The sequence below is a fragment of the Anomalospiza imberbis genome, chromosome 6 (assembly GCF_031753505.1).
Source record: "Anomalospiza imberbis isolate Cuckoo-Finch-1a 21T00152 chromosome 6, ASM3175350v1, whole genome shotgun sequence".
In the NCBI taxonomy this organism is placed as follows: Eukaryota; Metazoa; Chordata; class Aves; order Passeriformes; family Viduidae; genus Anomalospiza; species Anomalospiza imberbis.
The window spans coordinates 43347902-43469797 of record NC_089686.1 but is presented as its reverse complement, the minus strand read 5'-3'; the positions used below and the strand labels follow the sequence as shown (position 1 = coordinate 43469797).

Sequence of the window (121896 nt, the reverse complement as noted above, 5' to 3'; positions counted from 1 at the left end):
GTAATTACCTCTAATATTATATAGAGGTGATGCCCATGGAAAAAGGTGCCCTGAAACTGTATTACCCTGAGAAGGTAATGAAGAGAAGGAAGTTTAAAACATTAGTCGATTTGAATAGGAAACACAAGATCCTTCTTCAGCAATAAACATGAACATCCATTAAACCACCCTAGAAACTTGGCACCATCACAAAGAGGCTGAGGTAACCGAGGACAACATCTCTTTGAGACTGAAAAGGATTCACAAAATCAATTAGGAGTTCATTCTTTAATTAAATGAAGATTTGCACAAACAACAGAACACTCTGAAGAAGTATAGGTGCATATTGCCACAGAGGGGTTTCCTACAGCACAGACAACAGCCTTCAGTTCTTTATTCTCCCAGTCTGGTTTTTCTGCAGCAAAGACAAAGCCCAGAGTCCAATAAACCCCAAACATGAATTACCTGAACTCCTTTTTTTCTTTTCAAACAGAAGGAGGAAACTAGTTCTGCTAAAGATGTTCAGAACAGTCATTTTGCAAATGGTGCTCTGAAGCTGATCAGAAGGGAATGTGTTGTAGCATAACTGCCCTGTTTCAGTGCATCATCCTGTAATAACAATCTGCAGCATAGCTGTGCTTCATTGAGAGGGAGAGTGCTACATCCAGCAGGCATCTCAGTACATGCACATCCCAGAGAGAAGCACCCTCCTTTTGTTGGAAGGCAGCCCATTACCCAGCTTGAGCCTTTCAGATTCTCATTTCAGGACAGAGACAGAACTTGCTTCATTGGCTGCAGCTATTTGCTGTTTCCAGTTATGACCCTTGTGATTAAGCCAGGCTCTGAGCTCTGAAATCCTCTTCTGAAACAGTGAACAGCTTTTGTTCAACAACATAATAGGAAACCATTTTTTGGCATCTGACCAAATGAGTATTTGAGTGTTAGCTTTTCAAAAGCTATCTCATTAATTCAAGAAAGAAACCTCTTTAGTTTTGTTTTGCTGAAATAGACAACATGTTACATTAGGCTGCAACTTCTGACAGCTGTATGTAGAGAACACTTCTCTTCCTTGCTGCTGGAATCCATGCCCTTGAGGATTCATTTGTTTGCAACGGCAGAAAGTTGGTCCCGAATCCTTCCCAGCCCTTCTAACATAGTGTCCAGGGTTTCTTTGCTCAGTTCCACAGTCAGTGCAGAAACAACAGGATTATTTCCACATAAGGCAGCATCTTCCTGAATCTTAAAATAGGAATGCAGATGTTAGTTGTATGAAAAAATCATTTGTTTTTCCAGAGCCACTACAAAAGTCAGCGTTTAATACATAGATTAAACAAAATGGTCTGAATTTGGAATCCAGCTCCATCCTGAAGAAGCATGGCACATTTCCTAAGCTGTGTGTCTCACTAGTGAAGTGCACTCCCATTGACAGAGTGCAAGTGAACATCTACTGCCATGAGTATTGGGATATTTTGAAGATAGCTGTGGCAGGAAGCCACATCTGTATCAAAAGCATCTCAGCAGACACCACAAAGATACCACATTAACCCAACACCACACACAGAAATTAGATTTTAATTCCTCCTCTGAATCCCACTCATCTGATTTTTATTGGTTGGGGAGATCCAAAACTCTGCAGAACACAAGCAGTAAGTTAGATATACTCCCCAAATGATAGATGTGGCCAGTGAAGGAAGTTATTAGTAATCTCAAGTAATTTCCCAGCTAATGAAGTCAGCTAAACTTGCTGATGGAGTGCTTAGAATTAAAGGATGATGGCTTCATGATTTATCTTCTTTTTTTTTTTTGTAGAAAACAATGGTGACTAGGAACAAACATGGTCACTTCTCACATCCTCATGCACACAAAACTTCTGTGCAAGAGAGCTTTCATCAGAGAAACCACTCCCATGCTCTGTGGCATTTCAGGTATCACCTCTGAGAAAGTCTAATGGCCCACCAGGCACGAGACAAGCACCAGATGCCTGTCTGAACTGGTTTTCCCTGGCAAGTCAGGTGTTGGACTTCATTATTTCAGTCTTTCACAGCCACTGCCATTACCTTTAACTGCAGCAGGCAGGTAGGGACTGCCATTCTTACGATGCTGTCTGAAGATGTCTTGATGTCCACCCTCCAGTCCATGTCCACCAGCCGAGGCAGGGAGACTGGGGGATTTAAAAAATGGCTCTGTAAGGCTCAGCAGCACGCAATGATACCAGACCCTGCAACCCTGTGACTACCACCATGCACAGGCCTCTCCGCTTCCGGCCCTGGGAAGCGTACAAGTTTAGATCCCACTATGTGGTTTCCCATCATTTTACTCTGGAATAAGCCAGTCTCTGAAGACCTCCTCATGACTCTGGAAGGGCAAAAGGGGCTCTCCCATCATTACATGCAATGATAGTTCAGTGCAAGAAGCAGAGGTAAATTCAAATTCCCAAAGCAGCTGGGAGAAGGAGAGCAGTAAGATGTCTTCGTCTTCTCTACATCTTTATGCCCTGCCTAGTTGCCTGCTACACTCAACTAGCGTTTCATCATGAGTTGCTCTGGCACCTGCATGCTTATTGCTCTGCTCTGAAACTGGTAAGAAAGCAGTCAGAAAAGCTCGTAAAATCTAGCAGTATAAAACATGTTATTTCAAGTTCCCCAACCAAAGCATCCTGCAGTACAGCAAATATACTGACAAACTGCAATCTTCAAATGCCTTAAAAATATTTCAAGTATCATCCTAATTACATGCAACCTAACAGAAAGCATTTAACAGGTGCAATACTGACATCAATAGCTCAGCTGGAGGCCTCCTGGGCCTACCCAAGGAAAGAAAGACCGGTCTAACTTGGCTCCTAAGGAAAGAGCTGTCTCAGTAGGCAATTGCAGCCTGTCTGGATTCTGCCTATTATAAGATGCTTAGTGTCTTCCTCAGGGGTTGATTGCCAGCCTTCCTACTGACTACAGACACTCATGTCGCTTCCTCTCTGTGCCTTATTGTCTAACTGAATTTTTTTCTGTCTGGGGAAAGGCTCTCTCTCCCTGCTCCTTCTGCTTCCTTGCGCAGAGCTCCAGGGGGCAGTGCACACCTGGCTGCCTTGCTCCTGCTTTTGGAACAAATTCCAGTTCACAGTCTGTTAGGGCCAGCACTTGGCAGCATTTGCAACAACACAAAATACATCTGTTAAGCTTTGTATGTTAATTTGCAAAGACTGATTGTTGGTGGCTTGGGAGGGGCAGGAAACCATTCACTTTTTAATGTTAACACAGACCAATCTGTTGGAATGTCTGCCTTGGACCACTGCCTCGGTCCCTATGTAATGCATGTCAGATACTTGATAAATACAATACTAAGATAATCCATTATTTCCTAGCAGACAATCTCATTCCCAAGATTACTACTTACTCTGACTGGCTTGTGCTTCATTCCTCCAAGCAGAGCTGTGAAAAAATGGAGAAAACAGTATCAACAGCGCTTTGAGGAAAAGAAAAAAGAGGTAAGCATTTAGCATGGCTTATCCCTGACTGAAGGGCCACCAGCAGTAAGCAGGAGACAGAGACTGCCTATGCTACTCAGTGACATGGAAAGGCTGGGACTGGTGGGTAATGGCAGGCAAACCGGTGACCAGCCATGGGTTCTTCTGGAAGGGCAGCTCGTTTAAAGCCCATACCTTCCTCCCTGGTTTCATCAAAGCAATGGGCTCCAAGCATTGAGATGTGCAAGCAGAACTGCCCTCCTCTGCCACCACCTCATGTATGCTCTATCACATACAGTGCCGCTGCACCTGAGGCATGGTGACAAGTGGATGGATATCTGGACACTGCCTAGATCTTCTACGGCTGAAATCCAGCCTTCTAAGTTTTATCATCAACAGTAGCATTTGTTCAGCACACAGCTGTTAAAACAAAAGAGGCTTTGCATATCGGGAATGTGGCCCACATCCATTTCAGAAGTCATGAGAAAACTGTGTGTCCATGGCTGTGTTTCATTGGCTATTTAAAGAAACAAGGCTCATGTTGCCAACTATTCAGGTATCAAACCAGGTACACGGACTTTAAATCTTCAGCTGAAAGCAAACGGCAGGTGGATAGCACTTACATATTCTCCAAGATTATCTTAGTCAAGAGGTTTTTCAGATTTTGGTGGAAGTTTTCTGGGAAGAGAGAGAGGATGTCTTCTGCCCTGGTCAAGCCGCGGTACACCACGTGCCTGGTGAGGTTGTGCAAAGCAGACACCAGCTGTCAGGAGGCAAGAGAAGGGGCTGGGTTGAAAAGCATTACATACAGCACAGGACGGGCCTTCTTAGCCAGGACACACAGCTTATGCTGCGAGAATCCACACCAGCCGAGCCCTGGGCATCCAAGTACGCCCCGACGACCTCAGCAGGATGAGTCTGAGCTCCCCGGCGCCCCCCGGTTCGCAGCCTCAGCCCGTTCCCTTCTGCCGCGGGCGAGGGTCGCTGTTACCCGCACGTCTCGTTTCCCGCACCTTCCCGAGGGCCTGAGCCACCCCCGTGCTGGCACCCGCACGGTCCCGCTCGTTCCCTCCGGCCGGGGCCCGCGGCTGCCCCGCCGGCCCTACCTGCTCCGCTTCCTCGGCGCTGACGGCGAGCCCGGGGCCGGCGCGCTGCGCCAGCGGGCCGAGCGCGGCGGCCGGGCTGGAGAAGCACTCCTGGCACAGCTGCCGCACGGCGTCCTTCGACGGCGCCTGGCGGGGAGCAAAGCGGGGGCGCTCAGCCGCGGCCCGGCAGCGGCGGCCCCGGCCCCCCGCGGCCCGGCCCCGCTCACCTTCAGCAGGATCTGCAGCGCCGCGAACTCCCCGGCCCGCAGCGCCGCCATCTTGGCGCCCTCAGCGCGGCCGCGCTCCGCCCGCCGCCATCACGCGCCCGTCACCGGGGCGGGGCCGGCGACAGGGACACGGACAGGGATAGGGACAGGGACAGGGATAGGGACAGGGACCGGAATAGGGACAGGGACAGGAACACGGACACGGACAGGGACACGGACAGGGATAGGGACAGGGATAGGGACAGGGACAGGGATAGGGACAGGGACACGGACAGGGATAGGGACAGGGACACGGACAGGGATAGGGACACGGACAGGGACCGGAATAGGGACAGGAACACGGATAGGGACAGGGACAGGGACAGGAACACGGACCGGGACACGGACACGGACAGGGACAGGTACTGGCACATGGACAGGGACTGGGATAGGGACAGGGATATGGACAGAGACCGGGATAGTTACAGGGACCGGTATAGGGACACGGACAGGGAGACGGACAGCGACCGGGATAGTTACAGGGACACGAGCAGGGACGGGGACACGGACAGGGACCGGGATAGGGACAGGGACCGGCACACGGACAGGGACCGGGATAAGGACATGGACCGGGATAAGGACATGGACCGGGATAAGGACATGGACAGGGACTGGCGCACGGACAGGGACAGAGAAGCCCTCGGGGTGTGGTACTGCCCCTGCCTCTCCACTCGGGCGTTTTCTACTCTCAGTGCAAAACTCTGCTTTGGAATTTTGCTGTAAACGCGCTGCTTTCAGCCAGCGGGAACGGGAAATGAAGGATCTAGCATAGACCGTTACCTTTGCATGCTGTCTTTCACTTTTTAAGGGATTTAAATAAGTCCTCTTTCTAAGAGAGAACGTCTTCTCTTTGCCTTGTGTGGCTTCCAGCGCATCTGGATCCGGGCATCACTAATCTGTGGTCTTTCCCCATCACTGCCTCTGTCACATCCCATCCTTATTTCCATCTCCGTTGGTTTGTAAGCAGAATACTGCACAGTGAAAAATGCAAACATATAAATGCTTCTTCCACTGGGCTTCACAAGCTTGACAGGGAACAGGGTTTACTTTTTTAGAGGAACAGATTCCATACTGCAAACTAGGATAGAACAGAAACTGAAGGGAAGGATGGCAAGATACTAATTTTTGGTTTCCAGAATGAAAAGTTTGCAGCTAGTGGGTGCAGTAGCACCCCAGTGGGGAAAAAGCATGGGGTAGTGGTTAGAGGAGGGGTTTAAGAGCTAGGAAACCAGAATCACATTCTCTTGACCCTGCTTCCATCTTTAGATGAATCAAGGTAGGTCAGTTTTGTCACGAGTGCCGGGAAGGTAATGGAACTCTCTGTAGAATACATAACGTCCTGCAGTAGTAAGTATGGGCATTTATTAACATCAGCAGTAAGCGTGGAGACTGTGAAAGGATAAACAGAATGAAGGCACTGTGAAAAAAACAGCACTGTGTCACAATCTGAGGAAGTATGCCTAAAGGAAACAGGGATTGTTCACGGGATATACTTGTCCTTGCATTGTTGACTTCTTATAATCTGCCTGCTTGTCTTGCTCCCAAACCAATAAGGCTAACTTTTTCTAAGAGGTAAGCAGAATTTTTCTAAGCAGTAACACTTGAAATTCCATATCTAACTGGGGGAGATGGACACATTTTTTCAAAGTCTTTTTAAAGCAACGACTTTACAAGACTTTAATAAAATCAGTTTGATCCATGCCTAGTGTATTGGTTTTCTGTGGCAAGGTTCTGGCAGTGGGAGGCTACAGGGGTGCCTTCTTTGGCAAGTTGTTAGAAACTTCCCCCATCTCCAACAGAGCCTGAACCAAGTGGCTCCAAGATGGGCCTGCCACTGGCCAAGGCCAAGCTTATCAGTGATGGTGGGAGCACCTCTGGGATAGCAGGGCTAAGAAGGAAAAAAAAAGTTATTGCACAGAAGTAATTGTGAATCAAGAATGGAGTTAAGTCCAGGTAGCAGGGAGGGGTGGGGGGGAAGGTGTTTTAGGATTTGTTTTTTCCTTATCCTGCTCTGATTTCAACTGGTAATAAATTCAGTTAATTTCTCCGAGTCAAGGCTGTTGTGCCCATGATGGTAATGTGAGTGATCTGTCCCTGTTCTTAACTCATGAGCCTTTTGTTGAATTTTCTCTCCCCTGTCTAGTTGAGGAAGGGGGTGATAAAGTGGCTTTGGTGGGCACTGGGCATCCCACCAAGGTCAAACCACCACACCTGGGCTAAGGATTTAATTGTACCAAGTAACTTCGTCAGACAAGTGGGTGGAGAGATGCAAAGGATGGGAGGGTGTAGGGTGGGGAGAGTAGACAACTGTCACTGCCAGCTCCCACAGGAGTTTGTGGCAAGAGAATATTTACCTGTGAGTCACATACTCAGAGCAAAGATGCAATAAGCACAGCTGGCATTCTACTGAATTTGTTCTCTAGTCCACCTCCTATTGCTGCCATTTCCTCACTCTGGGAGCCTTATAATTATGGGGAAATAATGACAGGTTTGATTTAATATCAAAATTGAAATGCTCTTTGTTTAATATCAAATTTGAAACAGCTGAAGCCAACAGAAATGCTTAGTAAAATGCTTTATTTGGTTTGATCTTTTCTTTCTTTTCTTTTCTTCTTCCCTCCTTTCCTTCCCGCCTTCTTTTCCTCTTTCCTTCCTCTTTCTTCAAGGTCAAGGCCTTCAAAATGAAATTATCAGGGATGAAGTGTGAGACTGCATCCTGTAAGGAAGGCTGGCCCTGTGATCAGTGTGATTATCAGGAAGGTTTGAGAAACACCAGTTCAATAATCTGCTGTGCCAGACTCTGAGTTTGAAAAAAGAAACCCACTTAGGGGGGTGAGATGGATTGGATGACCTCCAGATGTGTTTTCTCACAGCCCTTTTTTTACCATGATTTCATGTCTGTATCACCCAAGGGGACTCAGCTGTGAGTTCTGAGCCTGCAGATGAGTCACAGCACCGTGTGCAACAATTGGGTTGGATCTCATGAACCAGATTGTCCAGTCATTGAGTCTGAAAATTAATTTCTGCCTCTGGGCTGGCAAATTTGCCTGCACCTAGGCCTGGGTGATACAGCTGGAGTACTGACTGATGTGACTCTCTCTTGGTTGAGCCAGCCTAGGGTATCTGCAAATGGTTCTCCCTAAAGTAGTGTAAGTATTTTTTTTCCTCCTTGAGAAGTGAAAACAATAAATACAAAATTAACTTGTCCACAGTTCTTACCTGGAGAACTGTAATTTTTTGCACTCCAGGGAAAGAGCCAAACAGTTCTAGCTCACTTTGTCCATTCAAGGGTCCCTGGGAGAGAAATCCTTGGGATATTAAGGATTTGATGGGAAGAACTATTAGTTTTTTCCCCACAGCATAGCCTGTTTTCACTGGAGCATGTGTAGCAGAGGAGTGGTCTCTTCCTTAAGGGCTTCCAGCTGCAAGGCAAAGCTCTGCTCTGTAACTGCTCCCTGCTGGGTGGGTGCAATTTTAGTAAGAAAGTTGCCTATCCTTTTCCAAATTAGAAATGCAGGATTTAGCTCCAAGGGAATGCATTAGAGAGATGACATCAAGTGTGTTCATGGGCCTGGATGTAGACTGTGTGAGAGAGGAAAGCTCTGTGTCCCAGCCAGTCTGTGGCTAAGCCCTGCAGTGCTTCAGAGAACAGGATTTCCAAACAGTCACCCATAATTAGTATTTTGACACATGTTACTTTTTGCTGGAATTCAGAAAGACTGATTGGTCTATGTTATTGGACAAAGTTTCTGAACTGATCACTGGATTTGACAGGTAATCCTTGCTTTAACAGACTTAGGCAAGTCAGGGTTTTTTCATCTTCCAGTTTTATTTACATTTATTTATATCTTTATTTGTTGGTGAAACCCATTGTCTATGTGATAGTGAGAATAGGCTAGAAGCACTGGGGATACACTGTGGGCATGATGAGCAGTGCTGGCCTGGCTCTGCATGGCTGTGCACCCTGTTCATTGCCAGTCTGTTGCCTCTTCCAGTGGCCCAACAAAGTGCATGTAATGTAGAACGAACACCTTTCCTACTTGGCCCCATCTCTACTCACTAAGGACTTGTCATCTTGACAGGCTCTTATTGTTAGGGTTTTTTAAGAAATGGAGCCAAACCATGTTGTTAACATTCAGGTTTGTACTCTTCCGTGTCAGTTTTCAATCACCTTTCAGATGACAGTCTTCCTTCCTCCCTGGCCTCTCGGCTGAAACAGCTGAACTGCCTTTTCAGTTTGGATTGCTGATACTTGAGACTCTTCAAATGGGACTGCAAATTGGAGGGTAAGACCACTGCTGACAGATGTGATCCGTAAGGCTCGTGCCAACAGATACTCTGTGCTCTGTAAGTCTGTGGACAGTTGCCTGCATTACAGCTGGAAAGTGAGCAGCCTCACACTGCTGTAAATCTGTATTAAAACTGGAAAGTGAGCAGCTTAACACTTGTAAAGAACACATTGCACATTAACAGCTCATCTAAGGTAATTTTCTTTGCCCTCTGCTGCAAGACAATCCCTATAAAATTTGATAGGCAGCTCAGACTGTTTATGAGATTATGAATGTGTTCAAACTGCAAAGCATCATTGTGACAAAAAGAAGCTTTTTGAGTGTTTTCCAGCCGAGTGTATTTGTCCTAAGCATCATACCAAGCTTTTACCATTGTCTTTATTTAAGGTCTCATTCAGATTTAACAACCATTCATTGATGCTCACAAAACTCCTGGGAAAAAATTCTGTATAAGAATCAATGGAACTGCATCTGGTTTTATTAAGCAAATTAAAGCATGCAACAAAACATTTTCCATGAAGTATTTGCAGCCTCAATGGTATAACACAGTCAGTTCTGACAAGACAGGAGGAGCAAGCCAGGACAAACAAAAGCAAGACATTTAATAGCTCTTATAAAAGCAAAAAAGTAAACAAGCCTTTCCTCCCCACTCTCCTTTTGAATGTCAGTGTCCCTTAGCATGACGTGGTCATGCTGAAGCTGAACAGGGAGGCAGAGGCCAGCACCAGCACGGGCTCCCAGCTCTCCCTTTTGGCTGGAGGCGATCACCTCTCTGTGCAAGCAACTCTGCAACTACGGAGAGGAAGGCAGCAAGGGAAAGCTCAAACATGCTGGAGCTCACTGGTAAGCTGGTGGACAGCAGCTGCCAGAAATGTGTCCTGTGAGACAAGGTATGTAAAACAGCAAGCCTCAAATGTGCCTGGTTCAGTTGCATGGCTTCTTTCTTCCAGCAGAGGAAGCAAGTAGTTGATGAGATCTATTACTGGGAACCATTGCTGGCAGGAGAGCAGTTTCTGCACATCTGTGGGGCCTCAGGCCACCTGGGTGACTTGTGGCAGTTTAGCCTTTAGAGTGAAACATCAAGGGCCAGCTCTGGAGCTGCAGTGATGCTAAGTATCAACAAACCAGCTGTAGGCTCATTTCATCAGTTTAATGTTTTATACTCATTACAAAGTCTCACTAGACCCCAGCCCGTTGCAGTCTGCAATGTTGCTGTGACACAACCTATAAACTCTGCCTAACCATTCTCAGTCTGCTACGTTGTCTTGCTTCCCTTCCACTTTTCCACAGCCTAAATCCCACTCGAGCGCTGTCCTCTGCACTGCCTGCCTTTAACCACTGGGTGCCAGGGGCCTCCCAGCAGGAAGCCACTCACACACTGGCTCGTTCCCCTGCGTCAGGAGGAGAAGCACCGGCCTTGAGCCACTTCACCCAGCTGTGCATGTGCACAGTTTACAATTGTGGTCAGGGCAGGTGTGTGAAACAGCCAGTGGCAGATCAAGGCAGCCTCGGGCACCTAGGGACTTCAAGGAATTGCATTGTGTCTGCTCCTGCAGCTCAGGCTGCCTGCAGAGAGGGAGGTAAGGAGAGCTGCAAGACATTGGCTGTTACCCAAAAGCGCAACAGGTGCCCCATCAGCTCATTTCATATGAGAATAGCCCACAGAGAGAGAACGGTCACCATTAAAATTACATCTCAGTAAGGTGTAGGAATGTTGTTGTGTTGTCGGGCCTCACCCCTGGCTGGGGTGAGCTGGAAAGGTGGAGGTCGTCTCTCCTCCAACCTGTGTCTCTAAGGAAAGACTTCATAGTCTTCAGTCGTCCGGTCTCGAGGTAGTTTATTGTGTGTTATCTAAAAGATTTTCTCCCTGAGCTGCTGCGGTCCATTCAGCAGTCAGGCAAAGGCACACTCCAACGCCCAGGGGGCTGGTGCCCTCTTTTATATCATACATTACGTGTTAAATGTTTATGGTTTTTCCCCAATGCCCATCACCTATACTGAATGGTGACTTTCTACTCTAAAGCAATCTGTGAATGCAAACATCACCAAGAACAAGGAGGTTAGGAAGGAGAAGGAAAGAGGACAGGGCACACCCAAGTCCCTCCATCTTAGAACCTCTGACCCCCATGTACAAAACTCAGACCCCTCTGTACAAGGCCTAAATCCTCCCTGTACAGCACTCAAAAATTCTTCCTTTCACTTTGTGACTACTTCTACTATAATATCTAAACTTTTGTGATTTCTTGTTCTTCCTGCAAAGTTGGTAAATTGTTCCATGGGTCAGGTTCAAAGCCACAGGGGTCTGTGGCTGCATTCCAGGGTCTCAAATGCTTCTGACCTGGGCCTGGAACATCCAAGAGTGTCCAAGGGACATTCTGGGTTCCAACAGTAAGGCAAAAGGATTCATATCCCATTATCAAGGAAATACTGGAGTCATTCAGGCCCCTTTTGATGTGATTGTTACCTTTTATTGGTTTGAAATTACACTTTTGGAGGGCTTATTTCTGCCTTACTAGCTATGATTGTCTTTTCATTCTGTGTTAATATGCTGGCTAGCTCAAAGAACTCCAGATTAAGGTGCTAAGAAATAGCAATAAAATCATAAAGCCACAGTTTATTTAAACAATGCCTTGATCACACATATAATTACAACAGAAAACAGTTTCAACAGCAGTTTTCAACAAAAAACAGTTTCTTTCTCTATTTTATATGGCTTAAAACTCAGAAAAGAGGAGGTATAACACAAACACTCAGAAAAGCCTCTGTTAATGCCTCAAAAGAGAAGAGCAGAATTGTAAAAACTAACAAACTGGAATATAAATGATTTCTCTTTCTCTGGAGAGGTAGAGCTAAAGCACAGCCACATGCTTAAATTACCAAGTCATCATAAGGGTAAATGTCAAGATAAATGCTTTGAAAATGTCCTTCCCTATATTATTAACATCACTATGGACTATTAAAATTAAAAGGCTCTTTAAAACATAATTGACTTTTTCATTATTTATCTGCTGCTGCCGCTGTTCTCTTCCATGTGTAAGCAGTAAATCCCCATAGGGGTGTTTCATATCTATATAAATGTATATTAAATGCTTTGCCTCTGGCATTTTAGAAATAGCACAAATGCAGCTGTGTTTGTGCATCTATAATTTCAGGACATGAGCCAGCCTCTCGAAGAAGTTTCCACTTGGCAGCTTATATTGTCTTCTCTGGAGTTTGCAAAATATCCAGTGTTAGTAAAAGGGTGTGTGAGGCGACGTCAGAACAGCAGAATTCATCTAATTACATTAAGACTTCAGACTATGTTTACGTGAAGTATTATGCCACAAGTAAATTGAATCCAGCTAGCTGTCTGCTGGGCTCTTACCAATAGGATAAGAATGATATGCAAAATAGTACAAACTAATTACTTTCTTTTAAGGGAAGCTCTTTAAGCAGATTATGTAAAATACACCAAAACAGACTTTATCCCCAATGCCTATCATCTATTACATAGTAAATGCAGCATGTCTAACAGAAGTTAATACTTTAGAAACAATACCTTTAACCATTTTGTGTGCATTCATCCTAACTCACAGAGGGGGAAGCATGAGAGACGTGATGTTTGGAGGTGAAAACAAACAAAAAACTGCAGTTCTGCAGGTCATGCAGTCACGCTGTGCTGTGCCCAGTAGCTCTGTGTCTCGAAGGGATGCAGAGCTGCAGCTGTGACCCTGTTGAGCACACGAGGTGCAAAGCAAGCTGTGGTGTGGCAGGAGGGAGCTGGAGTGTCAGTGGTGTGACTCTCACGCTCAGCGTGTGAGCTTTGGCAGGTCTGGTTTGTCAGAGAAGGGAACTGTGTATTGGTCGCTTACTTCTGCAAGCAGAAAGTTCTGGTGTTTATGTAATGCATGTCCTGTTGGCTGTTACTAATTTCATGAGGGTTTGTTTTCTTTATTCAGAACGGTTTATGGCTGTGGTGTTTTATGTTTCTTTCCTCTCAGTAAACTGCAGAATGGAGCTTGCAAAACCTCCAGCCTCTTAGGACACGCTGTGTTTAACCCTGCCATCCCAAGGTATGTAGTTTGATGAGTTAGCTGAGTCTTTTGCTATGCTGAAAAGAGCACCTAAGCATTGGCATGCTTGTTGTTCTGTTTCCTCCTGACTGATGCATCCTGCAAACAATCCAACTTCATTCCTTGTCCCCACAATGAGAGCATTGTACAGCGCAACAGATCAGCATCAACTGATGTATGATGCACGGTGCCTCATCGTACCACAGACTGAATCAAAGGGCTACTGAAGAGTGCCAAAGCTTTAAAAAAATGACCTAGCTGAATCTAGAATTTGTTTTGTTTTGATAGCTGTTGTTTAAACCAGGCTCCCCAGTATATTTTCTGTTAAAAACATCTTTTGATGTGTCTATAAAATTACCTTAGTTGAAGTGTAAACCAAATAATCATGACCCTAACGTCAACCCTAGGAAATAATTCCCTGGTTAATAGCTACTGATGCTGCCCTGTCACTGGGGTACTTAGTTGTTTTTACCCAGGCTGTGCATCCCCACTCTGACAGGTTGTATCAGCAGAAGAGCCGCTGCCTGGGGAACCAGAGCTCAGATGAGACAGCTGCAGGCATGGTTTTACTGGTCAAGTGTTCCTGTGACAACAATATGTTTGCTGAGGATTTGTGTCAGCTCAGGAAGACAATCTGTGCATGCAACAGAGAGGCTGGACATTGGTAGCTGACTTTATAATTTCAATGCGTCCACATACAATACAAACCTGTGATATAAAATGCATATAGTATATAAAATGTAAATACAGTGGTGTAAACCAGGCCTTAAAGGTTTCTCCACTCTTGCCTGTAACTCTTCGTGCCAGTGCTACACGGGAGCACTGCTGTCTGAATCCTCCTGTTGCAGCATCATGCCAATGCACAGTGATGTTATGCAACTTCATTATGCAGTGACACAAATACCATGGAGCTGAAGCACTACTTTCAAGAAAAAATTCTTCCAGCAGTAAAAACAATGTTTGAATCAACACAAACACACAGTTTTGGTAATAAGGTAGTTGTGGGTCACCAACTGTTCTGAATCAGCGTGTCTTGAAATGAAGCAGAATGAATTCTCATACCTTCAGATACAAGCTGTCAGAGTTTAGAGAAGTGTAGATGCTTTACACCTCAGGAAATGTGCCTAAAAGTAGGACCTTGTATACCAGTTTGGAAACAGAACCATGTGTCAGGCTGTTGTGCCTTTTCTCTGCATTGTGGCTCTTGTGTGTGGTGAAGTGACAGAAGTGTGGGACAGCCATTGCAGCAGTCCTGCCAGCAGTGCTTGTGATGTGGCTCCCCTAGTGTTTTAGTTTGGATCAGGACTGTATTTTCGATGCAAATCTCCTGAACATCTTTATTGCCTGTGCTTCATTTGGCATCAGGGGTGGATTTTGAGTGCAGGGGTTAGTTTCTGTTGAGTGAAATTAAACTGAAAAATGTTCTCCAGAAGTGTACCCAACATGCTCAGACCTCATTAGGCATTCACTCCAGGGGATCCTAATGAAGGCGATCTGAATTGAAAACAAACTGGAATATGCATAGTGTGCGTGTCAGATCCTCAGCAGCAACTGTTTCTATAGAGCATCTATTTTACAGATTCTTGGTCTGCTTGACCTTACCGGGCAGATGGGACTTGATCTGATTTTTAAGAGTAGTTGAGAGAACCTACTGAAAATTAGGCTCCTAATTTTTAATTTCATTTTCCCCATAAATGAAATTGACCATGTGAAATTTTTACTCCACAGACTACGATCATTAGTGAATTAGTGCTTACGTAATATCACTGAAAGTCATTTGTCATTTCTGTAAATGTGCTGGTAATGGTGAGGAAAATTGCTATTTTTTTCTATAATATTCTCGAATATTTCACAACTTATACAAGTGGTAAATATTTCAATTGTTGAGTAAAATGGACTCCCTTCAAGAGTAGAATGTTCCAGCTGAATCAGCACACAAAATTACAACATAACTATAGGAAGTTGGGGGGTAAAAGGGGAAATTACAAAAAGAATCCCATGTCCTAGGTAAAAATCAGCATATTGCAACCTAAATTGGATTTGGACTAGCATTTGCCTCTGCTTTTATTGTAAGAGTCAAAGTGATTTTTAAGTAGCCATGATCCTACCAGCTACATTTTATTGGGAAATAGTCTGGAAATGCTGTAATTCCATAAACTGAGGCAGAAGTCCTAGAGAAAACATGTTTTCTACTGTAGAACATAAAGAGTATTCACAGCACCCTTGAGAATTTTCCTGAGTAGTTCTTAAAGGAAAGGCATTTGAGATACTGTTTAATGTAAGGACTTAAATTGATAAGTAAATGTTAGACAGTGTTTGGAGAAAGCTGGATGTTAATTAGTTACAGCTGCATTTTCAACAGTTCTTACTAGAAATTGTCTTAAGCAGAAGCAAACAGGAAGCATAACTCTTTCAGTATCACCACTGATTCAGGTTTAATTCAACTAGGAAAGAAAAGTCTATAGTAACAAAAATTTTTAAACTCTATTTCCTTCCTGGAACAGGAAATGTAAAAATAGGAATAGTCTACTTCCAAATCCTGCTAAAAGAGGTGAAAATGTCTCACTCATTTCCATGAAAAAAGCCCTTTACAGTGATTTTGAAAAAGCAAATACAGTGAGCAAACCAGCTTCATGTATGAATATGCAGCATATTAAAAGAACTGACACAAAAGCACACAGAAATCCTAGCTACCTTGGTTTTCAACATTACTATTACAAGCTCCAAACCAGTATCAATCAATTTAATCTCTGTGAACTATGAACCACTATTGATCCATAAAATGTAAGAGTCCAGACAATGGAATACTTGCTGATTTCTGGTATTTGGCTTCTAATTACAAAATGTTGAGAAACAGTTTTCTTACAATCCAGGTTTGGGCTTGGATATTAATTCTCAGCTGGAAACTTCCTGTCCCAATTCTCTCTTTGTCTCAGTCAGCTTAAACCCACAGTAAGCCCCAAATACTACATAGTTCCAACCCCAGTCATCTTGAAATGGGAGCCTCAGAGTCTAAAAATCTCCTTCTGCTGGAGTCACGAGAATCACTGTGTTTGAACAACCATTCCCATTTCTCAAGATAAGGAGGCAGGAGAGAAGCTTTAATGTTTCTGAGGTCTGATGCATGGGCAGCTACTTCACTAAAGAGGCAGTGTTTGGGGGCACTTGAACAGACAAAACTCTCTCAAAATGCTGAGGCCAGCTCTCCTCCCATCTTAGAGTAGGGAGGTTTCTTCCACTTTCTTGGGAGCATCCAGCAGCCTGCACTCACCTCCTTCTGCAAATACAATTTACATGATTAGCTGGAACCGAGTCAACACCCCCAGACTGGGGCACAGGATACAGGAGGATTTTAGTATGAGCTGGGTTTCCTGGAGGGAAGTCCAGCTAAAGAGGAGTCTTGCATTCTCCTCAGTCTATTGTTCAGTCTGACTTGGACCCTGGTCTTTTCTGTTTATTTGCTCAGACAGCCCATCTCCCTGCATACCAATCTGTGTGTGTACAGTAAACACTGGAAGCTCATTGTAGTGGTAATAAGGCATTGCAGCTACAAGAATCCAAATCTTCCTGGGTCAGCTGCTGACCTTGGTTCTTTCTGCCGTCTTGTCCCTGATGGCAGGCTCGTGCAAGAAGGTAGGTGCAGGCAGTGTGTATCCTGTGCATATCCTGAGCACTGCTGCATACTGCAACTTTCATCAGATGAGAAAAATATCTCTATGTCAGCAAAATGTCTTTTTCAAGTCTTATGGAGGTGACAGAAATTTTGTTGCTTAGACTTCTGTATTTATAAGAGAGGAAAGCTTTTATTTGGTTAATTTTGTGACCACTGTGTGTTGAGAAGGGGACAATATGGAATCACATTAAGGCTGGTTCAAATTGACTTCATTGATGTTGCAGTTCAGGCTGTGGCTGTGTATTTGGCAGCAACTCCTATTAGCCCTGTTCTTTCTCTTTGCCTGCTATCAGGGACATATGCCATGGAGTTTTCTCCAGCAAGACACCTGTCCTTCACAGCCTTTGGAAAACACAGACGTGAAAATAAGTTCAAAGGTACCTGTAACGGAAAAGTGATTGAACTGCAGGGAGCACCTCGTGCTAGCTTAAACTTAGCTAATACAGGTTAAAATAGTGGTGGAGATGACAGAGAGAAGTCATCTTTCCATATGCTTTTCCTGTTCCTATGGTCCACCTAAGGCATCTGTGTTTGGCTACTGTCAGACAGAAAACTGAGCTAAAGGGACCCGTTCTGGCCCTCAATATGTTACATTGCCTAGTAACCAAATGCAAGCTGGCTGGGATCCCTGCTAGCCTACCTGAGCCAGATTTATACAATCAGACACGTTTCCTATTTCCAGTTGCTTGTAACAATTGTATAATTGGATATGCAAGCTTCTCTTAGTGGTAGAACAACTAATTTTTAAACTGGATGATAATTCATGGTGATAATGGATCTTTCAGGTATCATGTAGGTGCCCTTGCTTTTGCAGCTCACTTCCAGATTCCCCTGCCTAGTTCCGAACATCACCTCTCCCTCCCTGAGCAGCCCTCTGTGCTGGATGCAGCCTAATGCAAAGTCCCTTAATGAAGCCCATGCCCCAGCTGCAGGAGAACACCACAGTCTGTCACTGTCACTCTTTGCATTTGTACCTTGCTGGGCAGACCTCCTGGCCTGGGAGGTGACACAGTGCCAGGCAGGCATTGCTTCACTGAGCTGTCACCAGAGCTGCTTGTCTCCACAGGTCAGGACTGTGCCTGTCCTCAGCCATGACCTAGCAGATGCACTTTCTGTTGCAAGGGAAGGCCGGGAGAGAGACTGCCTGCTCAAGGCATGGTGTGCATAAATCCAGTGAATAATAATCCAGAGTAAATTACTGTTTCCTTGGAATGTTTTTACCATTTTGATTTCATATATTTCAGCAAGGTATGAAAATAGTGGGGAAGGAAAGCAAGGGGGGAGGGAGAAAGGAAGTGAAGGAGAAGAGGCAAGCTAGTTTATTTGCTGAATTTTATTGGTTGCAAAGCCCAAGTGTTGTCCCTGTGTCTGTTCTAGTGAGTTGGCACCACATAAACACACAAAAATCTCATATTTCCTTTAAATGGCTGAAATTCCAGTCTGGCCTGGCAGAAGGGTAAATTCCACATAAAGAGCAGTCTCCATGGAGAGTTTTTGAAAATTAATCAAAAAACCTGAGAGACTGAGAAAAATTCTGAAAACTGGTGATGTGTCAAACTGATTTACCCAGCTTCATATTGGCACAGTTGGGATATGACTGCCCCCCACAAAAATGCAGAGCCTTAGACATAGATTCCATACCTGGTGTTCAAAAACCTGTGTTAGCTCACTGGAGAAGTGTGTCTGTACACACAGCCATGTGGCCACCATAAAGTGTCACTCATAAGCCATATGAACATGTGCATATGGGATTCTCGAGTTAAATGCATTTATTCTGGCAATCACATGCTGAATTCCACACGTGCACAGACCCTTCTGACTTGCAAAGGCTCGTCCTATGCAGAAGGTTGATATACAATCTGCCTCTTCCTTTATGCAGTGCTTTTAACATCTTGTATCCTTCCTCCTGCTTTATGGTGTGTTCTGGGACAAAGGCTCTATGTGATAACAACATATCATTTGGGATCAGAGGCATCTGATCACATAGAGGAATTCTGTCCTTCATTTTACCATCCACATACCTCCCACAAGCTGTGCCTATTATAGGTGTTTGCACCTTGCTCTCTGTATTGAAATGCAGTTCGCATTTCAAAAGCCTCTACTTGTTCTCCAAGCCTTCTCATCCTCCCTCGTTTAATCCTACACTGTAGCTTCACTGTACCCATCACCTCTATGCTAGAGGTCACTGACACTTCTCTGTGAGACAAGGGTTGGTCAAGAAAGAGGCAGGTAGCTCTCGAGTTGTGACTCACTCATTCTGCCAGGCCCTTTCTCTGTGCAGACAAACTCAGAATGGCCAAGGGTTTTCCTCTGCCCCCACACAGCCTCCAGCCATCTTCCCCACAGCACAGCCCCATTCCTGGGCAGACAAAATAAGATCCTTTAGCCAGTAAAGGCATCTTCCAGTGTGCTCAGCACTGCTATGTCTGGAAAAGATGACCTGGCAATTAGAGTGGAAGTCAAGAGCAGATGAGTAAGTAAGCACCAAGCTGTAAACACGTACGTTCTGTCTATGGCACCTGGCTGCATTCTATCATTCCTCCATTTATCAAGGAAAGCAGGGTCACCTCAGGGAGGTGAGGAAAAGTTGTCAGAAGCTGTGCCAAATCAACAACATAAGCCACAAAAGAACAAGTAAGAATCTTGCTCCTAGAGGAAAAGACATGTCTTCCCCTCATCCCACCAACTGTGGGATGGCTGAGGCTTCAAGTTTCTCCCACATTCTCTCTGAATATAAATATAGGCAGAGCTACTCTGCCTTTTGGTACAGCACATGATTTCCTCATGGCCCCTGACTAAACTGATTCTTGTGCCAGTCAGCTCAGGAGGTGAACATGTCCTTCTGCTATGTGCACACAGATTTGTTTTCAGCTGGCTCTGAGAGCTACATCAAAGTGACATTTCCAAATGCATTTAGGAGTTTCAAGGAGGAAAGCCTGTTTTTTTCTCACTAAGAGAAGTCTAACCCCAGTAGTGACTTTCACTGTTTTGGAGTGCTTCTGTCCTGCAGAGCATGGCATGGTCTGCAAATGAGGTGTAGAAAGTGAAAAAAGGACAGACTGAAAACCAAGAGATGAATCACATGAGTCAAGAATGAGTAAAGGAAGACACCTTAGAAACCTCCTGTAATTAGAGCAGTGTGATTTGGTATTCATTCACCAGTGTTCACTCATTTCACCTTAACAACGATGCCAGCTTTCAAAGACAACAAACCCAAAGCTGGTGCCAGCAGACAGCTGATATATGAGATATCAAACCTCTCTGCAGCTGGTAACTGAGCCATTGGCCAGCTTGCCAAAATTACCCAAATTACCCCCTGTGGTGAGATCTTTACTGGCACAGCCTACAGAACCTAAATGGCCATGAAGCTGGCTCACAGCAAGGCAGCACACATGGCAGAGAAGCTTGCAGCTCTACTTCCAGGCCTGTCCTTACACTGAGAGAACACAGTGAGGTTCTCCTGGACTCTTAGGCTGGCATCATGGTGGGACTAACACAACACTGGATCCAAGTGTCTTTTTCAGATGCCACCAACAGCACAAAGTCAGATCAAGCTCCCTGTGAGCAGTGAAGCTGTGTCATCTTTGTAACCCAGCTCATCTTCCTGGTCCAATTTGCTGTGCAGTCACAGAGATATTGATGGCACAAGGGAGGGGCAGTGCTGGCCAGAGCAAACAGCCAAAGCCAGTGTGAGATTGCTTTTTTCAGTGGCAGTCACAGCTGACTTTGGTGCAATTAAGATATAAGAAACTGCAGTAACATGAAGACAGGGGAGGAACTGTGGTGATAAGTAGAGAAGGACAAGCCAGGAGAAAGAAGAAAGTAAAAGGTATTGCTTTCAATGTGAGAGGTGAGTGCAATGACATTTGTAGCACTGTTCTGTGTAAATATGAGTGAAGATTATATTTTTGAAAGATGGAGGAAAAGGTATCACTGTAAACTTGATATGAAGTGACTAAGGTCAGGGTGAGATATATTGCTCTGTGGGTAAGAAAGGACATTATTTGAAAGAAGACACCTAGAAAATATCTGGAAAATTTAGGCATTGCTTGAAAATGAGAACCTAGAGATAGAATATTCTGACTTAAAAACAATGCCCAAATAAATGCGTGTTTGTATTTATAGTTAGTATAGTAAGCTCAAAAAGGAAGAGAAGGGACTGAAGTAGAGAAGGCAACCATGCACCCGTAATTTAATTGGTCTCTGTGTGTGAAATTACCTGAAGTCAAGATGAAGAATAGAAGTGACCAAAAGAAAAAAAGCCCTCCCTGAGGAAGCCAAAGGGTGATACACTGATGAAGCAATTACAGAGGAAAAGGAAACTGTAAGATGGAAAATGAAAGGCAGAAGGACTGCCATGTGTTTCAAAGATTGCTGACATGTCAGAGAAGATGCAGACTGCTCTGAGGATTAACTGAATCATGGTAGTTAGAAAATGGGACATACCACTCTGATGCAGGAGGTATAGAAACCAGATTGGAGAGGGTTTAGGTGGATGTGTAAGATTCCAAGTAATGAATTTAAAGATTCAATTAGTAAATTGACCTCGGGGATGAGAGGCAAGAGGGAGATGGAGCAGATGGAGATGCTGGAGAGACAAATGAAGTCAGGAGTGGGATGGGAAGATTTAAAGCAGGAGGATGGAAAGAGCAGCGTGTTATGCTTGACCTTTGGAAATTTATATTATGGTTTCTAGCAGGGGTTAGTGTAAGGAGTACTGGTTGCCACTGCCTTTGCCTGGCTCTGATTTGTGGTGTGACTGTAAAGCATCAAACACAAACATACTTCAGTTATTTTCTCCATTTAGGTCTCTGCCCGTGGGTTATTTTGTTTGTCTTCTCGTGGAGGTTTGCCACTGGCATGACAAACAGTGCTCTACAGATGAGGAAGCTTTAGAAACATAGAAATTAAAGATGGAAAATTCCTCTGTAAAAGATCAACTAGCCCACTGTGCTTGGTAGGCCAAGGGATAAACACTGTGTGGTGCTTATTTAAAATACCGCAAGAAGTCTCCCACAGCAACTGCTCCACCAGGCAGTGGATCTTACAGCCAAGCCATTGTGACAGTACTCATCCTAGTCTTTTTGCCTTGTTTCATCCTAGTTTCTCCCTCCTCACAATAAAAATGCTCTCACTTCTGTAAACCAAAATAGTTGTTCTCCCACAACTGCATTTATTTTTTTGTAGCATTGTGTCCTACACACCGTGCACAGCTGTATTTTGTTCTTTCAACTCACATGAGAGGGTCTCTAAATCAATCCTCATCACTTCTGCTTTTTAAAAAATAATTCATTTATGTTTACTGATGTCTTTTTGATGAGAAGATAGTAAGGACTGAATGCAGTATTCCAAAGAGTTTCCACTACACTACCAGTAACAGAGGCTTTTGTTACAGTTTCTGCTTATGAACTCTACTATCCCATTGTTTTCTTGTTTCTGTTTTTTTTTTTCCCTCCCATCATCTGAAATTATGGGCCTTTCTAATTTACTGTCTGCTCTCCTGCTATTTTAGGTCTCTCTCAGCGTTACAGCTTCTGAGAATTTGTCTTCTCAATGAATATCTGCGACTTGAAATATTTTTTTGACAGATGCAGTAGTATAGCTGCATGTTTCCCTGTGAAACTAAATTTTGTTTCCTGAATATCATTTGTGCCAGAGCTTTGACTTGTAAAATTAATAGAATAGTGTACCCTCAACCCCACAGTTTAGAGGTGTTTCCTTCCCCTCCCCTTTCATCCCCAAAGAAAAAATATTTTTTATTCCCTTTGAAAGAGTTGTTTAAGCTTCATGGCATCACTGATACATGAAATTTTCTCACTATACTCCTAAAAGAAAGATGAATTGCTTTGTTAAATAATTTCCAGTGTCACTGAGGATTACCAGACGTGTCCTCCCTGTCTGACATGTGATAGGAGCTTGATGCTCCCAGCTTTTCCCCATTTGTCTGCCCCATACTCTTTGCTAGAATCTGCAAGGCAACTTCCAATGTAGCTATTGCCTAATCCTTTGTTGCCAAAATCATCTTCTTTAGTTGAAGTAATTTTTTTTTTGCTGGCCCCTCCTTCCCACCACACGTTGGACAGATGCAGTAAATACTTGCTATCCTTTCAGATGGAAAGGGCAAAAGATGCTTGTGGATAGGATAAGAATAAAATGTAGGTTGGTGACTTCTTAGCCTGTTTTAGCTGCAACCCTCAGCTATTTGAAATTAGTGACAGAATTAGTAATGCTCTTCAGAAATGATGACTCTTCTCACTGCCCTCCTCATAGACTACACCATGGGTCTTTTCCCAGGACTCGTTTCTGGGAAGCACATGATGCTGAAGACCTGTTGGATCCCACAGCCAAAGCGAAGGCGATGCACTGTGGGTTCATCCCATCCTCAAATGCATTATAAGCAAACCAATAAAAGGTCACATCTGTTAGTCACAGCTCTTGTGGTTAGGCTCTTATTGAAGAGCAGGCTGTATGAGAGCAGGGCGTGTGTGTGCTTAGTCTCGCTATAGAACGTGCTACAAGGAGGATGTGTGGTGATAAGGCGGAGTGGCAAAAACAAAATTAAGGCTGTAGCTATATTTCACATGGCTGTTCATATAGAAATGTCTGTGGCAACACTGTTGCCTGCTTTTCAGTTCTCTGAGACAATGCTGTAGGACAAGGCCATGGAAGAGCCCGTTCCTCTCACAGAAAGCACACAGCAGTGCATCTGCACCACACAGTGTTTTTGGGGCAGAGAACAGACACCTGAGAATTATCACTTGTCTGTGTAAGGCAAAGAGTTTTCTTTGAAAACCGTGTTCTTCTCTTCTTGCTCTAACCACAGCTAAAAGGGGAAAAGAAGCAATTCAAGGTAATTTTTCTCATCTGTCAATCTGAACACAAGTCTTTTCAGATCCCTTTCACTGCTACCTTATTCCACTTGGGCAAGCTGTAGGGCAGGATACCTTATCTAACTTTGAAAGCTAGATGTGTTTTTCATGGACTCAGATAGCTAAAGTTAGGTGAAATGAATCCTACCTAAGTCTTTTATCTCTTTCTGCTGGGCTAATATTTTTAGTTGTCTTTCTTGTCTGCCCTTGCCATATATTAAAGTCTTCCCAGTACCTATGCTCCTGCATAACATAACTGGAGGCCCTCACTTTCAGAGACAAAGACTATTTTCTTTCCACAGAATCCTCACTTCTTCCTAATGAGGAAATTAAAGAGGACCTCCCCTTTTCTTCTGGTGTGGTAGCAGGGGTCTTTTCAGGTCTTTCCTTCTTTTTCTCCCACAAGTGGGAGTCCAGCCATACATGAGGATGGTCACAGTAAGTCTGTGCTGTGGCAGGGATGTCCCTCGTTGGTAGTCCTGAAGCTAGAACCACGTGGGTATGACAACCGCCTTTTCCTTCAAAAACCTTATGCAGGAATTTGTCCCACACCTGAAATGTCTTGTCAAATTTTGATTCATAAATATGTGAGTTAAAATTTGGGGAAAAACGCCAGCTTGTGGAATGGTGTTTTGTTTTTTTTTAGAAAACCTGGGAATTTCTCTTAAATGGATCATGCCACCTGAACAAATATGTCAGGTCACCAAACTCCTTACCTGAAAATTCCTTAGGATTTTTGCTGGCCCATGGAGAACGGTTCAAAGTACAGTAAGTCACATCCTTGCTTTGCAGCCGATCTACCTGCAGTGATGGTCACTTCCCAACTATGCCTTGAGTCACAGATTGGGATCACCACTCAAACTCCACTTCAGCAATGCTGTCTCTGAAAAATAAGTAACTGTTGGCTTGAAAAGCAGGTGCAGAATGAGTGACAATATGCACTTTTAATTATTAGTAGATTAACTGATTTTATATTCTGGGTAGGTATCAACTCTCATCATGTGACACATGAGTCTGGGACGGGAAATATGTTTTTGTATGTGTTCATACAGCTTGCAGTAAAGTCTTGTCTGCAATCTCTAGGTAAGATTTTGTGTTCATAACAGTAAACCCTAACTGGTAGAAGCAATGGAGAGCAGGTGAGGTTCACAGTACCTCAGTGAGTCTTTGTTTTAAACATCTGGAGATAGAAAAAAAAGACATGAGAACACCTTTCCCACGAACACATATGGCAGCTGTTCTTATCTAAGCTTACTATGGATATCGACACAACTTAAAAGTGTTAAAGATCCCAGCATGAGCTAATGGATTTACTAACTGGTTTCAGAGTAGCATTAGCATTTTTCATTCTGAGACCAGATACAACTCAGTTGTAAAGTTACGATTTGAATTCTCTTAACAAGGAGTGCATCAGGTTACCAAGCTTCACCAGTATGGTGCATAATTTACAAAAGGCTCTTAGACGGTTCGAGAAAATTACACTATTTTACCAATTTGGTTTGTCTCCTTTAAGCACATAAAAGTCTCAAGTGTTTTCAATTAATGAGTAGCTCTCCAAAAGGTAAGTATTTGACTTACATATTCCATGCAATTGCTCCCTGATTGCAACTAATTGCGGCTTTTAATCTCTTTAAGAACCCCGAATTACAAGTGGTTTTTTTCAGCAGTTTCCTGTCTGATACCTGCTGTAGGCTGTGACAGCAGAACAGAGCAAACTGCACGGAGCTGCGGCTGCCAGAGGAACCTTGAACCATGAGATCAAAATAAAATAAACCCTAACTTTAAACGGCACATCCCTTCCCCCGTGCTACGCGACCCGTTGTTTTGGCTGGGTGCGTCCCGAGCCGGGCCAGCGAGAAGCCGGCGGAGGTCCAGCATCTCCCGGCCGAGCCGGCGAGACCGGGGCTGGGAGCGCCCCGCGGGACCCGGGCTGGCCGCCCTTCCCCGGCAAGGGCCTCCCGAGCTCCTCCATCCTTTCCATTCCCTTTCTTTCGCTTAAGGTCAGAAGAATTTAAACTTCCTGACTCCGACGGGACGGGAGGGGTACCCCCAGGCGGAGCGGGGTGGGAGCCGGGGAAGGCAGGCGCGGCTGGCCCCGCTCCGCCCGGCCCGGCCCGGCCCGGCCGGCTCTTGTCTCGGCGGGGAGGAGCCAGCCCGGGGCAGGCTGTAGCAGCAAGGGCTGGCCGGCCGCCAGGAAGTGTAAAATCCTGGCCGGTGGGTGGCAAATTTTGCCAGATCGCGGCGAGGAGGCAGCGCGTCCGTCCGTCCGTCCGTGCGTGCGTGCGGCGGGCGCGGGGAGCGGCAGCCCGGCAGCCCGGCCCGGGGTGAGTGCGAGCCGCGACCTCGGGCGCCGGCCCCCTCGGCCAGGGGGGCTCGGGCCGGCCGCCCTGGCCGGGGACAGCGGGCCGGCGGCGATGCCGCTGGCGGCGCGAAGGGGATGTTTACCGGGGGGCGGCTGCGGAAGGGAGCGGGCTGGGCCGGCTCCCCGCGCTCCGCGGTGCCTCTGGAGCGCAGTGCAGGCGTGAGACCTGGGTAAGTTCTCCATTTAAAAATATTAAAAATAGACCCTCCGGCTCCATAGCGCTGCCGAGTGAGTCATTTCCAAACCAAATGCCTCAGTCTAACCCTTCCCCCCAGGAGATGCAATAATTCTGAAACCGGGGCGGAGGGAAAGAGATTCTTCTCCCGTCTCTCTCTAAATAAATTGAATTAGCACGTAGAGGAGACAAAAGCCATAAGAGTAGCTGGCCACCTGTTTAACAAAGAAGCGTAGCTCCATCCCTTTCTCTCTTCCCTTGTTCCTCTCCCATGCTGTCGCCACCCATCTTTCCCCAACGTGCACTCGGAACCTCTCTGTCCTAGGAATATTTACAGTGCTTTCCAGTTTCGTGGGCATAATCTACTTTCCACTTCCTTCCACTGCCAAACACATTCACTGCCATCGTCTTCTCCATGGGACATCAGCCACAGGCGCACGTCATTCCAGCAGTCACCCTGGTCAATGCAGCTCCTGGCTGTCTCTGCTGAAAAGAGTAGTCCAAAGCACAGCTATTTTTTTCCGCCTTTTCCAGTCATATGATGATTTGTTCATGTAAGTGAGCTGTCTTGACTAGAGGGATATTTCGTTTGTCAAAAACAAGTGCTGAGTGTATTTGTAGGCAATGCTGCAATTTTGTGGTGTGGAAGACCTCGCTTATGCAGAACTCGTTGGTACCTGGATCAGCATGCAAGACCTGTTTACATCTCACATATAGCGCTCTCCGTGTGTGCATATTTCATGTATATACCCATAGATCGTATTTCATGGTGAGGCAGCGTGCACAAAACACAGGAGCTGATACGCAATTTACGTATTTCTTTTTCTTAAACAGTTGCCACAGTCCAACTGTGCAGTAGCCCCTGACAGTATAGCTCTGAATCAGAGGAGACAAGACACTGTGGTCTACTAATGAACTGACTTTCCTGAAAATCCCCTAGCTGCAAGTAAAATCCTATCCTCTTACCTCTGTGAAGAATTTGCTAGCAAAAATTTTGACAACAAAAAATGACCTATAGTTGAAAATCTGTGCAGTAAATTATGCCAACTGTTATGACAAGGATGTTAGATTTGAGACCGTGATCTGTAGTAGTAACCCAAAACTTAATGGCCTGTCTGTGTAGGTAAGTGGCGAATTGTGTTGTAAAAGCACTGGCATCCTATTTTTTTGCTGCTTAGATTAAACTTCTCCTGTTAGAGCTATGTGTACTTTTTACAGCCAAGAGAGACCATTGTGATTGATTGATCTGTCACATAGGGTAAAGACTGCTAAGAAATTCCTGCAGAAGGCATGCAACTTTTCTTTTAGCTGTAACATAGAAGAAATTAATGAACTTAGGGGTGCTACCAGAGTACTGAACTTAAAAAATGAAAAGCTTATTCTCTTGTGCTCCAAAACACAAGAAAAAGTAGAGTTCAAATCCCAAGTAAATGCAAATTTCACAGTAATCTAGGATGAGGTATGGTCTTGGTGCACAATTCATTAGCATTCAGACTGGCATTCTTGCTAAGATACAACATCTGAGGGAGCAAAGTTCTTGGGCTTGGGTCAAAAAACTTGTGCATTTTGATAAAGCTAGGAAGAAACTTTTCCAGAGGTGGTTTATTCTTGGTTGTCTATGAAGGGGACATCCTAAATCTCTGGCTGAAGTAGCTGTCATGTCAGATATGGTATGTTGCACTGGGTTCTGCATGGATGGCACTGGCAAGCTGGCAGTGACAAGGGTGGGCAGGGAAGTACAAGTGCACTCAACCCCTTATTGGGAGTCTTTTTTGATATGTCAGCTTAATAGTAATATCTCCTTTTGGCAGTTTTACAGCACAGTTAAGGTGACAGTTTCGCATTTGTCTTCCGCCTTCAAGATAAAACTCTTTGTAATAATTTCATGCAGTGTGTTTATGGGTTGTCTGATATCACCTGAAACTCTGATAAGACTTTCAACGTTCTCTTTCAAAGTTCAGCTGGAACACAGGCAGTGTTTACTGAGTCCTTACTCCCTTCTGGAAGAATTTAAATTCCTTAAATTTCCAGCAACCAAAGAGAGAATAGGTGAGATATTTAACCTTTTCTTTGATGTAGCTTTCATTCTTACAGAAAGAATGGAGGAATGAGACTTGCATGTATCAGCAAGGATTTAAAAGTAGCACACAGTACTAGAATTTTATCCTTTTTTTTTAACTCATATTCAGTGAGTTCAGTTTTCATGTGACTTTTTTAGGTGCCTGTAGCATTTGTGGATTTTTTGGCCCATAATGTATGGCCTTTTGTAATCATTGCTTCTGCTGATGTGAGTTCAAGCATAAATATACACTGACTAAATATGTGCTGGGTTCCAGGGCCTATTCAGTAGGGCATAACAACCTGTTTTTACTGCACAAGATGAGTTTAAGTGCAGATCAGAAGATGGACTGAGGAATTTAGCAAAACCCCAGTTACACTACAGCTGGCTGAGGATGGGCTGTGATGTATAAGCAGCTACTAAACTGCCAGGTTTTGTAGCCCCAGGGTTAAAAATGTGGGGCATATTTAGGTTTTTAATAACAGCAATAGGAATGCGAAAACAAAAATCAAACAAAAAGGAATAAGAATGAAGTGCAAGAAAGCCCAAAAGTAATAGATTACCATTCTAGTTGCAGTAGAGATAGTTCTTAAATAATTTCTATTGCTGACTTAATGTTTGATTTTGATAAAGTATATTTTGCATGCTGTCTGATTAACATTCCTGGAAAATTAAACATGTCATTACATTTAGACTGATAATGACTTTTTTGCTTCTGAAATGACATTTTTCTCTCACTCCATGCTTTTGCCTGGCATTCAATCATAGAATGTTTTGGATTAGAAAGGACCTTAAAGATCATCTAGTTCCAATCCCCAGGCATGGGCAAGGACACTTTCCAGTAGACCAGGTTGCTCAGAGCCCTGTGCAACCTGGCCTTGAACAATTCCAGCTTCTCTAGGCAACCTGTTCAGTGTTTCATCACCCTCACAGTACAAAGTTTCTTCCTAATGTCTAATCTAAACCTATTTTCTTTAAAGCCATTCCCTCTTCACCTATCACTGCATGCCCTTGAACACAGGTCCTCTCCAGCTTTCTTGTAAGGCCCCCTTTAAGTTCTGGAAGGTGTTCTATGTCTCCCTGGAGCCGTCTCTTCCCCAGGCTGAACACCCCCAGCTCTTCCACCCTGGTACTCCACTCCTCTGATCATCTTCATGGCCCTCCTCTGGACTCCTTCCAACAGGTCCACATCCTTATTGTGTTGGGGGCTCCAGAGCTGGATGCAGCACTCCAGGTGGGGTCTTGGGAGAACAGAGTGGAGGGGGAGAATCACCCCCTTTAACCTGCTGGCCACGCTGCTTTTGGTGCAGCCCACGATATGATTGTCTTTCTGGACTGCAAGTGCACATTGCTGGGTCATGTCACGCTTCTTGTTCACCAGCACTCCCAAGTCCTTCTCCTCAGGGCTGCTCTCAATCCATTCTTGGCCCAGCCTGTATTTGTACCTGGGATTGCTTTGACCCAGGTGCAGAACTCTGCCTTGTTACCTTCATGTTCAGGCCCTCAAACCTGTCTGGGTCCCACTGGGTGGCATCCCTTCCCTCCAGTGTGTCAATTGCACCACACAGCTTGGTGTCATCAGTGAACTTGCTGAGGATGTGCTCAGTGCCACTGTCCTTGTCACTGACAAAGGTGTTAAACGGTGCCTATTGCAGAACTAACCACTGCTCTCCACTTGGATAAGGAGCCATTCACTGCAACTCCTTGAGTGTGACCACCTTTAAGAAAGCATACTGTGGCTTGTCTGTTTCTCTCTTGTGAATTCCCTTAGGAATTTGTGAATTTCACCACATTTGACTAAGGAAGGAATGGTCTAAAAGGTCAAGTGGTCTAAATGGTCAAAGTTTCTCTGAGATTTGTGAAAATATTTTTAGAGCCCATGCTGAAGGAATGGCTCTTTGTGGGTATTAACACTTCTCACATGGGTGAAATTCAGAAGGGAAAGCAGTGCTAAGTTAGTTTCTGGGTTAGAAAACATATTTGTCAATTCAGTCCAAAGGCCTTTTCTACAGAAAGAGTTTGATGGCTTACTCGTGTCATTCAAGTGATAAATTCTTGGGCTGTTTTTCTCCAGTAGGGGTACATTTATTAGGGCATCTGTTGAATGTAGGAATACTGCCAGTGGAAAAAAATAACTGTGTGTATTTAATCTTCCTTGTTTTAATGTGTGTTTCCATTTAGCTGTATTTCTTGAAAATCACCTGCTAATGAAGTGAGTTTAAGACTGATGGTCTGGTAACAACATGAGCTACTGAACTGGGGGCCTGAGATCCTTGGAGTACTGCTTTGCTATTAAATCAGCTGTGGTTTTTGGAGTGTTAACCACTTGAGTAAAGCCTTGCTATAAAATTAGAGGCAAAGCAGTGGTGATTTTACATCTGCCATGTGTTGGTGCGTGAAACTCAAAAGACAGATGCAGGTAAGTTTGGCGCTGTGGATTATGATAGCACCGCAGTGATCCATTTTGAAAGGATGGTTGCTCCAGCTGTTATGGATGCAACTATATGGAATGCCTAAAATACCCTAAAGCTTTCAGTTGATCAGAAAATGGTGATAGATCCTATCTTTGCCCCTTCCTATCCATTCCTCCTCTCTATTGGATTGGTTTTTTATTTTACCAAAGAGGTGAGTGTGTTTTTTCATTCTCAAACCACTCCATCAGTTTTATTTTTCTGAGCCTATGTGACATTTTTGCTTCTTGCCTTTTATAGCTAGGTTTTGGTGTGGTAATTGCTTATTGGGGGATACGATTTATTTCAACAAGATTAAATCATCTGCTAGTGCATCTAATTCAAATTTGTTTCTACCTTCATTCTGGTCAGCAAAGGAATTCTAATGAGCTCTTCTCTTATTCTCATCCAGGCATGTCAAAGTGTTTTGCAACGATATCATGCCTTTTAATAGCCATAAAAATTTTCTCAATTTTTTGAATGATGTGAGTCCTAGGAATTAAAAAATTTGTTTGAAATAACACAGAACATCTGTGGTAGAAAACAAAATACCTTTGTTGTCTTAGATGTTACTCCTATATAAGAAGATATTTATTTTTCTATGTGTTCTTTACTATGAGCAGATCTCTTTAGTTCACATTGAACTGGCTTGCTCTGTGTTATTATTGATTTCTTACATTTTTAAATAAGTAGTTGTACTAACATGTATATAGATGTGAAGTAGCAGTCTTACTTTGAACTGGCTGTAAACTCCATGGGGACTGCAGGGGTCTCTCAGCTACAGAGAAGGTTCTCAGACCATGGTGGGATATACACAAAGGTTTTTCCCCTCTTCGCATATTTAGTCTCACTCTTAAGCAGAGTTTCACTTCGAGTTTCAGGTTTGATTTAACCTCAGAAACTCAGAGCACAACTGAGTGGATACCACTGAATTTCTTTATAAATGGTTCTGTTATCAAAGCTGAGTTAGATCTGTTTGTGAAGTTGTTTGAGACATATGGTGAATGATGTGGGTCAAATTGGAAGAGGGAATATGCAAAAGATGGGGATGGAAAACAGGGATGCTGTTGTCGTTATTGTGGAGATGGGTGTGTACTAGGAAGATAAGGAAGGTGAGATCTTGTTTTGAGTAGCCAGTGTTTTGTGGCACTAAAATTGTTGATTGTATGATTGCATACCAGAGTGTGAACTTTGTATCAAGAGGGCTGTTTTTCCCTCTTCTGTTGATGTCACTTTGATAGCATATTTAAGCTCAATAGTTAAAATCTATCCATTTTAATTACAGATATGTGAGACCAGTAGAACACCACTATTTATGGGACATCAAGTTGCTGCCTTTGTGGTGTTGAAGCCAGGAAAAAAAGTCACCTTTTGGCATTCAATCAGCTTAGGAAGGGAGAGGTAAGGAGAGATAGATCAGATTGATCCGTTTCTCTCTAACACTGTTGAATAATTTGAAAGGTTCATTAAAACAGCTTAGAGGGATATTTTTGTTTGATGAATAGGATCCTGGCTTGCAAGGTTGAAGACCAGGCTAAGTCACTTCACTGGCTTAGCAACTTTTATTTCCTCAGCCAGAAAATTGAGCTAATTATTTTTACTCTTATTAGTATGCCTCCAAGAGCTCTTGATGAAAGGAGTGATTTGCAGGACTGAGTGGCCCATCTGCCTGGGGCTGAGCCTCCCTGGGATCCCTCAGGGCTTTCCCATGGTGCAGGGAGGGGTGGGCAGGCTGCAGACCTGGGGCAGGCAGACAGGCAACCCTGGCAGCAGCTGGCAGTGCACAGGCTGGGGGCAGCCAGGGGCTGGCAGCAGGTGTGTGATGGGGTTGCAGGTAATGTGCTTTGGCTGGCTGAAATCCTGCATTTCCCAGCTGGCATGAACCTGCACAAAGAGATTGAGGAATCGCCTCGTGTTCCCCCATGGAACAGCACCTAGGGCACAGCACTTCATTTGGCTGTGCCCACTGGAAATGGAGCATTGTCCTGCTTCCACGTGGATCCTGCCCTTGGGGCATGGTCCCTAAGCCTGCCTATGGTTTGTGATCCCTCATCATAACCTCACTACAGTTTCCCCTTGCAAAATTTCTGAGATTATTTTTGGGATTCAGAAATGAATGCCATTAATTTATGGGTGGAAGAAGCTGTCTTTTAAAGTTTGTGACTTGAATCAATCCTATTGATAAGACTGAAAGACCTGAAGGCTGGTCTTGCACTCTTCCACTTACCTTCCTGAACTGGGAGTGTCTCATGGCATGGGCTGTGCTCTTGGTGCTGGCACGAGCACACCTGGAGATAAACTTTTCCTTATGTGAGGAGCTGCTCACAAGACAAAGTGTCACCACTTTTCCATGCTGCTTCAGGACTTGATTTAAACCATATTAAGATCAATATTTAGTTTGATTCCTGTTGTTTTTATGGGCTGTAGATGAAGCACTAAACTTTTCATGGGTCAGATAGCCAAAGGGGTAAGGCATGAAAGGATGAGAGTGTAGGAAGGAGTATGCCTTGAAATTGGACCCTAGACTGCTTGACCATTTTTGAAGCTCTTGCTTTCAATAGCTTCTGAGGTGTATCTAAGACACAGCTTCTGATCATTGTTGACCAGAAATAACCTCTGTTGGTTATTGAGTGAATTGCAATTTTATCATCTTCTCTCCTGAAAAGTAGGAGAGATGATGATCAAACATTGTTTAATTTTAAGAAACTGAGCAATTGGGAGCTATAAGAGGAACTGAATGTGCTGTTAATTTAGCATTGGCAAATACTGCCCATGTAAGAATATAAATGAAGTTCATGATGTGCCTTGTGTAATTATGATGACCTAGAAGACTCCAAGTTACAGGCTGTGAGCTACTTTTCCACTTCTCAGTGTGGCTCCATAGCAGGTAAATGAGGGACTTTTGTCAGAAGTAGTATCTTCACATCTTGTCAGTTGAGCTCTCATCAAGGGTTTTGCCAATCACATACTTCGTTAAAGATTTATTGGGCTGGAAGAAGAATCACCTAACAGGAATCTGGTTAGCTCTCTGCATACTTTTTGTGTCTGAGGCAGGATGGGACTGCTCATTAAGCATTGTAGGCTTAGTACAGTGGGGCATTTTTCTAAAGATTACACTTCTTCTACACTCAAAATGATTACAAAATACTCAGGCACATGTTGCAGTGTCCAATTTGTGTATTTTATGATCATAGGTCATCAATGCCACAATTGCATGAAGCATATAAAAGACAAATATAAACAAGTGTATGTTTTTCTTCATGAAGGAGCTATTTTTAACACGAAAAATAATTAAATGGCAAAACATCAGTTATGTTAGGATAACCCATTATTCTCTATTGCTCTGTTTCATTCTCCACTATTTCTTTCCCTCCTGTTTTAAAGTTACTTTTGGACTTGTGGCTTTTTGGAGTGAATTTGTTGTGAAGTAATGTTGGTAAAAGATTTCTTCTAAGAAGCAAAAACAGTTGTAGATTTTTCTGCCATGTCACTTCCGTTAGCAGCTGTTGCTCTGAGTTTTGCAGAGAAGACATCAGAGGAATTTTAAAAGGTCTTTTCTGTTAAATTCTCAGTTACCATGGGCCTTTTGTTTGTTTGGCCCTAGATTATCATGAAGATTCATAATTTGGAGACCTTGCTGCCAATTTTTAATTTAGGTTATTCTTTCTTTAGTAGAGAGGGATGTTGAAGTAGGGGTGGCTCCTGATCATGCTTTTCCTCCAGACAGTCAGATGTATTATGGTCTGTTGGGAGGGAAAGGTCGATTCATGAAATCATTTTATAATGATTTCTCTGTTGTTTTTCATGGCTAACAGAAAACAAATAATAAAAGTTTCCTAGCTTCATGACTGTAATGTTTTTATAAATGTCCGTATCTATGTGTGTTGGAAAAGGATTTGTCTCGATGCTCAATTATTTTCTTTGAAGATTCATATTAATTCTAAAAGTGTTTACTCAGATGTGATGAATTACAAGTGGATGAAATTACATTGTTGTCAGATTGACTCATGGTCCTGCTGTGCTGCCTCAGTTGGGGACATTGACTTTCATCTTTGCAGAGTTAGCTCCCCTGAAGACCTGAGTTTTACACAGATGACATATCTGCCTTGTTAGAGGTCTAGAGGGTTTTGGTAACTGGACTTTGAGATGATAATCAGGGATAAGGAAAACAAAAAGACTGGCGGGTAGGACATCTGGAAGGGAAGGAAGAGCAATACCTATCTCTCTGACTTAGTCATGACAAGTGTCTTGCCAAAAGAGGTGTGCAGGGTCACTAAGCAAGATGAGGAGAGTGGGGAATGTTTTAGGATATATCAGCTGGCAAACAGTTTGAAATCCCCTGATGCCACGTAAAGCGTTATCCCAGCAGCTGAACCACGTGGCAGTGAAAAATTCTGGTGTGGCTGTATGTCTTATGCAGTCACTGCACTTCAGTCTCTGACTCTTAATTTCTTTTATAATTGATGGAGAGAATGTTGCTTGGTGCCTGGAGCATGCTGCATCCTGGTGTCTCCCATCATTCTGTGTAAAACGGGAAAAAGTAACTACTTCTCTGTAAAAGCTTTTTCAAGTTCTGTGATTGCTAATAGGATTGTGATTATTAGAAGTTAAGTTTTATTTTGTAGCCTTCTGAACCACTTTAATCCTGGCAAGAAGAAACTGCAGATGTGAAGGAGCTTATACTGAAAGCCTCTAGGAGAGCAGTGTCTGTTTGTGAACACTTCTGCATAATTCTGTGAGAGTTTTCACAGCAAGATGAAAATTGTTCCTTGCTCAGCATTTTGCTAAATGCTGTATGTTCCCAATAGCTCAAATAGCCTGAATACCATGAGGGCTTCTTACTAACCTATAACTATGTTAATGCCTTTCTTGCCACAGGGGTAGTTTCTCCCAGTAAAAAGCCAAAAAATTGCACACTGCAGAATGCACACCACAGATATTGCCAAGAAACTGCTGCTGCAGCCTCCCTGTGAAAATGAAGCGTTATTTACAAGGCTTCCTTGCTTTGGGGAAAACTTTCAGTGGAAGCTAGTTGCTGTGAAAGGAAAATCTGGTGTGATGGAAGTGTTTGATTGGATTCAGGTGCTTTGTTGTACCTTCAGGTAGGTGCACAGGATCTGCAGAGTACATGTTACAGAAGTCAGTTTTTTAGTAAACTCTCTATTACTTTGAGCTTTATGGAACTCTGAAAACAGTTTAAATGGGCTGTGGGCATGGAGAGAGAATGGTCTTTCTCACAGGCTGGCATTTCCAGTTCTGGTAACATGAGGGTCACTTATGCTTGGATACCATTTAGGGTTAGTCCGCCGTCAGAGTAAGAGTTTGATGTGCCTGCCATTTAATAGTTACTGGGTTTAGATAAGAGAGATTTGTGTCTTTGAGTCCTGAAGAAATAAGACTATGAATCAGGTCCTAAAGCTGAAGATCTTGCTTTAAATTCCTAATGAGATCCTAAAGTAAGGTTGACTTGACAGTAACATACATTGCAGGGTGGGCTGGGAAAGGAAGAGGGGTGTCTTATCTGCTCTTCCCAGGCAAGAGCTTGTTTTTATCTCCTGGTGACTTTTAACAGAGATTAAGGAAAACAGCATGTATGTTTCAATGAGCTTAAGCACATTCCCTAGGTAAGAGGTACTCAGGAAATTCATCGTGGAGCCCACTGTAACGCCATGGTTTTGCTGTGTGGAATGAGTCTTGTAAATCCATAGCCCAAGCTCAGAAGAGACCTTCCTGATTGTGGTGTTTTACTGTTTGCACAGAACAGGCCAAAGACTTTCCTACCCATACTTAAATTTATATATGTTAAGGTACAGAGGTTGTTATATTGTTTTACATTTCTGAATTTAAGTTTTCCCCTTGCAACTTAATATAATTCAAATGAATATGAGTGCATCCTGTAAAATGATTTCATTGTTGGGGAGAAAGGTAGCTTGCATGCCTTTGTGCCACCTGGAGTAGTGGTAAGAGGAGGCTTGTGGGTTAGCACATCTTAACCACTGCTTTCTAGCCCTGCTAAGTGCCTGCTGGAAATAATGCTTATATTGCATTTTATACCTCTGAAAGTGAAAGGTGTCTCTGCCTGTGGCAGGGGGGCTGGAACCAGATGGTCTCTAAGGTCTCTTCAAACCCAAATAATTTTGTGTTTCTATGTGTAAAGATTGTTAAGTGAGATGTTTTACAGTGCTGCTGGGAGAAGTGAGCTGTCATTCAGCTCCTCATGCTGTCAGCTTTGGAACTTGCAGACAAACATTGGAACGAGCTCTTGTTTTGCAACAGACGCAGCCTCTATCCTTGGGCTTTGCCTTGTGGCCACTCTTTGGTCTGCTATGAAAAGAACCTGCCTCGGCTCTCCAAGGTGCTGCAGCTTTTTCCTCTGGTGATTTCTGATGTGGTTACAGTTGTCAATGGAGAAATTGCTGGCAGATTGAAAATGTTTGGGCAATGTCAAATGAACTGGTGCTGCAAAATGCCCACAAAAGATCCTGCTGATGTGTTTGTACTAGTTTACATTTAATCTAAATGTCTAAAAGTTATGGCCTTGTTTTTATTTTAATTGTAACAGAGCAGCCAAAAAATCAACAGACTGCTGCCCTTTCAAACAACAACAGTTAAGGTTAAGCTTATGTCACAAAAAACTGTCTGGGCTTTGTCATCTCTGAAGACAGTCAGGAGTTGCCTAGAGGCAAGAAAAAGTTGCACTCGTAGCCGTATTCCAGTTCCACAGAGATCTCTGCAAACTGTATTTAGCTTGTGAGGGTATAAAAACTGTATTTTTTCATTGAATAGCACCAAGAATGATAGTACTGTGTGTTTCTGTGCCTAAAAAGTGGAATGTTTTCTCCATTAGCTTCCTCATTGGCAGGGCATGTGGTGTCTGTGGCACAGCAAGGGCCTTGCAAAGGCTTAATGGTGATTGATCAGAATCTGCCAAGGCTGTGCAGAACTGGGGTAACAACGTCAGCTCAGCATAAAATGGGGCTGGCCAGGTGGGAAGACAGCTGTTTTCTTACATGTAAGAGTTAATTATAATTTGGGCAGCAGAAAGATTTTCCCTGGGCTGAACACCAGTCAAATTAGTGCAGACGCATAGCATTGTTTTTGTCTGACCATCTCTCTTTTCACCTCGTGCTGGAGATGTAGTAGAAAAGAGATTTTGCTTTACATCTTTCATGTGCAGTTCAGTTACACAACTTTTTTGTTTGTTTCTTTTCCCCTCTGCTCTCCTGTGTCCCACATCTCATTCTCAAAACTGCCAACTACATCTATTGCTTGTATTCATCTAAAGTGGGAGGATTTCAAAGTACAGAAGCTTTGCCAAGTTTTTTTGTGGCTTTTATTCAAGCTTGCTTCTTCTATTTCTGTGGTTTACTTGGGGCTACATAGTCATCTACATGGAGATGATGATCAGAGTGGAAAATACGGGCATTTCGTAATTGGCCTAGCAATTACTTCTCATGCTGTAGAAAAAACAGAAACATAAAAGCCCTGCTCATGCTCAAAATAGTTGGATGTTCGAACTCTTTTGAAGAAGCTCCTTATTATATCCTTTTTGTAGTGAACTGATAGCAAGTGGGTTTATTCCCTTGCACAACACTTCTCAAAAAAAAAGCACTGTGTTAATCTATTCATCTTTTTTTCCATTATTCATCTTTTGTACCTCTCTAGTGGAATAGTTTTCTCTTTCTCCAGTTACTACTGTTTTTTATACAAGCTGAGTGGCTAACTGTATTTAAAGGTATTTGTGAGTGCCTCTGGCAGAAGAGTTGAGACATCTCTGTTCTTGCATCTCTGCTAATTGAAGTCAAAAGAGAGACCATGCTTGCATTTCTGACTGGCTCTGTTGGGTCATTGTTTAAGGGGCAAGATGGGAAATGGGGCTCTTGAAGAACTCTGGAATTCCAGAGTCTTCCCAAAGTGGCTCTTAATGGCACAGGATATTTTCATCCCTCCCTTCTCCTCCTTACTCTTTTCTTTTCTCTTTGCATTGCAGGACTGCTTCAGTTCCTTCATCATGCAGCACATGTCACAACCCAACACGGCGGGGAATCGCTAGTCCAGGGCTGACTCTTTGGTTTTGGCTGAGTCCTTGGGCTTGAAGACTCATGGACATTGCTGAGACTGATGCTTGAACCTTTGAGAGGAGAGCCTTTCTGATGGTCCTGCTCCACTCCACCTGACCCTATGAAAGGAGGGTTCACCATAGCTGTGTCCTTTGTGCTCCAGTTCCACAAGATGGGCTCGTTCAGAAGGCCTCGACCTCGCTTCATGAGCTCCCCTGTCCTCAGTGATCTGCCTCGGTTCCAGGCAGCCCGGCAGGCCATGCAGCTCAGCTCTAACTCTGCCTGGAACAGGTGAGCAGGACCCACCTGGCTGAGCTCCTGCCCTGCAGCAGCTCCTCAATGAGGGCTATGTGTATCTTATGCTTGTGTTTCACACCATTTAAGACTAAGCTCATCTGTTTATAAGCATGCACAAATTTTTGGCATGTCCAGGCTTTGCAGGCATTGAAAGCATCTGTGGAGTTGAAAAATTTAGACCTAATAGTGCTCAATTGGTTTTGACCAATGTTTTTCAGCCATACTATCTAGAAAAGCAGAATTGCTTTTTGTTAACAGTTGCATCTTTTAAGTACCATTTAGGAAAACACATTCCTAGTACTATAATAAATGCCAGTTTATTAATTCACAAAGGCATGTATTTGCATATTATGATCACAGTCAAGTTCCTCTGACAACTACTATGCTTGTGGCTTCAACCGGCATTTCCTATTGATAGCTAAATCCTGTCTGCTGTGCATGTCATGCAGCAATGGCAACTGGAAAAACAATGTGAAAGGTGAAGAGTGAGATGTCCTATGTCTTGATGTGATGTAATGGTCCGCTGCTACCAAAGTGGGTGTTCCCACCTTTCCTTCTGCCACATGGCTCCAGCTCTGCGCTCTGCAGACTGTTCTTGCTTGCTGACCTAGCTCAGTTTACCAATGTCACACAAAAGTAGCCTGGCAAAAACATTGCAGTTTTGTGCCATGATAGTGAGCTGAGGTCTGTGAAGCATGCAGATGCCATAACTGGCCCACAGAAGGGAATGTCTGTTTAGGGAATGACATGTCCTTGTTAGCCATGTCAAGCTTTAGACCTGCTAAACCTTCTTGTCTGTTGTCACTTTATGACTTCCTCTGTGCTGGTGAGAGAATTAGAAGATACTCCAACAGCATCTTACAAGAATTAACAGGGCTTAAACTTGGATCTGAGGTGATGCTGGCTGCAGAACATCTTCCAGCATGGCCAGGGTCTTGCCAGATGCTGCAGAGTAGATGGTTCATGGTAGGATCACTGGATAATGCAGCGTGATGTGTTTGGCAGATATTACCAAAAAATCTATGTCTCCTCATAGCAACTACCCTGCAGCATGCAGCAAAGAACCCCCAAACAGTTGTGTTCAAGAGACATCTGGCACCAGGAGTATCCCTGTGACAACTTTCCCTTGCTTACCCCAGGCAGAGCTTGAGGTTGGTTCTGCTCTGTCTCCCAGGGGAGATGTAGGTAATTAAGAGTAACAATTTCAAGGTGAGAAGGAGTGGAACTGTTTAAGGGCAGTTAACTTCACCTGGTTGTAATCTCTCTGCTTTTGGTGCCTTGCTCATGTTCTGCTCTGTGGTAAATCACACTTATTCATGGATGTTGTCCTGTCTTATTTCTTTTCTTGGCAGTGTACAAACAGCAGTGATAAATGTGTTCAAGGGGGGAGGCTTGCAGAACAATGAACTTTACACCCTCAATGAAAATATCAGGTAGGTTGTTGAAATGCACAAATACGGACTTTTGTTGTTGCATGTTTGGTGTTTGCTGGGATCTGTTACCTTCAGAACCACAGTTCAAAGATATTGGTGGGAGGAGAAGGGATGAAAGCAAATTTATGCACAACTTTGGGGTTTTTGGCTAAATTACTTCTTTCTTGCTATCGAGTGACATGAATGGCATGGGGTATTTGGATAATTTTTCTCCAACTTGTGTAGCTTTGATAAGGACAGGTTGTGTATTGGCTAATCTTGTAAGGCTTTTGTTCCTTTCTAGGAGCTATGTCTCTTTTGGATATGTTTTATACATAATAATACTGGCATCTCTTTTCTGAAACCAAACTTCTCAGAACCGTGGACTGTTTAAAGTAAACCACAGCATTTCATTTAAAAGCTTAATCTTCACATGATAATTGCAGAGCAAAACCTGAAAATATGAACAGTAAAGATAAAAAAAGCCTAAAAACCTAGCTAACATTTTTGTCACTGATGCTAGTGATGGTTAGAAGTATCGTTTGCTTTTAAAAGCAGGTTTCATGATTATTTGTAGTTTCATTCTGATTAGTTGGAAAGTTTGATTAGCAATAGATGGGACTGTGGAGTAGATAAAGAACTATTTATTCTTGCCTTGGTTCCAAGTGCTGCTGAGAGGACTGTTGTCAGGGCTAATGGATGTAGGTACCTCCTTCTCTTTTTACCACTGCATCCATATTAATTCATCAAGAGTGCTGTCACACATGTCTCTTCTTCTTCTTTTATATGCCCTCCCCTCATTCCTATTGCATTTTTTTGAGCTCCAAAAGATTCAAATGGCAATTTGAGCTAAGTATGTACTAAACAGCAATCTAAACTACCCCTTTCCCCACTTTCAAAATAAATGCAGCTATCAGGTCAGGAGACTCTGTCCAAATTGGTCTAGTCCCAAACCCGAAAAGTTTAATATAATTCCTTTTGAGAGTTGAGCAAGGGCAGGATCTTGCACTTTAATGATATTTTAGTGTGTTCAGGTCAGAAGTCTTCAAGTTAGGTTTAAGTACTTGGAGCAATCTTAATTCTCCATGGGATGAGTATTTGTGGACATGAAAATAAAAACAGATGTCATAAGGCTTGGGAAATACCTAAAGGCCCAGCTCATTAGCAGACTTGGGGAGTGGCTTTGGGCTTTGTGACTCGCCTGTTGCCCGTGGCAGTGGCTGCATCCTGCTTTTTCCCTGAAGTGTGAGCAGGTGCTCCTTCCCACCCTTCCAGGGAGGCAGAACTGCTGTGGGGCCTGGGCTTGGCCCCAGAGGCTGGACCATGCTCTCTTCATGCTGGTTGCTGAAGTGAAGGCAGTCTGGTGAAAACCAGGCAAAGAACAGGAATTTCTTTATGAACTGTGTATGCTTTGAGAGCAGTGGTGATGGTGGGAGGGGAAATGCCCTTTTCCACAGACATGCACTGCCAGGCTGTACTTGGAAGCACTCACCTTGAATTACATGATTAATGTTCCTGCAGGTGCCTTGAGCATTGGTTACATCTCCAAATGTCACTCTTTAAATAGACCATTTCACATCCAAGTAGCTCATTAATGCCCATCTAAGGAGCAAAGGACAGGCCTCTGCATGTGTGTCTGTATGAACACCTGCAGCCTCACACCTGTGGTTCTTGATGGAGCTCCCAGCACGGGGTGAGCTCTGTGCACAAGGGCAATCTCTAGCTTGACACTGGAGAAAAGCCAAACCTCTGAGACAGACAACTCTTGTGTGCCATGAAGTTGAGCTGGTGCATTTTCCTTGCCCTTGCTTGTAGTTGTCCACTCAGCTCCTGGGTTGTAGTTTGCAAATGCAGTAAGAGGCTCTCAGGTTCTGCACAATGCTTCATCATTTGGCAGAGGAAAACATGCGACAGTTTTAAAGGAGGATGGTAATTGGTGATGACAGAACCAGGAGATGAGCAGGTGGTAACATTTTGTTCTGGGTTGCTGCCACCTAGGTGTTTTGTTTTTTTTTTTTTTTTACTACTCTGAAAGTCAGTTGTCACGGTAAGAGGAAATGTAAAAAATGCCTTTGGTAAATGGAATTTCTGTAAGTGGGAGGTGACCTGGCCATCCTTAGGAAGAGACCCCTCCCCTAGTTTTGTTCTAAGGTGCAAGCCTCTGGTTGCTGGTCTTACCTGCATGAAGCCAAATCCTGCTGAGTTTGTCAGTCAGCTGGTGGAGAGTCTGCTGGATTTGGCTGAAGCCAATGGAAAAGCTTCTGGCAAATCGGTGCCTAAAGACTTACCCGATTTATTGATCTCAGACATTGGCTTTGATTTGGGTGGGCGAATATAAACAGAGAGAGTAAAGGCATGTTGGCATGCAAATAAATGTAGAAGCATTGTAAAATGGTTAGAGAGGAAGGCTTCAAATTTGACTTTGAGCAGAGATGAGGTAAAGTGGCATAGTTTGGTGGTAAAAACCCAGCCTAAGAACTGGATGGTTGCTGATTCAGATGCTATTTTCAAGCACTCTTGACTATACTTCACACTGGTAAAAAGCAAAACTCTTAGAACAGAAAAAAAAAATTGCAGTTTTTGGTATTGGAAAGTGTTGGGCAATCTTTAAATTTACACAGAATTTACTGCTACAGAATTTATTCTCAATCACTGAAAGCCTAAAGTGCCAATGCACTGAACTTCCTAAGTTGTTTTTTCAATGCTCCCTCTGATGTAAACTAATCCTGATTTTTTTAAAATATGAATATGTATTATAATTTAAAACTTTTATCACAGCCTGATTTAAAAGCCAACAACTTTCATCAGAAATACTTCTTTGGAGTGGCTTTTGCCTGCCTGTATGTATTAAAACATCTCTTGTTAAATTTCTAGAATTTCTTCCTTGGAAAATATGCCTTCTTTTTTATTGTTTGAAATGTGGTAGTTAAAATGTGGGTGTGGCTTCTGTTTCATTTCTCCTCTCCTTATCCTCACTTTCTACTTCCAAAAGAGAAGGAAGTACAACATTAGGGAGATGTGCTGTCTTCAGTGACATGAAAGGCCTCATTGTTTAAACAAAAAAGCAGAAAAAAATGTGGATTTCAATCTAAATAACTCCAGATTTTCTCCCCAGCTTTCTGTTCATTCAGGAGGGTAATTTCTTTTTTTTGCTTGTTCTAGGTGTATGGTTTATAATTAGAAGACTTCAGAGAAGCTGTTTAATTTCTTTATAATTTGAGAATAGCCTTTGTAAAATACATATGTAACTATAAGAGAAATCTAACTGTGGCCAAAAGCACCCATTCCCACATTCCTGTATCTTTGGTATGACTGGTAGTAAAGTGCAGATATAGCTGTAAGAAATGACCAGCAGTGGCTGCTACTTCATGGCTCCATTCCTTCTGTCTACAGACGGCTGCTGAAGAGTGAACTTGGATCCTTCATCACAGATTACTTTCAGGTATTGCATGACTTGCTTGCTTTATTTTGAGGTTTTCTCCCTTCAGCTTTTTAACCTATAACAAAATGAGGATCCCTTTTTACATGCATGTAGCCTACAAGTTTTGCTTTTGTTTTACTGAGGAAGATGATGGATGTACTGGACTTTTTAAATGTGGGCCATATAGCCCTGGGAGTAATTATTTTTATTTATGTGAGTGCAGAATTAAGGAAAATCTTCCTTTGCACTTAAGAAAGGCTGCTAGTAGTAGCCTGCCAAGATCAACAAAGAATTCACTTGAAGTTGTTAAAGAAGATGGGATGCCTTTTCTTGAGTGTAGAAAATTCAAAAGGTTTTCTGCAACAGCGGCCAGCAAAGGGCAAGAGGAGAGATAATGACGACTGCCTGGAGGCAGGAGGGGGTAAAGAGAAGGAAGTTTCTATCAGCAGGAAATCAACCTGGGTGCTGTTTGCCTTTTAGTCCCACAAATATAAATGCAGTTTCTGAAAAAGGAAAATGTGCAAGATGAAGACTTGAACAGTCGCAAATGTGAATACGTGTTGCTGTGTTTTATTGATACTGGCCAGATAGAGGTTCACATGTAACCGCTTGAGAGCCGGCTGATGATTTTTAGAAGGCACTGATGGCTTTCAGTGTTTTAATTTGTTCAGTTTAATTTGTTGATTAAAAAAAAAAAAAAAAAAGAGGCGCTGCTGGAAACAAGAGGGTTTCCTTCCCTTTGAGTAAGAGAGAGAAAATTTCTGTACTTTCTGAAGCAGCTGATGCTTCTGTGTGCTTGCTAACTGCTTAAAAGGGGAAAAAGAAGACCAGTGTTTTTTCCTATCAGATTACATGATTTATTAGATTACATGACTTTAAAAAATCCCCCTGCTGTGCTATCAAGTGAGAAGAAAACTCCTGCCCCAGGAGTAGTTATGTTTCACTTCCTCAGCCCCTCTCTGCACAAGTTGTTTACTGCAGAAGCAGCTGCTGGAGGCACAAGGCAGGATGTTTCCTAGACCCTGAGTGGAGTGGCAGCCACCAGCACTCACATTTAATATCTGGGGTATTTTTGCTCATTGTCAAAAGGAGCAACTTGGCATCTGTCAGACTTAGCCTGAGGTAAAACTCTTGGTACAGGCAAGTTGTGAGAGAAACTATGAGATAAAGGCTATTGTCGGAAGTGAGATTTTTCCCTCTGTTAGCTAAGATGCAGACTTATTTCTGATTCTAGACTGACAACATATGACCATGATAAGTTACCACTCCCTCCTGACTGTCTTTTCTCAAAAATCCTAGGGCCATGGAGTGGGGAAAGACTGTTCTTGTGCCAAAGAATAGCTGACAACATTTTTCATTTGTTTGTGGGTTCTGTTTCACTGCTGATGCCAGCTGAATTATGGCAGTACTGCTGCCACCAAGATGAGCAGCATTGAATCAAGCTGCTGATTTGGCTGAAAAATAACCTTGAAAGAAAAAAACCGAAGTTTCCAACTACTTCCTTTGACGTGTTGTGGTCATCACCTCTGACATGGGGGAGGTGCTGGGAGGGGGTCACCAGGATGCAGAGTGGAGTGGAAGTGCATCTTTTGGCAGTGACTTCCTCTGACATCTGTTAAAACCCACTGAAAGCTATTCCAAGAATGAAGTTTTCTGTCCTCTTGCATTGAAATGGACCTGGCTCTGTGTAGCCAGGCAGTTTTAAATATCCTAGCAGCAATTAGAGCAACTAACTGGATCATGTAATATTTAGATGTGATAAACCGATTTGAATATTTTCTATTTCTTATGCCATGGCACTTACAGCTGGAGCCACTGAGAGGAACTTTAAAATCACATTTGTTTTAAGTGTTGGGGATTTTACATTATGTAAATTTTAAACACTCACACATGCACATTTTTTATAAGCATTGAATATTCAAGTCTAAAATGGAACAGAGCTTTTATAGTGAGACAAAGCTACCTTTGTGATCAACTTGACTTAATTACTCACAAGTCCTTTTCATCAGCACTCATGCAAATTAACAGTTTTTAGCTCCTGAAATTGCTAAAGGAATGTTTAGGAAATGGTTATAGTTTATGCAGTCTTTTTCTGCTACTAAGCCATCATCATATCAGAGTTAATGAGTCTGTTTTGTCTTTGAAAGAGAAATATAATTCCTGTAAGGGCTGCAGTGCAAACTCAGATGTTTCATTCTGAAGGAAAGTTGTGTTTATAAGTCTGCCGCTTTAGCAATCCTACTGTATATACAAACTCTCTCCTTGGAGCGAAGCCTGAGTGAAAATGGCAGATAGTTGGGACTTGCAGCATTTACTGCAGATCTGCCTTAAAGCCGTGCTTCATGCTCCAGGTTTTTCAGTACTGACTTTGCCCATGAAATGATTTGAGAATTTCCTGAAAAGGGGCATTTGTACCTCCCTCTCTGCTCAGTAACCCAGCACGGCACCCACCATTTGCTCTCACTGCTGGGTTAGTTTGCTGGTGGTCAGCTGAACTGCAATAGGTGGAAATCCTATGACCGTGGAAGGTAAGAGGCAGGATTTGGAGGAACAGGGTGTACGGGCAATCGGGACTTTTCTGGTGCAGTTGTGTGATTTTTCAGATAAGCTCCCTTCATTTTCCTACTGTTTGGCCCTTGTGTTGGTGGAGAAAAAAATTAAATATAAAATCAGCAAGTGTTGATAAATTGGTGTGTTATCTGCCTGACTCTGCAACAGCCTGAAACAAAACCTCTGGAAGGGATGAATTGTGTCTTTTCGCTCTGTGTGGGCTTGTTAATCTTGAAACTCATGGGGGGCAAAGTGGAAATGCATTTATGTATATTAACTCCAAACTGTCTCCTCCCAAGGCAGAGAGACCTGATCCCTTCCCAGGCACTGTAACCTCTCCTAGAGCCCATAGGCTGCAAATGCACGTAGAAAGTCAAATGCCCAGAGCTGATGCCTGATGTCCACTCGCCGCACTGGCAGAGCTGGTAGGTGAGGAATGGCAAGTGGATTGTGTTTCCTCATCTAATCCAATGAGATCTTTGATGTCTCAAAACCAGAGGCAAGCTGTTACATAATTTCCAGCCTGCTGCAGTGGAGAGCCACCGGAGACGGCAAGTCCTGACTCAGAATTAGACCCAGCTTTGGGTCTGCGCGAAGCTGCAGCGTGCGAGAGCACACATTGCTGAGGTGTCAAGCAAAGTCCAAGCAGCAAATGCTAATAAATAGCTGAAAAGTAAGTGGTGTCAGCAATGAGGCGAGCGTGGGTCCAAACCAAAGCTGATTTTATCTTCTGCCTTTAGCGCAGTCAGTAGTGGTGCTGGTGAACCTTCCTGTGGTCAGAGTCCCTCTCGCTGTAGGCTCCCCAGCTGTGCAAGTTGGCTGCAGTGATAGGGGGAAACCTGCTCTCCTCCCTCTCTTGTGGCACCATAAAGCTTTTGTTTAGGTCCCCACTGCATGTTTTCCTGGAAATCCAGCCTGGAGAGATGACTCGAGCATCTCTCATGATGTTTGCTCACTCCTTTGAAAGGCTGCTTTGTAAAGCCTAGCTAACAGCATGTGGCTGCTTAGCCAAAGAGAAAAATACAGGGTATGTGATGCATCCTTTCTTGGTGCCAGGTTTCTGTGTCTACCTGTTTCACAGCAAGGCAAGGAAATAATTGTGTAGGCTATTGCAGTGATGGTTACTGCTGGATACAGGCAGCACCAGCTTTTCTCTGGCCAATTGCTGTCTTGTGTCTGCTGCCAGGGGCTGCAGCAGCTCGGCTGCTGCACAAGGAACAGAATTCACACTTGTGTGATTTGCAGCGCTCAGCTGTGTGTCTGCAATACTCTTTTGGGTCAAGCTGCTCTTTATTATTGTATTTGTCTTCTCATTGGCTGGGAACCTCTGTTCATGCAGGTCTGCTAATTATTTCTACTTCATCTGGCACTTTTTAGAGCAGCTTTCATGGAGCAGCTCCAGAGACTCCATAGCAACTGCCCAGGTTCGTTATCATGGATGGAATCCTCTGGCAGCTCAGTACTGCTATCAGGCAGAGGACCTAGTCCTGGGTGGCAGCAGGGACACCTCCTTTCAGGCCCTGCTCTCAGGGAGTCTCTAGATGTGTGTGAATCCTTCCAAAGGGAGCCAGGTTGCTCCCACTTGAACCATGGCCAGAGTGCCATGGCCTGGCTGAGCAGGATCCCCCCTGGAGCAGTGATAATCAGGGTGAAGTCAGGGGCCCTGGCTGTGGGATTTTCCCAGAGCTGCCTCCTGGTCTATCTAGATTGTAGCAGTGCTACCTATTTGGTCTGCCTGGTCTGCTCTCCTTCTTACTCTCCCTGCCTCACTTTCATCTCTTCAAGTGGGCTTTCTCTTTTATCTGTTATGAACAAAACTGGCTCTAGGAAGAGTCATTTTAGGATGTGATTTCATATTTATCTTGCAATTTCTCCTCTATGTGGGATGGAAGTGATCTCTCTGCTTCTGTCAGTATTTCCCCTCTTGTTAAAAAAAAAAAAAGGATGGGGGTGGGAGGGTGCTCTAGATATGAGATGCTGCAGCTCACACAAACTTGTGTTTTGTGAAACACTGCCAAGAATTAGGTAGGTGTTTGTGTGCAGCTGGCAATGACTTTGTAGAAAGTACTTGCCAAGTAAGTTTGAGTGATGCTTTTTTTCTCAAATTAACATCAGATTATCCACAAAGCAGTGGCTCTGTGCTTGTAGAGCCTGTAGAAGTGTGGTTTAGCAATAGAACACAAAACCTCAGCTGCCTATAAAAAGGGGCTGCATTTAAGAAACGCTGTAGTGTTCTGTAGAAAAATTTTGTTTTGCACCCAGCAAAATGAGGTCAATTATTTTGTGTATGTTCTGGATCAGTTCTGTTTCAAGCTTATGATGTTTGATGAACTAATATTAATTTGTTGATATGAAGGTGGCTTTTAAAAGGCATACTTGCCATGTTTGGCTTGAAGGTGTGATGGGGAAGCAGAATTTATCCATAATTAAATGGATGCTCATGTAAACCTTTTCCCCTCAACGATTATGACTTAATTGTTATTAGCAGAAGAATTCATTTGTATCTTGCTGTACTGCAGACATGGCTTTCAGGCAAGTTGTGAAGTTGCCTGTGGTGGCTTGAGCCTCCCTGATGTTTTCTGTGGAGTTGCAGGCAAAGCTACTCAGCTGCTTTTCACCAGCCCCCTGCTTGCATTTAGCACTCACAGCAGAGCAAGCTGTGCTGGTGGCATGGCTGTCACCCCAAAATCCTTCCTGTTGGCTCTGTGTGGAGGCTGGCACCATACCCATGTTGCTGACTGAGTGCTTCTGAAAGGCAGCATCTGATTTGCCTCGGGCACAGTCCGATGGGTACCATTTTGCCCAGGGTGTACCAGGGCCGTGCACAGGAAGGGCCCCCAGTGGGAATGCCCATCTCCTGCAATGGGAGGGGGAAGGTGCTGGGCACTACAGGCACTGCTGGTTTGAGAGAAGAGCCCCGGCTGTTGTGTCTGGGACAGGTTTCATCTTCTGGGAAGATGGTGGGACTGGTATTACTCCTTTGGGCACGCATGGAGAAATTTGCCTCAGAGGGAAATTTCTCTAACAGGGAAGGGAAAGAAAAAAATACCTCTGCCAGAAAAAAGGAATGAATTATCAGGAAAGTGTGTGTGTTTTATAAGGTGGTGTCTGACTGCCTTCAATTTTTTTTTATTCCCAATGATTGGAGTATGACTTACTTTAAAGAGTAGCAAACACAGACATGGTGTGAGAGGATCTTTACTGACGAACAAATGAAAAGTGATTATTTTCACTTTGAATCCTATCTTTAAAAATGTAGGGCATTTAAACATTTACTTAAGAGCTTTCTTTTAGCTGCCTTTCTTATTAGTGTATCTGAGTCAGCTATTTTGGTTTTCTGCTCTGAGAAAAGGGGTCAGCCTGTGAGATTTCACAAGGTCACTTCTATCTGCTGCAAAACCTCTCTCTCCAGATTTCTCAACTGCAGGTACATGTTTTGAAGTTGGGACTTTGTTTCTCTGCACAGCAGAGTAGCAAAGAGTAAAGGCAGGTTTGCATCTCCCACAAGGAGCATATAGCATCCCGTGGTGTCCCAAGAGCAGGGTGAAGAGAACACCCTGGGGAACCAGGAAAAGCTCATCTGGGGAGGGAGGGGAGTCCCTGCTCCCCCACGCTCCCATCCCTGTTCAGCTGTAACAGCAAAGAGATGGAAGGCGGCAGCTGAACTTTTTCAAATAAATGTACCTTTCAAGCTTACTTGGTGTGAGTCTTTATCTAGTATTGCTTGAAATAGAAGATTTCTTTTTCCTCTTAGAACTGTGCTTCTGGCAAGCAGGGATGCAGCAGAAAATGAGACTTGTAATGTAGACAAGGTCTGATCCAGACCTCCACTGCAGCTGCATTGAGTAGCTTGTATTGATTTGTCAGCAGAGCCTGTAGGGTTTGTTAATGACAATTTGCCTGTCTGGCTTGCTCTGAGGGATTCATGTTTAGATTGAATCAATTCCCAAGCCTGTGACTTCTTGCAGAAAAGGTGGGGAAGTAACATTTCCAGGTACTTTTAGGATGAGGAGAAGGGAAATGAAGTGTGGTTGATTTACTTAGTTTTTTTTTAAAGTCTCTTCCACAGGAAAAGGAAAAATTTGAGAGGATAAGTGAAGAGTATGCAGTAACTACAGTAACTGTATAGCCCTAATCTCTTTTTTAAGGAAACCTTTAGAGTGAGATTATGCAATCTCTTTAGCACGTGGAATTGCTATAATACATTTATAGGAGCATTATAAATTTGTTACCACGGAGTAATGATTAATATGTCTATTTTGCAATAGATACAGCTTTGCTGTTCATTAGCATGTACAAATGTGTTCTTTGGTTGCTGACATAGCTGCAAAAGAAAAAAAAATCTCTGGAAGTAAAAAATATCAATAATATTTACTTCTAGGCAAAGTATCAGGAAAATTGTATCCAGAGTGGGAAACATATGTAAAATGATATCTAACGTTCTATGGCAGATAGAGAAGGAATTCATATTTCCTAAGAGAAGCAAAAGAAAATAAGCATCACATCCTCATATGTGTCTGTGTGTATATATATATATATATATATATATATATATATATATATACACACACCTTTCTAAGTAGTTTAAATTAATACAGTGTTAAAGACCAGCTGTAAATTTCCCCTGCAGTATATGAGAAGTAATTGCCTTGAGCTACAGGTTGAAAAATAAAGAAATTAAGTACTTTTATTAATGAACTGAAAGCATTTGGAAGGATTAAAGTGCCATATCACTCCAACATTATTGTTCAAGCAGAAAAATATTTATAGTGTAAGTGGGTTTCACTTTTTTCCCCCTTATGGCTTTCTTCATTACAGATTTCCTTCTTTGTATTTTTTCACACTGTTGGTTTTTCCTGGCAAGTTTTTTTGTTGTTGTCCAGAGCAGGATATATGTAGTCATTTATTTCTGTTGAACAAATCTAAAACTTGAATGGACATCCCAACAACTTAATATTTCCCTCCAAAGCCCACATTTCTGCTTGAGGATCTTCATAAAACTGTCACCTTCCACTCATTGCTAACGTTTGGAAATGCTGTAATTTTTTTTCATTGTGTGGACATATTTATCCAGCTTGCTGAATCCTGTTGACATTGCCCAGGTGTAAAATATCTCCCAGCCTGAGAATGTCACAGAGCAATGTGTCTCTGTGGCAGGGCTGAGCCAGGCTGGTGTGTGGTTCCAGGAGGCAGGTTTACAATGCAGAGCAGGAGCACCAGGGCAGGATGCACTATGGCAGCTCATCAGGAGGCTGTGGTGGTGTCTGGGCAGTGAGGTAACAGCAGTGCCCACTGGGAGTGGAAAGAGATGTGCCTTGCTCCTTGGCTGATGGAAGGTTCAGAAGTGCAACTTTGACCTGGATCCCCATTAAAACCCAAAAACTGAACAGTGGGGGAGTCATCTCTGACTGTTGTGGGCTACCCTGATACTGAATCCTTTCAGAGAGGCAGAAGGCCTATATTCTCTATCAGTATGATCTCTGTACCTTTTTTAGGATGCAGTAATAGTGCGTTATGTGGTGATTGCAGTGCCTTTCTCTGGCATTCTCAAAGCTTTTCAGAATAACTGATTCACTTGGTGCTCTCGGGAGAACAAAAAGATAGGTGTTGTTTTTGCATCATTCTTAAGTTTGGGGAAGTGGGAACAAAAAGCTAATCAGGTATATTGATGTCCTGAACTGCAAACAGGCATATTGATATCTTGATCTGTCTGGTCCATGAGAGTTGAGTTTATCTAGAAAGACCAGGTCCTGCCAGTTCTTCTGCACCTTGACACTGCATACTGAGATGATCCAACTTCTCAATAGAAAAAGAATGGCCTCATGGAAAGACAATAGGTAGGAAAAGAGAAGTAGATGTTAGGGAGCTGAACTTGGCCTACTGGGCAGTTAGACAAGCAATAAGCAAGTGCAAAAAGAAGAAGAGAGTGGGACACTTTCATAGCATTTGACTCTTTGAGTGCCTCCATCATGTAATTGACTTATAGCATATGTGGGTGCACCATTATGGTAAGAACTATTTTATTTTCTTGACTCCCTCCCTGTGACCCTTCCCATTTCTGGGAGACATTTCATCTGCTGTGTCTGTTGCATTCTCATGTCCAGCTGAACAAGAGTGGGTTAAGGAATGTCTAGCACTCACACTGAGACCAGTGCTGGAAGAAGGTACTACAACATGACTAATCTTAAGATTAATGCATGCAAAGTGGGTAGTAACTGACAAAAAAATGCATTCTTCCATGTTCATTATAAATAAATAAAAGGCAAATGCATGTCTCTCTTTTCTCTTGGCAGAACCAGCTCCTTGCGAAAGGCTTGCTGTTTTTGGAGGAGAAGGTCAAGCTGTGTGAAGGTAAGTGTAGTAGGAAACCTGTTTTGGAAGAGAGCTGTGCTTTGATGTTTGGTCAGATGAGATGATTTGCATGTCTGGGTGGTGTACAGCCCTGTCTGGTGCTGTCCTGGGGTGTCACACAACCCCTTGGGAGCCCTTGTGAGGCTGACGAGAGGGTGGGCTCTTTGAATAGCCAAAGAGCCACGATGCTCCCACCAGCCATAACTGCACCTCAAAGGCAGCAACGTGGGCTCGTGTGGCAGCTGAACCTGGGCTCATGGCAGTTCTGGTCTGGACATGGATCCTGTTGCAAAACTGCTTGGAGTTGCCTTCTGCCTTTCATTTCTCAATGTGATTTGCAGCTTGATATAAGCATAATTTTGGTTTCTCTGTCATGCTTTGTGTAAATTCAAAGAAAAGAATGGTCCTTCCACTGAGAATGAAATACTTCAGGAAAGAAGTTGATCACACAAGGAGTTGTGTTCAAACTGCTGCTGCAGAGCCTGTGGGCCAAGGCAAGTGTGGTGTGGCCACTCAGTGCTGGACGTGTGGGAAGCTGCTCACATTTAGTAACTGTTTGCTCAAGTGAAGCCAGCACATCTTTATTCAAAACAAAGCTGCTGTTTGGTTTGACCCAGTTTTCTAGCCTGCAGGGAAGATCTCTTGCTAATCACCAGTGTGAGTGTGTTGTTTGTGGGTCATTAAATGCCAATAGATGCTTATGATCTCACCTCATTTCTGGGCCTGGATTCCTCTGCACCATTCTTCACCCGGCTGGCAGGCTGTAGGATCTGGGCCCCAAAGGAGTTAAGGGATTGCCAGCCTCCTCCTTGGGATGTGCTTCTTCAGCATTGGCCCTGTGAGGGAGGAAAAAAGGAAGACTCCTGTATTTTCCAAGATGTGGGTACCTGCCTTGCCACTACCAGCTCTTCAGAATGAATGCTGCACAGCTTACCAGAGACTTGGGTTTCTGTAATCATATAAAACTGTTCCAGGATCTGCTTTAGCATTATGAAAATTGAGTTTGAGTTTGTAATAAGCTGAGAGTGGCCCAAGAGAATTTTGCAGATGCTCAGGTAGTTTGGGCCAGATGAAGTTTCCCAAGCAGACAGCAAAACACCTTCTATGCCTCATTTTTCTGTCCCTAGCTTGAAGTGACACTGGAGCCACAGAGCTGTGCAGGCTGGCATCACTGCAGGAGATGACTCATGGGCACCTTTCTTTTATAATGTGTGGGCTTGATGCAGGTCTTGTGGTCACAGCAATGAGGATTTCTTGTACACGCTTCTTGGTTAGTTCTGTCTTCCTGGAAAACTTACACTGCCCCTGCACCCAGACAGAGTGGCTGCGGGGCATGGCAGTGTTTTATCTATGTCTGTTTTTCAATCACACCCTTTTTAACATGATTTTTCTTTATACAATCTGTCAGAATCTCTTTCAATGCCTGCAGGATTTATGATTTCTTGAAGAAACAAACCATCCCTGTTTCCCCTTCAGAAGGAGAAGTGATCTCTGATGTTTCATTGTGTCTCCAGACAGCAAAGCATTATAGTCATGGGTAGGAGGCAGAGGAGGGAAAAATTTAAACATTCAATTAATCTGTTTCCTGCTGTCTTTTTCGCTTGCACTTGACTGTTGTGGGAGTGCTGGGTAGCTTCTTGTCTGCCTGCAGTTCCAGCTTTGAAGCCATAGTCATACCTGACACAGTGAAGCATCTCTTTGAAATTTTCTGTGGTTGCTAGTCGGCTGGCTCTCTGCTCAAAGGGAAATGTCTGCAGGATCTAGTCCTGCTGGCTCTCTTCTCTCTGGCTATGTCCTAAGCAGCACAACCCATGGGCAGTCACAGTGAAAGTCTGTGTGGAAGTCTGCAGATGAGGAAAGCACTTCAGTACAGAGTGATAAGGCTCCTTTGAGTTGCAATTTTACATGTATTCCAGTTCCTCATGTAGGGCCTTTAGTGACCTTGAGGATGAGCCTTCAAACCTGTCTTCAGTGACCATCTTCCATTACTGCTCCTTGAGTCTAGACTGCTTCTGAGCTCCAGCTGAGGCTTTGTGGGAGGTATCCTGGAAAATTCTTTTGTCAGAAACTTGTGGTTTTAACCCTGAGTCTATTTGCACCTGAGATTTCCAGAGATGTATCTAAAACTTGAAATAAACATTGCAAAGGTTTAACTAAAACATTTAGAGGCTTTGGGCCAGATGCTGAGGAGTAAACAGCTCTGCAAGTCAAACCTATGAACATAATTTGATCACAATTGTATTCCTGTTATGGAAATCCCAAGATTCATAGCTTAGTCTGCCTTGGTTTCAAGTACCCAGTTACATTTGGGGATGTTTGTTTGAATTAGAGTCATACAAGCGTTGGCCACAAGTGGATTTTGTTTGGGAACCTTCACGAGTGCCTCATTTGTCATTAGTGCCTTTGTTGGGATTCCTGACAGGTGCCTGGCTGCTGCTTGGTACTGAGTGGATGCTGGAGGGGGCTCAGCTCTTCTAAATGCTCTCCCTGACTCAGTTGCAGGGTGATGTTGGATGATCAGCTGATGTTGGCTGTGACCTGCTGGTTCTCAGATTCAGCTGTTTTTGTGCTAGTTGAGCATATTAACTGTGAGCTGTGCACTTGCACAATCCTGTGCTGTGGAGTTAAAGCCTCTGGTTCAAGAGGGGCTTCACTCTTGTTGGAATTGGTCTCATGTTTTGCACAGAACAAACAGTGGTCACAGCCTTGTGTTGCTGTCAGTTAAGGGGAAGCTTAGCTGGATGATGTCCAGTTTTGGGCAGAAACTGCAGAAATGAAGTCTCTTGCTTGGGGAATTAGAGAGTACTTGAAAATCCAACTTGCTTTTAGGGTCCCTGTCACTAAAGCTCTTGCTCCAATCTCTGTTTTTGTAGGTGAGGATCGCATTGATGTCCTGTCTGAAATCTGGGATCACTATTTTACAGAGACTCTTCCTACACTCCAGGCAATATTCTACCCAGTCCAGGTAATCCTAATTACAGCTTAGTCAGGTGAAGCAATGTAACTGCAGTGGCTGCTAATGGCAAGTGTTAACTTCTCTGCCAGCAGCACTGTTTGGCCAGTGGCTAAATACACGTCAAAACCTTTAAACAAAATCTTGGAGGAAGTAGAGTTTATCCAAGTATTAACTGTAAGAAGGACTGCTAAAATCTACTGGACAAGCACGGTGTTTTGGGCTGAATTTATTCCCCGTTGTCTACTCTCTGTGCTTAGCTAAGTTTGCACACTGAAACTGTTGGACTATACCTTGTCTAGACTGAAGCTCTGGGCTGTTTGAATTATAGTTCCTTCTCTTTTAAATAGCTGTGACTGTTGGTGCAGATGACAACGCTGACAGCTTGTCTTAGAGGTATAAATCTGAAGACTAGATCAGGAGAAAGTGTGTTTAACTCACCCTAATGACTTTTGAAGGGCATATATCCCATTTGTGCCTTTGGGAAATCCTCAGTTGGATTTTTTGAAGCTTCAGTAATGGGACATGTAAGTCTATGGGTAGAGGAAGAATGAACACTGTATGTAAAACCTTTTTACACTGGGTATTTTGAAGGCTGACTATCCCATCAGAAGTGTTAAGCTGTATCATTTTTTAATGCAGTTTTACTCAGAGTTTCTATATGAGCAGTCTAATCACCTCCCCAGCCTATTTTGACTTTTCTGCCATCAGAGGAAAAGAAAAATATACCTCATGTGGAGAATTATGCTCTTGGAAATGCTAGCCTCCTCCCCTTGACTTTTGCCTCTTCTGGAAGACATTATTTCCAGAGCCTTTTAAAATTATTTTTCCCTTGTTTTGTTTGAAAGGCAGCAGGTAAAGCTCAAAGCTTGCCCTTTTCCTCTAATCCTATTAAAGCTGGCATTTCTTAAAAGAGAAAGGACTTCTACAAAGACAGACACTAACCTTTCTACTGTGTTTATTTTTGTTCTTTCCTTGCTTCAGATGCTTGAAGGTAGGTGTTTGACAGGTAAAACTGCAACTATAGTACCCTCCCTTTCTCTCCTTTTGCAGCTAACTCTCAGTGCAGGAGTGACCTATTTAAGCAGGGGTTTGCACTGCAGCTACCTGTGTACTGTGGAAACAGTTGAGCTGACTGTGTCACACCCACTGATGCTAATTATTCTGCCACTTCCCAGAAAAATCTACTGCCCTGCTATTAAATGTCTGTGATGAGAAATGGGACAAAAGTTACAACACTGTGGGTATGGCTTTTGGAAATAACTTAGTCAGTGGTGAAAGAATGATTATGGGATGTTAAGATTCTTTGAAAGCATAATTTATTGCTGTATTTGTCTTGTCACAATATTGGAGTCACTCAAAATATATCAGCAAAGCTGTAAAGTTTGGGAAGTAGTGCCACTTTCTGGAAGAGGAACTGAAAGGTAAACAGGATATTTAAAGCTTTGTAGGCACCTAAGTACTACACTAATGTATGGATTAAGCTGCCTAAACACATCCAAGAATTTAACTCAGAGTGAACTGCTCTAGGCTACCACAAAGAGAGTTACTGGTGCAGCAAGAAATAAAAGTTGCTCTTATGCCAGGCCAGTGTCCTAATAACAAGAGTGGGCTTTTCCTAGAAATAGGGAACTGTATGTAGCCACTTATGTGGTGTGTTACAACATGTGAGGAGAGCTCATCCAGCAAGTGCCTTCCATCACGCTGCAGCTCTTTGTACACTGCTCTGGTCCATGGGAAAGTCAGTTTGTTCCTGATTCCCTATCCTTTCCTGCAAATACCAGCAGGATTATTTAGTTGTGCTCTTCTGTGATCCCAGCAATTACCCATTCAGAATGAAACTGAGCCACATGTGTGAGCATATGTTACCAAAGGTAGTAACTCACACCAGCCTCGCATCTCAGCTAAGTTTAACCCCAAGGCTTGTAGCTGTTGTGGAAATATGACCTTTAAGCAGCCAAGTTGGTTAAATTGCTGTACAGAGGGAAACTATGTAAACAGGTCACTCACTGGCTTTTGTATAGTGGCAGCTGTTGATGTGACTATTGGTGTGGAAAAAAGAATAGCAAATCTTGTTTTGCTTGGCACAGAAATATATTTGCATTTTGAAATGGGGTATAAAGTTAATGGGACTAAACTGCATAATATAAATAAAAAGTTTGCAGCTGCTGAAATATAGTTTCAAGATAGGTATTGGTCTTTCCTGCATGTTTTTTCCCTACACAGTGATGGTTTAAAAGAGCAAACTGCTTTCATTGTGGCTGAGCTGTCCTCCATACTATTGGTTTTAATTCATATTTACATATTGATAATGCTCTTAATTATGACATGCAACCTGTTATGAATTAATGATTAACTGTTGTTAATTTCTTCCAGCTAAATATTTGCTATGTTGAGTGTGTTATGGAGATCATAAAATGATTCCCAAGCAGACCATGGGGCAGAGATTAACATACTGAGAAGAACAAGGCAAACTTTTCAGGCTGGAAGGTGCTGGGCAGGACTGAGAGGAAAATTTCTGCTATTGAGTTGCAGTGGGGCAATAGAAAGTCATGCAGATACTAAACATAGCAGAGGGGAAGGTGGTAACACCAGAATGCCAAATGGAGTTAGACTGTGTTTAAAAATGCTGAGAAATATTATATCATCTGTTAAGCCTGCTCACTTGTGTTGTTAATGTAAAATAGGAATGCCTTGCAGAGAATATTAAAGCTGTTGCTTTTTAAAATTATATTTGGTTCAAGCAGTCTTGCTTGCTTCACTCCAGCCTAAATCCTAAAATCTGTAATGGACTAACTTGTAGATTTTTGTCATATCAGCAAGGTCTAAAGTGCAGACGTTGAGCAAAAAGAGGGTACAAAATGGGTCAGAGGTAGGTTTACTTAAGAAATATTCAGAGACTGAGAAATATTCTGAGTTCAGAAATATTCTGAACTTCGTTCCCTACCAAACCTTTTCTGCTTTTTCTGCTCCAAGTGCCATAATCACCAGCTACTGGGTTTTTTTGTGAACAAAGTGGATGGCAAGTGGGTTTTGTGAATACATACATAGTCATTTGGTGAACTACAGGCCAGTTTCTGGCTTCACTCCAAACTTAGTGGTGCCACAGATGAGGTAATGCCCACTTCAGAATTTGTGTGAGACTGAGAGGGAAGAAATTAAAGAGTATCATGAATCCTCAACATGAATGACTGGGAGGTGTTCTGCCACATTAGCAATGGGCAGAATAAACCCTCTTGTCTGTGTGCCCATGTGCTGGTATGATGCTCACACGTCCCTTTATCTACACTTGGATTTTGCTTTCTTTGTGTTTTTAGGGTCAGGAGTTGACTATCCGTCAGATTGCTCTTCTTGGCTTCAGAGACTTGGTCTTGCTGAAAGTAAAGTTGGAAGAAATCCTTCACCTGGTCCAGACAAAGGTTCCAGCTTCCATTGTCCAGATGCTGTTAATTCTGCAGGTGGGGAACCTCTGCTCTTCTTTGTCTGCCTCACTTGGGTATCTTGACCTCGTTGAAATCATACAAACACTGGAGGAAAAGTGGGGAGAGTAGGGGTGTGATGAAGGGGGTATGATATGTGCTTATTTGGGAGCGGTCAGTGTTAGAATGAGAGCTGAATTTGTATGCCCTGAGCTTTCCTGGGAACAGGTAAAGATGTTGCCTTGAAAGAGCTGTTTTTTGGTGGTTTTTTTTGGTACCTCTCCTCCCCATCTAGGAACAGTGTCAGGACTCTTTTTTCACACAAATTTTCATCTTCTAGCTTGCCTGAATGCCTCTTTGTGCCCTAGTTTTCCTGATTTCTCAGCTTTGCAAGGACAGGGCAAGTCTCTACCATTAGAGGAGAAATACCTTTTGGCAGTAGGCAAAATGAGAGGCCTTCTCTCAAAGGCCTCTCCCAAAAGATCTAGAGCATCTGTGGTAACTATCCTCTTTATCCAGATCTCGACAGAATACTTTCCAAGCATGCCAAATACAGCGGGGTTTGGTTTTTTCTCATATTGCCCAGCCTGATGTTCCTGAAAAATGCCATCTTACGAGTTTGAGTTGATAGAATCATAGAATGGTTTGGGTTTGGAGGGGATCCTAAAAATCACCTAGTTCCAGCCTCCTTGCCATGGGCAGGGACATCTTCCACTAGACCAGGCTGTTAAGATTTCCATCCAGCCTTCCTCTGAACCACGTGCAGGACCTTTCATTTGACCTTGTTGATCATCATGAGGTTTGCCCAGTCCCGTACCTCGAGTCTTTCAAAGTCCCTCTGGGTGGCATCCCTTCCCTCCAACACACCACACAGCCTAGTGGCTTTTAGTTCTTCTCCAATATAACAGATGTCTGAGAATCAAACTTTATGAAGCACAACCAAAATTGCAAAGTGACTAAGCTGGTAGTTCTGTATAAGTTCTCACTGTTCTGATGTTCCAGTGACCCAGGCTGGAACAGCAGGTGATACTAAAGTGCTAGTGCTAATTTCCCTGAAATGTTTTTTAATACACGAATCTTGAGAGCAAACACATTGGAGGCTTTGCAGGAAGTTAAGTCTGAACGGTTTCTGAAATTGCTGTTAAATTGGTTGGTGTTATCTACCATCTTCACAGCTGTAAGCCGAACCACAGAGGGTGCTTTGCCTGCAGTCCTGCCTAGGGGAAGAGCAGCGCTTTGCCCAAGGCGTGTTGAGGCTTTTCAACAGAGGTGTTTTCTGGTGGAACCACCCTGGCACAATTACACTGCTGCAGTACACTGTGCACATCCTCAGTGTGAGCACACCTCGTACCTTCCTGTCACTTGCTCTGAAAAAAGAACTGTCTGCTCAGTGTCCGTAGGGCGTGGCTGTAATTTGGACAAGGAGATTGACCTGAAGGGCACCCAAGCCTCCATCAGCTCCAAAAGCTTTGCTGACACAGTTGGGATATTCCAGTACAGAGACAATTGACAGACCCCAGGCTTTATTCCAAAATCTTTTAAGGGTTATGTTGACTTTTTGTGTTTGATTTTCAGAGTGTCCATGAGCCTACTGGCCCCACTGAGGGCTACCTACAGCTAGAAGAACTGGTCAAGCAGGTGATATCACCATTCTTAGGTTTGTGTGAGGATCACAGCTCCTCTGGTAGCACCTACTTGCTTGGTAAGACATGCACATTGTACTGAAGCTATTATTGGGGTGCATAGGTTGAGTAATGGGAGGCATTTGTGCTGGAAAAGGAAACAGTGCATGACTCCACAAGAGACAAAACAAAGGCTAAAACACCCTTGAGAAGGCTCTGATTAGTGTTTCTGGATAGAGATTTTTGTGACAGGCTTTTTCTTGTCCATGACCTAGTGAACTATTAGTGCCCCATCACTGCACACAGACCCCCCACAAAGTCTCCCCTCTTTCTGGACATGGACTGGATTTTAAAACCCCTTTGTCCATGCCTGGTGTACTGCTTTCACCACAGTGAGAGACTGCACTGGTCCTTTGCTGCCTGCTTACTAGCCTGCTTCAGCTGCTGCATCAATCAGCTTTTGCAAACAGTAGAACTGTTGCATATTTATTCTGAGGTATGACAGGGATTTTCTTCCTTCCATCTGAGGATTCTGTTAAAAAAAAAAAAAAAACAGATTAAAATTCTGTGTTTAAAGTATGTACAAACATGTCTAGGTGAGAGAATGACACCTCTCTTAAGGAAGAGCATGATTATTCTGGGAAACTTCTTCACATGATGCAGGAGCTCTGCTTACATGTGTGGCCAGCCAGAAGAGATTGGCTAGCTAATGGGCATAGTGTTACTTATTTGATAGTCAAGAAGATTTAAATAGAACAAGTGAAGAAAGCTCCAGTCTCCCTCTGTTTTCACTAGCTTTAGCCTTTGCTTTGATGCAAAATTGTAGCAAGCTGGAGATCCACAACCTGCCGTGTACTACACTCAGCAGCGTATGGGCAAAGATGATCTTGTGGTAGAAGAACTTAGCAGAACTCAGACAATCTGTGCCTGTAATAAACCCATGGCATTACTTCAGGAAAACTGTGGCTCAGGATTTTTGTTCTTGTGGTTGCTGGGCAATCTTCTGTGCAAGTGAACATGGTTGTAGAGTTCAGTGTGGATTTGCAGATCTGATCCTAGGGCTCAGTTTAGACCAAATTCCCCTGTAAAAGTTGGACTTTGACAAATTTGATTGCTTTGCTGTTTATGGGCATCTGCATGCTGCTGGGATAGTTTGAAAGGTAGCTGCCTGACCTGTGCTGAAGTTTCTAGCCATCCTGGATTTCTGCCAGCTGAATGAGGCATTTGTGCCATTAAAAAAAAAAAAAAAAAAAAAAAAAAAAAGAAAACCTACACAAGCTGGTCTTGTTAAGTTTATATGCCTTAAAATAATTGAACTTACTTTGATTTTAGCTGTCATTTGTTTGTGTATATTTCCAAGGTGGCCTTTTACCCTTGCTCCACCCTGTGCTGAGCATGAGGAAAGAAGGAATTTGTGTTTGCAGTACAAGACAGGGACTGCAAAACTTCACTTTTCTACAAATAATCTTGGTATTTTCACAGTGCTGCTATGGAGGTGGCTTCTCTTCCTTAACTTTCACTTGTAATCAGACTTCTTTCTCTACCCTCTCCCTCTTTCAGTCACCTTTTTGCTTTCTTAGAACCAGTTTCTTCTCTCACTAGGCAGTGAGAGAAGATACTGATATAAATGGCAAGCAATTCTAAAGCTTGTGACACAAAGAACCTACAAAAGAATTTCTGTTTCTCAGGATTTTCAAACAGCAGCACCGCTCATACCAATGAAGTAACTGAACTAAATATATTTGAAATTTAATAACCATCTAATACAGTCACTTAATTTATCAGTCATGGTCAGTTGATTTACTAAGTAATTTACATGGTCCCCCATAACATTCTTCTCTCTAAATCAGGGAGAAATTATTTTAATGGGTAGAAATGATGGTGAAGCCCAGTGGGTTCCCCACAGTAGCTTTTGGGAAGGGTGCTGTTGGGCTCTGGCTGTGCTTGCATTCTACACAGCTGCTCTGGAGGCCAGACTGCCCTCTGGACCGGAGCCTTCAGGGTAAATGAGAGTTGGGAAATGTGACTGAAGGTGTGTGCTCCCAGCTGTGAGTATACATAAGGCTTCAGCCTGCAAGGCTGCTGTATCTTAAGCTGATTTAAAGCAGAGAGGTGTGAAAGGGACAGGAGCCCTCACAGAGGGGAATTGTAGATGGCAGCATTTCCACCTGGTCTGTTAGCACCCTTTTGCTTTGCCTGTGTAAATTAGCCATAACCTGCATGGTAAGGATGGAATATGCCAAAGGGATCCAGCTGGTTAAGAAACAGGGTTTATACTGGGGATAGAAGATAAAACAGCCACACATCACTGCTGATCTGAGATTGCTTGTAAAAAAGTCCCAGAAAAACTCCTCCCAGTTAATATTTCTGGTCATAAGGCACCAAAATAAAAATAAAATTTCTAGCTAAATCATGCATGATAACTCCCTTAAGAGACTGTATTTTGTGGCCAAGAAAGTAAAGGGGGAAAAGTAAAGCAATATATGCATGTTCAGAGTTCAGACTAATTTCACCTAATTTTTTTCTCAAAAGAGTCATATCCTAATGCCCTTTAACACTACAGCTTGCTGTGACTGGAGCTGCAGATGAAACCTAAAAAGTGTATTTGCTATAACCAGCCTCAGGAATGATTTTTGCATACCCTTAAATGTGAATGAACCATTTTGAATTGATGTATTACTGGCAGTAACAGGCTGAAGGCTGCTCACCTGTTCCTCCTTGCAACAAATGGTTTGTTTTCTGCTTTTCTCCCTGATACAAGCTTCCAAAACTCTTATAACCTTCATTGACAAGTGCTTTTCTTTGCATTTTGTTGCTCTTATCTTCTGCAGTCTTGATTGGAAGCCTTTCATATTGTTTAAAGGCTTCTGACTTTATGAAATGAGACCCTGCACTTCATTGAAGTTTGTGAGAAACAGACACATGGAATGGCTGTAGCAGCTGCTGCAGGGATAGACCCACAGGAGGTGTCCAAAATCACATGGAACATTGCAGGGGGGTGGAAGCCAGCAGGTAAACAGCAGCAGTGTGATTCAACCTGCTGGAGTGGGATCACAGTGAGCCAAGGCAAAACTCTGACCCCTGCCTTCCTTCAAGCTTTCAGTGTCAGAATTGACATGTGCTTCATGACACTGCGCTGGGGTCTGTGCTATGGGTTTGTGCTTTAGACCTGGCATTTTTCCTCCTTCATGTTTTTGCTGAGCAGGTCGTACAGCCCACACCCACCCCTTCTGTGTCACTGCCTTTCCTCTTCAGCACAAATACTGCCTTTCCCTTGTGCCCCTTTTCCTCAGGCTGTTGTTGACTGTTCCTGTGCACTCTTAGGTGTTTTTTGTGTCCAGCCTCCAAACCAGATGTGTCGCAGTGTGGATGAAATGTCCTTTTTCTGGCATGATCTTTAAAAAATATGGCAGGATAATGCCAACAGAATGGCCTGTTCCTAGGCAGATGTAGAGACAGTGCAATGTAAGCATCAGGAATTTCACAATGACAACAGGTAATGTCATTTCCTGAGAGAAATTTTTCAGAGACAGGGATGGCAATTCAAATCCCCACTAAATGTCTTTTTTGGAGACTTGTGCTGCTTTAGTGTCACTTATTTTAGTAAACCTGCATGTGAGAGTACCTACTTGGTCTTCGCATCTTGATAAAACAGAAGACTCTCAGGATGCTAAAGAGAGTCCCTTGGCCACACAGGTGACATTTTGGCTCACTCTCTTGCAGGCAGCAGCCCCTAGAGCAGATGGGAGGTCTCTCCTCTCTGGGGCAGAGGCAGATCTCCTTTCCCAACACCTAGCAGTTTGAACTAGTGAGCTCCTGACTGTTTTTCAGTGGTAATGAAGTGGGGCACTCTGTAGCTGCACATTGAATTCTCTCTGTTCCCTGAGGCCAGCCCAGCAGTTTGAGCAGTGCCCTGTTTGTGTGCTGTTGACCATTCCTGCTTCCTCTTTCGCTTCCAGAGAGACGGTACTCCAGATCCTGCCCTAAGGCCCTGACCCCGCTGACAGAGCAGGAGGGCGAGGCTTACCTGGAGAAGTGTGGAAGCATCCGTCGCCACACGGTTGCCAACGCTCACTCGGATATCCAGCTCCTGGCCATGGCCTCCATGATGCACACGGGAATGGTCGTGGAGGAGTCGGACCCTTCTGACAAATGCCTCCTGCTGCAGCCCAGCTGCTTCGGCCACAGGCAGTGCTCCAGCGAGCCCAGCATCGCCGATGGCCCCGAGGGAGCCGTGGCAGCAGCCGGCAGGCAGGACCCCGCCGAGCTGAACTGCACCTCTGTCAGCTAGAAGGAGGCTGGCTGAGGAGTGGAGAACTCTATGCACTAAGCTGGACAAAGTGGTGTGTCATCCCTGCTGGGAGAAAAAGAGAAAAATAGGACTTTTGCTCATGTCATTGAAATGGGCTCAAGGGTTCATATGGCTGAGAATGCTATCTAGATAGGTTCTTTTACCAGTCTGGGATCATTGTTGATGGAGGTACCAGGCTGCTCCCTAATGACCACTGAGGGCTGCAAAGGTTTTGCTGTTGAACAGCACGGTCTGCCTTCTGTAAACTTTCTCTCTCTATTAGTATAAACTTTTTGGCATCAGGTTTCCTTCTTTTTCTTTGGTATGATACCAATTCAGTTCTTTCAGCTTTTCTCCATCTTTCCCAATTGTGCTTCTTCTTTGTTCTTTGTCCCTGCAGTGGAGGCCTCTGTGCTCAGTGTTCTCTTTGCTTCTGGTGCTAGCATGGTGAATGCTGAGCACTTCATTTCTCTTTTAAAGTTTAACTCAGGGATGAAGCCATTTGCATCCTGCAGAAAGATCTGCTGAGGTGGCTTGTGAGAGGGGGAGATCCTTCATTTTGCTTCCCATGGGCATGGATGAAAAGTCCAAATCAGAATTTATCAGACTGTTTTCCCAGGCCCAAAGAGAACTGAGTATATGTGGAGTCTGAGCTGAGTACTTCGTATGTACTTTATTTGGTTCCAGTCATATCTTGGGGGTTCTGCTATAAATTGGGTGCAAAGGATGGCTAGGGGTGTGTAAATTTGGTGCAAAATGTACCAAGCATCCTGGCATTTGGCATCAATTTGCTCTCAAAATGTCACTGTTGATAGGGCTATGGTGAAGGACAAAATCAAATGGGTAGGAGATGCTGCACTTGTGTGGGAGATGTAAAGGTGCTTCTCAGTACTGGGCCCCCATGACTCCAGATCAGCAGGTGATCAGTATTTCATCCTGGGGCCTACCCTGGTACTTTTAGCACTTGTGGATTTCATGAGGCTGAGGATAATCAGCAGGGTGTGGAAAGGAGTCCTGTCTCAGTGTATTCATGAAGTGCTCCTGACCTCCAGTGGTATCTGACTCAGTGCAGTATAGCTTCTAAGATAAAGTGAGGGCTCTTTGCAGTCTTTGGTTTTGTTTTTATTGTGAAGGAGTGGGTCTGGTTTGCAGGTGTCTGTGTCAGGCACTTCATTCTGCAGTGTCTGCTTTGTAGCATCACTTGGTACTCCAATGCTGCTTCTGTGGGGACAGATCCAATCTGTGTGAGCTGTCCCTGGGATACTCTGCTGATGTCTTGCTAAGCAGATTTGCAAGTGTTATTATAGCCTTAGAGGTAAACTACAGTGCTGCCTTAAATGTCAAATCCCATTAAAAATATGGACATGACACAACTACCACTTGAATCTACTTCCAGTGGTACTTGGTAAATAAGTGTGTCTTGACAAGGAAACAGAAGGTTAGGATGAGCCTTTGGGATGTTTTTTTTGCATGCTGTGACATTAACTGTAGAATTTTCCCTGCTTCTGATGGGCATTAAACATCTTCTGCTCCACTGGCTGCACTGGAGCACAGCTTTGACCTGTCCGAATTTGGCACATGCAGCAAAAGCAGAGCTGGTTATTATTTGGCAACAAAGCATCAGAAATACCAGCTATGTGCACAAGCCATGCTGCCTTGATAAATGAGGGTGTTGCTTTGTCTACTGTGGTTTGCAGTGTTGAGAGAGATACTTGGAAGGGCCTCTTTTTCCCTTCTGTCACCAGAGCTCTTGGCATTTGGGGAAAGGCTGACTGTTTGGATCCCCAGCTGTGCTTTCCATGTCAGGAAAAGAGGTTCAGTTGTGCTGGCTGCCTCCTCCTCCTCAGAGCACCCACAGTCCAACAGAGGCCAGGAAGATGTGCCTTTAAGCAGCATTCCCTTCAGGTGGATTATAGGATAAATCACTCTCCTGTTCATAAATTGGACTGACCAGGCCAACTTACTGTCATCTGCCCCAGGGCAGCCATGGATTGTGGTGGAGCTTCAGAATCTCTGTGGTGGCAGCCACACCATGCTGGTCTCACCTTGGCACAGTCCCTCCAGCGTGGAGCAGATGATGGTGTCCTGCTCACAGTTAATTTCTTTAGCCTCTTGCTGTGACTTAAAGTCTTCCCTTAGTTACACCGAGGTGTGGGGGGAGGTGGTCACCCTGCAGCATTTCAGTTCACTCTGAATGAATGCTTTTCTTCTTTCTGTTTCTCCTGTAACACATTTGCCTTGTGTAAATACCCAAACCATTTTGATTAGAGAGCAGCACCCTCTTTTATGGTGAAAACTAGAACAATGTATTTATTTCCTGACATATTCTTGGATCATCTCTAGGGCTAATAGAAATTAGTCCTGGTTTTAACTTGAATTTCTTTTGTTTTACACAAATGTATGATTTTAATTATTTTGGTTTTGTATCTGTTACTTTGCAAAAATTTGCACCAAGCCCTCTGAATCATGCACTTCCCCTATTGTTTTTATGGACAAATAAAGCTGGTGGCTTTACTTTGTAAACTGAAGTAAACACAACCTGTTATGTAAACCACACCGAGTGCATGGTCGTGACCACCACATTTACAGCCACGTGAGATTGCACAAGCCTCTGCAAGTGCTTTTCTTTTACAGGCTGGGTGAACCTGAAGGTGGTTGGAAAGCTGTGCCATGGTGGCAGTGTGAGGCTGGCCTGGAAGGGCCTTGGGAACAGCTCTGAGTGGCCATGCTGTGGCTGCTCTCTGCTGAGGAAGCTTCCAGTCCTCTGGAAGCAAAGGCTCTGTCCCCATGCCAGAGCTGCAGCATGAGAAACACATGCGTTTTGGATACAGGGTTCTGGTTTGGGGTTGCACTGTGTTTGCTGACCATTTCACATGGCTGTGACAGGGTCACAGGGTGGGTTTTTTCTCCCCTTGTGGTCACCAGCTTGAGAAAACCTCCTGGAGGAGCTGCCAGAATGGGAAGAAGGAATTTCTCTCACCACCTCCTGAAGTCTGTTACCTTCTACTTCGATAATGACCTAGACTGAGTCACTTCTCATCCCCCAGAATCTGTCTTCCTTTTTTACTCAGTCTCCTTCTTAAGGTAAGTTATTTATTCTGTGTTCATGCAATTCTGTCATAAACTTATTGATGGGGCTATGCTTAGTACCACTGGCCTTTTCCCTGATATTCCCCATAGCATAGCACATGGTTTTATTGCCAGGAAGCAGAGCTGCTTCTGGTCCTAGCTATGTGGATAGCAAGTTGGTTTATTTTAAAATTTTTTATCCATCAGAGGACTTGCAGTATATCTTACTGATGGCAGCAGGGTGAACACTGCAGGGTTTGGGTTGCCTTGTCTTTTTAGGTCCAAGTGGCAATGGGTTCACCTGGAAGGCCTTTTGGCACTTGCCACTGAGTTAGCAGATGGAAAATATTCGGCTCTTAGAGGCAACCTGTGTCCCCCAGAGGAGAAACTGCAGGTCTAGTGAGAGACAAATTGTGGTATTTATGGTCTGCTTAGTTATGCAAGCTTCTTAATTTTGCTGTAGTCTCAGAGTAGGAAACCTTCCTACCTGCATTCTCTGTTCCTTCCCCACCTGGCTCCTTCCCCATGCCAGCAGCAGGACTCCTGGGCCTGGCAGAGTGCACCTCCCTTGCCCTGAAGGAAAGTTGTGCATTAGACAAAGCCACCAAATGGGTGTCTGAGCTCTTGAAAGAGGCCAGGCTGGCTGTGTTCTCTGGCTGTCCCTTCCCCACTTGGGACAGGTCCTGCATTCAGGAAAGCAGGGTGAGAAAACAAGACCCACCCAGGCATGGATTCCCCACAGTGCCCAGGGAGTTTCCCAGGGGTACCTGAGCTGGAAATTCAGCCCACGGTCAACATTCTCTGTAGGAAAGTCACTGCAAATTTTCCTTTTAATTAAAAGTGTGAAGGGCAGGGTATTTGGTATTTCCCTGAGCAAAGAGGAGGTAATTAGTCATCCTGTTCCTATTTCAAATATGGAAGGTGGATCTGGCAGGACAAAAATAGGTTAAATGGGATATTCTTGCTTGCCTACAGATTTGGATAGGGCTTTCTCTTCCCCCTGTTATCCCAACAACTCCAGGTAAGGGCACCAAGCATTCAGCTACATAAACAAAAGCTTTAAAACAGAGGTAGCATCTTTTAAAACAACTTTCCAGCAAAGGTACAGCTCATTCTCATCAATGTGGTGCTCAAAATGGCATGCTGTAAAATAACTGCCACTTGCCACCTGAGAATTGGCTGCCTTTTATTCATTACTTGCATCTGAAGATACCTGGAGTACCCTTGTTAGTTATTTCCACCTGGGAGAGCAATTGCTGTATCAGTGTTGTGCCAGTTTACATTTCTCCTATGTGTAAGCTCATCCCTTCCAGGGGGCTAATCCTGCCCTAAGCACTTCTTCAGGTCTTGTGAAAGCTGTCCTAAGTCCACAAGGAGTGGCAGCTCAGATGTTAGAGTAGTTTGGGTGCATTTCTCCAAATCAAGTGATGAAAAGAAGTGACAACTCCACTGCATAAGTAAGTGAATTGAAAACTGTCATTATTCATCAACAGTTGCTTGCTGTGCATGGCCAGCACACTCTTGGGGCCACAAATATGGGCTTATGTGTAGGAGACTCACCTGTATGGGAGAGAGCAGTAAAGAACAGGTATATGCAGGTAAAGGAAATAGCTGGGTAGAGGAATCGTCACCTAAATAATTGGTATAACAGAAAGTAGAGGCTTAATTATAGTTTGATCACCAGACTTTGCAATGAGCAAAAGGAAAGCAAACTCCTTAAACAAAAAGACAATGGCTTGAAGGGTCCCACCTACCCTAAACTCCTGTCATAGCACAGGGCAGATTTTCAGTAGCTGTGAACTGCAAGAGTATTCAGGGAGTTGCTGTTTGAAGTGTCTCTCAACAGTTGGCTTCAAAGCTAATTCCCACTTATGCCAAGAGTTTGTTGATAATTCTTGTGGCATAATTATCATCGACTGTGCAGTTAACAACCTCTGTTACATTGGAAAATAGATTGGAGTCAGAGAATTTTTCTGACCTTGAATTTATGAAGACAGCTGCATTGGCTCACACACAGGAGTTTTCTGTGGTTGTTGAGTTTGGTTTTTTTTTTTTTTTACTTTTTAATTTTTTTTCTTTTTTTCCTTTTTTTTAACCTGAAAGGTTGAGTTCTGTTAGAATTGCTTGGGCTTCTCAAAGACAGACCAGTTACAAGACACTCAGTCTTCAAGTCAGTACTGCAACAGGACTACCTAGAAAGTGACAGAATTTATTAAATGTCAGTAAGAAACCACAGACTGTGGCACAAATCACCTGCCCTGCAGGCCTCTGAAACTGATTTACACACATCACTGGTAAGCCAGCCCTCTTTTTCATGAGGGGATTTTAATCCTCTTCTCACTAAAGGCTTATTGACTAACATATCAAAGGTTCTTAGAGTAGAAACTTGTTCACCCTTGTCCCCTGTGTATCTGTCTCATGGCTTCACTATGACAAGTGCTAAACCTGTCTTTCTTCAGGCCCATCTCAGGCTCATGGATTGTGTATTTGCTGTATGGTTGGATATAAGAGATGAGAGGCTGTTCTGCAGGAGAGAACTGATGTTATGTGTGAAAAGTGCCTCTTAAGTGGTCTATGCACCACATCTAAAAAAACCCCTCTCTTCTAATATGTATTTTTTTTGTGGGAATGGGAGAAGCATTCTGATGTGCATTTGGAACTTTGAATCTCAGAGATTCAGAACCACTGTCCTTTACAAGTTTGAGTGAATGCAGAGGATTTCTTGTGATTTTCCCCATCTTGTTGCTTTTTTCAGGAGGCAGCAGTGGATGGCGATTACATGCTGAGCATTGCTGTGTTTGGTAGTGCAGATGGAGCTCCTCTGAGCTCCTCCTTTCAGCCTGTCACTGAATGTCATCAGTCTTTCTTCTGGCTCTTAAATATCCAACACCTCTCTTACCCGAAAGCCCTGCAGCAGCCTGGAGAGATGCTGCCTGCTGGACCCACAGTACAACTTCAATGGCTCATCCTCAAAAGCACTGTTTTAAGGAACCTTTCCAACCATCCAGGAGCTGCTCTGGCAGTCACACTCCCACCCCCTGAGCTGTGGGAAACCCAGAACTGAGCTGGTAAGGAAACCTTTTCTCTGACTGTCAGTGTGCAGCAAGCCAAGAGGGGCACCCATGGGGTTACTGGAGCCACCCACTGTGAAGGGGCTTTGTTCCCAGCAGGGACAGTCTGGAGTGGTGGGAGTGTGACTGCCAGAGTGACTCCTGAATGGTCAGACAGGAAAGCTTCCTTAACAACTTCAGGGAAAAGGAGCTGCCACCATCCAGTCATTCCCCTGTCAAAGAGTGTCCTGTAGTTGTTAAAAAAGTCCTGCTCTTTGAAATCAAAGTAAATGCTGCAGTAAATGAGACCTGAGAGCATTTGTCATGAGCCTCCTCCTAGCTTATTGAAATGTATGAGCTGGTGTGAAAAGACACCCACGCTTGTCAGGCAAACAATCAAAAAAGCCCATTTTCAAAAGCTTATTTCTTTGGCTTTACCCAATGCTTAATCTAATCCACTGCTTGTCTACATCAACATAGCTGTCCTCCTTTGCCTGGGGTTTACAGCGAGGAGAGGAAATTGTTCAAGTTCTGGACCTCTCGCATCTTTTTTCTTGTTTTTCCCTGATTAACAGTCGTGGTTAGCTGATTGACTCACAGAGCTGGTGATGCCTTCAGAGGGCAGCAGCAGCCTCTCTCCACTCCTCCTCTGGCTTGGCAGTGCTTACAAAGACTCGGCTCTACATGAAATAGAGAGTGAGGGTCCGTTCAGCAGTAGACACTGCTGTTTGTAGGGACTGTGGAGAGACCAGTGGAACAGGACTAGGCCTTTGAGGGAGTGACTTTTTACTTTGCAGATGTGTTCTTCCTACATTGCTTGTTTGGGATTGCCCTTTTTGTGGACACTTCCAATGGGCTTTTGAGAATCTTAGAGGAAAGCAAATTTGTCCCTGTTTCTTACCCTCCAAGCCTGCCCTCCCTTCCCGAGGCTCTGCCTCGGACAGTGGCACTCCTCACCTCCGTCCCCGCTGTGTGTACTGGGTGCTGTGGGGCCTCTGGCTTGGGTTGTACCTGCTGAAAATGTGGGTTTGGGAGGAGGAGGACAGCAGAACCCATGGGCCAAGCTCTGACAGTCTTTTTTGCAGTGAGGAGTCCAAAACTGAACACAGGCTTAGAGATGCAGCTCAAAGGAACTATGAGTAAGTACAATTCCATGGGAGAAAGGCTTTTACCCTTTCTTATTTTGGTAAGGACATGTGATGGTGTTGGATGCATGGTTCTGGCTCAAAAACCTGGGGATAGTTGGACTGGGGCAATTTTTATTAGAATTTATTTTTCCTGTGTTTGTATAGATACATTATTATGTATTATACACGATCTATTTATAACATACATTTGTATATATTTAATACAGTACATCAATCTAATACTACACTTAATAATTTAAACATGTATTTTTATGCATATATTTTAAATTTTTTTATTGAGTTTTTGTAATCTTTTTAATTATTTATCTGAGACTATTACAACTGGACTGACTATATACAGGAAGAAGAAATAGGCAGAGGTTAAAATATGGTTCCTTTGCATTCACACCTTGGTTTCCACTGCTGTTTGAAAGCAGCCAAGGAACTAAGTAATCCACTGTGGCTGTTCATCACTGTCCCGACTGTTTGGTGGTCTGACCTCCCTTTTCCCAATGTACTGACTTGCCTTTCAGGATAATTATGTTTCTACCCATAAAAAGTCTAAATCCCTTCCATTCCCAGAGGATCCAAAAGCACACACTGTACAGACCACAGAGATGAATTTAAAATATTCAGTCCCTGCATTTTATCTAGAAGGATGTGTACAGGCACATGCCTCTATAAAGGACTTTTGCATGAAGAAACTCAAGCTCAGGGAGTTGTTTCTAGAAGGTGAATCACAGTGGAGGCACTTGCTTAGGCAAGTCTAAACTTCACACTATGAAGTTTATCACACATGGGTGTGATACTGAAACTAGGAACACTTGTATGTGTCACTTTTCCCTGGCAGTACCTTCGCTCCTTAACACTGTTAGCAAAGGCCAAGGTCATACCTGGCTGAAACTATTCCTTTATTAAAGGTAGAAACAGAAACAAAGTTAAATCTTGGACATAAACAAGTCCACACAGGCAGGAATACCAGAATGGAAATACAAGTGCTAACTCAAGCATACTGTTGTAGGATTTAAAAGGTCAAACTCCTGGACCTGACACCTTCACCTGACACCTGCTGTGCAAGCACGCAGCGAGAGCAGCAGCTGCTGCTGAAGACAGAAGGGAAAACCAGCAATTTACTAATACTGGTCTGTAGCAGGAGTCAGGATTCTGCACATCAGGTGAGACAAGGAAAGATTTGTGTTTGTTGCCTTTTTATTTTTTTTTTTCCTCCAGTGTGTCAATTATCAGCTGAGTTCTGTGGTAATCAGGTTCTGTCTGAGAGGACTAAGAAACTGAAACCTCACATTTTTGGACAGCTCATCACAGGGCTAGAAAGATATATGTCCTGCTTCTAATCAGCTAAGAGAATAGAGGAGGGTTTTTTTTCAAATTTGTTAGTACTAAACTGCAAAAACACTATTCTGTTTATGCATTGCTCCCTTCACTGTTGAGTGGGATTAGTCTCTGGCCAAAAGCCACTAGAAAACAGAGCCTACGAATCCATTCTGCCCCAGGCCAACACCTGTCAAGTCTGGCCAAGTCAAGTCAAACTTGCTTAGTACCTCAGTGAGAAACTCTCAGCTGGAAGCTTCAGGACCATGGGTAGACCAGGGCTTTTCCCCTGCTTCATCAGCAGGTGCCTGGCTGCAGTAACCATCCCCCTGGTGTGCCTGAGCAGCCAGCTCCTGAAGGCAACAAAGGAGCAGCATGAAATCACTGAACTCAGGAACACTCGGGCTGCATGGCCTCAGAGATCAGTCAGAGCACAAACCAAAAGGAAAAGAAGGCTCATTAGTTGAGGCTGGGACTGTAGCTAATAAAGAAATTATTTTCCTATTGCACAATCTCCTCCTCGCACAGTTTCATGAAGTTTCCTATTCCATTGGAGAGGAAAACCCCCAGCCAAAATGCAACTTTCAGAGATGTGAAATGCAAGTGGTTGTTTCAGTGGAGCAAACGTGTTCAAAGAACATGATCACTAGAAGAGCAGACAGGGAAGCAGGGCCCCAGCATTTAAGCAGAGATTATTTTCATGATGCTGTAGTTCAGTCTTTATTTGCTCTGCATTCAGCAAACACTAGCAAGATAAATTATTTTTTATAGGCTTTTTTTGAAACAGAAAGAATTGCAGTCTTTTAGAAGGGTTAAGAAGTGATGGCAACAGGTCCTCTTGGGATAAAATATGGATGAGGAGGGACTCAAGATATGACCACTACTTCAGAATCTTTCTGTTTCTGTGCAGACAAGAGGAAATGCAAAAAAGAGAGGACAGGAGAAACAAAGACAGTTCTGGCTGGGGGTTGGATTTTTTAATGCTGTTGCAAACTGGAAAAGACTACAGAACTACCATGAACTCTTCACCCATTCTGAGCCCTGCCAAGCTTAAAATAAATTAAGCCTGTGTGTTCAGAGATGTATACTTATCAAGGTGGTTCAGTTTAATTGTAAAAACTTAAAACCAGTAAAGGAAAAAGACCTGAAGGCCACAGCTCCTGACATTTGGTACTTCAAGGTCACTGTGACTGTCAGGTCTTGTGAGGGTGTTGATGGCACAAGGGTTGACTCAGTCCAGTGTGGTCAAGCTCTCCCTTCCAGATGGAGTGGACAAAGGCTCAGTGGTGGTAAATGACGAGGGTGAGACCAGTGCCAGGGAAGTGTTTCCTGTGGTAAGTTTTTGTGCAAGCATAAAAATTTCCTATTTGAGTGGTACGAGATTTTTGATTTTTTAATTTTTTTTTTTAATCCAAGATGAGTAACAGGCAGAATTCATCAGCCCTCTTACTCATTTCATCCACACAGGCTTTAGATTCCCTCCTCACCATTTTTGGTCGATTAACCTCCCCTTGTATTGCCTTCTATTTGCTGCATATGCCAATACCACACTTGACCTTTTTCAGGGCTAATTCAGGAAGTTCTGTTAACTTCTGTAAATGCTGTCTTGGAACAGGCTAAATAGTCACAGTTCCTAAATGAGAGACAGCACAGAAGAGCTGAAGTTTAGCACAGTGTAGTAAGGAAAGGCACAAAGAGTTTCTCTTTCCAGCCAGAACAACTGGAGTGCTGGTCTCCTGCTTTTTAGGGATGAGGAAGGTAGCAAAACAACTGGTTTGGCACTAGTTAAGGATTTTAGCTAAAGCAAACACATTCTTCTTATGAAGTCACTGCAATGAACTGGTATTTGTTCGGGAAAATATCCAGTCAGAATATGCAATCACTTATCCAGTCAAGAGTATCCCGGTCCAAATCTACTTCAGCCATTTTTTTTCAGAAAGGTACATGTACATTTGTACTTACACGGGTGTGAACATGCTCCTGTATTGCTGCTCTTCTGCTTCTGCACATGGACTCTCCATTCATTCCCAGGGCAGCTGCAAATGCCAGCTTTTCCTGCTTAAAAAAAGGTCATTATTACTCCATCTCACCAAAAGAAGATTTTAGTGCACTTAAAATATGGAACACTAAAAATGGATTAACACAACAGATAACCAGTGTCTGAGCAAGTCTTCCCTAACCATTTCTCATGGAAGCTATTAGGACTAACTTGGATAAAAGACAAAGTCATAATTAACATGACATTAACAGCACATTACTGCAATACCACTAACATTACTCAGAAGAATCTTAAGATTTTGAATATTCCTTCCTGCAGATGCTATTAAAAACAGATCCAGGCTGAGATAAATCAGAGATTGCAATAAAGTCTGTACCTCTTTTACTGAGAGGAATTCCCTCTGGTTTCTGATCTCAATCTCCTGCAACAAAGTTTCAGCCCATAGTTGCTTTTATGACAAATAAAACAAGCAAGCAGATGTGGCCAGAGAGGTGATAGTGTGCAGCTTTTTTGAGAGTTACATCTTAAATTACAGGATAATTATGAGAACATTTACTTTATTATCTATTACATTAACTGTATCTTCTAGTAATTAATAAAACTATCAACACTCCTTATAAATGCCAGACGGTTTTTATCTTGAAGTATATTCTTTGCCTTCTTGATGCTATATGATACCACCTACCTCTGAAACCCACAAGACAGAGAAACCACCACAGCAGTCCTGTATCAGTTAATATTTTTGAATAGACCTCCATATGAATAAAGATGCAACATGCAGTGCACAGTTTAATCAGTTTATTTTTTAAAGTTCTGTCAGAAATATAGCTGTGCATTAATTATAAAATATATTAAACTATCAATCAATTTATCCAAGGGAACAGGAGTACTTTCATTTTGTTCAAATGCAAACCAATACAAACCTTTAACATTGACACAGAATAATCTTTTGCATCCATCATCAATGTATTTAGTCTGCTGCCATCTCTAAATAAGAATAGAAAGGTCACCCTGATTTAATTTCATTAGTAAGTTTAATCCTATGATAGCAAACATGACCAGACACATCATGAGACTGCTTAAAAAACAACTCTATACATCTCACATTATCTGAGCTCCCACATATACATTACATACCAACATTTTTAGCAAAATAATTTTCCCTGCCCTGCAGGGGAAGACATTCAGAGGCAAAGAGATAACACATTCATAATATATTATAATTGGAAAATTTGTGCCATAGCAGCTTTGCAAATACACATACTAAGAGTCAGTGACAAAAACCATGTTAAAGACAACAGAAATTTGGAAGATAAAAGAAGCTAAGCCACTTTTTAAACCACCTTGAGATCTAGTAATGCTGCAAAGCATTGCTTTACAGAACAAAACCCCACTGCTGAACAAGTTACACAGGACATGGGTTAATTAAAATATTTCTTTGATTCAGAGACAATTCAATGTTGCAGACATTTCTCCTTCCATTTAAATAATTCTAGCAATTATACCTCAGTCCACCATGGTAAAACAAGCTCTCAAAAGAAGATTTGAAGAATGGAGAAAGAGGAAAATGGAACAAGTACATGAATAAATATTTCATTAACATTTATAATCTTTTTTATGACAGTAAGAGTTAACTGATACTTAGAAAATTATCTCTGACAGTCTCTCATGTAATACTCTGATATTACAGTAATTTGTCATCACTCAGAGTTCTAGTTGGTAATATAAAAATACAAAACCAGTAGAATAGCAGCAGTGAATAAAGCATCCATATTACTGTGGCCAATACAGAATTATACATGCAGTAGCCTACTATTCCCTACTGGCTTGTGCTATTGTACAATTTTAACCTGAACCATTTAAACCCTGCCACCACAGGGAGTTTCCTCCTCAGAGGCAGAAGTACATCAGATCTAGCAGATAAGGCTCAAAGCAAAAATTCCATTCAAAATGCAAATCTTCAAAAGCAAAGAAAGTGTTAATGCATTTAGTGGGTCTTGGGTGTAAATGATTTAAACAAAGAATAAGGACATTTTTCTTATTTCTAGGGTTGAGGAGGGACCTGGAGTAGGAAGAAGCTCTCAAATGACAAGTATTTCTTCTGACTGCCTCCCCTCCATCCCTGAAAAAAAAAAAAAAAAAAAAAAGAAGGGAAAGAAAAGAGAATGGCAGTTTTTGAGCATCTTGAAAAAACATGGATAGGTAACACACCCTGAAAATGGAGAACTCATGTACAGTGCCTTCTGTGCAGAGTGGCTCTGTGCACTGCCATGGACATTGACAGCTCCTGGCTAAGAATGGCTTCACTGGGAATGCTCCAGCTGAAGACACTCCAGAACAATTCAGCTGATAGGATGAGGCTATTCATTATAAAATCTACTTTGGTTTTAAAGCTGAGATCTTTCCTTATTTTGAGTAACATATGCTCACCTGTCCCGTAATGACAGAGAATGAACTAAAGTCACCAACAACTAAACTGCATTTACCATTAGCCAGGAAGTCCAGGTTTCAGTAGTGACAATACTCCATTGAACACAATCCCTCTTCCATCTAATTTCTACAAGCAGGTTCTAATAGGTTCTACTAGCATAAGAAATTTTACACATCTGGATATGATGAACAAAGTGGTAGGTTGGGTCCTGGAACTTTTACCTCTTATGCAGGCAGGTAGGCAGAGTATCCTCCCAAACCACTAAAGTACAGTAGTCTTTCTTTAGTCTTGTTTATATAAAAAATGCACCCTTTCCCCATTGGTATTGCTTTGATGATGCCAAATAGTTGGAACACTCTTCAGTATCTCTTAAGCTGCAGTGTCTCCAATCTTTATGTCCTTCCACTAGCGTGGATAAATAATATACAAAAGCTCATGCATCGTTTAGTTCTTTCTTCAGTATCTGGACATGTGCTTAGATTATGGGGTTAACAAAACTTTTTTCTTCCCTCCTTTTATAGACAAGATTCAGAACTTTATCAGCACCATGAAAGTTAAAATTTTTAGCACCAGTGAACTTGAACTATTCAGCTTTGACTGGTCAAAACTAACATTTACATGGGATACAATCAGTACAGAAAACAATACACACATCATTAGGAACCTCTTTGACACAGTGAATCTAGTGTTTGATAAATGAGTATCTATAAAAGCCAGATTTTCTTCCTAAAAGCAAACATGGTTACAATTTTTCCTCACACTGCTGAATTAATAGGCTTTTCTTATCATCCATATTGCTGATTTGGCCCAGTTCCAATTGTCTAAAGGGACAGGAAATACCCACAGCAGTTGGATGCTGATATGGCCAGCTACCCACAGAGAATTCACAGGGGATGACTCGGGTCCATCACCCACAGCACCAAGAGATCGCCTGAACAGATGCAGGTCACGAGTTGAGCTTTGGTACAAATTCGGGTTTCAACAACAATAGAACAAATTCTGCATCACCCTCTCTGTTTAGTACATCCCTTTGCTCATGTGTGCACTCACAACCTGAAACATGTCCAGCACTAGGAGGTCCCACCAGCACAAAGGGATTTCATTCAAATGCTAAACTTTCATATCTCTTGATGATTGTGGTTAACATTCTGGGCCTAGAGCACACACTTACAGAAAGATTTATCAAAATAAAGAGAATTAGGGAGGCACATTCAAACCACATTACAAATATTTCTTCAGTGAACTCAGCTCTGAGTCATTTAGCCTTCTCCACAACACTACCTCGCATCTTTTGGAAATACCACCATTAACTCTGCATCAACATGCAAATTCCTGAAGGAGGAAAGGGTCAAAGCATACCTGAACCCTTGGTGACATGAACAAAGTCTTAACCCTAACTTCAAACTTCAAGAGACACACAGCCAATGCAAAATTCTAGATAAGTCAATATAGAAACTCTCTCAACTTTCTCAAGCTCTGTGAAAAAAGAAAAAAATCCCTCATCTTTATTAATTTTGTCCCTTCCTTGCAACAGCATCTATTCCAAGGCACTGAGGTGAAAAGACTTACAGGTCTATTCAATATGACTAAAATTTTACCAAGCTGAGATGCACAGGTTCTGCAATAGGATTTTCCTGTAGGCAGTTAAATTTTGATTAACACTTCATTTATTTAGCTTGCTACAGAAGTAGTTTATTATTTTAAGAGAGAACCTTACCAAATATTTAAACATATAACCTCATATAGAGAAAAAAATACCAGCAACAACAAAGTTCCATTCAGGTGAAGATCCACTGTGTTGGCAACTATGATCTTTTACAAACCCATTGTGGACAATGAAGCACTTTTGTGATCCGTGTGGAAAAACATGAGTAAGGCTCCATTGCTCTGGTTAAGACTTGCAGGCTACATGGCTCCATCAGTACTGCGGGGCTGGAAGCCTTCTCTGCGGACACTGTTCAAGTCCAGGCGCGTGAGGACCTCGCAGCGCACCAGGAGCGTGTCATCCTTGATGAAGGTTCTCTGTTTCAAGGTCTCCAGGTGCATGAAAGTCACATAACCAAAACCTTTCGGATTGCGGTGAACTGTCGGTCTCTGGAAGGCCAGTAGCTCTGGCTTGGCTTCCATCACCTCTTCATGGTTCTGCCTTTCTGGGCCTTCTGATTGATCCAAAATAGAAAGTCGAATGGTGCCTTGGAAAGGCCAGGGCAGGTGGCTGTCATATTCCCCTTGCATAGTGTGCACAAACAGAGAGATAAAATTAGCACAGCGCTGAGCATTTGGTAACTGGATATGCAGGCGCAAGCACAGCTTGTAGCCAGGCTTCCCTGTATAGAAGCCAGGACTGTGCAACACTACAGGTCTCTCTTCTTCCTGGGCTTTCTGCAGTCCACTGAAGTTCTCAATCTTCCAGATATAAATACCATTACATTGTTGTGCCTCCATTTCAGTAATCTTTCCCTCCAAATTTCGGATAGTACGTTTGAGTTCTGCCATGTGAGTGTTCTGAGTCTCCATTTTAGCAATGAGTTCCCTGATTTGGTGATCTTGTCTCACCAGACGACCTTCCAACTGCTGAATAGTTTCCTTGAAGTTTTCAACTTCTGGATTGCAGTTGTATGCAGCATGTGACACGTGTGAGAAGAGGGCAGGCTCAAAGGGTAGGCCATTGATGAAGGGTACAGGATTTGCAGCAGTAACACTGATATTTTGAAAACTCTGAGCCATCATCCTCATGTGAACCTGAGTGAACTCCTGCATATGTCGTGCCAGTTCATTCCTTTGCATCTAGGATTTAAGAGATATGGCATTAGGAACACATCACACATCTGCAATCACATTTTAAATGTGGCTCTGAAGAAAGTCAAACAAGTAGCTGCTTTTGTCATGTGAGAAAAGCAGCAGTGTGAATCAAGGACAAAGGTGTGACAAAATAGCACTTCACCAACAGAGAGCTCCAAATTTAAGATCACTGTTAGGAAAAATGGAAAAAGAAGTTTAAACACCAGTGGGCAAATCACAGAATCATTTAGGTTGGAAAAGACCTTTAAGATCTCTGTGTCTTTGGCCTGATGTTGATACAGCTGGGGTTCAACAAAAGCATAGATATGAGGTGATTTCAGCATAGAACTGTTAACCTGAGAAGTTAAGATAAAACTGACATAAATGACTGCAATATAAATCAGATATGTGCATTATTGTCTTTGTTGGCGTGGGACTTTGGGATGTCACACATTCTTGTTAGAATATTTATCATTAGTAATAGCATATTGTATAGTTGCATAATTCTATGTAATGTTTTAATAATGGAACATTTGATTGTATTTTTACAGAAGCTGCAGCATCTCCAGGAAAACAACAAAATTTAAGTTCTCCAGAAAAGACTGAGAACAACTTCTTATTAAAGGCCAACACCCACACTTCAAATGGAGGCAATTTTGAGTAAAAACATGAAGTATTTCAGTAGTACATACAGTGAGAAATACGAACAGTATATTTCAAACTGCGCACCTGAAAGTAAAAGCAAGATATGAAGATATATGGAGTATTTTATACTGAAAACATTCTAGTCAAATATTCCAAAGGGCAAGCACTGTGTATTCAGGGTCACCTTCTTGTTAACAAGCATTCATGATAAAAAAAATCCAGGTTTTGTAGGAGTGATAATTTCCCTCTGAATCCATCATTAATTATGGTGCGCATTCTCAGTAACACTGTTCAACTCAAAACGAAGACACGGTGAAAGACTGTTAGGGATAAATATACTTAGAATTTTTATGTGTTCTAAATCTGTATTCCCTTCACTGATTTGCTAAATTGATCCATAGTACCAAACAGGGTATGAAAACTGATGTGGAAATGGAGGGGAAAGACCCATTTTTACCAAGAGATATTAAAAATTAGAAATAAAGAGTATCTAGATTAATCATTTTAGAATTTAATAAAATGTCTTTATGGAGCTCTAAGAGTCATAAGTGTATTTGGCCACAACTTTGGAAGAAATGCTAGAAGCTACTTTATTGACATGAAAGCTGAGAAAGCATGAAATAATAAAAGCAAGGTCATCAAGCAAATTGTTCACAAAGCTTTTTAAATTTGAAAAAGCAATTTTGAAATGAAATGTATCAACATGCATTGTTTCAGAATTGAGATACCTCAAAACAAAAAACCCACAGCCACAAATCACTGAAGATTTTGGGTTGGTGAATGAGACAAGAATAGAAAACACATTACAAAAGCAACAGACAAAATCATGCAGAAGGTCTGCAATTCAGAAGGATCTGATCAAAACCTTACCTTTTCAGGACACCCAAAGGCACTGTAAAAACATGGCACTGGGGCAGTAGGACAGTCATTATCATAATGGTTAGGCATCTAAAACAAATCAGATTTGATATTACTTCTCCATCAAGAGTATTCTCTTATCCAGAAAGGATACAGCTGGATGGATTTTAAACAGGTACCTGAAGTCAGATCAGTTTATACCTACATAAATTCTTAAGGGAATATGGAAGTTTTGAACAGAAATGTTAGCTGATGATAAAAATTATACATCCCACTTGTAGGTACTGTAACAATTCATTGACTTTGTTCTTATGTTAGGCCTCAGAAAAGCATTCAGGTTTCCTTGCTAGACCAAACACTTTGTTTCTAGCCTATCCTCCAGCCAGGTAACGTTCAATTCCTTCCCTTCTGAAGGACTACTTGCACATACTTATTGTGTCCTTCTTTATTATCATCTTCCTCAAAAAGTTCAAGTTACTTCAATTTTTTTTTGTGGTCCATGTTTTCCAGATCCAGATCAGTCATCTCACTGCTCTGGATCTCCCTATCCACTCTCCCTCAAAAGCACAATAACTTCAGCTGATGCCTTACGAGCCCTAAACAGAGCAAAGGATAATTCAGTGTTTCACAGGCCGAACCCCTGTTTATATAACCCCAGGTGTTTGCCTCATTTAAATATCATGATGAAGCACAAGGCTAATAAAGATCAGCTATTATTACAAATGTTTAACTTCGCTGTTCCCCACTTATTCAATTCATTTTTCTACCTAACAACAGACTTTTTCTTTGTTATTACTAAGCTCAGTCCTGTTTCTCAGAGTATTTGTGCAATTTCACAAGATCATTCTTTATTTTAACCCAGGCCATCAACATAATTGCCATCCCAAATTAAACAAATCAATATTTATCATTTTCCTGCCAATGAAGTTATTATTGAACAGAAGAAATAATAATGGCTATTATATCAGTAATGGACAAGCAGAATTCCAGCCAGCATCCCAGTTTGATAGTGAATTTACTTATAGCTACTTTCCAATAGTGGCTTTCCAAGTACAAAAACTGCTCCTCTCTGCCCAAATCAAAGCCTCTTCTTGTAATGTCAGCCATAACCACTGCCAGTTGTTGGTATTTTTTCAATTCCATTCAAGATCAAAGGCATGTGATGTGGCCCCTGCCAAGAAGCAGTACAGCTGAACAATGTGATGTGCAGCCAAAATCCTACAGAGGTTTGCCAGACTCCAACTGCAAGCTGGAGCAGCATTTAAGGGAGTATCACACCTGCACTGGACACTTTCAGAGAGAGGCAGGTAGTGATTTAGCAGCTAGTAGACAAACTGTATCTCCATGTTTAATTTCAGATTAAAGAAGCAATGTAAAAACAAAGTATCTGACTTGGAATAAACAGAGAAAAAGGAGATCTCTTACCTGCTCTCTGATGAGCACCGTGTTGCAATATTCGCAATATATATTGGCAAGTGGGCAGGTTTGGTCATGAAGCTTAAGTGATCAAACAGAAAAAAGAAAGGGGAGAAAGCATCAGTAAAGGTTACCCAATTAAGGAGAGGGCTAATCACCCTTGATCAGACATAAGATTTTCATTCATATACCTAGTTTTGCATTTAGCTATATGCAACTGTGAAACAAAGAGAATACCTTTACCCTGAACAGTATGTTTTCTGTTACTGCTTTTTCCTGGACTTATACAAGAGTTTCATAAAGTTGCAGATATTTTATTTCCTAAAGCTCTTATGCTTCAAAGAAATCTGATTTTAACCATAAGTTTCTAAAATTCATGTTCAATTGTACCGGAACTATATGAAAGCACTTTTTTGTTTGTTTTTAATTGTATTGTTGGACTGTATGAGGTACATTTGATTGACAATTCACAATATTAATATCCAAGAACATTCAATAGTCATTGAGATAAAACACATCCATATAGAGATTAAGAAATGGTAACAGTAAAAGTAAAGTATTATCCTCAGTATCACCCAAGTGAAAAATGCAGAGCCAGGAGAAGAACTCAGAAATTATCTTGGTCTTGTGTGGTAGCAGATATCCCCAAAATAATTATCTACTGATACATTCTCTCTCCCAGGCATAAAAACTGCACATGTAAATTCTGCTTTTTGTGTTCCATGGGCAGTAGATACAGCCTGTCTGATGGTAAGGTCAGAAATCAGTGGTTCTTACACAAGTCCACAAGTCTTCTCACACCACATGGTTCCAAAAAGTTTGTATTTAAGGACAATCTCTCCCCAGCTTTTGTCTGTTCCAGGCTCATGTCCTGAGTCTGCAGCTTCTCAGCTGTGCAGCAGCACAGAGAGCTCTTCTAGACCAAAACCTTTCAGTTGTTTTTTTTTTTTTTTTAACTACTTTTCCCTTTCCAAGCAAACCCATGTGAATGCAGGTTGACAAAAGGAGACTGCTGCTAAATACCTCTTTATCTTCATAGGCCATAGACGTGGCACAGTTTGGGCAACACACTTGACGCCTCGGACACTCTTGGGTCATGTGCTCCTTCAGATGGTTCTTTGGGAAGGTTCCTTGGCACTGTAGGCATTCCACAGTGGAAAAATCACACTGCAGCTGGTGGTCCTGCAGAAGGGCAGAAGAGGGATTTGATACTTCAAATAAGAACTATCACCTCATCTGTTTTCAAGAGAAAGGACAGTACAAGACAAACGAATTCCAATCTTTCCTTCATGTAAGGAAATCCTTATACACTTATGCTGACTCTACCAATAGCCTGTTACTGGTCCACTGCTAAGGTCAGGGTTTCATGTATTCAGAGCTTTAAGAAAGCTCTCAGTAAAAATTTAGTTTTATATTTATTCTTTTAACTGCATATATTATTTTCCAAAACAGCTATTTCAACGAATATATGTAGCTACTTTGATAGACTATTCAATTGACTTTAATAAGCTTGTGTGAAGCATGGACATAGCTGATCAAAAGGCAGACATGAATGAACCTCACCAGAGAGCTGCATTAATACAATTGTCATGCACTGTGATGCTCCCTGAAGAATCACCTAACTACAACTACATACTCATTAAATACCAATATGTGTAGCTACAGTCTTAAAAGAAAAATGCATGGAGTCAGCATAAATGAGTACCAGGTATGACCATCTATATAAGTTATTTCAAATTTTTACTTGCCCATGAAAACAAGGTTCCATATTTTCAAAACTACTTCTTACCTCTAAGTGCCTGAGCTCCATCTTCATACTGCAGCCCTTGTTGGGACATTTGACCATTAATGAAAGGATTTCCCGTTTGGCGAAGTTGTCAGGAAAAAGTTGATTTTCAAGCAGAATTTCATTGTCTACAGGACATTTGTGACCTGCATCTCTACAATGCGGAAAAGCAAGAAATGATATTCCAGTTTTATCAACAGAATTCCAAGCACTTAATTTAAAATATTTTTACACCAGCAAGACATTAGTGGCCAAATAATAACACAGTAAAAAGATCTTTAAAAAATGGTATTTATGTGGCATAACCAGAAAATATGAAATGTATTTCAGAAAAATTGAAAACACACAGTTTCACTGGAGGTGGCAAGACTGGGGTTGCAGCACTTTTCCCATTCAAACACATTTTATTTGTACAAATGGCCTGTTAAGTACTCTGGAAATAAACTTGAGGAGTATGTAAAGACACTAAGAATTTACAGTCCTGTTTCTGCAAGTACTTCACATAGCTTCAACATCAAAGAATAATTCACATACTCCTTCAAAGCAATTACTTAAACCTTCTTAGACCTCCTCTCATTCCTTTCTCATTTTATAAACAGCCAAGGTGTTTATACACAGAGCTACGAAAAAAAGCAAAATTGTCTTTTTTTTCCAGATTGACTTCATCTGTTTGGCATTACATTACACTCTGCTCAGTTTGCTGGTTTTGTTATACAACCATTTGATCAGCTGGTCATCCTTCAATTTCACTATACTGCAAACAGGGTGAAAACCTCCGGACACAAAAATTATTAGTAACTATGAAAATTACACTGGACTTGGAACTGAGTGTTGCATCTGAAGCCATTTCAACAGCAAACAGACTGGAAGTCAGTGCAAACTGGTGAAGGTTTGGAATCTGATGGAACATGGATGCCTGCAACCTGCACAAGGTAACTAACAGCCTGCTCCACTTCATCAGGTTCTGTCTACCTGCATGTATATAAAAAAATCATTAGAAATGGAGTAAAAAAGGGATCACCACCATCAAACTTTCCAGTATCAGCTCATTCTGAAAGCAGTAGGCCAACATATTGATTCACAATTAAGTAATGCAGTTAAAGAGGCATGAGGGATCAAAGCTCCAGAGTGCTATTGGAAACAGCAATAAAATGGAAAAATACATGGGGTGGAAAAATGTCAGAGAGCACTTGTGGTGCAAGGCTCAAAGGCCAGATCATCATCACTGCCTGCAAGCACAAGGGGAAATACAACCTAGTGGGCTGTGGAGACCAGGAAGGAATTTATGTTCTTTGTTGGAAAAGGAAATAATTACTCAGCAACTCCATCAGCAACGCTGCTAGAGGAAGTGGAGGTAAAGTTGCCACTTCAAAAAGAAGTAATGAACTTCCTTTCACAAGTTTTGCTTGCAGAGCAAGCTCACCACATGCCTGAGAATCATACTCCTAAACAAGCAGAAGAAAGAAAACACCTAGCTTGCCTTGTTTCAGAGTTCCCTGAGCTATGACCAGTGTGATCTTTGTAACAAGCTAGATCTTTGTCACTTCACAAACTACAGGAAATCAGTTTTCACAGGTTACAAACACCCTATTTAGTGGAGCATGAAGACAGCTCAAAATGCCTGCTGATAAGACAGCAGCTTTATTTCTACAAAGAAAACCTAATCATAACTAAGAGCAACCAACAACAGATTAATTTGGAATAATGATTACCAAATCCCCAGTTTAAATAACTAGCAGATAAAGGGCAAAATAAGAATTAAATGCAATTTTCCAAAGTAGGAAAGTGTAGTAAGGAAAAAGCAGTAACTCATTTTAGGATATTAAACAGGCTTCAGATAGTATTTACAAGGATCAGGATTGTGTTTAAAACACAGCTAAGGACCATCTACAGACAAAGATGTTGCTACATATTTCCTGTGACAGAATTGAGTTTATGCACCTCAGTTCTAGCTTACATTACACTGAAGGCTTTCCTATGACAGAATTACTTATCACACTGCACTCTGCCACTCACAACAGTACCTGTGAAACAATGGCCATCTGCTACAAAGTACAGTGAATAGTCCTGTAAATTCCCTTCAGATTAAAATAAAGGTATCAAGAGTAAAGCCTGAATAATTTTGAAAGAAAGCCTGCTCTGTGATTTTAACAAGTGAGCGGTTTAGCCGAGAAGCCGAGACATTTGGCAGAGACTTTAACTGCAGCCATGCCAGCTGCTGGATACACTGCCAGCACCCAAAGATGTCCCTGCTGCCCCTTGGCACCTCACAACTCTGCTTTTCCAATAAACAGAGGTTCTGATATTTGGCAAGCTCTACTACAAACACTAAGTCAGCCTTGCCCTAAGATACAGAAGACTGGAGTGAAATTGAATTAGCTACTGCACCTGCAGTTAGTTCTTCTAAAATTTCCAGCAATATATTTTGTTGACAAGTAATATTCGTAAACACATTTGTAGTTACTTAGGTAGATAAGCTTCTCCTCTTCCATGAATTAGAACACTTCAAAGCACTTCAGACAGCTTTATTTAAAAAGCTGCCAAGATTTTCTGGGAGGCAAATGTTTACTGTAATCAAATCTCATCTAATCATGTCCTTCACAGTGCAAGATCGAAGAGTCCAGTTTTTAAAAGGTTTTCCATTTTTTTTCTAGTTGCAGCCACAACTTCTTCCACACAAATTGTTTGTGTAAGTCATAAGAAGCAATTACTCAAAAAATGCTTTTCCATCCTTCATCATTTAAAATCCTTAATCTCTGTGTTCACTTGAGTTAAGACAGTGGAGAAATGAGGAATAAAGAGAAGCAATTTTTCCTGATCAAATGAAGGCTGTGACAATCACTTAGTGAAAAAAAGCAGTACTTAGAGAATGTAAAATATCCATTTCTGTTTTCATGTTAGTTCTGTAGAAGCTTCTCAATACCTCAATCAATCTGGTACTGTAGACAGTACATACTGCTAATCAATACCATACTGTAGACACTACATAATCCAAATCAATAGCTTGAACTATAGATGCCAATTAAACATGCAGTTCAGCCCTTCAGGGATTCAGAGAGATCTGGCACTTCAAGCTGTCCTCCCTGCTTTCAAAAACAGTCACTCAAACTGCCCTCCAAAGACAGGGCTCAGTGGGGAATGAGGGAAAACTTTTACTAGCAATGAAACCTCTGAAAAATTACACTGATGATCTACAGTCTCAAAAGAAATAAAATGCTTTCCACCTTGTTTAGTATTCACTGAAACAGTCATCACTATTCATAGAAATGAAGTATAATACAGAAAATGTACACAAGAAGCAGAAACTTCTGGTCATGGTCCTTTCCATGAAAAAATTCTTCCAGAAAATTTATGTAGCAGAAACGACAGAGAAGCCCACAAAACACTGTATTCAGAGAACATAATTGCTGGCATACTATTCATTTAGTGAGCTACAAATGATGGATAGAGAAGAAAAAGAAATTAAATACAACTATGGACAAATGGTATGAAAGACCAATCAAGAAAGCACTGTCCATTTTGCAGGCTATAAAATAAATGCCAGGGAAAAACACAGTTAACACTGAAGACAGTTTAATGATCTTTACAAAAAGTGTGCAAAGTAAGGATGAAAATGAGCCAATTCTACATATGGGTCACACAGAATTGAATACATAAATTCCTACCAAAGTGACATTTGAGCTATCTGAGCAATTGCTAAGAAAAAAATTTGGCTTATGCTGAAAAGGAAAAATCCTACAGCATAATACCTATCAATGTAATCCAATACTCACACGTGTGGGACACTGATGACTTCATTCTAGGTTTAAGGCAAGTGCTCTCTACAAGGTACTCTCTGCCCTTTCTTGCCCTTTCCATAATCAATTTTTATAAGCCCAGCCCATTCTTGCCTTTGTATCTTATTCCCAGGCCCTCATATGCCACCTGGTTTCCTTTCTCTATGCTTTGTTCAAAACTATTCCCTCATCACATTCTCTCTTCTAGCTCAAGAAGGAAGCAGCTAATTTCAAGTGAAGAACTGAAAGCATGAATTGCCTTATCTGCACCAAGAAATCAGGTTGGCTGTAGTTTCCTGTAGTTATCAAGAGAAACAATCATTGGCAAAAGACAGATAATTTTATAATCCTGAGCTGGAAATGGAACTTATCTGGGGACTTGTCTACCTTTCCTTTTTCAATTATTATTTGAAGTTTAATCAATTTTTTAGATTCATAACCTGGGTAAATTTGTGAAAACGGCAAACCATCTAAAACTCATAAAACTTCCAAACTTGTGACATTCTGGCCATGTATAGCACCTTTAATGAATAATAAATTTCCAGAGTTCTATTAGCAGTCACTGGTAATGCATCTTGTGCAGTTCTATTCAGTTTATATTGACCTTAAACTGCTCTGCTACATGAATTTCTTCTTAAAAACACCTTCCACAAGTTTTCCTTTACCTTATTGATTTGACAATGCAGCCTTTGCAGAAACGGTGGCCACACGGTGTCTGCACTGCTTCCCGGAGAGCCATCAAGCAGATGGGACACTCATATTTGCTTTCCAGCGGCGGATCGAACTCCACGTCGTATCCCTGCATCTCCTCGGTGAAGGAGCTGGACGCGTTGCCAGCGCCACTGCCCACGCTGGAGCTCTCCTCCTTGGCTGCGGCGCTGCAGGCGCTGGCCATGGCTGCGCAGCAGCCGCTCTCCCCGTCTCGGCCTCCACAGCTGCTGTCACTGTGCAGCAAACTCATGGCAGCTGAGCGACGGTTACACGGGAGTGCGCTGCAACAGGGCAAAAAGATGCATTAATTTAAAGCATTTCAAACCCCCCCTCCCAAGAACGGTATTTATTTTCAACCAGAAATACTGGAACGGAGTTACAGATTTGGTTCTACTCAAAATCACTGGCTTTGTTTTGTCTGCATTATCTTTTTTTGCTTATCTTGTGATATGTAGGAAAGGATACTGCATCCTGTCAGCGTAGTTCAAACATCTCCCCCCCGTTCTGTAATCTCTTTCATACGACTATCCGATTTCTGTAAAAAGAGAAATCATTCCTCTTTGTCCTTGCCATGTCTACTGTTTCTTTACCCCTTCCAAATTATTTACTTCTATGACATTCAAATAGATTTTTTTGTGGAAAAAATGCTGTACAGAATCAAGATTTCTTGGAGGACAACAGCTCAATTCCATATTTTCTTTGCAGTGTACATTTGCTATTTAGCATTTTCTGTATCAAGCAATTCAGAACATAGATTTCAAACTGACTTAGCTGCAGGAACACAAATAAAATATAAGTCCAAGTACCTAAACCAAGCAGCTGATGTGCTGTAAAAGAAATTCAAATATACAGCACTGCTGATAACATTTTAGAACTGCCAATAGGACTTTAAATTGAGTAAGAAGCTACAAAGGAGATAAGGATATTAATTCCACAGCTCAAAAGCTATCTACAAATTACTAGTCTACTCAAACAGAGCTCTTGCTCTCCTTTCCCTCTTGCAGGCTAGCTGGCAGGAAGGACAAGGGACATGATTGTAAGAACAGAAGATAAAAGTCGCCTTTCCCTGAAGAGCAGTGGATGGCATACTAAAGCCTGCTTTTACAGCACTCCTCCAAAGCAGGGTGAACTCACAGGTATGAAATGAAAAAGTGCAGGTATCTCCAAACAGGTTGCTAGTGTTCCAACACAGAATGAGAGAACCTTTAAAAAGGTCTTAACAACAAATACAAATTCTAAAGACCAAGAAACCTTCCTATGCCGATTTTTTTAATGGTTACAATAATTTTCTTAGAATCCTGCTGTGGTTAGTTTTCTATAAATTACATTTCTTTGAAACACAGAGATTATCACCAGGTGCAAGGCAGTATGAGTAGTCTGAGGGTTATAGAGCCAGGCATGCAAAACAAGCCTAGTAAGCCCAGATTTGATAATCTTTTACACAGCAGCATAAGCAAATGGCTCTTGCAGTGTTCACCTAATGAATTCACTGTAATAACATTATGTCATTTAAAATATATTACAGATGGAAATCCAATCAAGAGACGATTCATAAGAACTGTTTATTTGCATCACTACTGCAGATGCTGAGGACAGAAGAATGAATAGGATTACCTTGACCATGGACTCACAAAACTGAAAATTTACTTGCCTTTATCAGAATTTTAATATCACAACTCATTTTTACAAAATGTTCATGGACAGGAGGAGGACATACAGGTAGTTTTATTTGCGTATTTATTTTATGACATCTTCAGTGTCATAAAATTAACAGAAATACTAATCACACAAGGCCTCAACTAGCATTTGTGGGAAACATTTTTAACACATGCAAAAATCACAGGAATGTGCTTTAGGCCATCTACATGATAAACAACTGGCAATACTGCCCATGATAACACATTATGAGCTATTTTTTCCAGCTATCCAGACCCAAAAAAGAGGCATATCTATCTAAAGAAAAACAAAATTACCATATTTTGGTTAGATATAGTTAGAATAATCAAACCAGAACTTTTATTCTGTTGTATAAATATATGACTTTCCATCTTGTTGGGGTATGCAGGGGCATGAGAAGTATCTGAAGAGCAACATTCTTGACATTTCCAAAATACCATTAAGGTAGAGCCTCAAAGCACAGACTGACAGTTCTGAGTTGTACTGAACTCACCAGCAGTGCTCCCTTTCTGCAGAAATAACTCTGGAGCAGAACTGTCTGGAACTGCAGCCAAAGAGTACTGCTCATTTCCACTCCTGTTTTCCACCTCAATGTATTGCCCTTATACATTATCTACCACAACAGGCTTTATCACTGAGGCTCCTAAACACAACAGCAATACAAACTAAACACTGAGCTTGCTCCCAGCAGCCGCTCCAGCCACAGTCCAGACATGAGCAGTTTAATCCCACAAAGGCACCAGCTCCCACAGTGACTTAGAATGGATGCAGAGGAATCAGTACTTAGAAAGATGCTCTGTGTGACAGAGATTTTTTTTAGCCTGCCATCAGTAGATCTACTCTCTCCAGAGAAGAAACCCAGCTTGTTTCCACTGTTAAACTAATATAACTTATTTAACAACTGCTGCAGAGGATGATCAGTCCATGGGCCACATTTCATGAAAAATCACAGGAACTAAATAGGGTCAGTGGAGTGGGAATGTTGGTATGCAGGATATTAGAATCCACAGGCCAGCCTAGGACTGAAAAATCCACATTACTCTAAGCCACGGGATATATTTAGTGAGACTAAGAAAGGGAAGAGGAACACAAGTCCCTTTAGCAATGTCACAAAGGAATTCAGAAGTCACAAGAAAAAATATAAAACAGCTTTAGTCAAATTCAGCTGTCACATTAATTGCGAAGAAGTGCATGACTCTTCTCTTGGGCTGTTCCCAGGAAAAAAAATCCCATACTATTTACAATTCTGTTCTTATAAAGAAGAAGCCAGGATCTGACTTGGTATAATCTCATTAGTTGAACACTTTGTAGATTTAAGTACTTTGCAAGCAGTGCCTCTTTGGCCATTTGAACTGCTTCTACAGACATAGCAGGTATGTATCTTCATTCTACAGAAACAAACTGCCATACCAGAGTCAGTTTAATGAAAGAGTCACTGCAATCAGTCAACATACCAGTCTGACACAAAAACCCCCTTATTCACCGATATACTCCACTCCTACATGAAGCTTTTTATCTACATATGACCAAGTGGTTCACAAAAAAAAGAAGTGCAAGTATCTTTTTAACTTGGGAAATTCAGGCACAAAGAGGCAACTTAAAGTGATTAAGAGACAGATTTTAAACTTTGTTCATATTTTATCTAAGATAGGGTTCCTCCTACTACTCTTATCCATTTCATCTTATCTGTGAGCAAAATCCTCCTTCCTCCACACATATTATTTAGTTGTGGGGCAAGGCACAACTTTCCAAATCAAAATCCACACTGCTGTTACTCAGACAATTAACCGAGGCCTTATTACTCCAGCATAGCTTAAACTAATTTCCCTATATGTTGTAAGTTCTGTACTAGGACTTAGACCTGTCTCTTGTGGAAGTTACTTTATCCTCCAAGAGTAGAACATAGGTTTAATCTTTTTGGACAGAGCAGTGCTAGGACAAAACCAGCCACAGGGAAGTATACTTTGAATAGTAATGACAATTCTTTTCCCCAGTGAAGGTAGAGCAGACAATCTGTGAGCTTACTGCAGCAGTTTTTCACCTTCCTCTCCTGAGGAATTCAAAAAATGCTTAGGCTGGAAAAGGATGGATTTTAAACCTCAAACTAGGATATATCCCAAAATTCAAATCAAGCTGCTACCCTTTCTTTTTGATTATGAAACAGGTTTCCAGTGAAATAAAACTAAGATCTCCTAAAGACCACATCAGTTTTTCTTCTTATTGATAATAGTTGCTATTCTTCCTCTGTGCTGAACAAAACTAAGTCAAATGCAAGTACAAGAATATCCAAATATTAATTTACATACCTTGTGTACACCACAGCCTTGAGAACTTATCATTTTTTTAAAATGTTATAAAATATTTTTAAAATGTTAAAAAATTAAACTGGATCATTACATGGTAATTCTTGTTTTTGCTAGTGTGAAGTTTCTAAGGCAGCGAAAGTCTTAAACTACATTTGGTAATGTACCTGAAATGCTCTTTTCTAGAGCTAGGAAGTGCTGCCAGACCTGCTGACTCTGGAGATAATGGGCTTTAGCTTGGACACACAGGTATGCAGGTCTTGGGCTGGCAAAGGTTGATTTTGCTCTCCAAGGCAACAGCTGTGGTGTTTGCCAACAGAAAGGAAGGTGCTTTCCATGCCAAGTGGTAATGGACAGAACTTGTCTGATCATTACCTGTGCTGCAATAGTCTGGGAATGCCCTAAGGATGAAACTTTCATGCCCCAGAAAAGACAGTTAAAGGACAGTTAAAAGAAAAGGAATTCCCATCCCACTCTTCCAACTTTGAAACATAATGACACCTTTCTTCACTAAGTAACCTGTGCTCTGCTGCTATTTACACTGTTACACTACACAGTGATTAGGCTGATGTGAGATAGCACAGTCAGGCAGAAAAGCAAACTCCTGCAAGAATAATGTACCTTATGATGGAAAAAAAAAACTACTTTAAAACAGAAATTAAACTGCTCATATTTTAAATTAATGCATGCAACAAAGCTCAGTACTCTGATTTTTCAAGTCCCATAGTATAATGTAGTTGAGGTAGGACTTACGGATTTTCAAATGCCAAACTCCTCTAAAAAAAAAAAAAAAAAAAAATTTGCTGGTATCAGAAAGTAGCTTCAGATTGCCTGTAAAATCCCACTACCATTAAGAGCATTAAGGAGGAAGTAAAACTAGGCATTGTATACTATTTACACTGAAATTTAAAATAATATTTTCAAGCATTAACTTAAGGAATACTGTGCAAGGAAGTATCAGTTGTGGTATGAGAAATTTTTTATTATAAATCAGGAAGTACTTAATACAATTAATTTCCACATGACCTTTCCTGGAAAATTGACACTGACTACCCATATAAATAATGAATCAATACAGAAGACTATTCCAAATCCTTTTTCTTACTCAAAGTTCACAAATATAATTCATTTCCTTGCAGCCTGGACAGCACACACCCAGCAGGGGAAATGCCTTTAGCACTTCACTGACAGAAAAACTGGCCAGACTTTTCTCTCTTCAGCTGCCTTGTATATGTATGTATAGATTTCTGGGTCATGAGACTGACAGACCAGTGGAGTGACTTTGGATATTTTGTTTATGGAGTAATACTTGCAACACTTATTCCCAGGCACATTAATCAATGCTCTACTGATAACTGATAAGCACCATGTGTTTCCACTAGGAGGTTTCTAGCTACCATCACTATGGTCTCATCCAGGCAGGACACATGGAATTATGCTAATGTCTTTTAATTATTACCTATTAAACACTTTCATTTCAAAGTTATCAAATGGCTAGACAAGCTGAGGCAATAGGCGATTTAGGCAGAACTTTTAACTGCAAAAACTAAATTCTTATTTCTTGTAAGAGTCTGCAAGCATGTTGCTTATTTTGTTGAGATGCAAACTTTCTTTTTTTCCAATAGCAGCAACCTTTCAGACATCCAAGTATTTTGGACAAACACCACATTCACACCATTTTAACATGTGAACCTAAAGACTCGAAAGAAGAATTTTTCTTTGAGGCAAAATCAAACAACATTCAGAGCTCACTAGACTATCAAGAACTCCTGACTAGAGCAGAGCAGCCCTTGGGGGGGGCGGTTTTCTGAAGCTTTCCAGATGATTCCTCTTTATTTGTACAGAATGCTGTCAGGCTTTAATCACGTAAGTATTTTCATGCTTGAATGTTACTTAGGAGACTAGATGGTGGCACACTCACAGTTGCATTCATATTTTATCCTATTTAAGTATGTCAAAACAAATTTAGTTTTAGTGAGCTGTGGAAGCATACTATACTGCATTTAAGACCAAGATATTCTATGGCTTTTTCCATAACCAAAAAACAAGCCCAGGCTAAAATTCCCTGAAACTTTCTTCAGTTTATTAAGATTTAGACAGAATTTACCGGGAACTGTTCAGAATAACAAATACAAGGAAAGCACTGTTATAGTGAGAAGAACGGTACTATTTAACTCTTTACTTTGGCAGTGACTCTGGATTCTGTTCTCCCTTTGCACACTGAGAACACATTGAGATATGCATTATTCCTTTCTATACCCCTCAGTACATCTACAGAGAATGTAAGATGCTACCCTAGTGGGGACAAAGTAAACATCCATAAAGCACTTCAAAAAACAGGCAGGGAGAGATATGGCTGTGAAAAAATGTGATTTCCACAAGGCCCAGGCTCCAGGCTACACTTAATTACCATCCACCTCTACAGGCATGAGGCTTGTATGGGGCATTAGTAAAATAATCTGAAACCCTGGGAAAGCAAACAGTGAATTAAAGACACATTCTGAAACAACTAAAACATTACTCCTTTTCACTCCACCTTACATTTACTTCTGCTTTCTTTTTGACCTGCTTTATACCTGAAAAATTTTATAGCCAGTTTTCACAGTCTGGATCTAAAACTTTTCTTTTTTAACATGTGCTTAGATAATCTGTGCTACTGAGACACAAAAGTTCCTCTTCTTGACATAGTAAACTCATGGAAGTTCAATGGGTGAAGAAAAGAATGCATGTTCACCATGATATTTTTTCATCCTGAAGTTCTATCAGCATAGGTACCTACAGTGTGTCTTGCCTTTCTAAATACAGTAGCAGTTTTCTAAGATAGAAAGCAATACTGCAGTGTTGCAATACTACAAAACTTAAAAATCCACTTATGTCTTAACAAGTTCTCATTTAACAGAGTCTCATGAACTCCAGAAATCTTTACTCACTGGGAAAAGCTGTAGGTAATGTGGAATATGCAGAAGAATTATGCCCAGAATGATACCATGAAAAAAAATCCAAGTGCTTTTATCAGCATACTTCTGTGAATTTTTCCCCCCATTCTTGTACTAGAAGGAGAAGTTTTATGGCCTTTTCATTCTACGGGAAGATAAAGCAGTTTGCCTGCAAGTCATTTAACAGCTGGTGAACGCAGTGCAAAATTCACCCAAAGCTTCAAATCAATACTTTGTTAATCACTCACAGTGGTACATAAGACACCACAAATCCACGGAGCCGAGGGGCAGCGTGCAGAAGGTGTCAGAGGCAAACATGGGGGAATACTTTCGGCAAGCTTTAATGACTAGGTCTAAGGGATATAATTAGAACATTTTCCTCCCACTTACAGCTGAGATTTCCGTTTAAGTACGAAAAGACTCAGCGCGACCTATCTGAGCCAGACGAAATTGATGGAAATTACTACTGAAGTCGTAATTTATTACTTGTGTTAATAAAGATACCGTAAATTCTAAATACTGCCAGTCTCTACTAGAAAAAAGGAACTATCGGGTTTAGAAACAGTAACTTGTCTTGCAAACTACCCTTTAACGCGTTCCCGAATAATTTACTGAGCCTCTCTATTTCACAGCGGGGAAAACAGAGCCCAAGCCCAGCTGATGTGCTCGAGACAAGCGGGAGCACAGCTCCAAGTCCCCGCTGCTCACGCTCCCGCCGCTGTGCGACGGCAGGACAGTCTCTCCGGCCAGGCTCCCACCCGCCAGGCCAGCCGGCGTGCCTGGAGCCCCGGGCCGGCCGGGCTCAGCCCCGCTGCCCTGGCCGCGCCGCGGTTTCAATTCCGGAGCAGCGCAGGCCGGCGCCCCAGCCCCACCAGCGCCCTGCCCCAGCGCAGGCCGCCCTACCCGGCACCCCCGGCCCGGCCCGGCCATGTGCCGAGCCCCGAGCTCGGTGGAAGGGGGGCTCCGCGGGGCAGGGCAGGAGGCGGCTCTGCTCCCCAGCCGGCAGCCCCGGCACGGGCAAAAACGATCCGCGCCGGGCGCCGCCGCAAGCCTGCAGCGGCCCGAGTCCAGCCGGGCCCTCGCTCCCCGAGTCCGGCGTCCGGGCCCGCCGCAGCCCCCGCCCTCCCGGCCGCCCCGCAGGACTCACCGCGACCCGCGGCCGCTCCCAGCCCGCCGCCGCTTCCGCTTCTGCTCGGGAAGAGCCGGAGCGGCCGCTCGGAGCGAGCGCGGCCTCCTGGGCGCCACGGCCGCTGCAGCGCCCTCTGCCGCCGCGGAGGGGCAGCGCCGCGGGGGCGCTGCGGTGTCACTGTCCCGCCTCCCCGACCCACACAAAACTGCCAGCACCGGCGGCGGCATCCTCCCGCCGGCGCCGTGTTCGCTCCGCGCTGCGGGTGCTTCTACGAAGAGCCCTTCGGATGCGCTCCGCTCCGTCCTGAGCGCTGTTAACAACGAGGCGCTGAGAGCCGGGGCGTGGTGGGGCTCTCCGCGCTCACGGCTTGGGAGTCGCCAAGAAGCCGTTTCTCAATGCAAACCAAGTGCTCCCGAGAAACAATTTCCTCTGCCCGCCCCAGCTGTGCCGCGGAAGTGAAATACCGGGACAGTGTGAACACAGACAGCTTCATTTCCTTAGGAACGACCGAGGGGAATTTGCTTGCTTGCATTAGGCAGTTTCTTGGGAAGAATCTCTGATTAACACACATTTAAATCCAACAAACTGTTCCCACTGTTTGGGGGGATATGAGGGGTGTGTGTGTGTGTGTGTGTGTGTGTGTGTGTGTGTGTGTATGTATGTGTGTGTGTGTGTGCGCGGTTTGCTGGGGACCACAGTTTTCCAGGGATGTTCAGTGTTTCTGTCTGCATGCCATGCTCCCTGGGAGCTGCAAACCAGTGGATTGTTCCATGGCTAGAGTACCCGTCTCCCTCTGCAGGGTGCTGCTCCCGGAGGCAAGGCCATGCCAGACCCTAATGCACTCCTCCGAGCACTGCTTGTGCCCAGAACATACCTACATTTTTTTGTTAGGACCTGCCGGGAAGCTAAAGAGGGAGAGAAATAGCTGGGCCATCAGATAGGGCTCCAAAGAATCACAATAAGGAAATAACAACATTAAGGACAAATAAATAAATTGAAACATTGTGGACCCACTCCTGGACAACTGGATGAATTTCAGAGCTACCTTTTTTCTCCTGCCAAGTGAACATACTGTATGCTGCTTTCATGAGCAGCAAAATGAGGAAATTTATCACTGCATGGCTTTGTAAAACAGATATCCTTAGATGGAGGGGTTTTTATGTCTGAAAAATACTATTTTTTTTTGTAATCTGCAAACTGTCAGGGGCACTGATGTCCAACCTATTTTAACTGAGAATTCAAGGAACTTATCTGGAGTTTTTATTCCAAGAATAATTGAATTCCTTTATTCAGAAGGATTTCCAAATCTGTAAGGCTTAGGCCCATTATCACATATTAATTTTCATGCTGTAATAGAAACAAATGCAAAAATGCTTTTCTCCACTCGGTGGTGCCAGCTGCACAGGGAAAACATTTTCCAGTACTGGATCTGTGCAGCTCAAACTGTTCCGCAATTGTGCTTTTATGGACACAAAACACACCCAAAGCTGTAGCAATTTGAGATCAATTAAAATCTTTAGCTGCCTGCTCTATCCCTACAAGACAATATTTTTCCAAGGTGATTTCCTGTGTACTTGGAAGAAAAGCACTTGACTAGCTTATGTATGCTCATGTGGTTCCTTTGATAAGGAAGCTGATGCCTGTACAGTCGGGTTTTGCACTTTTTGCACGGGAACTCAGGCTCCTGAGGGGATGGGACAGGCAGCCAGCCATCTGAGTGAAGTTTTGAATAAGCACCCCAGAGGGAGAGATCTGCTAAACTTTTCAAAGAGCCTCAAATTCCTCAATCCTAACAATGCACATTGTCAGGGAACTGTGCCTGCCATTTCAAGATAAGAGAAGAAATCAGTCTGTGACTGCAGAGAGTGATTTTGATTGATATCTGGCATTGCAGCTCGACCTGATTTGTTTTTAAAGGTCTCTCCAAGTGCTAGGGAGTGAATAGTAAAATAGGTCGGTTGTTAGGAAGTTCAGGCAAAAGAACAGAGTAGTGAGCTCAGGCCCTAGCCATCTAATGTTCTCAGATGTTCAGAAATGCCTCAGCCATGACATCCTTGTCCCACACTGTCTTGGCCTGGAATGACATCTAGGGTTTCTGTTCTACTTTATCCTGACACTCCCATGTTTCTGTTTGGGATTTATTTCATATTAGGGTTTTGTGTGTATCAGAATCTCAGCAAGGATATCAACATTTGTCTCTAAACCCTTTTACTTTCTCCACGTATTGCATATTCCATAAACACTTTGTTTCCTTTCTCCATACATTACTTGCTTCGGCATGAATCTTTACACTGGTTTGCAGGTGCTGTTAGCCTCTCGTGCGGCACAAACACTCAGGACTAACCACTTCTCCAAGACATCATCTAACAAGAACAGCTTGAGTCAGAATAGCTGGAAAAGGACCTGGAGGTTCTGGTTGACAGCTCAAAATGAGCCAGCAGTGCCCAGGTGGCAAAGAAGGCCAATGATATCCTGGCCTGAGTCAGCAATAGTGTGGCCTGCAGGACCAGGAAAGTGGTTGTTGCTCTGCACCGGGCACTGGTGAGGCTGCACCTTGAATCTTATGTTCAGTTTTGGACCTCTCACTACAAGAAAGACATTGCTGGGGCAATGAGACTGGTGAAGGGTCTAGAAAAAAGGTCTTATGAGGAGCAGCTGATGCAGCTGTGGTTGTTTAGTCTGGAGAAAAGGAGGCTCAAGGGAGACCTTACTGCTCTCTCCAACTGCCTTTCCTTCAAGGACATTGTACCAAGGTGGGCTCGGGCTATTTCCCAAGCAACGAATGATTGGACAAGAGGAAATGGCCTCAAGTTGCACCAGGAGAGGTTTAGATTGGATATTAGGAAAAGTTCTTCACCAAAAGGGTTGAAGAGTATTGGAACAAGCTGGCAACAGAAGTTGTTGAGTCAACATTCCAAGGGGATATTTAAAACACATGCAGATGTGTCACTTAGGGACAAGATTTAGTGGTGGACTCGGCCACGTTAGGTTTGTGGTTAGACCTAACGATCTTAAGAGCCTTTTCCAACCTAGAGGCTTCTATGATTCTAAGAACTGAAAGCATTGTAAGATCAGAGTAGATAAAAGAGTATGAGTCCTCTCACCTATTTTAGCTATAGCAAATATCAAGTATTACAACTTTTGCTGATTTTTCTCCTGGCTGACATCAGATGCTGTGAGGTAAGAGGTGCATTAACTGGGAGATCCTGAGCCACAACGTAAGCACTGTGGCCTCCCTCAGCCACCTTCTCAGGGAAAAGCATGCAAGTCAGAAGTGGATTTTAAGTCCTGCAGGATCACAAAGTCTCCAGAAAAAGGGAAATGCCTGGTTGTTTATGTAGTTTTTCTGCTCTTGCAAATTCCTGCTTCTGGAGCGTGAACTTACGTTCATGTTTGAAAGGACCTGATGGATGACTAGAATTTTTGCACAAGGTTGTGTGTGGAGACTGAAAACTTTCAGGGTGCATCTGTCCACTCTGAGTCAGTTTTTGAGATAGTTGCTTTGTGGAAGCTAAGCATAGGTTTTCTTCTTGGGCTTTCAGGAAAAAGACTCTACTGGCCGCTGTATGTGGTCACCTATGGCCCATACCTGCTGTAATACATACCAGTTACTCAATAAGTAGGTAACTTTTATATTGATGATTTGTCCTGCCTGCTCAGGGCCTTCGAGACCCTAGATATACATTACTAAAGAGGTAATAGCCATGAAAATTAAATACTGGGATCAGAAGCATGGACGTTTTGTGGTCCCTGTTGTCATTCACCCAAACTGCAGAAGGTTGGCTGGGGAAGTGAGACATTGGTCTTCAATGAAATAGCTTTGATGTGGAACACCAGGGTGATGAAGACTAGGTTCTCCTCTCGGAGAGTTAACAGTGAAGAAATCAGTTATGAAACTATAAAGAAGAAACCTAAATGCAAACTTTGTGTTAAAAAACAGTGCAGGTGCTCCTCAGAGAGAGTCTGCATACTTATCTCAGAGCCCAGGAGTCTCACACAAGACGACCTTGTTTATATGAATTTTGTGGTTAAGCCTCATAAATTGCCAGGTGCCACCTGGATTTGAGAGTTCTGTGTTGTGTTCAGTTCAAATAAACTGTGGTTAGCACCAGTGTTGTATGGGGAACTCAGAGGGAGAAGGATAAGTGAGATAAACAGCACTGCAGTGTCTTTAAAAAGCAGAGGGAACACAGAAAGAGTGAGAGCACGCATGAGAGACAGCAAACAAGCTTGACATTTGGAACAAACTGGGCAGGCACAGCAGCAGCTCTACAAACTCACAACGAGCTGAAGGTAGGCTAGCAGTATTAATGACAGCATCCCAGATGCTTGTAGGACATGCCAGTGTTGGTTCCTTGTCCTGGTTTAATGGGCAGGTCAGTGATTTTATATGCGCTTCCTCACTTCAAAGGTTGTTCTGTTCATTTTGGTGAACTTTTTTATAAAGCAAAGTCTTCCTTGATGTGAAGAAAAGTATTGCAATCTTGCTTGTCTTCAGAATTGTATGAAATACTGTGATCTGGGGGGAAAAAAAGGGATTTCTTTTCCCTTTTCAAGAGAAAAAGAGGTGAAACTGAACACAGCTGTTTGAGTTGATTAAATAACCATGGCTGGAGATTCATGCCTGGGGCTCCCTCTGTAAGAATCTGAGTGGGGTAGGCAAGGTGAAAAAAGATTTTTCAGCATGACCCCCAACTAGAATAACAGAACACAGGCATTTTGCATGAGTAGCAGGAAATATTCCTAACACTGGGAAAATTTCTTGCTCTCTGAAGAGAGCTGCTGTAATCTCCACTGCCTAGGAGCTAGACAATTCAACAGCATTTGATGAATAGCCTGTTGGCAACAATTAACCACTGCAGAAGGTGAAGGTCTGGTAACCTGAGAGGGCATCTTTGTCATTCATTTCTTCCAGGACATGTTCAATGAAAGAGGAAAAGAAAAAACTGCTTGAACTTTCCTTTAGCATGGGTAAACCCTGTCGGATTCATTTGAGCTGGTGATTAGTAGCAAGAATCAGGTCATGGCTTTGGAGATGAGTGTGGCACTGCAGTGGCACTTACTCAAAGGGTCAGAAGAGCAGAGAAAGTATTAAATATTTTGCATTAAATGTACTCCGTGCTGGCTGTTTCTTTACAATGACTTTGATGTCATCCTGTAGAGGCATTACTCATGGTTTAAGAGATTCTGAAAGTGCTGCTGGTGATGGTGAAATTACACAAAACTGCGTAGGGTGCTATGTAAAAGAGAAGGATCTGTGGGCAGTATAGGGCAACTAGTTATTCAATTACTCTGTAGGTGGTAGGAGCACAGAACTATTCAGGGGAAATGGGTTACTGGTCAGAGCATAGATTTCACTAAGTCTGTCACAAGATGCAGACAAGAAAGTGAGACAGTAGTAATGCTCTGAATACATCTGTGCTCTGAGTACATCTGCACCTCACAGATCTGTGAACAGCAGAATACAAGCATGCTCATTGCCAGGCTGGATCAGCAATGGACAGCAGGGGACTGCAGTGCAGACAGAGTAATTTAGGAGTATAGGCAGCTGGACAGAGCAATGTGGGCAGATGGGGACAGTGGTATGGGCAGGTTGTTCTCAGTGGGATGGAGTGAAGAGAAGCTGGGAAGAAAACAAACCTAAAATTTTAGTTGCCAAACCTAATGAATGATTTTAAAGTAAAATTCAGCTCTTCAGGAAAGAGCTAATCAGACTTGTATGTTATTCTGGATGTGGAACTTAATTAATGCAGGCAGTCCTTTCCCAACAGACTCTGAAGGGCTGTACTGAAATGATGCTTTATTGAAAGGTTATAGATGAAATAATCTCAGAAACCCTGGGCATCATCACTTTGGACCTTGACTTGGATGTATTACCTAATGAAGGACACTTTCTGAAAAGACACCGAACTGAGATTTCTAGCAAGTTATGTGGATTACTAAGTGCTGATAACATTAGTAACAGAAATCACAGCTATATAATTTCTAGTTCTAGTGCATTGTCTTAAGGTAGAGTCTTCCTCATTTTTTATTACACACACCAACCAGAGCAGTAAAACCAAAATAAATCAGAAAACATAACTGAATTTTCTCTATACTGTTTGTTTACCTTGTGCACTTCTCATGCCAGGTAATGAAAAATAGGTCAGTCACTCTTGTTGTTTCTATACAATTTTATTTTCTGGGTCTGATGCAGTAGCAAAAAGTTTCCGTGTTTGAGGTGAAAGTCTTGTATTTATTTTTATACACACCATATTTCCATGGAAACCACATTGATATTACTTTTGGCTGCACCTCTATGAAAGCTAAAATTAGGGTCAAATTTACACAGACATTTTCAGATTTCCAGTACCAGCAATCCTTACAGAGAGATCCCAGCAAAGTACTTAAATGAATGACTAATGTACAATGTATAAATATTCTCTCACAATCAAATCTGAAGTCAGTATTTGTTGCTGTATCCCCTGTGGAGTTCAGGGAACTGTAGTGCTTTGCATCAACAGAGGACACCCTCCTCCTGCTTTAATGGAGCTACTCATTAAGCACATGCTAAAGTACCTTACAAATCTGGGGCCTGAATAAAGTCTACACTGGCATTGAGTAGTATGTGCGGCTCTGCCCATGTGGAATGCCGTGTACAAAACACTTCTGACCAGATTCAGAACTAACAGGAACATGAGAGCAGTGGGTTTGCTGATTTAGATAATACAGCATGAGCACACAAAATTCTACTTTTCAGACACCAGTTGAATTCAGTTTCACATTAAAAAAATCACCAACTTTCAGAATGTACTGTGTTGTCTATAGTAGCTTTACTTACAGTAAGCTCCATCAAGCAAAAGAAGGATGGGGCAGATTTGGATGTTTATTACAGGATGAATAATGGCTTTATTGATGTTTACTATGGGATGAATAATGGCTCACACAGATGAGCAAATAGACATGTGATGCCTCAGGATCAAAGTCAAAATAAATTTGGAAATTCATCTCATATATTGAGTGGACAGCCTTTTAATTTGGAAATTAAGCTAATTTACATCTTTCTATTTATCAGGTGATCTGGTTTCTGTGAGACTGCAGATGTCAGTAGTGTCACAAATGGAACTACCTGAAGAACTTCAGCATACATATACAAAATTTTCTGAATGGAAATTCAAGCTCTTTAAATTGCGATCATTTGAAAAAACACCCTCTGACGATAGCCAGCACACACACAAAGATCAGGCAGAAGAGCCTGTTTCTTCAAACAAAGAAATCATCCTGCATAAAGATGAAGCAGTGCCAAGAGGAGAAAAGATGGAGTTAACAGGCAATAGGCAGGGGCTTGAGGAAGATGCCCATGCCATGAAAACACAAGACAATACAGCTCATCAGAACAATCTGAAGCAACTCTGCCGCATCTGTGGGGTTTCATTTAAAACTGATTGTTCCAAGAGAACTTACCCAGTGCATGGGCCAGTGGATGATGAAACTCTGTGCCTTCTCAGAAAGAAAGAAAAAACAGCAACCTCTTGGCCAGATCTTATTGCTAAGGTTTTCAAGATTGATGTGCGAGGGGATGTCGACACTATCCATCCCACTCAATTTTGTCACAACTGTTGGAGTATTATACATAGAAAATTCAGTAATACTCTATGTGAAGTGTATTTTCCTAGGGACAGCACAATGGAGTGGCAACCCCATTCCCCAAACTGTGATGTCTGCCATACTACCAGACAAGGAGTCAAGAGAAAAAGCCAGCTTCCAAGTATGCAACGTGGCAAACGTGTCAAAACCACTGGGGAACGTGCTCATCTAAACAGAGGTGTAAAAAACCAACAACTCAAACAAGCACAGATAAACAACAAAAATTTAATGAAAGAGATTGTAAATTGCAAGGATATACATCTCAGCACCAAGCTGCTTGCAGTTGATTATCCAGTAGATTTCATTAAATCTATTTCTTGCCAGATTTGTGATCATATTTTGGCAGATCCAGTGGAAACAACATGCAGACACTTGTTTTGCAGAACTTGCATCCTTAAATGTATCAGGGTTATGGGCAGCTATTGCCCCTCCTGCTGGTATCCTTGTTTTCCTACTGATCTGGTAACCCCAGTGAAATCCTTCCTGAACATCCTTGATAATCTGACTATAACATGCCCTGTAAAGGAATGTGATGAAGAGATCTCACATGGAAAATATGGCCAACACCTCTCCAGCCACAAGGAGATGAAAGAAGGAGAGCTCTATAGCTACATCAATAAAGGTGGCCGACCGAGGCAGCACCTCCTGTCTTTGACGAGGAGAGCTCAGAAACATCGTCTGAGGGAACTGAAACGTCAAGTCAAGGCTTTTGCTGAGAAAGAAGAGGGCGGTGACATAAAGGCTGTATGCATGACTTTGTTCCTGCTAGCTTTGAGAGCAAAAAATGAACACAAACAAGCAGATGAACTGGAGGCTATAATGCAAGGGAGAGGATCTGGACTTCATCCTGCTGTCTGTCTGGCCATCCGAATTAACACGTTTCTCAGCTGTAGTCAGTATCATAAAATGTATAGAACAGTAAAAGCTGTCACTGGGAGGCAGATCTTCCAGCCTTTGCATGCTCTTCGCACTGCTGAGAAAGCCCTCCTACCAGGTTATCACCCATTTGAGTGGAAACCTCCCCTGAAAAATGTATCCCCTAACACAGAAGTGGGAATTATAGATGGACTATCAGGACTGCCACTCTCAATTGATGATTACCCAGTAGACACAATTGCAAAGAGATTCCGATACGATGCAGCCTTGGTTTGTGCCTTAAAGGACATGGAGGAGGAGATCTTGGAAGGCATGAAAGCAAAAAACCTGGATGACTATTTGAATGGCCCCTTCACTGTGGTAGTAAAAGAGTCCTGTGATGGAATGGGAGATGTCAGTGAGAAGCATGGAAGTGGGCCTGCTGTCCCAGAGAAGGCTGTTCGCTTTTCTTTCACAGTCATGAACATTTCTATAGCACATGGGAATGAAAGCAAGAGGATCTTTGAGGAAGTAAAGCCCAATTCCGAGTTGTGCTGTAAGCCCTTGTGCCTTATGCTGGCTGATGAATCAGATCATGAAACTCTGACAGCAATCCTGAGCCCCCTCATAGCAGAAAGAGAGGCTATGAAAAACAGTGAACTGCTGCTTGAAATGGGAGGCATCCTAAGAACATTTAGATTCGTCTTTAGAGGTACGGGATATGATGAGAAACTCTTGCGGGAAGTGGAAGGGCTGGAGGCTTCAGGTTCCACTTATATTTGTACCCTGTGTGATGCAACCCGCTTGGAGGCATCCCAGAATCTGGTCTTCCACTCCATAACCAGGAGTCATGCTGAAAATCTGGAGCGATATGAAATATGGAGGTCCAACCCATATCATGAGTCTGTTGATGAGCTCCGTGACAGAGTGAAGGGTGTTTCAGCCAAACCTTTTATTGAGACTGTTCCCTCCATAGATGCATTGCACTGTGACATTGGCAATGCAACAGAATTCTACAGGATTTTCCAAATGGAGATTGGTGAAATTTACAAGAATCCTGACGTGTCTAAAGAGGAGAGGAAGAGGTGGCAGTTGACTCTTGACAAACATCTCAGGAAGAAGATGAACTTGAAGCCTATGCTGAAGATGAGTGGGAATTTTGCTAGAAAGCTCATGTCCAAAGAGACTGTAGAGGCAGTATGTGAACTAATTAAGTGTGAGGAAAGGCATGAAGCTCTAAAAGAACTAATGGACCTTTATCTGAAGATGAAACCAGTGTGGCGATCCTCGTGCCCTGCCAAGGAGTGTCCAGAACTGCTGTGCCAGTATAGCTACAATTCACAGCGTTTTGCAGAGCTTTTATCTACAAAGTTCAAGTACAGATATGAGGGCAAGATTACAAATTATTTCCACAAAACACTTGCTCATGTTCCTGAAATAATTGAAAGAGATGGGTCCATTGGGGCCTGGGCAAGTGAAGGAAATGAGTCTGGAAACAAATTGTTTAGGAGATTCAGAAAAATGAATGCCAGGCAGTCCAAGGTCTATGAGATGGAGGATGTCTTGAAGCACCACTGGCTATATACCTCCAAGTACCTCCAGAAGTTCATGAATGCTCATAAAACATTAAAAAGTCAGAGCTTCACCATTGATTCAGGAGGTAGTTTAGGTGACTCGTTGCCACTGGAGGTCTTGGAAAACAGTGATTCAGCAGAAATCTAAATGTACAGCACCTTTGGTGTTGGGTTTGTGATGGTGTCTCCCTGCAAGGAATCAGATTCTTCTTAAAACCTCTAGAGGTACAGAGAAGTCTGAAATTTACACTCCCTCTTAAAGTGCTGAGAGGAGTTAGTTTAATAAACACCATGTGTGTTGGGCATTCTCCAAGAGGCAATGTACTGGTGCATTTACCAGTTGTTATATGAGATGAAAGCAGAAAAAATTGTGAAGAAGGGTCTTTGTTTTGTTCTAGTCATATTGTTTCTAAGGGATAAAATTAAAGAAAACAAGGTTTTATAGCAAGTTTTAGTTGGGAAGGAATATGATTGTGGAGAGTTGTGACGGTTGCTGCAAAGGAGCATTGCTGTTTATTTTGTTTGCATTTCATTGAATATTTTGTTATTTACTTTTTAAGAGGGCTTGATTATTTTCGTGATGGTTCTTTGGGTTTTATAAGTAAAGATTCATCAGTGAGACAGTTGGATAATTGTTTTGGATAAAGTTCAGTTATTTTTGTAGAAAATACTTGCTAAAGATGCAAACTTTGATGTCACATACTCTAGGAATATTATTATTTAACATATATTGTAGTACTGCTTAGGAGCAGATGATGGTATCATCATGCTAATTTACTATATGAAGATATAGGAAAGGTAGCTGAAGTTTTTAGAAGACATTTCTATCACAGCCTGTTTACTCTGAAAGGCAAACTTGTGCTCCTAAATCAGGATTTACAGCACCTTGTGGTTATCTCATTATATAAAGTACATTCAAGCTCTGCTGTGTGGCTTGTTGCTTCATGAGCATTTACTTCTATGGTAACTTCAGTATATAGTACAATTTGCATTTGTACAGCTTTATTGAATGAATTCCTGGCCTCACTGAAGTCACCAGTAAATCCTCATTAATACCAGTTGGTGCACAGTTTCACCAAGTGACTTTAGTCGCAGCAGTCCCATTTCTCAGGAGATGGTTATTACCCTGATCAGATACATGCCAGTAGGATAATTCCCTGACTGCTGCTGCTGTACTCCAGCTGTATGTGATAGCAAACTTTTTCTCACCTGGGATATACCTCATTTTCCAAATCTGTAAAAGAGGGATAATATTTATTAACCTCAAAGATAGTTGCTTACATGACTAGTTAAAAAGCAATAAACTCTCTTGAAAATTCTTCATGCCATATTTTTCACTATTACATCAGTGTTTAGTTGGTATTTGTCTTTCTGAAGTGATATGTTGTACATTCATAATTCATAAAATTATGACTTTAATTCACTGACATATTTATGAAACATACTCAAGTACCTGAGATGCCTCCAAATCATCCAGCCTTTCAGATCTGCATCTGTGGCTAGGGTGTTACTGTGTTTGCAGTAATGTTTCTTTAACAAGATTAAATGCGGAAGCAATCAAAGCACAGATCTAAAAGAATCCACTTTTTTTTTTCATTTTGATGTGGCAGAAGTTGGTTTCTGAGTGTAAGTGAACAATGAATTTAAAAGAATTAATGGTCTGAGGTTTGTTTTGTAGTATCTTGTTCCTGTTGCTTACTATATCTTTAAGAGTCTGGCATTTACCATTTATGTACAATTAAAAAATAGAATTAAGAGCTAGTAATTAGTACAAATATTAATGTTATTCTAATTTTGCTTTTCTTTTGGTTTCAACTAATTAAATTGCCATTTTAAAAATAGTCTAATTTAGGATTTTAGTTTAACATGATTTCTTTAAACACAGTTTAACACTGTGTCAAAATCTGCAGTTGGAAATAATGTCTTTTTTCTAAGCAGTCATGAGTGCTGCAGAATTTTCTGTATGGTGTATCATGTATATCTGCTCTTACTAAGTGTTCATTTCTAGATTAATACTTTTTTAAATTTCTGTGAAAACAAGTATTTCCTATATAGCATAAAAATAGTTTTGCATAACCATCATTCTTTACCAATAAATGCAGACCACAAATAGACCTGTTTCCTAGGTGTATAAATAGCAGGTATAAAGAACATTCTCTAGCAGTTATAGTTCTGCAGATATAGTTTTCATATTTGGTCAGCATTTATTTCATTATAGAAATAGTTGCACATTTTTCTTTTTTCTCTGTATGTATATTTGGAACAGCTGTTTTACCTTGTGTTGTATCCTTGAGTTTGCTTGAATGAATTAGGGGTTTGTTTAACAATCTTGACTCATCTTGTGGTGATTTTCACTCCATTTAAGTGGTATATATAGTTTTCATTGCCTTTTGAAGAGTGGATTTCAAGTAATCCAAAGTCATCCATAGCAATACATTGTTACTGATATGCATTTGTGTCATGGAGTGAGGGACCAGACTTTGTTAATTTTGCACATGTAATTTTAGTGACTCTAACTGAAACATGGTCAAATTCCAAATTCAATTTAACAGAGTGCTGATACTGATATAATAGCCAGTGATTGGTCTCACTGTCTGTGAAAGGGCTGAGTAAGTTTGATCCTTGTACATATGGCTTCTTAAGACAAGCTTTACATCCTGGGGTAACTCATCAAAGTGAACAAAATGTGAGTGGGGACACAGGAACACAGTACCATGGTACAGTATTCTTTTGTGAGATATTTTAAGTTATAAGGTCACATTTCACACTCCACCAGCTCCAGGCAGGACAGCTGACACAGAGAGGTACTACTATTCTTTTCCCCTTTTCTGTTTTTTCAGATTTGAATCTAGTTTAATCTTCTATTTCCCCATTGTTGACATCTTTCTGTATATCACTTGAGAATTTTGAGCTCATTAGAACAAACACTGAAAGGGTAGGTACCTGGAAGTGAAGCTTTTGTAAACAGAGCTGAAATAACGATGCTGCATGCACACAGCCATGCACTGGAAGGCCAACAAATCCTGACTGCAGACAGCTGCAGCATTTGGTTATGCAGCCTGTTGTTAAGCTTTCTGACTTTGAAGAGGCTTTAGAAATATGGAGAGACTTATATTCATGGTACTCTTTCAAACCTTCACATTCTCTTTTTTACATTATTAACTGGTACAAATCCTTCAGTAATTACAGTAAATAATTACCACCTTGTTCTGAAATTGTATTGACTGTAGTTTTCATACAATCACATTATGTATCTTGTTTTGTTTGGTTTTGTTTTATTCCAGGGTTTGGTATTGTGAACTGCCATGTTATAAATGATGTGAACTATGTTAGAAGCCACGATTCTGCTATCACATGTTCTTCTTCCTCACAGGAATAATTATATTGTCTTTACATAAAGTAACTTTGATTTTTAATCAGGTAGCTCAGAAACAAACTCTAGATATTTAAAGGATCCTAATTTCTGACTACACTGAGTTATTTGCTTTTTTTTCACTGCATTGCTTCATAATTTTACTTTTTCTTAATGTATTACAGTTTCTTATTTCATCAAACCAGTTTAAAATAAAGGTCTTATAAATATTTACGTTTCTAACTTTTTATTTCTTACAGTTTTTCAACGATGCACATAATTTCCTGGTGGTAGTCTTAGTTTTCATTTAAATTGTGGATGCTTTTCACAGTTAGGCTGTTCTAATACCCAGAAGCAGCTGTGATTCCAGCCCTCTTCTGGAAGTCACCAATTTAACACAAATGAAGATTACTCTGTGAATCTCAGCAGTCCTTTCAGCACTGTTCCTCACAGGCAACTTTTTGACAGAATACTAAACTGATATAAAACCAGTTTTATTTAGTCTGTAAATGTCTTTTGGTTCATTTGCAAATACCATCACAGATTTTTTTTGTAAAATCAGCCTTGCACTGTTACCACCATGCTAATACACTAAGTATCTTTTGCATCAAAGTTTGGCTCCTCACTAGAGGTTAAGCTATAAAGATTAGTTCCAATCTACCTTTCAGTTTATTATTTGTAGCTAGCTTTATTCTACTTCAGAAAAACCTTTCTTTCTTCCTTACAATGACATCTAAAGGTTAAGAGATTTATGTGAACCAGCTGGTTTGAATGGAACTAATGATAAGCAAATTAAGCTACCTGATTTCCAGTGTAATCAGATAACCAGACATCTAATAACTACCTGGACTTTATATCACCAACTCAGTTTTTTCATCCAGCTTTAATTAAAAAAAATGTTGGATGGAAAAAAAACAGAGCCCATATAAAGCAAAAATCTAAGCCTCAGACAGTTTTCTGGTAAATTAGGATGATATAACTCCTTAACTCCTAAATCTGTAATAACTGACTGAAACTTACTTTCCATGTACTCCTGTGGAGATAAGATGAAGAATAATGAGGCCTGTCACAGCTCTTCAGAGTACTGCTTTAGGGGACTGAATATGGTGTAATGGTCAAGCAGCTGACCAGCTGCAACTACTAAGTGTTTCCTTAAGTGTTTAAGGAGCTTTTGTAACTTTTTCATCAAGATTAATATTGTCTATGATACAAAAAGACACATTAGAGAGGATTTAATTAGCAGCTTTTCTAGCAGCATCAGGAGAGAGGTCAAGAGGTCCATTTTTAATACTCCTCCTCTGGAGATGAGCATTCTGAGCAAGTGGACAAGTAACTACCGCCTCTACAAAGGAGGTCCTGCTCATCTGTGGACCAGAGCCCTGTTCTTCCCGTACATGTTTATGTATTGAGAAACTGGAGAGTTTATAAGGTTATCCTCTTGTTTTTTTTTTTTTCCAAAGTAAAAATGGACTCCACAGTGCCACAGTTTTCGAGGTAGAGACAACAAATTGGGAGTTTAACTTTTAAAGGCTCAAGCCTTTCCCAAAAGTTAGTCATGTTTGAAATGGAATAAGATAGGAAATCAAATATAGAGGGAGCTGAAGCCACCAATCATGAAAATGAAGTAAGCCAATCTTTCTGTTTTTAATACCCAGGGTCCAGCGGTAAATAGCTTAAGAAATTCCTTTTCAATCAGAATTCAGTATTTTCCTTTTGGCTCTCACTTGCATTATTTCCACTCCTTTCAAAGGTCCATTGGTGCAATGAGTCACTCTGAACTACAACACATGCTTTAGTGCTACCAGTAAAGTTTGTACTGTGCTTTTCCTGTAAATTAATCAGGTACTTCAAGGTCCAAGCACCTTTCAATAGCAGTAAAATCCATATATTCTTCACTTAGAAGCTGATAATCGCAATACAGTTTTACTAAAATGTGTCTGGGAACCATTATGCTGCTTACTGTGGTTACAAAACACACAGGTCAATTGGATGCAGACACAATAGAGATTTATTTCTGCACTTAAATCTACTTCATCTTATCTGTTAATTCTAACCTGCCTGAGCAAGAAACATCTTGTATTGATTAGCTGGTTTTGAAGACAATGAATGCTTTTGAAGTACCTGACTCAGGAAATTAGGTGCTTTCTGCAGCCTTGAATGCTATGTCAAGTGTCTTCTTTACAGGCTGAAGTTTGTATATCTTTATGTTCTAATCCTTTCAAATATTTTCTGTTTTTCTTACTACTTCTTTTTCCTGCAGTAGCTACAGTCTCTGAGCTGTGATTTAATGCTGCTTGTACAGCCTTTCACTGTGAAGCTGGGACATGCTCTAACCAAGCAATTTTCCCCTCCTGCTCAAATAAACCATACATTTAAAAAAACAGCTCAAATACACAGTACACTTATGTTATGGGCCCAGTGAGGTATAACATAAAGTCTGACTGTGAATTGCTTTTTTCATAGCCACAGTGTTAAGTAAAGAACAACAGCTCAGGTAAGAACTTGAAGGGACCACAATGTGTGCCTGTGCTTCCACGGATTCAGGGAGTCAGAGCAGCTGCAGGAGTCAGTTCTGGAAATTCAGAGTTGCTCCCAACATCCTGCAACCACACCATCAGTGCCTGAGCCACAAGGCTTTATCTCAGGCTACATGTCACTTCTCCTAGGCCAGTGTCAAGCTTTCCCATTACAAAATATTTCCATTTTTTTGTCTGCATGAGCAGACAAATTTGTCATACAGTGTGCTGTCCAAGGAACTTGAGATAATGACAGTGACTGAGAGAGGTAACAGGCAAAAACTCAGACTGGGCATTGCCAGGGAATGCAATAATTACGGGCAGCCCAGTAATTGTGGGGGCTCCTTTGTTGTTGACAAATGGCAAAGTGGCAAGGGGGGAGTTTTGTTGTGTGAGTATATTGTCCCTTTTTGTTGGTGTTGAGATGATGTGGCTTTAATGTAGGGGTGGATTTTTTTGGTTGATGTAAATAAGTGCATGATGAAGACATATTTTATTGACAATTCAGCTAAGACCTATGGCTAACCTACAAAAGGGGACATTGATTATTTAATTTCATCAGTTTGAAGGGATTTTACATGAACATGATATTAACTTACTCCTTGGAAAAACATATAGCACTATATACTCTGAGCTTACAGAAAGTTACATAACAAAGGAAATGGGAAGCTGGCACTGAAATCTATGAATTTATACCCATATACAGGTGGTAGAGAGGGCAGTCAGGGTGATATACTTCCCCTTTAGAAGCTCAATCCAAACTTTAGGCTCCCTCAGCACATGAAAAGTTTGTAAATCAAAACTTTGTATGGTTGCCCTTTAGTTTTCTTTGCTGTTCACTTGGGGTGCTAAGGCTTTAAGGGGAGTACTGTGCAGACACGTCTGTGTTGACAGGAATACTGTGCTCCACACACTGCTTTGTAAAGGAGTGGCTGCTCAGGGTCTGCACATAGTGATCAAATAGCTGACAGCTGCTCCTGTTTTTCTTTTTTATTCAGGGATCCAGCATGAGAGTTGGACTGTGAATACTGAACTATTATTGTTGGCTCACAAATGTTGAGCTGCTGGTATTGATTTTCTGAAAAGATGTTTGGAGCAGTAATAAAAATAAAAAATAATGTCAAGAATGATGAGGCTTCACAAATAGCCAACAAAAGGATCCACAAAAATCTTAGTAAACTCTTGGGCTATTCAACCTTGACATTGTCCTTTTCAATCTCAATCCAGTCGTCTCCTCATGTTTTGAGAATGCAACTGCATTTGTTTTTACTCTCACAGTGCACCACTGGCTCAACGAATCACTCTGAGCTGCAGTTTGCACTTCTAAGCTTTCACACTCTACACAGTCACCCTGGGAAAGCAGAGAAAGAAATGGGTAGTGGGGGACTTGGAGTAAATGATAAAAGTCCTGTTCATCAGAAGGAATTTCTTCTGAAGTCAATGGGAGCTCACAGCATGGGCTGGCTTTCAAGCTAGACCCCTCATCAGGCTTCATATGGACCTCCCAAGCATATGTGCTGTCCTTTTGTAAATTTTAGGATTTACAGTATTTGATTTACCCATGAATACATGAAAAAAAACTGTAGTCATTTTCATTATAAACTTTATTATCTTACTAAATTTTTAAAAATACTAACACAAAGAGCAGTTGATGATCACAGTAGTTTAAAAAAAGCAATTTAATTTTTACTGTGAGATGATATTCCTCAACTGTAGCCAAAACTGACATATAATCATTCCATAACTCTCAAAATAAAAAATTAATTATCCAGAATTAAATGCTCCATATGTAAGCTTTCCATAATGGAAGTCTCTGAAGAAAAAGGACCCTCAGTATCTGAATATTTCATTATTTCTGACACAAGGGACTTAAAACCACTACTTTTGTTTAGAACCAGAATAATTAGTCTCATTTTATTTCATTACACCAACATAAAACTAGAGTAATGCAGTTATAAATTAGGTCAAATATTTCTAGAACTACTGACTAAGATAAAAAATTTAAATGGGCGATATAATGTTCTTAATGGACAGATGGTAACAGCACTGACTACATGGGACAATGTCTTATCCTACCAGCAGATCCATTAAACATACTGGGGAGTAAGTTATAGCCTAAAATTCAGCACACAGTTTACCAGTGTCTGGCTGTGTGTTTGCACAGTGCCCTCTAAGATGGGGTCCCTGTCTGGGTATTACAAAAACACACATAAGAGACAGAAAAAAATTAATGTGCTTTGAAATGTAACAAAAACATTGAGAAAACTGAAATAAGAAGATCTCTTCAAGCTCCAATAACCCACTTTGCTTCAAGCATTGTTGCCTTTGCCTGTGATTTCATTTCCTTCCAGGTGAATACAAATCAGCACTGTAAATCTATTCAAAGAGTCTCCGAAGAAAAGACTTTTTCGTCGATGTTGATAACTTCATGGTTTTCTTTTTGCGCAGTGGTTTCATGGGTGGCTTTTTCAGGCACATCACCTTTTGGGGAGTTTGTAGCCCTTTATTAAGGTCAATGTGCTCGTTGCAGAAATACTTGACATTTGCTTCTGAGAGACGTAGAAGCATGGTCTCTGAGAGATCCATACACTGTGCGTGGACCCAGTGGCCAGCCCCACTGGAACACAGGATCATTGCAGGCTTGTTGAGTTCTGTTGAATAGAAAGGGACCCAGGTGTTGATGTCAATATTACAACTGGCACAGCAGGTGATCCAGTAGCCTGTTTCTGATTCATCTTCTTCATCATCTTCATTGTAAGTATCAGCATCATCAGCATCAAAGCTATCGGCTTCAGCACTAAAACAAAACTCCTCCGAATCTTCAAATGGAGTGGAGTCTCCAAGGTCTTCACTTGATGTCTGACTGCAAGTTTGTGTTATGAATTCTTCTTCCTTGTCCTCTTCTGCTCCTTTGCATCTCAAAATGTAGAAGTAGTTTGCATCTGGGATTATTTGTTTGTTGGCCCCTGGAATGCCCAGCAAAACAGACCCTTTACCCATATCACAGCCAAACCACATTCTGCAGTGTTTAATATCTGGTGTCCATTCTGGACCCACAGTTTCAACAATCTCTATCTTACTATCTTCCAGAACTATGGTGTTACATGCCAGCCGTTTCTGGTTGTCTGAGTGGTAGCCACCAACAAGGACAAATTCATTGTCACTGATCTGGGTCACTATAGCACTTGACACTGATATCCCCCCTGGCAGGATGGTGCAGGTCACAGCCGGGCTGCCCAGGGGCAGATCAATTTTTAGCCTGTACAAGTTGGGGGACCTGGTGTTATTTTGAAGTGAGTGGCCTCCCAAGATGTAGATCGTATCATCTCTGGCAATTGAAACGTGGAAAGAAAGTCCATCTTGAAGCTCTGGAAGTATGTATGATGTACAACATCCAAACTCAAAATCAATGAGAAACACAGATGGCAAACAGTCAACTACACTGTTCCATGTTTCCGTGGTTCTTTGTGCAAGAGGAGTATACGACCTCCCTCCAAACAGAACACTCATGCTTTTTCCCCGGCTATGAACTACGTTCATTGTATGCCCATATCTAGCTTCAGGGACATCTCCACCCAGGTCTTTCTCAATGCATTGGAATGTAATTTTCTTGTTAGTTTTGCTTACCAAACTTATAAAATAAATCTTATCAGAAAGGTCATTGTTAGGTGTTTTACCACCATGGATGATATACTGGTACTCATCAGCCCTTGCATCGCTTCTGAGTGTGCACAGAGCAGGGTAACGGAGAGGGGGAAGGTAGCATGAGTCTTTAGAGAAGAAGACAGGTTTCATTTTGAGCTCATTCTGCTTTATATCGAGGAGGAAAACACCAGTGGGACAGGATCTCTTTGGCCATCCTTTCTGACCAAAAAAGAAAACATGCCCATCAAAATTTAGGAGAGAGAAGCCCGGCTGAAGCAAGGATGAGTTACTGACAGTGGATACCATCTGCAGCAACATTTTGTCTGTTGACTGGGCCATACCGTGGCTGAGAAAATAAAAAAGACAAAACAAACAGATCGATTAGATCCTATCACAATTATTTAACACAACTTGAACAAATCCTATGGAAGTTGCGCTGCAGTTCACTCTCTGAAACTCACAAAGGCAAGCTTTTCTGCGTCTCAAGACACGAGTCAAGCAGGAGGCGCGCACCATTTCCGCGGTATTTTGGGGAGTTTGTGCACACCACGGGCTGCTGGCACACGGAGCCCACACCCGGCGCGGCCGCGGGCTGCGCTGCTGCGGCTTCCCGGGGCGGGCGCGGCCGCTCCCACGGGAACGCGGGCCCGCGGGCTGCTGGGGCCGGTAGTTCTCGCTGGGTGCCCGGCCCGGCACGACCCGCGCTTCCTTGTCCCGGCCGTGGGGAATCGGGACCGGCGGGCTCAGAGAGCCGGCGGCGGTGAGTGCGGCCGCGGGGCCGGGCTGCTGGCTCAGCCCCGGCGCGCCCGGGGCGGAGAGAGCGGCGCCGGCGATGCCACAAGCCGGGATTTCCTGCCCGTTTGTCGCCCCGAGGCGGCCGGGGATGCCGGGCTGGAGCCCTCCGGCCGCCGCAGGGCCGGGCCCCGAGCGCGGGAGCCTCGCCCGGAGGGGCTCGGGCTCGCCCGGGGCGGCAGGAGGCTCCCGGCCGGGAACCTGCCCCAGGGCCCCGCAGCCGGCGGGCTGGAGGACCGGCGTGCTCGGGAACTTGAGATGCACGTTTTGTTTACAAGGAAAACGTCAGGATTTGTTGAGTGCTTTAGAAGGAGGAGGTGCCCGCTGCCTTTGCAGCCGTGCAGGGCTGGCTGGGGCGGCGGGGCCCGGGGTGAATCTCAGAACAGCCCGGTCGGGATCTCGGGATTGCGAGTCCCGGGGCCGCGGGGCTTCACGGCCCGCGAAGCCTTCGTCTTCCATCTGTGCGCTTTGCTCATGCTTTCATGAATAGGTTTCAGGGGGTGTCTTTTACTCTCATAAACATGTTTGTTTGAAGACTGAAAGGAGTTCATATAAGCAACCTGGATATTGACTGTGAAAGAGCTTTGAAGAGCACAGACACCGAGGGGGGGAATAACTGGCTGATTCATTGGCAGTGTCCTTTAGTGACTGTAGACTGATGCCCTTTAGCAAATGCCTGTTTTCTGTCCCAGCTTTTGCCAAAACCCCAGAATTTAAAGATGTGGACGAAATATTAGAAAAAACTCACTCAATTCTATATTTTAAAATGTAATAACTTAAAAAAAAAATAGGATTCATATTTTCATACTTGCTGCTTTTCATTTTGCTGTGACAACAAAACCAAGACACATAGGGTTTCTTTCTTAAGGAAGGATCGTTATCTTCTAGTTATGTGATGTCAAAATCTGGGGGGATCTGAACAACGTCGTGTACAGGAAGAGTTGCTGTAAAAACATGGGAACTGATGACACTGACTACATCAATTGCCATGTTGTACCATATTGCTGCACTACCTGCCTGCAAACTGGTATGGGAACTGCTGTGCTAAAATAGGGATCTGCCATGGAATATTTTTCAAAGGTGAGATGTTTCAGGCCAGAACGCACATATAGGGTAGGCATAGCCATTACTGAGTCTATTTGAAAAACATTCCATGGAATGGCTGTCTTACCTTGTGGAATCTTCCAAAGATCATGGTTGAGTTCTTTTCACTATATAGCCTAATGCCTCTGCCCTGAAGGTGCTAGTTTTTTCTACATTTAGATTTCTTTTTAGAACTACTGCACTTCTAAAGTTCAGGTTATAAGTTAATTAAATTAATGAACCCTTTTCTGAGCATGTCGGTATACACAGCAGGTTGTGTCCTTATTATGCATGAAGAAAGACTTATGAATTTATTTACTTTCAGGTGATATGCTAAACAGGAATCTGCTGCTTGTTTCTTACAAGCATTCAAAAATGTCATCATCAGAGGAGCTTGCACTAAGTTAGGTTTACTTGATTAGATGTCATTTGTCTCTTCTTTCATATTGTCTGGTTACTTAGCTTCTTTGGTTTTACAGGATTTTTAGAAAAGTAAAATGTCTTCTGTACTGAAGGTGCTGTAAGAAAATTTCTGTTCTATATGAGAAAATTAGAGTTCTTTATCTTCTACCTCTCTTGTTCTACATTTGACTGCTGGTTTATATTTGAAGTCTGATGAGAGTATTAAAAGTGGCAATCAATTTAATTGGCATATTGGTATGCATCTTACATTTTTACATATACTTAAAGAATCTCCAAATCGGGCAATTATTAGTGTTCACAATGTCACAAACTATTTCCCAAATATTGAGTAGTACTCACTTCTGAAGAGTTCACTATCTGAAGAGTCTGCAGATAGAGTGGAGAAATGATCAGTGAAAATTTTTTGATTGATAGACACACAGAACATACTGGTTAAAAACACTTAAACACACTTCCTTGTCTCATAATATTTCTTGAACTTTACATAAGCAAACAGTTCAGTATGTAATGGAGGGAATGCTTATCTGAGATTTTTGGACAGAAGTAGCTCCTTAGGCACTGGCTGGAATTGCTTTGGCTTTTTATGTATTTTCCTGTTAATTACAGTGTGTCAACACAGTGTGGTTGCTCTTTGGCTATGCTGACCTCCAACTCTAACCTTCCAATACCACTGATTCCTTTGGGCCGTGGCTCATCTAACCCTGAACAGCTTCGCAGAGCCCAAAAGATCTAACCTTATAAACAAAGAGTTTGAAGTGCTTTTTTTGTGGCTTTATGCTCAAAACTGGAGTTGGATTAGCAGTACAGCTAGTACAGAGGGAAACAGACAAATGCCTTTGTTGTGGTGCAACACAGGATACCGGGGAAGAGACACTACAAGGAGTAAAGACAAATAAGAAGAGCAGGGGGAGTTACATAAACAATTGCCAGTTATGATGACTTGAGTCATGCTTCATCAAATATGGTGTTTTTTAAAAGGTTAAACTTTAAGGATTATACAAGTAAATGAGAATCTCAGCATTACTTTTATAAGCCCCCTGTTTGGGAAGCAGTAGAGACCTGAGCTAGAAACTAAACTAACAGAAAGAAAAAAACCCGATATTCTCTCTGTGTTTATTTTAAAATCAAACTGTATTTTGAGCAGGTTTTTCAGGTAAGAATTGTTTATATGGCAAGAAGAGATTATAAGGAATTCAGGTTTTGATGGATGCATTGGAAGATACATTTGTAGAAGGATCAAATGAAGACAGAGGTATTTTTAAAAAACACTAATTAATGTAATTTGAAATGTGCTTGCTGTGGAAATAGATGGACATAGTTACAATTTTGGGTGATGTACCATTTCAGAAACCCTATTAGGTGTTCACAGAGATGTACAGGATGAACATCTTTTAGAGGCAAGGGGTAGCACTGAATGACCTAAACACCAACTGACATTTCATATACCTTTGGATAGTCTTCCTTGTCTTCTAGCGTCTCCTATGGAAGCGAGTCTGCCATTGTTATACGTACTAGACCCTAGTAAATCTAGGATTTATGAAATGTCACTAGATGACAGTGTGGCACTGAGTCACTCCCAAACTGTGTTTATTAGTTGTTGTCCTCTTTGACCCTATGCAGAAATGGTTTGTTCACCTATGTGCTTTGCCTGTTACCTGTTAGGCAACAAAAATATTCTAATGAGGAGAACAATGACTAATCAGTGCTGCTGTTTAGTGTGACATCTCATATTTTTCAGCTTTGAAAGTATTATTTGTAATAATTTCACAGTAATTTGAATGCTGCAAAATAATGAATGACTAATGAGTTGATCTTATGAACTGTAGCAAACACAAAGAACCTTTTTCATTTATACAAAAATAAGATATTTGAGCTGTACTGATTGGACACTGAGAGAATGAAATACAGGATA

The 121896-nt window shown here is 42.2% G+C and overlaps 5 protein-coding genes and 2 long non-coding RNA genes across 9 annotated transcripts; 4 read left to right on the top strand and 3 right to left on the bottom strand.

Moving 5' to 3' along the window:
- Positions 1–252: 252 nt before the first annotated feature.
- On the bottom strand, positions 253–4896 carry COMMD9 (COMM domain containing 9). The gene is made up of 6 exons (XM_068193752.1): positions 4752–4896; positions 4546–4671; positions 4063–4202; positions 3370–3404; positions 2037–2140; positions 253–1218 (listed from the first exon to the last, which is right to left on the bottom strand). The coding sequence occupies exons 1-6, from the start codon at positions 4800–4802 to the stop codon at positions 1078–1080; spliced, it is 597 nt and encodes a 198-aa protein (XP_068049853.1). The 5' UTR covers positions 4803–4896; the 3' UTR covers positions 253–1077.
- Positions 4897–8682: 3786 nt separating this feature from the next.
- LOC137475903 (uncharacterized) lies at positions 8683–22541 on the top strand. Its single transcript, XR_011000119.1, has 5 exons — positions 8683–9273; positions 12232–12308; positions 13070–13131; positions 17098–21266; positions 21341–22541. It is a non-coding gene; the product is annotated as an uncharacterized lncRNA (long non-coding RNA).
- An 886-nt stretch (positions 22542–23427) lies between these two features.
- Positions 23428–24621, top strand: LOC137476664 (uncharacterized). Its single transcript, XR_011000510.1, has 2 exons — positions 23428–23654; positions 24466–24621. It is a non-coding gene; the product is annotated as an uncharacterized lncRNA (long non-coding RNA).
- A 373-nt stretch (positions 24622–24994) lies between these two features.
- Positions 24995–66621, top strand: PRR5L (proline rich 5 like). 3 transcript variants are annotated; one of them, XM_068193750.1, is made up of 9 exons: positions 24995–25673; positions 38710–39070; positions 40429–40509; positions 43882–43930; positions 52753–52810; positions 55684–55775; positions 59081–59221; positions 60758–60884; positions 64764–66621. In XM_068193750.1, the coding sequence occupies exons 2-9, from the start codon at positions 38901–38903 to the stop codon at positions 65093–65095; spliced, it is 1050 nt and encodes a 349-aa protein (XP_068049851.1). In that variant the 5' UTR covers positions 24995–25673; positions 38710–38900; the 3' UTR covers positions 65096–66621. The 3 variants fall into 3 exon arrangements, with proteins under 3 accessions (XP_068049851.1, XP_068049852.1, XP_068049850.1); XM_068193751.1 differs by lacking the exon at positions 24995–25673 and adding an exon at positions 26075–26205; XM_068193749.1 differs by lacking the exon at positions 24995–25673 and adding an exon at positions 31753–32120.
- An 11336-nt stretch (positions 66622–77957) lies between these two features.
- On the bottom strand, positions 77958–90338 carry TRAF6 (TNF receptor associated factor 6). Its single transcript, XM_068193748.1, has 6 exons — positions 90028–90338; positions 85590–85740; positions 84824–84982; positions 83810–83881; positions 82397–82474; positions 77958–80887 (listed from the first exon to the last, which is right to left on the bottom strand). The coding sequence occupies exons 1-6, from the start codon at positions 90321–90323 to the stop codon at positions 80006–80008; spliced, it is 1638 nt and encodes a 545-aa protein (XP_068049849.1). The 5' UTR covers positions 90324–90338; the 3' UTR covers positions 77958–80005.
- A 14366-nt stretch (positions 90339–104704) lies between these two features.
- RAG1 (recombination activating 1) lies at positions 104705–108805 on the top strand. The gene has a single exon (XM_068193746.1). It carries the CDS (start codon positions 105199–105201, stop codon positions 108319–108321), a length of 3123 nt encoding a protein of 1040 aa, XP_068049847.1. The 5' UTR covers positions 104705–105198; the 3' UTR covers positions 108322–108805.
- Positions 108806–115662: 6857 nt separating this feature from the next.
- RAG2 (recombination activating 2) lies at positions 115663–118250 on the bottom strand. Its single transcript, XM_068193745.1, has 2 exons — positions 118098–118250; positions 115663–118032 (listed from the first exon to the last, which is right to left on the bottom strand). Exon 2 carries the CDS (start codon positions 118023–118025, stop codon positions 116418–116420), a length of 1608 nt encoding a protein of 535 aa, XP_068049846.1. The 5' UTR covers positions 118026–118032; positions 118098–118250; the 3' UTR covers positions 115663–116417.
- Positions 118251–121896: the final 3646 nt, after the last annotated feature.

What these genes read in the sequence shown, in the direction of transcription:
- COMMD9 (XM_068193752.1), bottom strand. Translation starts at nt 4,802, where the DNA reads ATGGCGGCGCTGCGGGCCGGGGAGTTCGCGGCGCTGCAGATCCTGCTG. An exon ending in CGCTGCAGATCCTGCTGAAG is followed by an intron (nt 4,672 to 4,751) that starts GTGAGCGGGGCC and finishes GCTCCCCGCCAG; the next exon opens with GCGCCGTCGAAGGACGCCGT. An exon ending in TGAAGCACAAGCCAGTCAGA is followed by an intron (nt 2,141 to 3,369) that starts GTAAGTAGTAAT and finishes TAAATCCCCCAG; the next exon opens with TCTCCCTGCCTCGGCTGGTG.
- TRAF6 (XM_068193748.1), bottom strand. Translation starts at nt 90,323, where the DNA reads ATGAGTTTGCTGCACAGTGACAGCAGCTGTGGAGGCCGAGACGGGGAG. An exon ending in TGCATTGTCAAATCAATAAG is followed by an intron (nt 85,741 to 90,027) that starts GTAAAGGAAAAC and finishes TCCGCATTGTAG; the next exon opens with AGATGCAGGTCACAAATGTC. An exon ending in TGGCCTATGAAGATAAAGAG is followed by an intron (nt 83,882 to 84,823) that starts GTATTTAGCAGC and finishes TGATCACTTAAG; the next exon opens with CTTCATGACCAAACCTGCCC.
- PRR5L (XM_068193750.1), top strand. Translation starts at nt 38,901, where the DNA reads ATGAAAGGAGGGTTCACCATAGCTGTGTCCTTTGTGCTCCAGTTCCAC. An exon ending in AGATGCTGTTAATTCTGCAG is followed by an intron (nt 59,222 to 60,757) that starts GTGGGGAACCTC and finishes TTTGATTTTCAG; the next exon opens with AGTGTCCATGAGCCTACTGG. An exon ending in TGGTAGCACCTACTTGCTTG is followed by an intron (nt 60,885 to 64,763) that starts GTAAGACATGCA and finishes TTTCGCTTCCAG; the next exon opens with AGAGACGGTACTCCAGATCC.
- RAG2 (XM_068193745.1), bottom strand. Translation starts at nt 118,025, where the DNA reads ATGGCCCAGTCAACAGACAAAATGTTGCTGCAGATGGTATCCACTGTC.
- RAG1 (XM_068193746.1), top strand. Translation starts at nt 105,199, where the DNA reads ATGTCAGTAGTGTCACAAATGGAACTACCTGAAGAACTTCAGCATACA.